The 122,120-nt window shown below is 56.5% G+C and overlaps 4 protein-coding genes across 11 annotated transcripts; 2 read left to right on the plus strand and 2 right to left on the minus strand.

Moving 5' to 3' along the window:
- Positions 1-7,835: 7,835 nt before the first annotated feature.
- DLX3 (distal-less homeobox 3) lies at positions 7,836-12,712 on the minus strand. The gene is made up of 3 exons (XM_084862183.1): positions 12,209-12,712; positions 10,848-11,038; positions 7,836-9,289 (listed from the first exon to the last, which is right to left on the minus strand). The coding sequence occupies exons 1-3, from the start codon at positions 12,531-12,533 to the stop codon at positions 8,942-8,944; spliced, it is 864 nt and encodes a 287-aa protein (XP_084718309.1). The 5' UTR covers positions 12,534-12,712; the 3' UTR covers positions 7,836-8,941.
- Positions 12,713-55,136: 42,424 nt separating this feature from the next.
- Positions 55,137-84,969, plus strand: ITGA3 (integrin subunit alpha 3). Of its 2 annotated transcripts, XM_084863410.1 has the most exons (26): positions 55,138-55,801; positions 62,996-63,123; positions 63,444-63,523; positions 65,698-65,947; positions 68,114-68,200; positions 68,547-68,754; positions 69,195-69,391; positions 71,182-71,270; positions 71,395-71,531; positions 71,694-71,780; positions 72,936-73,003; positions 73,090-73,226; positions 73,764-73,913; positions 74,036-74,133; positions 74,449-74,596; positions 74,850-74,918; positions 75,494-75,573; positions 75,687-75,764; positions 76,298-76,400; positions 76,554-76,736; positions 76,920-77,042; positions 77,746-77,859; positions 78,896-78,994; positions 82,284-82,409; positions 82,770-82,910; positions 83,603-84,969. In XM_084863410.1, the coding sequence occupies exons 1-25, from the start codon at positions 55,596-55,598 to the stop codon at positions 82,878-82,880; spliced, it is 3,156 nt and encodes a 1,051-aa protein (XP_084719536.1). In that variant the 5' UTR covers positions 55,138-55,595; the 3' UTR covers positions 82,881-82,910; positions 83,603-84,969. The 2 variants fall into 2 exon arrangements, with proteins under 2 accessions (XP_084719535.1, XP_084719536.1); XM_084863409.1 differs by lacking the exon at positions 82,770-82,910 and having other exon boundaries at positions 55,137-55,801.
- A 2,157-nt stretch (positions 84,970-87,126) lies between these two features.
- PDK2 (pyruvate dehydrogenase kinase 2) lies at positions 87,127-102,483 on the plus strand. Its single transcript, XM_084863624.1, has 11 exons — positions 87,127-87,385; positions 89,269-89,410; positions 95,924-95,995; positions 96,382-96,566; positions 96,863-96,952; positions 97,163-97,240; positions 99,685-99,761; positions 99,847-99,945; positions 100,113-100,220; positions 100,823-100,936; positions 101,469-102,483. The coding sequence occupies exons 1-11, from the start codon at positions 87,268-87,270 to the stop codon at positions 101,607-101,609; spliced, it is 1,224 nt and encodes a 407-aa protein (XP_084719750.1). The 5' UTR covers positions 87,127-87,267; the 3' UTR covers positions 101,610-102,483.
- Positions 102,484-102,685: 202 nt separating this feature from the next.
- On the minus strand, positions 102,686-119,617 carry SAMD14 (sterile alpha motif domain containing 14). 7 transcript variants are annotated; one of them, XM_084863536.1, is made up of 10 exons: positions 118,746-119,609; positions 113,896-113,950; positions 108,908-109,074; positions 108,161-108,449; positions 106,528-106,615; positions 106,354-106,428; positions 106,089-106,248; positions 105,231-105,350; positions 104,988-105,143; positions 102,686-104,209 (listed from the first exon to the last, which is right to left on the minus strand). In XM_084863536.1, exons 2-10 carry the CDS (start codon positions 113,936-113,938, stop codon positions 104,054-104,056), a joined length of 1,254 nt encoding a protein of 417 aa, XP_084719662.1. In that variant the 5' UTR covers positions 113,939-113,950; positions 118,746-119,609; the 3' UTR covers positions 102,686-104,053. The 7 variants fall into 7 exon arrangements, with proteins under 7 accessions (XP_084719662.1, XP_084719661.1, XP_084719659.1 ...); XM_084863535.1 differs by having other exon boundaries at positions 104,988-105,350; positions 118,746-119,611; XM_084863533.1 differs by having other exon boundaries at positions 106,089-106,428; positions 118,746-119,610.
- Between the last annotated feature and the right edge of the window lie 2,503 nt (positions 119,618-122,120).

Here is a 122,120-nt window from a genome sequence, read left to right on the forward strand (position 1 = left end):
TGTTCTCTGAAGCCTTTGCTTCCGCCGCCATATTGGATGCGTTCTGTAGCTCTTTCCCACCCCACAGCTTGATGCCTATAAGGTGCTCAGCCCCACTGGCATCCTGGGAGCTGTGTCTGGCCAGCCCAGGAAGGAGAAAGGAGTGGGCCCCACGCTCCCTCCGAACATCGAGTGTTTTTATTCACGCGCCAGGTTTCGGCTGCCCTGGTCCAAAGGGGAGAGATTGCTTCATTTCCAGGGGAGGGTGCCGCTCTCTGTGGAACTCCCAGGAACACATTCCTCTCAGCTTCTTCCGAGCCATCCCCTTCCAGATTTCAGTTGGATTCGGGGTCAGATAGAAGGAAACCCCTTTGGTCCGCATGATCCTGTAGCCCCCACTCTCCCCACTTCAAGCCGATGAACAAGATACAGGCCCATCACAGGCCGGAAGGCGGCATCTGCATGATCCCACTTGAGTCAGAGGCTCTGCTCAGGAATCCCCGTGGCCTTGATGTCCAGCCCATGGTGACCTTCTCTGCCCTGATTGGCTGCCGCCTCAGGACTTGCACTCCTCCCTCAGACTGGAGGCTGCCAGGGAGCCGGGCACTGGCCTCCTCTCTCAGTCTATGGGTCACCTCCATCCATGGCTCCTTCCTCAGCCAGATCGCTCCTCCCCCAACCCCACTGCTCTCTGTCTTTTAGGGGTGAAGGGCCTCCGTACATGGGGTTGGGCAGAAGACTAGGAATGAATGGGGGCACGTGACCCCGCTCTCTCACCGCACATCATGCCTGCCACAGCACCACCACTAAGACCCCTCCTCTCAGGCTAGACCCGGGAGCTGCTTTCTCAGTCTCCACATGCCAGGGCCTGTTGCAAACTCCTCCTCCCAGCCCCGGAGCCACCAAGAATTCTTTGCTCCAGCAGATTCCGGGGGAAGCCAGACTGAGCGGAGGCTCCTGACATGCCTCTGCTGGGCTCCTGTCACATTCCCCAAGCCCAGGGGAATCAGCTGGGCCCACGGGTGCAGGCTCCTGCCACACCCGGTGACCTCCTCAAGTCCTCCTCCCCGCCTCTCCCAAGCCTGAATCTGCCTGGGACTCATCCCTGGCTTTGGATGCCTCCGGCTCCCAGCCCCTCTACAGCCCGTCTGAACAACAAGGACTATCCCCCTGGTCTCCTGAAAAAGTGAAAATTGTCTCTTCCTTCAGAGAGACTTCATGGAGTCTCTGGAATGCAGACACACAGTTACAAGGTCTTGGGCACGTCACGTTACCTTTCTGGGCCTTTATTTCCTCACCTATGCAGTGGGGATCATGATCAAAATGTCTCGGAAGGTCATGGAGACCAGGAGAGTGGACCCTTGCTAAGCTCTGACATACACCAGGTGGGCAAGGGGATACGGCGACTTAATCCTTCACCTTGGTCATGCCAATTTGGTCCTGGACACGGTATGTCCTTCTTTCCCCACCCACCCAAGTTCTCCTCTGACCACAGGATGGCGAAGAGTACAGTTCCATCCCTAGAAACACAGATAATAAGGAGCCGGATGCCTGAGTTCAAGTCCAACTCTATGACCTTGGGCAAGTTTCCTAATCTCTCTGCACCTTACCTCACTCACTGGGAAAGGGAGATAATGATAGCACAGGCCTCACCGAGTTGTGGTGAGGACTAAAGGAGGTAATACCGTAAGGATTCAGCCACGATGAGTTATTATTATTTTCTCCAACCACCGAGCATGAAAAGCCTTCTCTGTCCCTGAAGGACTTGCCCAAGTCCCTTATTCTCCTGTTGCCTGGGAGCAGACCTGTAGTCTGGCTGTCTCCCCCGGACCCCCAGCCGCGTGAGTGGGGGGCTGGACAGAAGCTGCTTTGTGAAGAGCAGAGAAAGCTGTGCAGGAGGAGGCTCAAGGGTGGGGATGGCGCCCAGGACAGCTTTGTGGGCGCCCCAGGTGAGAAGGTTAGCACCCTCCCTACCCAGATCTTGGGAGGATCCGAGTGTGAGCTGGGCATCAGTTTTCCCCTGCTTCCCCTCCTTACCAGCCGGTCTGAGGCTCCCTCTGGCCTCTTGTGTTCCTCGGTTTACCCCCTACCCTCCCTCAGCCAAGGGCACGTCACCCTTGATCATTTTGAGCGTGGGCCCCACTGCATAGGTGAGGAAATAAAGATCCAGGTTTACCCCCTACCCTCCCTCAGCCAAGGGCACGTCCTCTTCCCCCATCGGTGATTTCTGAGCTTAGGCCTCGCTGGCTCCAGGGGTGGGCGTGGGGCAGTGCCACACGCGTTGCATGACGTGGCCAGGCGCCTTCGGTGCGCAGGGAAGGGCACCCTGCTGCCACCGTGGCTGCCGCCGCCGCTGCACCCGTTTGCCAGGTGCAAGGTGAACTGCCTGGGTGGGGGGACTCCCCCCCCCCCCCCCCCCCCAGTTAATCCTCCAGGGTGTGGAGTCTCCCTTCCCTGCTTACTCAGCAGACATCTCCAATCCTGCTCCATTCGCCCCAGGAGACAACCCAGGAATTTGGGCCTCGAGGCCCCACCCCTGTCAGCCCCATCCCCAGGTCTGCCTTCTTCCGGGGTGTCTATCCGGGCCGCCCTGGGCCCCTCCGCCCTCCCTTCCTTCTCTCAGAGAGCCCATGGGGCTCAGCAGGCCGGCAGGCCAGTTCCATACCCCACCCCCTCCAATCAGCCAGCGGCTGGGCCAATTCAACAACAGCAGTGGGGGGAGGGCTGGGGGAGGAGGTGCTTAAATCATAAGTGTCATCCACAGGACAATCTCGGTTCCTCAGTGAGGGCCAGGGTTTGGGAGCCCCCTCAGTAGTGCCTGTCCAGACGTGACCTGGTGTGGGCCAAGGAGCACTGCCCCTCATTTGCTGTGTGACCTCGGACAAGTCACACAGCCTCTCTGGGCCTGCTTCCCCATGCTCAGGTGAGATCATGCCCAGTGAGTGGACGGTCCCTGTTAGTTCCTGTTGCTCAGAGGCAGCGAGGGAATGCTGGGTAATCCTCTGTCCTCTCATTTAACCACCCGAAGCAGAGAGAGGGGGCAGCCCTTCCCCCCAGCCTCACAGCCCCTCAGCTGATGGGACAGGAAGCAGAAGCTGAGGGGAGCTGTGGGAGCGGTCCCAAAAGCTCTCGGGACTTCGTTTACTCACTCGGTCATTAGGTGTGCACTGAGCCTCTTGCTGCTCTGGCCTGTGCTAGGCGTGTGTGTGTGTGTGTGTGTGTGTGGGGGGGGTGTCTCTCAGACATGCCCAGGTTCCTGCCCTCATCCCCGGTGCCCCCAGCTCAATCCCCTACCCCCAGCTCTCCTCAGGGTATAAAGATTTCCCAGACCTCTCGCCTTCCAGCCCCCGCAGTCCTCCCCAGGGGGAGCACAAACACTCCCCGAGGTCCACGGCCAGTGCTGTGAGCTGGGACGAGGTTGTGAAGGACAGTCACCCAGTTAGTGACCAGTAGGGCAAATGACAAAGAAGAAAGATGGAGAGGGGGTGTACTGGGGATCCAGGCCTCACAGAGCTGGAGGCTGGCCTTCCTGATTCCCTGGCCATAGCCTTCTCCACAGCCCCCCACCCCACGGGGGGCCCCCTGCCCCGAGCCCCTCCTGAGCCCTCTCAGCGTGTCCTCCGGCCCCTCTCCCCAGGGCGGCCCAGGAAACTGTCTCCCCACACATTTTGGCTTCTCAGCCTCCTGGTCTCAGGCTGCCGGGCGGTTGGTAAACAGCTTATTAAGGTGATTAACGCTGCAATTAAAGCTGGAAAAACAGAGGCCAGGGTGCTGGCTGAAGGCCCCCCCTTCCCCCCTGCTGGTCTCCCCCCTCCCTGCCCTCCCCTCTTTCATCCCCTCAGGGCTTGGTTGATGCAACATGGCCTGGCTTGGCCAACCAGAGCCCTCCCGGGGCACTGGGAGGCTGGGCATCAGGGTCCCGGCTCAGCTGCCCAGGCCCCTTCCCCATGGAGGTACGGGGGGCGGGGGTGGCTCTGCCGGACTGGGGAGTAGGGGCAGGGACGGGGTGCTGCTGAGGCAGACGGTGTATGGAGGCTGAGTGGGGTGAGGTCTCTAAGATCCCATGGTGCCTGAGACCCCTTAAAGGGAGGGGCCTTCGGGACAGAATCACCCTTCTCACCCAGGTCCCCAAGTGACAGGGGCCGGGCTGTCTCCTCCTAGAAGTGGGGCACACGGGTGCAGGTGCCAGGAAGCTTCTAGACCCCAGCCCTCCCCTGAGCCCAGCATTCAGGGGAGGATATAGGGACCCTCTGGATGCACATCTCCCTGCCAGCATCAGCTCTCACAAACCTGAGGGTCCCCATGACTGCGCTCTGGCCTCTCCCCCAAGCCTCCTTCCTCTCCCCCCCCCCCAAGTCCTGCAGGGGGCGTTATTCTGTAGGCGGGGTCCCCGGGGAGTATGCTCCCAGACCCCCAGCTCTGCCTGTCCTGCTGCCTCCTTTCAAAGCATCATCAAATGCCACCTCTCCCTGGAGACTTCCCGCCCGCCGCCAGCTGCCCCTCCCCTGCCCTCTGCAGCCAACCTGTCCTCCCCGACTGGGTTGGGTTTGCCCAACGTGATGGGGGGCGCCTTCCAGGGTGGGCCCTGCCTCGGACCCTGGAGCCCCCAGCACAGGCCTGTGCCTCCTCCCCCAGGCTGTGCTCCTCCATGGTGCCAGCTCCCCGAACTGCCTGCCTGGCATGGGGCAGGTGCTCAGTAACTATTCGTTGACTTACTCTGTTTTAGAGCATCCCTAGGGATGGGTGGATCAACCAAGTTGGCAGGTGCAGCGGGGGGCCTGGGTCTGAGTCAAGGGGCCTGGGAGCGGAGGAGGGGGCAGGAGGGGAGGCAGGGAGTAAGTACCATCGGCCCCCGTCATCACCATCGTCCCTAGCAACTTTCATTAGCTGAGCAGTCATCAGCGCGCGCTGGGTAACTTGTTAAGCATTTTACTCACATTATCCCATTTAATCCTCTCACAGCCCTGCTGGGTAAGAGCATTACCCCTCTGTGACAGATGAGGAAACCGGGGAGGCTCAGGAAGAAGGTTAGTGACTTGCCCAAGATCACACACTGGGCGAAGCGGCGGAGGCAGGATTCAGCCGTGTCAGCTGACGGCGGCGTGCACATTCCAGGCCTCAGCAGGAAGCTTTTTTTAGGACCAGCCCTGGGGGAGGAACCCCGCCCCGCCCCCCCCCCTTCTCCCTGGGCTCTTCCCTGGGCGGGGCGCCGGTGGCTGCGGTGGGCGGAGCTTCGGTGGCTCCGGCGCGGTGACACTCTGCCCTGGGGCATCTTAGGAAACCGAGTAGCAGAAAAGCCCATTAAGAGAATCCATTCTTCAGAGAGTCCTGGGTTTAAATCCCAGCACTGCCCACAAAGTATTAGTTATGTGGCTGATGGGACCGCTCTGAGCCTCCGTGTCCCAAAGGGGTCCTCTACCCCCCGAATTAGGTGCCCCAGTTGCTGTGAGGACCACATGCAAAGTGCCTGGCACAGAGCAGGCGTTTAGCAAATGCCAGCTGTTCCTAAGGTTTGGAGAAGGGAGACCCTCAGGGCAGAATGGGGTTCTCTGGCCCCCCTCTTTCCCAAAGGATTCCACAGGGTGATGGGTGATGTTAAAAAGCACCTGGCCCCACCCAGGCCCCCCACCCAAGCCCCTGTCCTTGGGTCCCACCAGTGCGGGTGGAGAAGGTGACCTGAGCAGCCCGGAGGTGAGGCGGGGAGGAAGGGGAGGTCAGGGGTGGGGCTGACCCTGAGGGAGGTCACGGGGCAGTTAATCCAGCCTGACAGAGCCGGGATGAGCAGGGTGGAATTAGGAGCTTACAACATCCTTTCATCCCGCAGCAGCCCGCCCGCCAGCCCGCCCGCCCAGCCTCCCTCCTTCCTTCCTCTCTCTTTCTGCCCTTTTTTTTCCCTCTCCCTCCCTTTGCTGGCAGCCCAGCCCTAATAAAATGCAGTGTCTCCAGCAAGTCTGCCCGGCTGCCGCCTCGCTGCTCCTGCCTGCACGCAGCCCTCAAACCAAACTGCTCAGCGCAGCCCCGCCTGGCAGCTGCCACTTAACCCTTGCCAACCCGGCTGGCGTCCTTGGGCTGAAGGCCCTCCTCCCTTCCGTCTCCCTCAGGCGTGGGGGGAGGGGAGGGCCTGCTCTGGGAGAGGAAGAAGGCTGATGTGGGGGCGGGGAGTCCCCGCTGTTCTGGAGCCCCTGTCCAGAACCCCTCAGCGTGTGCCTGGCTGCTGGATAGCAAGGGCCTGGGGTGAGACCAGCTCCATTCGCCTGCCCAGACTGATTCTGCTTCCCACCTCACCACAGCCCCGGGGGTCAACAGGGTGAGGACTGTGGTTCCCATTTGACAGATGAGGAAACTGAGGGCCGGACAGGCTGAGCTGGGTCACCTTGGCTGCTGGGTGGTTCTCCATCCCAGATCTTTTCCAGGATAGGGAGCTGCTTCTGCCACCCCGTGTGTGTGTGTGTGTGTGTGTGTGTGTGTGTGTGTGTGACTTGAGTGATGCATGTTTGTGCACCTGGGGGGCCTCCATCTCTTGGTTTTGTACGTGTGTGACCCTAAGGGGTCTCAGGTGTGTGTTTGTGTCTACATAGGTGCCTACAGATGACGTTTGTCTCGAGTGGGAGTCCATGGGTGTGTGATGATGCAGAGGTGTCATTGTGTGTCTTGGTGCGTGTGTGTGTGTGTGTGTGTGTGTGTGTGTATGTGTAGGAGAGCGTTAGCTTCACAATCATGTGCCTACATCCACATGTACGGTGCCTCCCATCCATGCCAAGATGTGTCCCTACTCACAACGCCACCCATTCTGCCACCTCCGGCTCGGCCTCCGAAGTCTTGGAGTCGGGAAGCTAGGAGAGGAGGGTGGTGGCGGCAAGCAGGCACTGAGTCAAGGCCCGTGCTGTCCCCGAGAAGTAAACACAGAACCCCTGGCCTGTCTGTGTTCACCCCCCAGCCTGGATCCCAGTGGCCTGGCGTCCCTGCCAACTGTGAGAGCAGTGGTATTCCCCTTGCCTGAGGCCCCAACCTCACCCCACGCTGGGAAGGATAGACGGGAGGGTGAGGGGCCGGGGAGTGCCTGGGCGTGGAGGCAGGGGGTGTACACGCGTGTGTAAGCATGTCTGCGTGTGAGCCCAAGATCAAAGAACAGCCCTGAGGTGACCCAGCGGCGGCAGTGGCGGAGGGCATCTGGCTGGCGGGGAACGCCAAGCCACCAAGCAGAGTGGAGTCAGGGAGGCCGCGGCACCGGGAGCCTCCCACCCACCGGGGCCCGGGGGCCGCCACGGGGTCAGGAGCACCTGCCGCCTGGGGCCCGGCCCGGCCCAGCCCTCAGCCCTCCAGCCCAGAGCCCCAGCAGAGCTCCTGGAGGCTCAGCGCCCTCTCCCCACCAAACACCTTCCCCCGCTCCCAGGCCCTCCCCGAGAGCCCCGTCTGCCTCCGCCCCCAGTTCAAAGAGCTCGGTGTTATTTCCTTCTTTTTTATTAACATTATATATAAAGATGGGTCCAGTAAGAAAGCAGAAATGAGAAGGCTGGGAGGGGGCGGGAGCTGGCTCCGTTCCTGTCCCCCTGGGGGGGACTTGGAGATCCACCATTTCTCCTCATTTCTGCACCCCGCACCAAACCCCAATCCAGCCGGCGCCCATCCCTGCTTCTCTCAGCTCAGGCCGCCGCGCAGGCAGGTACGTCCAGGAGGAAAGGGCCACATAAATAGGAAACCGCACAGGGAGGAGGCTGCTGCTTTCTGGTGCTCCTAGAAAAATACAGACTCTATATATATAGCTCCCGGCTCCTACCTCTCCTTTCTCCGGGGTTTGACCACATCAGGGGTGGAGGAGAGCGAGCTCCGGGGGGACGTCTGGGTCAGGAGGGGCAGTGCCACCAGCCCTCCCGACCGCCACCCCCTCACCCCTCAAGGCAGCGAGCTACAGCCCTCCCCTCTCTCCTCCTGCACCTCACCCCGTGCAATCTGCTTCCAAGGCCGCCGGAAAGGGGGTGTTTGGGGGCTTGTCTTGCCTGGAATGTCTCCTTGGAGACTTGGGGTTTGGCACCAGAACGGCCAGCTTACTGGAGGAGAAGGGGGGGCGGGGAGGAAGAGGTGGGGAGAGGGGTGGGAGGGGGGGCAGAGCAGAGGTGTCTACCTAGGGGAGATTGATCCTATCTGTTAACAATGCCCTTTGTTTTCCTATTTTTCAACAGCTTTTAAAACCAAACTTGTGCAAAGTCCTGTACACAGAAGAAGACACGGGTCCTTCGGAAAGACTCCTAGGACCCCACTCCCTCCTCTCTGACCAGGAGAGGAGAGAGACCACGCCTGGAGTTCTTCCCTCGGATGCCGCAAATATTAAAATACCCCCTCCCCCACTCCCTTTGCTTTAACCCTCAAGTCGTAAACGAGGGCTGCAAGGGCGGGGCGGGGGCTGCTTGGGGTCCCCTCCTGAGTCCCAGGCTCGTGTCCAAGGTCTCTTTGGCAGCGGGGGGGTCCTCGGGAAGAGGGAGCCACAGTTCACGTAGGAGGAACCAGACCCTGCCGGTCCTGGCATCCACAGTGCCCGGTGTCCCAGACCAGGCCCCACCGACCGACCGACCGACCGGCACACACTCCCCGGTCCCCCGGTCCTCCGGCCTCCAGTCTGGGAAGTAAGTCCTCGGTGTTCGAGGCAGGAAGGTGACAAGCCACGGAACGCCAGCCCAGGCTCCTGGGAAGGAAGGAGAACAGCTGTCCCAGCTGGAGCGGGGCGCCCCCAACACCTGGCAGGGCACCCCAGTGTCTCGTCAGGGGGAGAGAGGTTCGGGGGACATCCTCGGCCCATGCAAATTTCATCCGGAGCTCTCGGTCCCGGAGGAAGGGCCCAGGGCCCGGGAGGGGTGTTCCCTTCCCCGGTGGCGCTCCTCCGATGATTCCTGAGTGTCGGCGAGGACAGAGCCGCCTCCTGTCTGGTCCCGGGAGTCAGTCCTTCGTGGGAGGTTCAGGTGGGTGCTCAGTACACAGCCCCGGGGTTGGGCGGGGGCCCCGGGGAGGCGTGGTGCAGGGTGGCCGGCTGGGGCGGCTGCTGCTGTAAGTGGGGTCCGCTCAGGTTCTGTGCGTGGTACCAGGAGCTGGTGGGGTCGTCCAGGTAGCTGGGGGAGGCGCTGTACGGGAGCGGCGGGGGCAGCTGGCTGCGGGCGGGGGCCGGCGTGGAGTGCGAGGACGTGTCCCAGAGCGCGGGCGAGGGCGGCGAGTTGCAGGCCATGGAGTCGCTGTTGTTGGGGCTGTGCTCCAGCGGCACCTCCCCGTTCTTGTACAGCTTCTTGAATTTGGAGCGGCGGTTCTGGAACCAGATCTTCACCTGCACCCGAGAAGAGTTGGGGGTTCGTTAGCCTCTCGGAATGCTGAGCAAACCCTCTCCCCTCCCCCCCCCCCCCCCCGTGCGAAATCCAGCTCAGAGAGGGCAAGGCCAGTCCCCAGGCCACACGTCAGGACCCAGGCGAAACCCAGGCTTCCTGACTCCCAGGCCACCACCTCTCCTTCGACCCGGGATCCAGCTGTGGCAGGAACTGGCAAGCGCATGGGTCCAAATTCTACCCGGCCCCCGACTGTGTGTGTGACCTCCCTGGTTCTCGCCTTCCTCCTCTGAAAGTGGGGGTGGGGGTGGGGGTGGTCGGAGCAGGATCACCTCCCTCCTGGGGTCTCAGAGCAGCCTCTATACGGCAAACGCCCCATAAGAGGCACCCAGGTGCCTCTGGCCAAGGGGCAGTTTGTGGCCTCGGGTTCACGTTAGAAACCCAGAGGCGCCCAGATACAGGGACAAACACACACCCACACAGGCATCTCCATGTGCAGGAACATACCCACTCACCACTTCACATGCAGACACCAGACTGTAAAGACACACACACGCACACGCACAGATACTACTCCCAGATAAACACCCACAGACCCGAGCGCCGTGCCCACACACCTCCGGGGCTGCCTATGATGGGGGTGACCTGGGGGCCGGGGAGCAGGTGAGCCACGCCCCCCCACATTTCCCCCGGGGGTATCTCCCCCTCCCCCCGCAGCTCCCCACCCCATGACTGGTACAAACAATGAATCAGCTTCTCACTGGGTGACCCAGATTCCCAGCGGGCGGACGGGGCCCCACGCAGGCAGCCGCAGCCCAGGCCAGCCTGTCAACACCTGCAGGGAGCCGGGGAGCCACCACTCCTCCCCTGAGCCGTGACAGGCCCGCTGGGGGCTCCGGCGACAGGCTGGGGGCGGCCCGCTCCCCCCCTCGGGAGGGAATCTCTCCGCTCTGCTCCAGGCAGGGGAAGGGTGGAGCGCTGGGAGGATGAGCAGCAAAGTGGTGTTTTGAAGCAAGTATGCATTTTTGTACGTGCACTCACTGGTGTGCACAGTCACGTCCTCACCCCCCCCCCCGCCCCCGCCACAGACGCCGTGACCCTGGGCAGGTCACCGGCCTTATGGGAGCCTTCCCACGTGTACCCAGACACGAGAGCCTGCGTGCCAATATTGTCCATGCGTGTGCATGCGTATGTACAGCTCTGCACACATGCTGGCCTGCTGAGAAGACACATGTGGACTCCTATCAAGCGAGGGGCAGCCCTGTGGGGGCGGGGGGGCTGTGGGAGCTTGGGGTTTGGGGGTAGAGAGGAAGGAGGACACCTCTCCTGGCCACAGACATGCACAGTCGCACAAGTTCTCAAGCACCCACTCCTGTACACGTGCTAATCGGAAACTTGGGGCAGAAGTGGAGATTTTGGGGGCCCCTCTACCCACAGGCAAGGGCTGCAAGGAGCTGCAGGGAATTTCAAAGGCCGTCCAGGCTCGGGAGTGCCTGGGGAGCCCGGGGGTCGTCCCGCGCGGCCCCACTGATGCCCCGCAAGCCTCGCTGTCCCCAGACTGACCTGCGTCTGCGTGAGGCCCAGCTGCGCGGCCAGCTCGGCGCGCTCGGGCAGCGCCAGGTACTGGGCCTTCTGGAAGCGGCGCTGCAGGGCGGCCAGCTGGTAGCTGGAGTAGATGGTGCGCGGCTTGCGGACCTTCTTGGGCTTCCCGTTCACCATGCGCACCTCGGCCTCCGGCTCCTCCTTCACCGACACTGCGGGCAACGCACCGGGCGGGGGCAGCTGAGTCTCGGCCTGCGGCCCCGGCCGCCTCCCGGACCCGCGGGAAGCGGGAAGCCCCACCCGCGGGCCCACCAACTCCCCCGGGGTTTCCAGGCTGCGCGCTCCGGGGAGGGAGCGGCGGCCACAGAGCCGCCCGGCGGCGGCCCAGACGGCGCGCCCCGCGCCCGGCGCAGCCCCGGCGCCCGCACTGCCCCGGCAGGGACCGCCGAGGCTTCGCTCCCGGCGCCTTCCCGGCTCGCCCCCCTCCTCTCCCTAGCTCGCTGTCTCACTTCTCTCCTTTTTCCCCGTCCCTTCTTCCCTATTCTTATTAAAACAAACAAACAAACAAACAAACAAACAAAAAACCCCACAAAAAACAAAAAACAAAACAAAAAAACCCAAACACCTTTTATTTTAGGATAATTTTTTGATTCTCTGAAAAGTTACAAGCATAGTACAAACTCCTTTCTCCCTCCCTCCCTCCTTTTCCCGTCCTGTCCTCCCTTCCTTCCTTCTGTCCTTTCTCTCACTTTGTCTTCACCTTTCTCCTTTCCAGCTCCTTCACTTCTGGGTCGCTGCTTCCCTCTGTTTCCCTGCAATCCCGGGGCGCCTGTCTCTGCCGGTGCCCCTCTCCATTCAATCCCGGGCGCCTGTCTCTGCCGGTGCCCTCACCATTCAATCCCGGGCGCCTGTCTCTGCCGGTGCCCTCACCATTCAATCCCGGGCGCCTCTCTCTCCCGGTGCCCCTCTCCATTCCCGTCCCCCAGCCCAGACTCAGAGCGTCCCCAGAGCTTCCTGTCCCCGTGCCTACCGCCCAGCCCTCTGCAGCCAGAGGGGGGGACTGTCCAAGGAGCTCCCCGCGAAAGCACCTCCCTTCGGAGGCCCCCCGACCGCCCACAGCCCCGTCCCCTTCTCCCCGAACTCGCCCCGATCTTCCTCCGAGACCCGGGCGCGGGGCGAGCGGCGCGCCCTCCCCAGACGCGCGCGGTCCCGGGACTGGAGAGGCGCCCGCCGCCTCTGGGATCGCCGGCCGCAGGCGGGACCTGCCGGGGCGCCCACGGGTCTCCGGATCCCGGCTCCAACCCCCGCCTGCCTCCCTCCCTTCCGTCCCCGGGGGAGCCTCCCCGGGCCCCCCTCTCCCGCGATCGGCCCCGGGTCCTCACCGGGGTCCTGCGCCGGCAGCGGCTGCTCCCGGTACCCCCCGTACTGCCGGTAGGAGGTCCCGTAGGTGTAGTCCGACTTGGGCGAGTAGGCGCCGGCGCCGGCCAGCCCGTTGAGGTTGAACTGCGGGTGGTAGGAGTAGGGGTTCACCGCCTGGCCGTACGGCTGGCCCGCGTAGTAGTCGTGCTGCGGCGCGCTGTAGTAGCCCAGGTCGGTGACGGAGGACTCGGGCAGCGTGGGCGAGTCCTTGGAGCCCGCGTGGCAGCTCAGCGAGCTGGAGATGTCGGTGAGGATGCTGCTGAGCTTGCGGTCGAACGAGCCGCTCATGGTGGCGGCGGGGGCCGCGCCGCGCCGCTCCGGGGCTGGCTGGCCGGGCCGCGGCGGGGAGGGGTGTGCGCCCGGCGGGAGGGGGTCCCGGGGGAGGGGGGCCGAGGGGCGCTGCTGGGACCGCGCCGGCCTCCGGACGGTCGCTCTCGCTCGCTGCGCGCCTCTCGCCGCGTCCCCGGCCACAGTGCTCGCCGCCCGCGCCGCCCGGCGCCGCTTATAGCCTCGGAGGAGCCGCCCGGGGAGGCCCCGGCGCGCTGATTGGCTGCGGGACTTGCCTTCGAGGCAAAACACGCTCCGGTGCTCTGTGGTTCGCTGCTCTGCTCGCCACTCCGCTCTTTGTTGTTACCAACACCACACACACACCACACACACACACACACCACACATACATACACACTCACACACACATACACACACACCACACACACCACACACACACATACACACACACACCACACACCGCACACACACATGCACACCCCCCCACACACCCCCATACACCACACACACACACCACACACACACTCACACACACACACCACACACACTCACATACACCACACACACTCACACACACACACCCCACTCCTCCTCCTGTGCTTTCTCCCCCAGCCCTGATAAACCCGGTGTCCCTGAAGGCAGGAGTGGGTAGGGTGTCTGTGAAGAGACCCCAGAATCTGTCAGTGTGTCCCCTTCCCTGGCTGCGGGGTGGGCGGGGGGCTCAGGTGCGGTGAGGAAGGAGGGGGATTTGCCCACCAGGTGCTTGTGGAAGGAGGTGGTCTAAAGGAGTGTGTATGTGTGTGTGTGTGTGTGTGTGTGTGTGTAAATGACAGGCAGACAAACCTGCCCAATGGGAAAGGTCCAGGGCCCGTGAAAATGGTTTAATTTCTTTTAAAATCAAAAGGAAGGAAAAAGAAAACTTAGGTTGAAGAAAATGTTTGAGTATATGGTATTCCTATATATTGCCTTTACAGCAGTGCAGTCATAAAGTGTAATTTTAAAACTTTTTTTTTTTTAATGGAGGAAGGGGTCCATCAGTCACACCCCAGCCCTGGGAGGGGGAGGGAGAGGGTGGAGGGAGGCAGGTGTGTGGAAGCAGGGGCTCACGGGCTGGTGGCGGGCACAGCCATCTGTGGTGACACCAGAGCCTCCTCTGGACTCTGTGTGTGCGGTTTTAGAGATCACCCAGGAGTGGGACCTGGGGGCCGCATGAAGCTGGGTGACACACAGGCTGGCTCCCTGTGTTGCCATAAGTTTGGGGGCAGAGTCTGTGAATTTGGGACAGCACTGGGGACACACGTGGGCATAATTAGAGATCAGGTGTATGGGAAAGATGTACTTAGGGTGTGCAATGTGAGGATTCCCTGTATTCTTCAGTATGCTGAGGTGTATGTGAGTGCCAGAATGTGTGTGAGAGAAAGTGTGTGTGTGTGTGTGTGTGTGTGTGTGTGTGTGTGAGCAGTGGCCCTGGGATGGCGTGTCTGTATGTGAATGTGTGGTTGTGTGCAGAGGTGTATAAAATTCTCAGTCCCTCCCCAATACCCGGGACCTGGGAACCATGATGCTTTTTGAACCTCGTTCCCAGTCCCAAAAGGTCCTGAGGAAGAGGCTCCCCCACCTGGGGACCTCCCTAGGTCCTAGTCTTGTTTGGCACCCAGGGCCAGCCCTTTAGGTCACCCAACTGGTTCCCAACGCCTAGCTCATGCCTCCATTCTGCCCCCAATTCTGCTCCTGCCTTTCTTAGGGATGGGAAGGAGTTCCCACAAATCTCAGCTCCTAGCAGACTTATTTGAATCTTCGCAACCATCCCGGGACAGGCAGTGCCAGCGCGCCACCTTGTGGTCACGCCTGGGCTCTGCAGCCTTCCCCGGCCCGGAGAGGGGGTCTCCCCTGTGGACTCAGTCTGGCAGAGAACGGTGCAGCGGGATCTGTGCTCCTTTCCAAACTCAGACTGCCCGGGCAGGCTGCCAGGGGTTCCGAGGGCTTTGAGAGCTGCCGCTGGCAGAGACTGAGGGTCAGAGTCCGCGTGCCGAGGGGCAGGGGTGCCCGCCAGGTCTGAGCGGCTCCGGGGAGGCCTGGGCCTGGGAAAGGTGGGGGCGGGGGCCCGGAGAGGGGAGCGCTATCTGTCTGTCTATCTCCGCGTCCCCCCAGCGCCTATCGCCCGCCGCCCCGAGCCCGTGGCGGGGCGAGTTGCCACCCGCTCTGGATGCCCTCTGTTCTGTTGCCAAGAGGGTGCCAGGAGAGCCCACGGCGTCGGGGGCAGGAAGGGCACTGGGCAGGCCGGTTCCCCTCCCAGGATGGGAGGAGGGGGGAGAGGAGGAGAGGCAGGCAGGGCCTGCTTTGGAGCCACAGCTCCCTACAGAGATGGGACAGCGTCAGACAAGCCCCTTCTCTGGCATTCATTCATTCGTCCATCAATTCATTCATTCATTCATTCTTCATTCATTCATTCTTTCAGCAACCTACACAAAGAGGGCCAGGTGATTCAGAGATGGCAGGGAGTCTGCATTCTTCCTGAGATCCTCATAGAGGCTCACTCCCACTCCTACTTGTGGCTCCTGAGTAAAATGAATGAATGAGCACTGGACTGGGAGTCCAGGAATCATGAAACAGTCGTGATGTCGGTGGCAGGGAGCTAAATTAGCTAAAATGGAGCTAATTTCTATGCTCCATTTTGCTCTGAAAAGTTGGACTAAAATGTCAGCATTGAGGACCTTAGTGAGTGGTTGGGTAATGTGAGATTAGCATCTGGCCCCCCATTGCACTGTGTGCTCTGAGACAACAGGGGCTGTATCTGTCCATTCTTAAATATATATATATATATATATATATATATATATATATATATATATATATATATATTTTCTTTATTGATTTCAGAGGGGAAGAGAGAGGGAGAGACAGAAACATTAATGATGAGAGAGAACCATCGATCAGCTGCCTCCTGCATGCCCCCTACTAGGGATTGAGCCTGTAAACTGGGCATGTGCCCTTGGCCGGAATCGAACCTGGGACCCTACAGTCCGCAGGCTGGCACTCTATCCACTGAGCCAAACCAGCCAGGGCTGTATCCATCCATTCACTGCTACCTCCCAGATACCCAAGGCAGATCTTGGCACCCTCAACCTCGGTGCAAATAGGTGTGTGTTGAATGAATAAGAGAGACTCCCCCATACTGGAGAGCAGCTGACTCATCCCGGCTGGGTAGGCTGCAGGCTTAGGAAAGGGGGAGGCACAGAGCAGCGCTGCCACCGAACTGCCCCACTCCAGGGTGGGAGCAGGAGCAGATTCCCAGATGGAGCCACGATGGCCTGAAAGGGGCCTGTCAGGCCAGCAATACTGGAGCCACCAGCCGCTGGGCGGGCACCTGCTGGTTCAGGGTGGTGAGGTTCCTGGAGGATGTAGTGGGACCAGTGCCACCCACTGCATCTTGTCTGGACCAACAAGAAGAGCAGGTGTCAGCCTGATCAGAATGCTGCCCCTGGTGGCGGGGCGATGCGGGGCAGCCTGTCAGCGGCCTCTGGGGGGCCGGCAGGAGGGAGAAAGGTCAGGGCTGGTCCATTACCCACCCTCTACCTGGCATGAGGAAAGGTACCCTGTTGAAGTGAGCTGTTTCCTCAAGGCCAAGTATCGTGCCACCTGGGCACGGCCACAACAACTGGGCTCACGGAGTGCCAGGGAAGAACTCAGGAAGGAGGAACCTAGAGGTTGGACGGACCAGCCCTTGCTCCCTCCATTTCCTGGGGATCTGGCGCCATCTAGTGGTCAGTGTGAGAAGGCCAGAGGCCAGCTCCACTTCATACCAAGAAGGACTATTACTTATTTTAGGAGCAGTATCTGCACTAAATATTCACTTTTCATCATTGCCTTGGCTTACTCTGCAGCTGCCACCTCTCCCTTCTCCCGCCCACCCTTGTCTAGCCAGTGGCTCCTTCCCTTAGGTTTCTCATTTGTAAGTCAACGTGTCCTCTGAGGTCCCTTCAAGCTCTGCTGGACATCCTTCTGGGTCCCTCATCCATTCGATACATACTTTCTGAGCCTCTACTGTGCTGGGTGCTGGGAGTGATGAGCAAGGCAGACACAATGTGTCCCACCATGGAGTTCAAGGTCAAAGGGCTCAGATGGGGGTGGCACGCACTGCTGTGATAGCCAAAGGGGGCCTCCAACCCTTCACAGAGGCAGGAGGCTCTCTGAGCTGAGACCTGAAGGCCGTATGGGTCTTGGCAGCAGCGTGGACCTATGAACCGGGAGGCCATGGTTTGATTCCTGGCCAGAACATATGCCCAGGTTGCAGGCTTGATCCCTGGTGTGGGACGTGCAAGAGGCAGCCGATCAACAATTTTCTCTCATCATTGGTGTTTCTATCTCTTTCCCCCCTCTCCCTTCCTCTCTGAAATCAATAACATAAAATAAATATATTTTTTAAGAAGCAAGGATGAGAGGGAGGAGAGGGTTTCCAGCCACAGGTGCAGAGGCTTCTGGGACTGCCTGGGGCATAGCTTGGGGGAGGTGGCCAGGGGTAAAGCTGGAGTGGCCTGGAACCCACAAGCAGGAGAATGGGCTTTGTCATCTGGAACAAGCATGTCAAACTCAGAGGCTAACACGAGCCAAATAAACAAAGCATGTGGCCCTCGGGCCACGAGTTTGACATGCTTGGTCTAGAGGGCGTGGGAAAGCGCTGAACATTTTCAACCAGGGGAGAGACATGACTGGATTTTCATTCTAGAAGGGTCTGTCTAGCTGCTGTGTGAGGATGGACCAGAGGGGACAAGATTGGAGGCTGAGAGGCAGCCTTCACTGCAGAGAAGGCCAAGCAAGAGGGGAGTTGGGTGTGGGTAAAGGAGGAGGCAGCGGTGGGTGTGTGTGTGAGTTTGAGAGATAGAAGGTGGTCTGGCGATGGCATTTGGATGTTAGTAATAAGGGGAGGGGAACAGCTGAGAATAACCCCAACTTCTGATTTGGGCATCTACGTGGAAAGTCGGAACCTTCTCTGAGAGAGAGCACTGGGGTGAGAGGGTGCTTGATGGGGAAGATGTGACCTGTTTTGTTTTTGTTTTCTTAACTTTTCATTTGAGGCTAACATCCATGAAGAGACGTGCAGAAATCACCATCATAAGCCACGCACCGCTGCGTGCCTGCACCAGGTGAGCACCAGGTTGAGAAGCAGTATTACCGGCACTCAGGCCCCACCTGCTCCTGCAGTCACTGCTCCCCAGGGTAAACAGTCTTAACTCCTGGCTCCCTGGGTCCATGTCCTGACGTTGGTGGATGAAAGCATGCAGCATGTACTCGTTCATGTCTACCTTCTTTGGCTCAACACCATGTGTGTGACATTTACCTGTATCACTGAATATCTTTGTAGATCGGTCACTTTCAGAACCGTCTATGGGAACTCCGTCAGAGGAATATTCCACTACTTAATTACCCGTTCTGCTATTGATGGGCACTTCCTGTGTGGGCTATCAAGAATGCTGTTGCTGCCGAAACCGGTTTGGCTCAGTGCATAGAGCCTCGGCCTGCGGACTGAAGGGTCCCAGGTTCGATTCCGGTCAAGGACATATACCTTGGTTGTGTGCAGGAGGCAGCTGATTGATGTTTCTCTCTCATCGATGTGTCTAGCTCCATCCCTCTCTCTTCCTCTTTGTAAAACATCAATAAGACATATTTTTAAAAAGAAGAAAAAAAGAATGCTGTTGCTAGGAGCATCCTTGTATGTGTCTTTCGGCACACGTATGTACTGCTGTCGGGTACCTAAGAGTGGGATTGCGGGCCATGGGTTGTGCGTGTGTTAAACTTCAGAAGATGCTGCCAAATAGCTCTCCAAAGTGGTTGTGCGGGAAGCTCAGTTTTGATTGTGTTTGCGTTCCAGTGTCTTTGGACCATCTGGGAGGAGCTGTCCAGCAGACACTGGCTGCAGGGATCTGAAAGATCAGCAAAGAAGCTGGAATTGGAGAAGTAACGTGGGGGTTGTGGACATCCTGTGGTAATTCCATGGGTGTGGGTGAGATGCCCTGGAAGGGAGGGAGAGAACAGAGGGCCAAGGAGGGTCCCAGGGCAGCACCTGTGAGAGAGTGGCCAGAGAGGCGTGAGGCAGTACCAAGAGGCGGCCCTGTGCTGGAGAGGGGCCTGGCTGAGTATTTCAAGAAGGGACTGGCTAGCATGACTCAGTGGTTGAGCATCAACCCATGATTCAGGAAGTCACGTTCAATTCCCCGTCAGGGCACATGCCTGGTTGTGGGCTAGTTCCCCAGTGTGGGTGTACGGGAGGCAGCCAATCAATGATTCTCTCTCATCGTTGATGTTTCTATCTCTCTCCCCCTCTCCCTTCCTCTCTGAAATAAATTTAAAAAAAAATATTTATTTTTAAAAGAGGGAGTAGTCAGCAAGGCCAAATCCTGTGTGGACGTGTGGTCTGAGCTGTGCTCACTGGATGGCACCTGAAGGAGGCATTTGGTGGCACCGGGAAGAGCGGGTGAGGCGGAGGGGAAGCCGGGAGGCTGTTTACACTGGCTGAGGGGCGCGTGGGAGGGAGAGGGAAGGAGGAGAAGGAGAGAACAAGTGCAGGCAAGGCCCCAGGGAGCAGGGAGGGCAGTGCTGGAGGGCATTTGGCATGTTGAGAGGGTGTGTGTGTGTGTGTGTGTGTGTTAAATGGGAGCAAGCCTGTTTAGATGTCACTGACAGCAGCCAGGAGGGAGGGGTTCATCCAGAGGGCGGGAGGGGCAGGATCTGGAAGCTGCCCAAGGGGTTAGCCTCCAGCAGATTCTCTCCTTCTGTGGAGTCGGGAGGGATGAGGAGACCTTCTATACTGGCTTTCACCGGCGCTCACTATATAAGCCAAGGACAGCTCTTAACATTCCGCACGGATGCGTTCATTCACTCCTTACACTACCCTGTGGAGTGGGCCCGCTCCGGTCTGTCTTTTGACAGAAGGGGAAACCGAGGCACCGAGCAAATAAGTAAACGGTAGATTTGAGGTTTGAACCTGGGCATTCTGTTACCCTCTGGGCAGGTTCGTTGGCAGGTTTGGGGTCAGAAGGTCATTTGATCGAGTTGGGTACCGGGCACACGGGTGCTCTCGGTGTTTTGGGATGTTTGAAACATGTCGGAGTAAATGGAATTGTTCCTGACATTGGGAGATTCCTGGGTGGGTCGTAAAGTAGGTGTGGCGCTCACAGCTGAGGGGAGGAGAATGGAGAAAGGCGGGCACGCCTGCTGTCATGGTGACCAGCAGAGGACATAGCAGGGGACATGAATGAATCTCTGGGGTGCAGCCGTTTCTGTGGCTGTAGGGACCCCAGGAGGTATGGCGGAGGCCATGCCAGGTGGCGGGCTGCTGTCCAGTCGGGCTCAGTGGCCAGCTGTGGACAGGCAGGTGGGTTGACTAGGGCAGACGTTTGCTTGGCAGGCAAGGGAGGAACATACATTCGCCGAGGCTGTTCAGGTGGTTTCTGGGGGAGTGTAAGCCGAGCAGGAAGGAAGGTAGGGAAGAGGGGAGTGGCCGGTGGAGGAGCAGAGGAGTGGTCCAGGCCGAAGTCCCCATGGAGGTCAGAGGCAGCCAGCAAGGAGATCATACAGGGGGTGTTCTTGGGGTCGGAGAGTGGGAGGTTAGAATTTATTCAAAATGTAGGAAGACAAAGAAAAGGGGAAATGAATGAAGCCAGAGGGGCAAGGCCACCTTATAGAGAGAGGAATAAGCATAAGAATTACATCAGACCCCTCAGAAACCGTGCAAGCAAGAACAAAGTGAATTTGCTAAAGTATTGAAAAAGCAACACTACAACATTGAATTCTGTACCCAATGAAATTATCCTTCAAAAGTGAACAGAGCCCTAACCGGTTTGTCTCGGTGGATAGAGTGTCGGCCTGTGGACTAAAGGGTCCCAGGTTTGATTCCGGTCAAGGGCATGTACCTTGGTTGCGGGCACATCCCCAGTAAGGGGTGTGCAGGAGACAGCTGATCAATGTTTCTCTCTCATCGATGTTTCTAACACTCTATCCCTCTCCCTTCCTCTCTGTAAAAAATCAATAATTATATCTATATCTATATCTATATTTAAAAAATGAACAGAAATAAAAAACCTGAGGGAATTTGTTGCTAGTAGACCCACCTGAGAAAAAAATGTTTTTATAAAGTTCTTCAAAGAGAAGGAAAATGATATAAATAAAAATAAAAATAAAAATGAGTTCCATATAAAGAAAAGAAAAACATGCCGAAACCGGTTTGGCTCAGTGGTGGAGCGTCAGTCTGCGGACTGAAGGGTCCCAGGTTCGATTCTGGCCAAGGGCATGTACATTGGTTGCGGGCACATCCCCAGTAAGGGGTGTGCAGGAGGCAGCTGGTCGATGTTTCTCTCTCATCGACGTTTCTAGCTCTCTATCTCTCCCCCTTCCTCTCTGCGAAAAATCAATAAAATATATTTTTTTTAAAAAGAAAAGAAAAACATCAGAGAAGGAATAAAGGTAAAATAAAATACTTTATTTTTTATTCTTAATCGATCTAATAGAAAACTGTTCATATAATAATAGAACAACATGCTGATACGTGAATAGCTTTGGATAAGTGGTATAAATGACAGCAAGGCTATCTGAGGGAGGAGGCGGGAATACTCTGCCATAAAGCAGAATGGAGTTATTTGAAAATGGCTTTAGATCAGTTTAAATATTCATCACAACTCTGAGGCAACCACTAAAAGTACTTTAAAATAATTTTTTTTTTTCCTGCAGAAAGTTTTGTTGTTTCCATCTGGTCCAATGCAGAGGGCTCCAGGTGGTTAAAAGAATGGCCAGTAGTTTCGGGTAGAGGCTCAGGTATTATAAGAGCCAGGCGCCAGGGGATGCTGAGGGGCCCCTCAGAGGCCTCTGGGCTCCACAGGCTCCTGGTCGTGCCTGAGGGGGAGCCTTTGGAAGATGCTCGCCCACCAGCCTGGGGGCCGCAGCCTGGGGGTGAGTCAGGTGTCGCCCATCTTCTTGATGAGGTTCCCCTCCTCACCCAGAAGTGGTTCTGCAGGAAGTCACGGAGCTGAGGGTCTGCGAGGGCAGAACCAGGGCCTGCAGCTCCCAAGGGCCTGGGTCAGGTCCTCTCCAGGGCCAGGCGGCTGCCATGGCCCTGAGTTTTGCCCACTCGCCTTGGGGAGGCTCAGCACGTCCTTTAAAGGACGCTCAGCACCCTTGACCTTCTTCTCCACCAGCTCGCAGGAGAGGCGGCCACGCCCTCGAGGGCCACGTGGTCACCGGGGAAGCAGACGCTCGGAGAGAGGCAGGTGTGGGCCCCGCGGACGCAGGCGGGCCAGGCGGTTGACCGCGGCTCCCTCCTCGGTGGAATAATTCCGGTGAATGTGGGAGCTCATGGTTGTTTGGCAATCAGGAGTTAAGGCAGGAAAACGCCAGTGTGTTGGCTGGTCTCGGAGGTGGTTCTGGAGATGGGTCTGGAGGTGGTTCTGGAGGTGGGTCTGGGGGTGGGTCTGGATATGGGTCTGGAGGTGGGTCTGTAGGTGGTTCTGGAGGTGGTTCTGGAGGTGGTTCTGGGGGTGGTTGTGAAGGTGGTTCTGGAGGTGGTTCTGGAGATGGTTCTGGGGTGGTTCTGGGGGTGGTTCTGGGGGTGGTTGTGAAGATGGGTCTGGAGGTGGTTCTGGAGATGGTTCTGGGGTGGTTCTGGAGGGGGTTCTGGAGGGGTGACTGGATAAGAGGCTGGAGAGAGGTATGAGGCTGGAAGAAGGGGGGTCCCTGGGTCTGTTCTGTCCAAACACTTGAAGCAGGAGACAGACCTGGACCAATGAGGTCTCTACGGAAAGAGAAATATCCCTGGTATGATAAGGGAGGAGAGAAGATGGAAACAAAATGTTCAACCAAAGCCAGAGAATGTAGAAAAAGAGGGGACAGAAAAAGGAAATCAGAAACAAATGCAATGTACAGAAAATGGCCACAGATGAGGTGGATACTAATTCAACTGTGTCGATAACCATTTACTAGTCAGTGTGAATGGTGTGAATTTACCAGTGAAATGACAGTGACTGACAGAGCAGAGGCAAAACCAAAACAAAAGCCGCCTCTATGTTGTTGACACGAAACCCATTTTCACTACAAAGATGCAATAGATTAAAAGCAAAGGAATGGAGAAATATATGCCATGCTGACGTGAATCAAAAGAAAGATGGAGTGATTATATTAATTTCAGACAAAGCAGGCGTTAGAACGAGGAAAAATATCGGGGATAAAGAGGGGCGTATATAATTATAAAGGATTTCGTTTTCCAAGAAGGCACAATTGTTTATGTAGGTGTACCTAGTAAGAAGGTCAAACTATCTGAAGCAAAAAGCATTTGAACTGCGGGAAATAAAGACTATTAGAGTTGGAGGCTTCCACGCTCCTTCCTTAGGAATTGAGTTTGGATTTCTCATGGGTAGGACTTACTAATGTGTTTGAAGAGCAGCAAGGAGGCCGGTGTGGCTGGAGGAGTGAGGGAGAGTGCAGAAGATGAAGTTAGAGCGGTGATGTGGCAGGGGTGGGGGATTACGTAGGGCCTTGGGGATATTATAAAGATTCCGAATTTTATTCTAAGTGAGATGAGGGGCCCCTGCATACTTTTGAGCAGAGATGTAATAGTCAGCCAACTGTACTTGAAATTTTTAAAAAAATGTTCTTAAATCAATGGTACTTCTAGCAACGAACATGTGAAAACTGAAATTAAAAATAAATATCATTTACAATTTCTAACAAAAAAGAAAAGAGCAAGAGAAATACACACGTGTAACTACAACCAAACACGGACAGGATGCTAATGCTGTCAACTGTGCTGTGTGGCCCAATGTCGCCACATCACCCCGGGTGCCAGGCCTAAGTGTGCAGCCTCAGCGACTGCGATTTGAGCCTTAACAGTCTGCTTTGACCTGGCCTGCGGGTTGAGATGGTGCTGGTCCAGTTTTTAAGGCGAATATTGTGAGCATGTCTTCTAAGAGTTCAGATCATGAAAGTGAGAATGATCTTACCTGATAATAGACAAACAGGTAAATTGACCATACCTCTGCTACACCCACAGCCAATCAGAGTGAGTATGCCAATTAAACCAACAAAGATGGCAGGTTAATTTACATAGTCAGGCATGGAGTGGCCGGAAGGGGCGAGACCCCTGCTATGAGGGGGTGGGGTCGGCAGAGGGAGCTACAGGAGCAGTGCTCTGGACAGAAGCGAGGACTTGCCGGCTCCCGGGCGGCTGGGAGTGAAGCCAGGGGAAGGAAGACCTATTCTTGCACAAATATCATGCAACGGGCCTCTAGTTACAATATAATACAGTCCCAGGCACATCACAGGGACAGAAGGGCAAAATGACTGTTATTTGAAGGCAGATACCAGGGCCTCCGGCACTGCGTTGGGGCGGTAAAGAATTAAAACAGAGGCCTGTGCAACATGCAGGGAAGACTTGGGACCTGGGCACCGTGACGAGGGGCTCTGCAGTGCATGTGGAGCTGCACACACAGGGAATCTCACCAATGCAGGGGAGCCGGGCAAGCACTCCTCATTCAATCAGAAAGTTTTCTATCGCCCCAAACGAGACCAATCTTCAGTCCAAAATAGTGGCCCCTGGATTAGCCTGGGCATACCACGCGAAGAAGCACCTGCCACCATATTGTTCCCTGGAGTGCTCGCTCTGTGAACCGGAGTGAAGTCCCATGTGCGATTCACGGGTCTCGGCTACAATGTCCTGTGGGAGAGCAAAGGAAGACGTTTTTATGACACGTGTCTCGGCCTCCGGCCATGCAGAGCACAGTTTTGTTCCTTCTAACCAACAGTCATGCTGCTTCAGTAGATCAAGTCCAAACCATGGCAACAAGATGGTCTCCTTAGCTCTTAGGTTCTTTGATTTTGGGGAGGAAAAAAAAAAAAATGGAGTTGCAAATAGTCATCTTGGTTTCTTTCTTTTTTAAAATATATTTTATTGATTTTTCATAGAGAGGAAGGGAGAGGGATAGAGAGCTAGAAACATCGATGAGAGAGAGACATCAATCAGCTGCCTCCTGCACACCCCCTACTGGGGATGTGCACGCAACCAAGGTACATGCCCTTGACCGGAATCAAACCTGGGACCCTTGAGTCCGCAGACTGACGCTCTATCCACTGAGCCAAACCGGTTTCGGCTCATATTGGTTTCTATGAAGATTTCACACATCCACAGCAGACACTACAACGATGTTAAACCCTGGTGGGAGGGGCCAGGGCACATCCAAGACTCAACCAATGGCTGCATAAGTAAGTGGAACAACACATGGATGTTTCTCTCCCTCCCTCTAAAAATCAATTTTAAAAAAGTAATAAAACTAAAAACATAGGCTGTTGATATCTTATCCAAATGCAAATTCATCTTGCTCCCCCTAGGGTGCAGATTCAGCAGACAGGACAAATGCAAATTGTAGCAAATTTCATTCAGTCCATAAACTTCTTGTGAACAAACAGAAACGATCTTATCGGCTAAATGACCTGCACATCCTGTGCACCGAGCTGCGAAACGGAGACGCCTTACTTCGTGACACGAAGGCTTTCGTGATGACTGTTTCCAGTCACTTTCCCGTTTCCTCAAAATGTGCAGAAGCACTCAACGAGGTTATCCACTTCCTGTGCCTGGAAGGAAGTCCTCCTGGGCCACGTGCCTACAAGATGACCCTGGCGGCGCTGTCCCTGGCAGGGATGTCGAAGGTTGACCTGCTGGAACATCGTATTTTTAAAGGGCGAGATCAGAAGAATGCCCTTCTCTAATGTGGAAGGGCATTAAAGATGGGGATGGAGAGAGGCGGAACCGTAAAACAGGAATGCATCTGCTGTTTTTCCAAAACTCTCTGATGATCTTTGGAGAGCCTAGGAAAGGATGGGCTGACATCTAATTTGTTCAATGTCATGTGTAGCCTGTGACAGACTCAGGCAGAGAAAAGAAGGCGTATTTGGGAAATAAGGTGTTTCAGAACTCAAAAGAATAAAAATAAAAAAAGTTAACAGAAAAGGACGCCCAGGCTAAATAAGACTTTCTTAATTTCTTTACTGAAACTATTTTATTTTAAATCTATGTTAGCCTGGGTTTACAGAACCAGTTGGATGGGATAGTCCCAAGACCTGAGCCCCAGGACCGGAGACCCAGGAGAGCCCACAGTATAAGTTCTAGTTCAAGTCTGATACTCGGGCCTCCAGGGCACTGGATGAGCCCCCCTCCCCTCTGCATTCACCCCCCACATTGGGGAGGGCAATCTGCTTTCCTCAGTCTACCTATCCAAAGGTTAATCTCATTCAGGAAATCCCTCCCAGACACACCCAGAATAATGTTTAGCCAATCACATGAGCACCCTGTGACCCAAGTCAGCTGACACATAACATTAACCCTCACCTATTTCAACTTCCATTTCAAAACCAGTTCCGACTACCTCTGGGCTTTAAGACCATTTTCCCTGAGAAAGAAGTTAAACTTCCGAGGGCATCCTAGGATGTAAAAGGATGGGTGTTTTAGCCATCCACAGCCTACGTGAGGAACTTCTAGATGCACAGGACCAGATGGGTCAGCAGCGGCCTGCAGCTACAGGTGGCCAGAGACGTTTGAAGAGCTCCAATTCCCACCAGTCTGAGGGCTTGCTGTTGCCCTGAGCAGACTCCTAAGTATTCCATGCTCACATGTTTTTGTCCAAAGGCTGTTTAGTTCTATGTCATCGCCCTGGACTGACACAGGAATCAGGATCACGTGGGCTTGACAGGAGCAGAGCTGTAGATCAAAAGGAATGGTATTGTCTGCATAAGAGGGAAAGCAGGCTGGCCTGGCTGGTGCAGCTGAGTGATTGAGCGTCAACCCAGGAACTGAAAGGTCACCAGTTCGATTCCTGGCCTGGGCACATGCCTGGGCCGCGGGCTCAATCCCCAGCGGGGGTGTGTGCAGGAGGCCACTGATAGATGATGTTTCTCTGTTGTCGACGTTTCTATCCCTCTCCCTCCCTCTCTCTCTAAAACTCAATAAAACCATATTTTTTTTAAAAAGAGGAAGGCAGGCTGTTCTCAGGCTGCCGCCAGATCAGAGTATTGTTGGATAGAAAACAGAGTCAAATTATCCTTCCATGTCATGAGACAGAAAGAAACCGGTCATTGCTCTTTTTTTAAAATTAAATATGGATACTATCTGTTTGATTTGTGCCCTCTTTTTTAATAGTCTTATATTTATGTATCTTAAGAATACAAAATAATATGGCTCACAGAATTTAAATATCCAATAAAGAATTTTAAGGAGTTAAAACATATAGAATCACTCTGAAGTACATCTAAAATGAATACTATATAATGTTGCATATCAGCTATAATTAAAAATAAATTTAAAAAAAGAGTTAAAATAAATGTATAAAATCCTATCAGAGGACAAAAAGAGATGTTACAAAGATATTGTTATATTTTTTTCCACACATATATTTGTTTAATTAGTCCTATCCATTAGTACTAATTGCCTCTTATTGTTCTTTTGTTTAAGTAGCAGCATTTTTGGACCAGAAACGTAATAGAAAATAGTATGTTATTTCAAATAAGTACCTGTTTTCATATTTCTATTAAAATCGTAAAACAGCTACATTACACTGAGTGGCCAGATTATTATGATCTCTGAACGCATAATAATCTGGCCACTCAGTGTATATCCTATATAATAAAAGGCTAATTTGCAAATTGTTCCCTCGACCAGGAGTTCGACCAGCAGGCAGGCCGACCCAACCACCCATGTCCCCTCCTCCTGGCCTGGCTGGCCCAACCCACCTGTGCACAAATTCATGCACCAGACCTCTAATATAAACACACACACACACACACACACACTGAGTGGCCAGATTATTATTATTATTATTATTATACACAGAGTGTTCAGAGATCATAATAATCTGGCCACTCGGTGTGTATCTGGGTGTGTGTCTCAGATGGCTGTGCTCCAGATTGGCCCTCAGAAAGTTCATTCCAGTGGGTGAGGGGTTTCATTGTCTAATGGAACACCCAGGGCTCCTGGCTCACTTCACAGAATTCAAATGATGTCACCAGGTCCACTCTGTCTCCGTCTGCTTCCTGGGCCCCCACCCACTCAGCCTGTGCTGACATGCTCCTCACCCAGCAGTGTTGGCCAGGAACGCATGTCCCCAGACAGGCCTGGGGGCGAGTCTCAGCCGGTGCCCTGGGGTCTCACGCCTGTCCCTGCACTATTTGCTGAGTCTAAAGGGAGGCTGAGCTTGGGTCCTGCCCTCACTCCAGCGAGGGAGACTGGAGGGGGCGGCTCCCTCAAGCACAAGTGGAGGGAGTGGAGACGTGGCTCTTACCAGAAGCGGGAATGGATGCTGTGCAGGCTTCCTCGGCTGCCCATTACTCCCTTGGCGGGGAGCCAAAGTGCATTCCGCTAAATTGTTTTTGGCCAGATCCCTGGAGCCAAACAAACACGCATCTATTTTATCACTTACCGTATTACATCGAGACTAGAGGCCCGATGCACGAAATTCGTGCAGGAGGCTCAGCCCTCACAGCCCCAGATTCATCCAGAAGGTCGTCCGGACAGTTGTTCTGCTGTTCAGTCTAATTAGCATATTAGCTCTTCATTATGTAGGATTATCTCCTGAGCTGCCTCTCGTACCGGTTGGTTGGACAGGGAGCTTCTCGAAGACAGAGACCAGGTCTGCTTCCTGCTTTCCCTCCAGCACTTGCTCTTGGCAGTCCTGGGACCCTACTTGCAGTTCACGTGTTTTCTGCTCCATCGCTTCCATGCTATGGCCTTTACATCCACAGCTCCGGCACAGACCCTCTGCTGAGTCCGGGGCTGGCAATCCTGGTGTTTTTCTGGATGTTCTAACGTGGACATTCGACAGGCAGCTCAAACAGGATCTGTTGAAATTGAACTTGCCACCTTCATCCCTAAACATTCTCCTCCACTGCCCCCTTCTCAGCAACAGCACCACCAGTTACTCAGCTCACTGCCTCCTCATCAGCCACCATCGGTCAATCCCCCAAGTGTTACTGATCCTGTCTCCCAGATACCTCTCAGTTCCCCGTCCCTCCCCACCGCACTGCCCTACCTGCCCAGGCCCCAGCGTCCTGCACCAGGCCTCCCTCAGCCGGTCCTGCCTCGGTAGCTGTGCCCCAGCCCAAAGACCTCCCCTGCTTTCCGTCACCTCACCTTCTCCTTCAAACCCACCTCAGCAGCTTTGGTCCTGCAGGCTCTGGCCCCTGCTGCTCTGCCCAAGGAGAAAAACCCAAAGGTGAGACTACAGGTAGGATTTTCCAAGGTGCAAAGGTGAGGGAGGTATCTCTTTCCTTGGAAGTTTTAAAAAATAAAACTGCCTGAATGTGCTGGGAAATAAGGTGGTACGGCCTACAGACAGGAGGGGGGTGGTGGGGAAGGAGTCCCTGGACCAGTCCTTTTTTTTTTTTTTTTTTTAACATTCAGTATTATTTTATACTAGAGGCCCAGTGCACGAAATTCATGCATGGGTAGGGTCCCTAGGCCTGGTCAGCAATCAGGGCCAATCTGTGGGGTGACTGGCAGGACAATTGGGCGGGGGGGGGGGGGGAGCGCGGGGGGAGCACTGGCACCCGCCTTGGCTGGCCTGGGGTCTGCAGGCTGGGGGCAGCTCCTACATTGAACGTCTGCCCCCTGGTGGTCAGCGCACGTCAGAGTGACCAGTTGTTTCACCATTTGGTTGATTTGCATATTAGGCTTTTATTATATAGGATTAGTTTCAGGGGTACAGAGTAATGGTTTGACAACTATGTACTTTACCAAGCGATTCCTCCAATATTTTCAACTACCTGCCTGGCACTATTCATAGCTGCTTCAGTATTATTGACTATATTCCCTATGCTGTACTTTATATCCCCATGGCAATTTTGTATCTACCAATAAGTTTTTTCTTATGCTCTTTGCCTTTTTTACTCAGCCCCCCTAACAGCCCTCCTTCTGGCAACCATCCGTCTGTTCTCTGTATCTATGAGTCTGTTTCGAATTTGTTTTTGTTTGTTTTGTTCTTTAGATTCCACATATAAGTGAAATCACGTGATATTTGCCTTCGTCTGACTTACTTAGCGCGGTACCCTTTGGATTCATCCATCCTGTTGCAAATGGTAAGATTTAATTCCCTTTTATGGCCAACTAATATTTCGTTGTATATATATGCCACTGCTTTTTTTGGATCCATCTTAATGGTTACCATCCCGGGGATTGGCCCTGGGGAGAAGCGGGGGGGGGGGGGGGGGGGGGGGGATACTGGGCCCTAATTGTGGGCTGCAGTTATCTCCATTGCCACCAGGTGGCAGGCCTGCCCATTTCTAACTGATGGGAACTCCGGCTGTTGGGAACTCAGGCTGGCTGACGAATTTGTTTATTCATCATTTATTCATTCATGGTTTGTATTCCCCAAGCACTTTGGACTCCTAATATGCGCCAACAGGCATCGTGCTGGGTGTGAGGAGAAAACAGAAGCGGCCCTTAGCACAACTCTCTACTCAGCCGCCAGTCATCCGCCCAGGCCCGGGTCCGTAACCACTGATCAATGTCTGCGGGGCAGGCCCGCTGCCTGGGCCTGTTCCCGCTGCAGCCACGTGGGATGGTTCCCTTGCCCTCTCTTCTGGAGTGAGAGCCGGGTTTGGATCTCCTCCCGCCTGGTCTCAGGTTGCCCACAGCAGGTCACAAGTGTAGCTGCATAGCAGTCCCTGGGGCTGAGGTTTTCCTCTATCCCTGTTGCTCCTCCAAACAGGCCCAACCTCAAACCACCAGCCTCCTCCCCCCTCACCTCCCCCTTTCCCTTTATTCTGGCAACCTGCCTCCAAAATGTTCACCTAGGGAGCAGAAAGTGGGCACCTGGTGCAGACCCGGGACCCAGCTTGAGGTTGCTGTACCTCTCCTGCCTTCCTCAAGCCTTGCTCCTCCTCTTCCCCCTTCCTCTGAGCTCCCAGTGCCAGTGTTCACCGCCGTGGCTGATCTAACCTCAGGAGGGCAGGTATGCCACCTTGCTCATCAAAGCCCCGGGACCTGGCACCGTGGCTGGCACTAGTAGGTCTCAACAAACATGGCGGAAGCCCCTACTGAGGATATGCCTGCAACCAAGGTACATGCCCTTGACCGGAATCGAACCCGGGACCTTTCAGTCCCCAAGCTGACACTCTATCCATTGAGCCAAACCAGTTTCGGCCTGGGGTCCCTCTTTAGAAGGGCCCCCTAGATGGTTTCCTTGGCCTATAGCCATGGAGGTGTATCTCTGCCTTCCTTCCCTCTCCTCTCTCCTCCTGTCCCAGCTTCTCTGGCAACAAGCAACACCTTCCCTCAACCCTTGGTGCCCGTGCCTTCTGACTCACGGTACAGCTGGCTGGAAAGCATCTGGCCATGACCATGGCCCTGGCAGCTGGCCCGCTGGCCCTCAAGAGGAGCACCCCTGCCTCAGACCTTCCGTGAAGTCCTCCGTTAGGGTAAGGCCACTGAGAACTTCCTCATACCAGCCCCCATCTCTCCCAATACGGGGGAACCCACCGCCAGTGCTCCATGCCAGGTGGAGTAGGAGTCCCGATCTTATCAGCTCATCACATTCCCAACATTCCCCCCGGAGCGGGGGAGGGGTGGCCGGAGAGGAGAGTGCTGCCTGCCTGGGATATCCTGTGTCTCCGTTTGCTCCCTTCTCCCTAGCCCAGACCCAGGCCGCTGACTCCGTTCCCTCCATGGACCTCCCAGGCCCTCGCACCTTGGACTCGTGTCTAAATTCCTACTCTTTCCTTTCCTGGTCTGTTCTGTTCTTCTTTTCCCTCCATTTTCTCTTTGCTCTCTGAGCCCCCTCCTCTCTGTCACCCCTAGAATTTGTGGGAGGAAGTGGGGGGACCAGGCCAGGGTTCTCGGCCAGGACTTTGTCTCTATTCTAGGCATCCAAGAATTCTGGGTTTGGTCTACCCCCAGCTCGGCTTCACCGTCCTGTGCATTGCGCACGAGTCCAGATGTGCCCTCCTGGCCATGGGCTCCTCCCACCCCCTGGAGCCCTGAGGTCCTGGGGTCCAAGTCCTTGACCTCTAAGGCCCTCACAGGCGGGTGGTCGGGGTCCTACCTGGAGAAAGTTTCCCAAAGCCTTCTTCTAAGCGGCACAGGATGAGCAGTGAGGCCAGCTCCTCCACCTGCCTCCCGCCTCCATGAGCCCTGAGCCCCTTCCTGTCTGCCCACCTTCTTTACATAGAAACTGTGGCTCTCGGGCCCAGCACTCGGACAAAGCTGTCTTGTTCCTAAAACTCGCATGTGCACATTGCACATTGCTTTGCCCTCTGGCCGCCTCCCAAACCCTGACCCTAGAGAAGTGGCTGAGGAAGGGCTGGGCTCCAGGAAACGTGAGTTCTAATTCTGACTCAGCCATTCACTTGCTGTGTGACCTGAAGTTAAGTCATTATCCTGATCTGAGTCCGAGTCTCAGTGCCCCTGAGAAATGGCAGGAATAGACTGCTGACCTCCTGCTCCGGAGCCAAAGGGAACTGCCCACTGAGAACCCAGACCGGACTGAGGTTTTGCCCAGGTTTTGATGGAGGATGTGGAGGAGAATGAATCACCAGGGAGGTGTTCCCCTTTGGAGACAAGTCTGTTTTGTTTTCTGAGTGAGGAGCAGGCCACCCCCAGGGGTTCCCTTCGCCCCAGGGCTCCTCAGACCATTCTCTTATCAGAAAGGCGTGTCCAAAAAAAAGTAGTACTACTAAGAAGAGGAGACACACACGTGCACGCACGCACGCACGCACGCACACACACACACACAAATTCATCATCCAGCTTAACGGTGAACTATGGAAAGCGTTCCTACTGAGATCAGGAACTGGGCAGGGATCTCTCTATCACATCTATCCAGCCCCACAATGGAAGCCCCAGACAGAGCCCTAAGGCCAGAAAAAAACATGAAGAGAATGGTAAAGGAAGAAATAAAATTGTCCATATTTAGATGGCATAAGGGTACACAGAGAAAATCCAAAAAGAGATATAAACCATTGGAACAAGTGGGTGGGCTTCCGGTGCTGAGCTTGTCTGGGCAGGTGGGGCGGGTGGCAGTTAGCGAGGGGGTCGTGAGCATCTGTGTTTCCAACCATGAGTGTGAGCTGCCAGCACGCGGGCAGCTTGGTGTGGCTGTCGGCTGTGTCCACGTGTTATGCCATCTCATACCAACCTGGCTACTGGGATCCCCAGTGACAATATGAAATGCTCGCCCTGACCAGTTTGGCTCAGTGAATAGAAGGTTGGTCCGTGGACTAAAGGGTCCCAGGTTCGATTCTGGTCAAGGGCATGTACCTTGGTTGTGGGCTCAATCCTCAGTAGTGGGTGTGCAGGAGGCAGCTGATAGATGTTTCTAACTCTTTATCCCTCTCGCTTCCTCTCTTTAAAATCAAGAAAATATATATATTTTTAAAATGAAATACTCTGCCCTAACCGGTTTGGCTCAGTGGATAGAGCATCAGCCTGTCGATTGAAGGGTCCCAGGTTCAATTCCAGTCAAGGACATGTACCTTGGTTGCGGACACATCCCTAGTGCGGGGGCGTGTAGAAGGCAACTGATCGATGTTTCTAACTCTCTATCCTTCTCCCTTCCTCTCTGTAAAATAATCAATAAAAATGTATTTTTAAGTAAAATAAGAAAAATATATATATATTTAAAATGAAATACTCAAGGCTCCGCAACACAGGTGATGGCTACATTGATCTTCAGTTTAAGAAAAGCCTCCTAAGGTCCCATATAAAGTCATGGTGCTGGCTACAGTGCTGCGTGTGTGTATGTGTGTGTGTGTGTGTGTGTGTGTGTGAGAGAGAGAGAGAGAGAGAGAGTCTGTCTGTGTGTGTGTGCGTATGTGTTTTGTTGTTAAATGTCTTTACTGATGTTTTAGAGAGAGAAACATGGAAGAGAGAGAAACCTCCACAGCTTCCTCCAGCATGCCCCCTACTGGGGTCTGAGCCTGCAGCTCAGGCATGTGCCCTGACCAGAATCCTACAGTGACCTTTCAATGCATAGGATGACACTCAACCAACACCGGCCAGGGTTACAGTGCTGCCTTTGATGGGCACCTTTCTCATCATCAGAGGTTCCCTCCTGCTGCAGGTCCTACCTGCAAAGGGTTCACCCTCAGCCCTGAGACCCATGTCATTGCTGCCGCTGCTGAGGGAGGCATCTGCCATCAGAAGCTCATCTTCCTGGACCACTATTCTGAGGCCAGCGAGTGGCCGCCGAACACCAGGAGCCACATCATCCAGTTCAACCCAGGACCTGATGAGTACTTCATCCGGGGCTTCCCACCGGGGCTCTAACCGAGTCCTCTAAGAATGGAGACCTGTCCTTCAGCTCCGGGGAGACCTTCAGCGTGGAGGAGTCCTTCCTGAGAGTCACCATGCCTTTATGCTTCCTCCAGCACACTGACATCCGCCCAGAAGACACCCACGTTCTGGGTGGGAATGCAGCTGACCCGCAGGCTGAGAGCGGCGTCTGAGGACAAGATCGAGGCTGCAGGTGGGATGGAGCTGTTGGTTGGAAGCATCGGCCCCGACCCATTGCTTTCAGTGAGCCAGGCTCCAGTCTGGCATCCAGGGCCCGTGTGAACCTGGCCAATGCTAGGTTCTTTGATGGAGATCTCTTCAGGATGCCCACCATGACCCTGGCATGGGCGCTGTCACAGATGCAAGAGAGGTGACAATCCTTATCATAAGGATTACAAGGCTCCCCAGGCTTTTGCTCTGTACAAAGCCATGGAGGAGGGCATGAACCATATGTGGTCCGTGTCTACCTTCCAGTAGATTCCCCGCACCATTATTTGTGTGCGATGAGGACGCCACCCTGGATGCCACCCTGGAGCTGAATGTGAAAGCTGTCAAGTATGGTCAAACCTCAGATCTCAAAAGTCTTCCACCTCCAACAGTTCGGTTCTCAGCCTAGTGGCTCATGGAAAAAAATGTCTCGGTTGTCGAACAAAGCTTTGGTGTTTGAACCTGACAACCCTTTCATGCTGTTACCTCATAGGATAAAAGTGTCTCTTGGGCAACAAAGGAGAGAATGCTTTTGTTGCTGGCAAAATCGACAGTTACACAATTTTAAAACATAAAGAGGCCACCAAGAGTGCTATTGTTGCTAAGGGTGTGAAAGTGTTCACAAAGCAACAACCATGGGCAGTTGAATAGGTAGAAATATTGTTGTTGATGCGGATAAACAAAAAGCAGGTAGCTGGTGATAGCATCTCGGAGGCAGTGATGATGAAAACTTTGTTTAAGGCTAGTAGGGGTGGATCCGTAAGTTTAAGAAGTGTTGATTTATCGATTAAACAGTACATTAGACATGTACTGGATATAAGAAAGGTTAAAGCAGGGAATCATTTGGGAGTCTGCGACAGATTAATTCAATTTACACTATTTCTAGTGGGAAGAAATGATTCCATTTTCAAACAAATCACTTCCCGAACAGCCTTCCCAAATGAATTTAGTTCGAGAACCAAGGTTCCACTGTATCAAAGGGAGCTGACCTGTCCTGCTCATCGGCATCTTGGGGTTCCTGCCAGGATTTTACCACCTGCACATCACCTACTATGCATCCAGAAGTTACCGGGGCTGCTCCTACAATGAGTGACATTCCGAACCTTGATGACTAGCACTCACCTCAGCCCTGAGCTGCTGAGTCAGGTGGTTCTGAGCTCAGCTCCAAGATGTTGAGCAGAAACTGTGGCTAAGAGCTACGGAATTCCGAGGTTTTCCGAACAATGGCCAGATTTTATGAGTCCATCATCCTAAAGATGTTAACTGAGCTTACAATCAGCTAATTAGGGCACGCTCTGTTTCTCATCTCCCGGCCCAACAAAAAGCTGACAAGTTTTACCACGTGAGCCCATACCATGGGAGAATAGCAATGTTAATTAGAAGTGCTGAGCATTTTAGAGTTGAGCATTTCTTTTAAATAATCTTTATTGTCAGTTTATTCTTGTGACAAATGGGAGAATGCAGTATGTCAAATTTCTTATTACTAACTAATTTGCTTTGAAAATATCTAAGAATCTTCTCCCCTATGCTCTAATTCAAGCATGTCAAATGTGCTTGCTTCATGTTCTAGGGGAAGATCTTGGCAAAATCAAATATTATTGTAGATACATCTGTACTTATTTTTCACTCGCTTTCTTACTAAGAACAATCAGGAATGTTTTTAAACCTCAGAGCAAGTTTTCAAAATTTGAACTGGTTCACCAATAGGTTGGGCACCGTAACATTTGGGTAATTCTATCCTTTATAGATTAAGATGGTTGGTGTATCATGCCTTTAAAAATGAGATTTTTGGTTGTTTTTTAAGGAAAATGCAGATAAGTGGTTGTTATTTATAATTTATGACCACATTGTTAGGATCTTGGTTTTGATGTCATTCTGCTGAAGATCAAAAGATTTGGCTTAGATCCCTAGGGGACTAGACTGTCTTAGTTTGATTCTGTTCCTTATCTTGCAAAGGGTGATTTATGTTCAAAAGAAAGTAAAATGTCAAAATATTTTTTTGGAAAAGAATAACTAAGGGAATTTAGCAAGGTCACTAGATAAAAGATCTGTATAAGAAATCTAATGATCTTTCAATATACTACCAATGCACAATTAAGGAAAGGAATAAAAAAGACAACACCATTTATACACCATAAAAATATCAAATTCCTACCTAACTTTAGCTTAAAAAAGTGCAGGATCACGCAATACGCAGAAAACAACAAAACATTCTTGAGAGATCACTTTAAATACCTACATAATAAAGAGAATATACCATGTTCATGGATCGGGAGATTCAATAATGTAAAGATGTTAATCCTCCCCAAATTAACCTATAGAGTCAATACAATCCAAGTTAAAATTCTAGCAGGAACATGTGTGTGCATGTGAGTGTGTATGTGTGTGTATTGACAGGTTGACAAATTCTAAATTTTGACAAATTTACAAAATTTTCAAAATTTATAGTGACAATAGACAAATTCTAAAATTGACATGGAAATGCAAAAGACCAAGAATAGCCATGACACTCTTGAAGAAGAGCAAGGCTGGAGGATTTCTAGCATTAGGTATTAAGACAGCATAGTATTAGTGCAAAGACAGACCAGTAGAACAAAACAGAGAGCCCCAAAACATATCCACAACAACATGGCTGCTTGATTTTTTATACAGATTATACTGCTGTGCTGCACTGGGAAAATAAATTTTTTTTCAATAAACGATTCCAGGTCATTTGGATATTCATACAGAAAATAATTATCTTGATCCCTACTTCATACCATACCTGAAATAAATTTCAGATAAATTTAGATCTAAATATAAATTACAAATGACTAGAAGAACACAGAATATCCTCATGGCTTTGAGGTAAACAAAGATTTCTTAAACAGAACACAAAAGTTAACCATAAAGAAAACACACACATGATGAATTATTCTTCATTAAAATGAAGAACTTCTGGCCCTGGCCAGACAGTTGAGTTGGTTAGAGCATGGTCCTGATACATCAAGGTTGTGGGTTCAATCCCCGGTCAGGGCACATACAGAAGTCAACCAATGAATGCATGGATAAGTGGAACAACAAATCAATGTTTCTCTCTCTGAACATCAATAAAACAACAACTATGATCTTCTGCTTTTCAAAAGTCATCATTATGAAAGTAAAAGGCAAGATACACAGTTAATAAAGATATTTGCAATGCAAAGGGCTTGTATCTGGAATATATAAAGAACTTTACAGATCAATAGGATGGACAAGATGGACAACCCCATAGAAAACAGGGGAAGGGCTTGAACAGGCACCTCACTAAGAAGGCTTTCCAAATGACCTGCAAACACATGGCAAGGTGTGCGATAGCATCAGTCACCAAGGAAATGCAAAATCTGTGATGAGCTAAAGTGAAAAAGACTGGCACCACTTAACATTGGCAGGGACGTGAAGCGTGCAGCACTCTTGTACCCAGCTGGTGGGAATGTAAGTTGGCACAGCTTACTTTGGAAAACATCAACTAAAGCTGAACATATCCGATCCCCATGCCCCAGCAATCCCATGTCTGGGCATGTATCCAACAGGAAAGCAGACAGTATGCTCCTAAGACACACACAAGCTTGCTCACCACAGCCCCATTGTCAGCAGCCCCAAACTGAAAAAACCAGATGTCCATCAGCAGCAGAAGAGACAAATAAAGGGTGGTACATTCATATGTTGGTATACTCTACACAGCAACAGGAAGGAGCAGACAGCAGCTACAAGAAACAACACAGATGAATCTGACAAGCTTAACATGGAACATATAAAAGAGAATCTCATGCTCAGCTGGCATAGCCCAGTGGTTGAGTGTCTACCTAAGAACCAGGAGGTCACGGTTCAATTCCCAGTCAGGGCACATGCCCAGGTTATGGGTTCGATCCCCAGTGTGGGACATGCAGGAAGCAGTCAATCAATGATTCTCTCTCATCATTGATGTTTCTATCTCCCTCTTCCTTCCTCTCTGAAATCAATACAAATTTTTTTTTTTTTAAAGAAAAAGAATCTCACAAGCATAACATTGAAAGAGCACATATTGTATGATCCTGTTGAAAGAAAGTCCAACAGCAGGAAAAACTACTCCATGGTGGTAAAGTCAGGATGTTCTTTTTGGGAAAATAGAGATTGGGAGGAGGCACAGGGGATGAGTGAGGTACTGGAAATACTGCCTTTTCTATCAGGTCTGCTTACACAAATGTGTTCCTTTGGTAAAAACCCAACCACTTTTCTGTCTGTATGTGGCACTTCAACAAAGCATTCACTTTCAACAAAATAAATGGTGGGCCAGACACACAGACTCATTACCTTGCCCGGAGTCTTACAGCTCTTAAACAGGCAGTTCAAAGTCCCAGGTTCTTATTCCTGCTATGTTCCTCACTCTGAAAGGCCCTTGGAGAGTCGTCTTCTCTCTGGGGACTGTGTGTTCCATCTAAGTGGTTCCATCTAAGTGGAGTGGGAAGAAAAGACTCGCATTCATTATGGTGAGAGGGAGAGCGTTCTGCCTGGGAACACACTCTGCTGGTTCTCTCTGGACATAAAATAAAGACAAGTGTGGCTCCGGCTAGTAGCCCAGGAGCACTCTGGGTTTCAGGAGAGAGTCCTTGAAGAAGGATGTGAAACAGGGACGGGGTGTGGAGAAGAGACACACGGGGTGTGTGTGTGTGTGTGTGTGTGTGTGTGTGTGTGTGTCTGAGATGGCAAGATGGCAGGCAACCATCTTTAGAAAGTCCCAAAGCAGGAAAAAACTACGGTGATAGAAGTCAGGATGGTAGTTCTTTTGGGGAAAATAGAGATTGGGAGGAGGCACGGGGGGCGGGGGATAAGGAGGGTACTGGAAACACTGATGGCAAGATGGTGGGCAACCAGGGTGAGATAAAATCCTGGCTGGGAGAGCCAGGGCCACTGTGGAGCTTGAAGATCTGTAGTATCTAGCGTTCAGGAGGCCGCCTCCCTCCTGCGTCACCCCCATCCCTCAGGAATGACCCTCCAGGCTGCGTTGAGTGAATCGGGTTTAGGGAGGAATTGAAGGAAGGGGGGCTGCATTCCTCACCTGGGCTGACAAAGCCCAGGGCCTGCAGCCCGCAGGTGAGAGGAGAGACTCGGAGATGTCGGCAAAAGCTGGAATCAGAGGGAGAGGGGAGCACCTGGGACCCTCAGGGCAGCAGGGGGCGAGAGGGGTGGGCGGGAATCAAGCTTAAAACCCTGGGATGGTCTGAATGCAAGAGGAGAAGGAGAGCCTGGAATCCTGGAGAATTCAGGGTGCTGGGTGGCTGACCCTGGGGCTTCATGGGACGTGAGCGGGAGATCAGACGTGGTGTGGGGCCACCTATCTCCCTGAACTCCCAGGAGCCCCTTCTTGGGCTGGTGCAGGGCTGCGGAGCCCCAGCCCCTCTCAGCCAGGGCATGTGGCCAGAGGCCAAGGCCGCTGGAGGAGGCTGAGGAGACTCACCTCACTCACAATCAAAGGCTCAAAGGAGAGACACTTTCTCAAGCCCCACTCCAGGCCTCTCCTGGGGGGGGGGGGGGGGGTGGAAGACTCTGATCCCCAAAGAAACAAGGAGTTCAACTGCAGGTTGCCGGCCCCCGGGAGAGACCTGGCCCTGAGGAGCTGGGAGCTTGGAGGAGCTGAGACTGAAGGTCAGGGGTCTTCAGTCACTCTCACCCCCGACCCCGGGCCACTGGGGGAGAGGGACATTTACCTGCAATATTGCATTTTCCCTCACAAATTGGAACCCCCAACCTCAGCTGTCTTTGCTGCTTCCCGTGGGCCCCGGGTGACGCCGGGGGCACACTCTGTGGGGTCTCCCTGCCCAGGGCGTTGTCCGAGCAGGACCCCAGTCCAGCGGTAGGAACACCGCCGGGGGTGGCGCTTCAGTCTCTCAGTTGCACAGAGAGCTCCTGTTAGGTCGAGGCAGGAGGGAAGCCCAGAGCTATACAAGCATCAGCAAGGTGGATGGTGACAAAGATAGCTGGCTAGCTGGCACCTTTCCTAGGGCCTTCCTAGACCCCTGGCCCTCCCCTCCCTAAACAGCTGTATAAAAGAAGCACCTATGCGTGCTTTTTGGCGCGAACTTCCCTGGCCCACCCTCGGACCAGCCAGCTTCCCCGGGAAAGCAAATTAAAACCTCCCCCCTTCTGCGTAGCAAACCTCTCAGCTGGAACCTTACAGCTCCCAGAGGCTCCACACTTCCCGCCACACGCCCCGTTCTAGGGTGGCCCTGCCCTTGCTGCCCTGGCTGGGAACCCCTAAAGGTGTGGAAGGGCCTGCCTGCTCCCCGGACCAGTCCCAGCCAGGGGAGCCCAGGTCTGGGAGAGGAGAGGCCATGGCCCGGCAGAGGGCCTGTCCCTCAGCGGAGCCCTTTGCATCCCCACCCACCCCCCACCCTTACCCCCAGACCACCAGCGCCCCCCTCATTCTGTGAGCAGAATGGCAGCACTGCAGGGGGTAGGTGGGGCAGCTCCCCCGCTGTCCTCAGCGGTGGCTGTGGGGCAGGGGTGGCCTTGGGAGAAAGGGGAGCAGGTGTTTACCTGGTTGGGAGAGGCTGGGCTGAAGTGCGAGCTTAGCTCTTTGCACCACACCTAGAGGGAGAGACGCAGCTTGCTCCTAGGGCACAGGTTGGGGGTGGGGGTGGGGGTGGGGGAGGTGGGGCCGGACTGGAAGGGACAGAGAAGGCCCATGGTCTGGGCTCTCACCCCTTCCTCCCTCCCCAACCCCAAACCCCTTCTGGGGGGAGGGCCAGCACCTGGATTCCTCCCTGCCCCAGCCTGTCTGTTCAGAGATGAAAGACAAGGAGAAGGGGGACAGAGACAGAGGGCGACAGGACCAGGGGGCAGATGTGAGGTGATGGAGGCAGAAGAGGGGGCAAGGGAGGAAGCTCCAGGAGGGCCTGGGGAGAGGGGCAGGCTGCCCGGTGCCCTGGCCCAGCGGGAGGGAGCCACGCAGGGCGGGCCCTGTGCACGGCCCAGATGGTATCTTACTTTCTGGGGGCCGCCCAGTCTCTGTGCGGGGCGGGGGGGGGGGGGGGAAGGGAGGAGGAGGGGAAGGGGGGGCGTCTGAGGGTTGCTGTGCCTGGGATGCCCCAACAGCACGCTCTGGGAAGTGGCTGCTTGTCAAGCGAGGGAATGACAGGCCCCGGGCAGAGCCTCCACCCTGTCAAGCTCCTTGATTATTTTTTCCTGTCGGCTCTGCCTCCAGGGACAGCTTCCCGCCCAGGATGTGAGGCAGGCTGCAGCTTGTCTGACCCAGCCTGGCCCTGGGGGTGTCCAGCTCTTGGGGGGCTGGATCATCTGAGCCAGGGGAAGGCGGACAGGAGTGCTTGCTCCCACCCCCAGCCTGGGAGCCTGGGAGCCCGGGAGGCCCCCTCCCTGCCCCCAGCTTCCCAGGCGCTCCTGGGAGAGCAGGCTGGAGCCTCTGGGATGCAGCCAGACTCCTGGCAGGCGGGTGGGCTGTGGGAGGGAGCCGTGGGCAGGCAGCGGCTACTGTTCTGCACGGCCCATCCCCCACGCGGGGGGAGCCAGGCCCCGGGGCCTGCTCGCCTGAGTGAGACAAGAGTAATGGACACAGCCAGGGCCTGACCCCGGGGCCTTGGCTCCAGGCCCAGCGCCAGGAACACAGTCCGTAAATATTTGGGGAGTGAATGGTGCTCACCCCTCCGCACACAGCTCCTTCCTGCAGCCGCAGAGGCTGGTGGCGGGGTAGGGGTGGGGGGGGACGGGGACGGAGGCCGTGCAGTCCGTCACTTTGCTTCCGCGCTGGGACCAGCATCAAAGACCTTGGGGTCCAGCCCGCTGGGCACTCGGCCAGGTCTGGCCACAGGAACACCACTTCTTCACGACTCAGGGCACCACTGCAGCCCCCGCCCCCCGCCGCCGCCTCCAGTGTCAGTGCAGCCTGGGGACCCCAAGCCTTGTCTTTTGGGCCTTCCGGGACCCCTTTACTGAGTAAGGGATGGAAACAAACCCTGTCTGGCTTTTGGGCAGTTAACAGTGGCCCTCAACCTGCTCTTCCGTGCCCTCCCTGGAGCCCTGGCCGCTGGCTGTCACCCCTCAGCTCTGGGTGGATCCCCCGAAACTCCTTGGGGGGTCCCTCCCCTGCCCCACCAGGAGCCTGGAGGGGACGCGCAACCCTCAGCCTTCCCTGACTGTCCGTTCTCCCACGGCCTCCGATCGGGACAACAAGGCTCTCTTTGGAGGACGTCTGCACAGCTCCCACCCAGGAAGCTGGGGGTTTGAGGGAACCAGCAGCGCTTGCTGCTGGGGTGGGGGTGGGGGAGGGGGGGGCTGAAGTGGCCTCCTGTGCCCATTCCTAGGGCCTTGGGAGAGGCTGTGGAGCCAGGAAGGTAGACTTGGGGCTGGAAGAAGGCAGTGGGGCCCTCTTTTCCAGGCTCGCTCCCTGGGCTACTACTAGACAATTCACCTCGTTTTAGGAGAGTCCCTTGGGTCTCTGTCCTGGTGTGTCCTATCAGGGCAAGTTATCGAAACCCTCTGGGGCTCAGTGTCCTCATCTGTGAAGTGGAAATAATGATGGCACCTACTTCACAGGATTGTTTTAAGGATCAGATAGGACAATGCACGCAGGGCACGTCGCATGGGAAAACGTAGAGAGCAAAGTCCTCAACAATGTGAACCAATTGTGACTAAGACGTAAGCCGTGAAGGCCAGCCTCCCCAGGTTCTCTCAGCCCTGAACTCACTGTTTCTCATGGACCGGGGGTGGGGGAGGTGGGGGGGAGGGGAGGATGTGGGAAATATGTACAGGCTCCTGCTTCAACCTGCCTGGCCCTGATCAGGCCAACCTGCTCCCACCCACTGTTACCCTCCCCACTGGGTTCTCACGGGCCCCAAGTCTGGTGCCATGCCCCCACCCCCGGTCCAGCCTGGGCTGGCTGGTGCCCATCCACTTCCAGGAAGAGGGACATAAACATAGTTGTGATGGATGCATGCCCCCAACATCCTCTCCGGAAGCACCAGGGTGGTCAGGGCTCCCGTCTGGGTCAGGGATGGAGGCTGGGAGTTCCTGGGCCTCAGGTCATGGAGTCCGGGGAGTGGGGGGAGCACCTCTTCCAGAAAATATGGAGAGAGGGGGCAGGGTGGCCCCCCAAAGTCCATCTCCAGACCGCTGCCCTCCCTGTCTGCACACCGAGTGGCAGGAAGTGATCTCCTTATGGTTTCGGTTTGCATCCCCCTGGTGACTAGTGATGCTGATTATCTCTTCAGGGGCTCATGGATCATCGGTGTGTGTTCTTGGGAGAAATGTCTATTCAAATGCTTTTTCACCATCTTACTGGCCCCAAGCTGCTAGGGTACCGACCCCCTTTCACTGTCCCCGCTGCAGCCTGTCTTCCTTCCAAGTGCAGCCCGAGCCAGGCCCTTCCTCTGCCTGAACCTTCAATGGCTCCCCTTGGCTCACAGCCAAACTGGCCGGATTATGCTCCGTGAGACGAGTTTTGTGAGGGATCTGAAGATGGTTCTGTGGTCAGCCTATGGGCCAAGTTTGGGGAAATGCTGTTCGAATCCTCTCCAGGAGTTTGCCAATGCATGTTGGACCAGAGAAGACCCAAAACAAACAACCCCCCTCCATAACCCAGCATTTCCCAAAGGAATCTGATAAACCCACACCCGTCCCCTTGCATTTCCTTTTTCACAGCTTCATTGAGGTGCCATTCACGTACCATACAGCTCACTCATTTACAGTGTGCAATGCTGTGGTCTTTATATATGCAGAGTTATGCAACCATCACTACAATCAATTTTAGAACATTTTCATCACTACCACCCCCAAAACCTATACTCTTTAGCTATCACTTCCAACCTGTGCCCCCTCATTTCTCTCTTTTAACCCAGGCAACTACTGATCGACTTTCTGTTTATATTTGCCTGTCCTAGACATTTCATATAAACGGAATCATCCGATAGGCAGTCTCTTGTGAATGGGTTCTTTCGTGGTTCATCATATTGCAACGTGTATTCATACTTTATTTCGTTTTATGCCCAAATAATAGTCTTTTGTGCGAATCTGTACATTTTGCTTGTCCATTCACCAGTTAATGGACATTTGGGTTGGTTTTACTTTTGAGCTATTATAAATAATGCTGCTATAAATATTAATGTCCAAGTTTCTGTGTGGTTATATGTTTGCATTCTTTTGTTTTATTTTATTTTTTTAATATATCTTATTGATTTTGTACAGAGAGGAAGGGAGAGAGATAGAGTTAGAAACATCGATGAGAGAGAGTCATCGATCAGCTGCCTCTTGCACACTCCCTACTGGGGATATGCCCGCAACCAAGGTACATGCCCTTGACCGGAATCAAACCTGGGACCCTTCAGTCCCCAAGCCGACGCTCTATCCATTGAGCCAAACTGGTTTTGGCTTTTTTCATTCTTTTGGGTATACACCTGGGAGTGGAATTGCTGGGTCAAATAGTAACTCTATGTTTAACGATTTGAGGAAATTCCAAACTATTTTTTGAAGCAATTGCATCATTTTACATTCCCGCCAGCAGTGAATGAGGGCTTCAATTTTTCCATGTCTTCACCAACACATATCTGAGTTTTGGGTTCTAGCCATCTTTGTGGGTGTGAAGGGATATCTCCCTGTGGTTTTGATTTGCACTTCCATAATGATTAGTTGAACATTTTTCATGTGCTTATTGCCCATTTAAAAAAATATTTTTATTGATTTCAGAGAGGAAAGGAGAGGGAGAGATAGAAACATCATTGATGAGAGAGAATCATTGACTGGCTGCCTCCTGCACGCCCCACACTGGGGATGGAGCCCATAACCCGGACATGTGCCCTTGGCCAGGATCAAACCCAGGACCCTTCAGTCCACAGGCTGACACTCTATGCCCTGAGCCAAACCAGGTAGGGCACTTATTGGCCATTTGTATGTCTTCTTTGGAGAAATGTCTATCCAGATCCTTTGTCCATTTTTAAATTGGGTTGTTTGTCTTTTTTATTATTGAGTTGTAAGCGTTCTTTATATATTTTTTGATGCAAGTTCCTTATATGATATAGGACCTGGAAGTAATTTTATTATTTTCTATGGGTTATCTATGAGCCTTTTTGGAAGGTGCCTTTTGAAGCACAAAAGTTTTAAATTCAGTGTCTTCATTCATTCAGACTGCTATAAAAATTAACATCTTATAAACAATAGGAATGTATGTCTCGCAGTTCTGGAGGCTGGAAGTCCGAGATCAGGGAGCCAGCACCGTTGGGTGAGAGCCTTCTTCTGGGCCTCAGACTTCTTGTTCTAGCCTCACGTGACGAAGGGGCTAAGGAGTTCTGGGGCCTCCTTTATAACAACACTCACCCAATCATGAGAACCTTGCCCTCAGGACCCAATAACCCCCAAAGCCATTACCTTGGGTAGTATTAGAATTTGGGGTGGACACAAACATTCAGAACATAGCATCCAGTTTACCTATTTTTTTCTTTTGTTGCTATGCTTTTAGTGTTATATCTAAGAATCCACTGCCAAATCCAAGTTCACGAAGAATCAGCCTATGTTTCCTTCCAGGGATTGATTGCATAGGTTTAGCACTTGTATTTAGATCCACTTGGAGTTAATTTTTGCGTATGATCTGAGGTAGGGATCCAACTTTATTTTTTTTGCATATGAATATTCAGTCCTCCCCCTCAGCTACCCTTGTATGTTTACATAATATCCAGCAGCATCTCATGGAACACCAACTGGGAAATGCCAACTGGCAAGGTCATTCTAGCCTGGTCAAGGTCTTTCAACATCTGCCCCCAACTTGCCTTTTCCTAATTTCTTAGACTTGCATTGTTCTGACACCCTCACCCTCACCCCCACACACCATCCATCTTTGCCAGATGAAAGCCACTCTCCTCTAAGGAATAACAATAGCTTTCTATGTACCAAACATTTTCCTAGGCACGCTATTTTTAAAAAATATATATTTTTTACTGATTTTTTACAGAGCGGAAGGGAGAGGGATAGAGTTAGAAACATCGATGCGAGAGAAACATCGACCAGCTGCCTCTTGCCCACTCTTTACTGGGGATGTACCCACAACCAAAGTACATGCCCTTGACTGGAATCGAACCTGGGACCTTTCAGTCCGCAGGCCGACGGCTCTATCCACTGAGCCAAACCAGTTTCGGCTACACTATTTGTATTATCTCATTTAAGTCTTATATTAGCCACACGGCGTGCACTCAAATTACCCCCCATTTTACAGTGGAGGGAGTTGAAGTACAACACAGTTGGGTCACCTGCCCACGGTTACACAGTTAGCAAGTGATGGAGGGAACACGTGAACCGAGGCCATCTGAGTCCATCTTAACAAAGCACTGCCCGCCCATCAACCTTCTCTTTTCACCACGGCTCCTGCTCACTGCTTCCTTCGTACCAAAATATATTTACTGAGCTCTACCATGTGCTTCGCTGAAATAACAAGTTAGCGAGCGGGTAAGAGAATTAATAGAACTGCATTGTTGGGGCTGGAAGGGACCCAAGCGGTGGCGTACATTCCAGGACAACAACTCCATCTGACGGGTGGAAAGGCTCGCTCAGCGACTCCTCCAGGGACACCAGGTGGCAGAGGCCCTATCAGGACCAGGTCTCTCCACCTCCTGCCTGGCAGTTCTGAGCCCATGCCCACCGGCTGCATCTCCATTCCACACGTTCACTAAGAACCTTCTCTGTGCCAGGCCCCTGCCTGGGCTCCGTCTGAGCCAAACAGAACAAGAACCCTGGAGCCCTGCCCTGTCTCTCTCCTCGGGGACAGGGGCTTAGGCCTGGCAAGTTCCTCCTGGCCTTAAAGACACCCCTGGTCCCTCCCCCTCGCAGGGCCATCCTCCGTCTCCAGGGACGGCTCTGTTCCCTCGGAGGGAGCGCTGGGCTGGGAACGGGAGGCGGCCAGCGGCGGCCAGGGGCACAGGGCGGGCCGGGAGGAAGGGCTTTGGGTAGGGTTCATTTCCTGGCACCCTTGTTTGCCGCGTGCCCCTCGCTTCTGGTGGCTGTTTCCGCCCCACCCACAGCCTCCCTGGATGAGTGGGCAGCTGGCCTGGGCCTGGAATTCCCCCGCATCCTCCGTGTGAGCTGCCTGTCCGCTGAGTTCTCTCCCTGGAGCCCAAGAGGCCCGGATGAGAATCCCACTGGCCCACCAGCTGTGTGGCCTCGGGCATGTCGCTTTGCCAGGCTGGGCCTTTGCTTCCTCTGCTGGGGAAGGGGATAACAATGACAGCACAGAATGAAGAATGAAAGACACACTTTACATAAAAGGCCTGGCACAGCGAGGCTCCCAGTATCAACTGTTATCCCTTTTCTCAGTCTAGCTCTTCCCAGTCTCCTCCTCCGGGAGGTTTTCCAGGATGCCCACTCACCCCTGTCTCCCCATTCCTGTGCCGGGCCCCAGTCTGAACCTCAGAGGAGGCTTGTGATGAGGGTGATAGAATAGAATTCCCCGGAGGCTGGCCCCGCCCCCCACCCCCAGAGCTCTTGGGTGTCCATTTCCCCGAGATAGACATGCCCACGTCTGTATCAGCGAACGGGACTGAGGGGAGCCCTCGGCGGGCGAACCTCATCCGTTTTCCCAAGAACCACATTCAATCTGATGCGTAGCCCTGACCTCTGCGCCAAGCAGAGCACTTAGGTGGGAGCTATTGGGAGGGTGGAGAGAGGGGACTGAGCTCGCTTTTCCTGGAAAACAGGGCTCTGGGGGCTCCCTCTGTAGCTGCTGCTCCCCCCCCCCCCCCACTCCAATAAAAAGTAACATTGATCGAGCCATCGCTATGTGCCAGGCACTGTGCCACTTCTCACCTACTCCCACTATGACTCTGTGATTAGGGTGCGATTTCTATCTCGGTTTTTCAGGTAGGGAAACTGAGGTACTGGGCGCACAAGCAACTTTGATGAGCCAATAAGTGCCATCTGGCCAACTGTGGCAAGCACTCTGTCAGAGTGAGAAACAGGGCTACCCTGGAGCAGAAAGCACCTGCCGAGGGACCCAGGGAGCCTGGGAAGGTGGCATCTATACAGCCAGCCGCTCTGTCCTGCTGCCCCGCTGCCCTGGCATCTCCCTGCCCCCTGCGTCCTCAGTGTAGCTGGCTGTGCCCTCCCCGTCAGGAGAGGCAGCGGAGGCGGGCCGCACCTCACTCTGCCTGCCTACTGCGCCTGCCCTGGGCTGCCCAGAGCTGCTCTGCCGCTAAAGGGGGGGCATGCACCCCCTCCAAGCCCGAGCTGACTCCTTTCCTCAGAGGAACCGTGAGGTCCTGGACAAGGTGGGGAAGGGGACCCCCGGAGGGAAAAGGCCAAGCCCTGGGGGCACGTTTGGCAGGACAGTGACCCATCGTGCTGTCAGTCAACTGGAAAGGGCAGACCGTTCTAGACCCCCTGCCCGGCCACCCACCTCCACTAAATCATTCTTTGTCCCCACTCTTCCCTCAGCACCCTTCCCCTGCCCTGCCCTCATGCTACATCTTCCTGAGTCATTCATACCCCAGGGCCCTGGTTTCGTGGGTGAAGCTGTAATTTTCTCCCAGCCCCTCCCATGTGCTACCTGCCAGGCAGGACTGCCTGTGTTTTAATGGGAAGCCTTGAGCGTTGGAGGGTTGGCCAAATTCTCAATTTCATGTGATCCTGGCAGGAAAGAAGGGAGATCTGCTGCCGCCCTTCAGATCAAGTTCCAGCAGGGGGCACTGCCTTGCCCGGCAGAGAGAGGGCAGGTGCCTCCCCGTCTGCCCTGTAATCTATGCCTCAGCTTGAACGCAGGTTTCAAATCAGCAGAAACTGATTGCACTTGCCTTCTGCTCCTGGACACTCAGGGGTGAGGGGCTGGGGGCCGCCAGGATGAGGGGCGAAGGCTGGGAGGAAGCTACAACCTGTGTTACTCAGGGCCCTGGCCCGTCCGTCCGGAGCGGGTGGGGAGGAGGAAGTGAGTCAGTGGGCACGGCGATTCATGCTCAGAACTCTGACTTTCCTTTTCAGCCCACTGAGCCAAGACATTTGTCCCAACAGGATCCCACGGTGGGGGAGGGGACGGGAGCAAGAGGCTATTTATGACACAGAGCTGGCCGTTCCCTCACCTCCACCGAGTCCCCTTCTTTAGAGCCAACTGAACACACAGTGTGCTGGATACACAGTGGTTGAAGACCTACTGTGTGTGAGGGTGCTGGAGATACAGGTGTAATCAACAATGAAATGAGCGTAACTACGGGGTCCCAGTTCTACTCTTTTCCAGCAGGCCTGTGAGTCTGGTATCTTCATGTCCAATTTACAGTGGGGACACTGAGGCAAAGGGAGGCGAAGCGACTTGTACAAGGTCACAGCCCTGGCAGGAGATAATCACACTAGACGCCCAGCTGCAAGTCAGTGCCAGGCCTGGAAGATTGAGGAGGGACTACAGGCAAGGGTGGGGTGGAGTGTGGGTGGTACAGGGTCAGGGGGGAAGGAGGGAAAGTGAAGACTCATGAAAGATTTTGAAGAACCAGTGGGTATTGCTCAGCTGTCATGGCTCAGTGGTTGAATGTCGACCTATGAACCAGGAGGTCATGGTTTAATTCCTGGTCAGGGCACATGCCTGGGTTGTAGGCTCAATCCCCAATCATGCAGGAGGCAGCCAATCAATGATTCTCTCTCATCACTGATGTTTCTATCTCTCTCTCCCTCCTTCTCCCTTCTTCGCTATAAATCAATGGTAGAACGACCAATGGATAGGGGGTGGGGCCAAGAAGCAGCCAGGGGGCTGTGAGGGCTGAACCACTTGCATGAATTTCTTGCATCGGGCATAATTATATATATATATATATATATATATATATGGTATTTTCCAAGTGGACGAGGTGTGTTGGTGGAAACCTGCTAGAGACAAGGTGCTGATTCAGAGGCTGGTCCAGGAGAGTCAGCTGTGGGGACAAGGGCAGATGCTGAGCCTCTTCTGGACACTGAGAGTCTGAGGGGCCTGTGGGTGGCCAGACAAGTGGCTGGCGAGAGTTGAACATCCAGGCTGGAGCCTGGAGGAGCGTGGGCGGGTGTCATCAGCAAGCAGGAGAATGCTAACGTACATGGATAAACATCAGTTCCCTTTCAGGATTCAAATGTACATAACACATTCAGAGACATGTCGTCACGTAGGCAAACACGTGTGAATGCATAAGGGACCATGAGCACAGACACATGTTCCAATCAACTTAACACATAGGAGCATTTCACGGACCACCACACGTGGTCCTCCAGCCCCAGGAGGGTCTCTAGGGAGTTAGTAGGAGGAGGAGGCAGGGAGGAAGCCCCCTGCCCAATTTCCACGTGAGCACAGAACCCTGCCAGCAGAAGGCATCTCCCCCAGGATTGACAAGGCCCTGGGGGCTGGTGACTCAGCTCAGAGGGGGTGATCACACGGCCTCCCAACCTTGAAGGGGCCACCTTGGCATGAGGTAGAGAATGCTGAAGAGCCCACCAGGGTTCTCCTCTCCCAGCCAGGGCAGCAAGGCCATGCCACCGATGGCAGTGAGGGGACCATGGAGAGTGCTGGAGGAACTAGAAAGATGGTGGGGGGAGGGATGGAGAGAGGGGGGAGAAGTAGTGTTGGCTGGCAGGAAAGGTTACTGGTGTTTGGGGCCAGCACCAGGCCCCTCTTTGGGTCACTGCCTATTTATTCTCAGAACCCCTCTGTCCCGTCCACACACACACACACACACACACACACACCATGCCCTGGGCCTTCTCACACTCTCCCTCCTCTGCCCCTCACCCCTTGTCCAAATTATTACAGCAGCCCCTTCCCGCTAGCTCGATCTCTTTTGGCAATGCCAACCTCATGCTGTCGCCAAAATGTTCTAACACCGCCCACTGCCCCCAGGCACCAGCCCTGAGATACAATATAACGTGGGCTTAGCCTCTTTAAATGTGAGAGCTTTCAGAGTGTGAGGCCGTGAGACAACTCCAGCCTCTGGCGCATGCTCTGGTGCGTCTCTGACAGCCCTGGGGGCCCCCAGCTCGGTGCCTGTACGTAGTAGGTGGTCAATGAACGAGGCCGACAGATTCTGAGCCGGGGAAGTTGTCAGGACTAGGCACCTGCCCCACCCACCCCAGGCCCGTAACTGGGTCACTGGAGAAAGGAAATCTGATAAACCCATTCAAGCTCCCCAGCTCCTCCCTCTCCCCTCAGGATTTGCATTTTCAATTCAAGTCGGAGAGAGAGGCCTGCGGGACACACAGGATACCAGTAGAGAAATAACGAAAAATGTCCTCCAGCCCTTTCCTTTCATAGATCCTGGGAAACCGAGGCCCAAGGAAGGAAAGTCACTTGCCAAGATGAGAGGGCAGGAGGTAGCCTGCATTCAGTGCCAGTGGCACCGCAATGCCCCTCCATCTCTATCTGTCCACTCACTGCCTGTGTACATCATGCCCACGCCCTGGCCTTCCTGTGAGGAGGGAGTGAGCAAGTGGTGTGGTCTAGAGTCTCAAGAGACAAGTGGACAAGGAGGAGCGAGATCGGGTGAGGTGGGGGGTAGGGTGGGGTGGGGGGGGACACAGGCAGAGGAAGGCTGGTGTGAACACAGCAAACACTGCATAAGCAAAAGGTGCTTTTATAAAGCTTTGACGTAAGTGTTGCAACTGGAAAACTTCACCCCAAACAAGGCCCCCACTCTTCTGTTTTCTGCACTCAGAGCTCCCTCTTGCCAGTCCCACCCAATACTCCTCCTCCGGGCGCCTCCCCGGCCCTACAGCAGATCCACAGTGGCATGCTGTTGAGGTCACTGCAGAGGTAGATGGACCCCATCAATGTCAGGACGGATGACGCCACACACCTCCCAAGAGGGTAGGACAAGTTTTATTTACGTAAACGAGGTCTCCGGGGGAGCAGGGCTTATATGGCTGGAGACTGGCCTGGGTTTTCACTGTGGCTGGGAGGGAGGTCAGGGTGAGGATTTGTGTGGGAAGAGCAGAGCTTGCACAGTCCAAACCTCCCGTGGCTGCCACAGGAGGGAGTGCAGTCAGGACCCAGGCTTTCCTTGCCTAGGTGTGGGACACAGGGGAAGGAGGCGAGGTGACAGCATCAGAGCCATCAGCAATCAAACATCAAAAACTGTGCCCAGCCCTAGCAGGTTTGGCTCAGCGGATAGAGTGTCAGCCTGAGGACAGAAGGGTCCTGGGTTTGATTCTGGTCAAGGACACATGCCCGGGTTGCAGGCTCAATTCCCAGTGTGGGGCGTGCAGGAGGCAGCCAATCAACGATTCTCTCTCAACACTGACATTTCTATCTCTCTCTCCCTCTCTCTTAGAACTGGACCCAGATGCCTCATCACACATGGTATTCCTGTGCCCGTCTCTCTCTGTGCCTCCATTTCTAGGTGAGTCCCTTCTCCACGGGGAAGAGCTGACGAAGTCCGCTGAGGATGAGATGGGGCCCTGGATGCTCTCCCTGAAACCAGAGCATGCTGGGTGCTCGGCATGAACTCTCCAGCCCACAGGCTCTTCCAGTCAGTCTCCAGGTCTCCCTTCCCAGCCCACCTCCCCCAGATCTAACACTCCCCCACATTCCTCAGCCTGGGCCCTCCCCCTCGCAGGCGCCCTGCTCCCGCTCCCACATTCCCTCTGGACACTCCCCGGGAGTGGAAAAGCTATCTGTCATCCCTTTCCTGCTCCCGGCCCTGGGATCGGACGTGCTGGGCATTCCTGCTGGGGATGGCCAAAGAGATAACGCTGGCACGGAGCCCTTCCGTGGCATCATAGTACTTTCACACAGGCAGGCCCCCTGCCCACACTGCGTGTCCACCTGGCCCCTGAGCTCCCGACCCCGCTGCCTCCTCTCCTCCCGGAACAAGGCGGAGGCCCAGCAGCCATCATAAGAAGAGTGAGATAAGTCCCACTTCCAGCCAAGTCAGCTTCCTGTTTCTTGACGTCCAATATCTCCTAACCCCAGAGGCTCTCGGCCACAGGTGGGCCACAGAGAGAGGCCGAGGGGCTCTGGAACCAATGCTGTCCTCAGGTCAGACAGGGGTGAGTGTCCATTCCCCAAAACCGCGGTGAGCACTGTTATCCCAGCTGCCTTTGTTTAGGCATCGCTGGCTATCTCACCAACATCTGCCTGGAGTTTGTCTCTTAAAGACACAGCTGTGGTCAGCGGCTGCCAGTCCTAGCTGCCCCCCTGGAGTTGCATGATCTTGGACACTTACGTTCCCTTATCAGTCAGATGAGGATGATAATCCCGACTTCACAGGGAGGCCAGGAAGATGACATGAGAGCCTTCGTGTGAAATGACTTTCCTCAGCTGTCAAGTTAGGCTTGAGCCCCTCCCAGACTCTGCATCCAACTCTGTACTCCTAATTCTTCCTTCTTCTCCTTACAGAGGGCTCCAAACTGTACAAGCTTCAGGCCTCACCAAAACTAGATCTGCCCTGAGTATTATACAAACGTTAATTGTTTTTTAAAATATATTTTTATTGATTTTTTACAGAGAGGAAGGGAGAGAGATAGAGAGTTAGAAACATCGATCAGTTGCCTCCAGCACACCACCCACCGGGGATGTGCCCACAACCAAGGTACATGTCCCCGGCCAGAATCGAACCTGGGACTCTTTAGTCTGTAGGCTGACGCTCTATCTACTGAGCCAAACCGGTTTCGGCCAAACGTTAATTATTGGTGGAAGTGGTCAAGAGAGGCTCTGGTGTCCGATAATACAGGATTAAAATCCGAGCTGTGTGGCCTTCACCAAGTTGCTTTATCTCCCAGAGCCTCAGTTTTCTCCTCCTGAATCAGAGACAACCCCTCATCAGTTGTGGCCACCTGATTTCATTTAAAAATATTTGTAAAGCAGAAACCGGTTTGGCTCAGTGGTAGAGCGTCGGTCTGTGGACTGAAAGGTCCCAGGTTCGATTCTGGTCAAGGGCATGTACGTTGGTTGAGGGCACATCCCCGGTAGGGGGTGTGCAGGAGGTAGTTGGTCGATGTTTCTCTCATCGACGTTTCTAGGTCTCTATCTCTCTCCCTTCCTCTGTGTAAAAAAATCAATAAAATATATTTTAAAAATAAACAAATAAATAAATAAATAAAAATATTTGTAAAGCCCTTAGCAAAGTTCTGGGTGCATCAGGACTTAGCACACACTAGTTTTCTTATTATTCTAAATGCTCGGAGATAGCAGTGCCCAACCAAACCTGAAGGTTGTGAGTGCTTTCGAGCTGAGCTCCTGAACCAAAATAACAAAGCTCCCTCGGTTTTGTGCTGCAGTGATGGAAATCTGAGTCAGACTTAATAAAGTGCGCAGTGACCTCTAAAGTTCCCTTTCAGCTGGCTGATTTTTCTGCGGATAACCTCTAGGCCCCGCCCACCTCATGCCAACTGGCACCACCCACCACACACCTGTGGGGGCTGGCATCCCCGCTTCGTCTCCAAACAGCCTGAGCCTGGGTGGGAGACGGGGAACGTGGGGATTCTGCTGGGCTAGTATCCGGAGGCAGGGGCGTGAGAAGTGGGTGCAGGCTGGGTCCAGCTCCCTGGCCACGCAGGGAAGAGAATCATTTCCACATCCATGGGCTTCCGAGGGAGACCAAAAGGCGCAGCCCTCTGGGGGAAAGGCTGACTAGTCGCTAACCACTACGGATGCTGGTGATTTACTACTGCTAACTGTCTGCCTGGCTTTGTTGGGAGACCATGCCCAGCTGGGCTCAGAGTGGATGGGGCGGGTGGGCAAGAGGGGGAAAAAAATCTCCACGAGGACAGCGAAGGGGCTGTGTGCGAGGAAGAACGCCCAGAGACCGCCGGCCGCCTCGCAGGGACGCCCAGCACAGCGGAGGCGCGGCGGCCGGTGCAGCCCGCGGCGCGGAGCTCAGCCCGCCCCGCTCTCCCTCCCGCAGGGCCGGCGGCCGCGGCGGCCGCGCCTGCAACGGCCTTTGCAACCGCAGCCGCCGCCGCCGCAGCAGAGCCGTCAGGACAAATCCCACCCCCAGCCCCGCCCGTGCAATCCATCTGGATCCAAAGGAGACGCTTCTTGGACCAGGGACGGGGAGGGGGAATCCAAGCCTTTGGGGGGCCCGGGACAGGTGTTTGGGGGGAGAGGGCGGAGCCGTCCTGGGGGGATGAGGAGGGCGGGGCGGTGCTGCCCCTTTAAGAGGCGGCGGCGGAGCCCGGACCTTCTCTTTCCCCGGAAGGAGAGGGAGCGCGGCCGGGCGCGCAAGGTGGGGAGGTGCGGCGCTGGGCGTGGGGAGGCGGGGCGCGCGGAAGCACCCCTCCCTCCCGGCCTCCCTGCGGTCTACCGGCGGCCAGCCCAGATCCGTCACCCAGCCGGGATCGAAGTCGACTGTGCGGCCAAGGGGGCGCGGCCGGGACCAGCTGTGGGGCCGGGTGTCCGGGGCGGGGGCGCGGCGAGCAGAGGCAGGGCTGGCCGGAGAGGAGACCCGCGGACCCGGGAGCGCACCTGAGGGCGCGGACGTGAGCGGATGTGCAGCCGATCGGCGCCGCGGGGCTGAAGGACGCGGCGGCGGGCCGAGCTGTGCGGCGGTGCAGCGAGCAGGTGAACGTGTCCCGCACCCCTAGCCCCGCGTCCTCGCGCGCTCCCGCCCGGGCGCCCGCTGCCGCCCGCACCCATGGGACCCAGCCCCCGCCCCGCCAGCCCGGTCCTGCGCCCGGCGCTCTGCGCGCTCGCCCTGATTGTGGCCGCCGGCGGCCGCGTCGCCTCCGCCTTCAACCTGGACACCCGATTCCTGGTGGTGAAGGAGGCCGGGAACCCGGGCAGCCTCTTCGGCTACTCGGTCGCCCTCCACCGGCAGACGGAGCCGCAGCAGCGCAACCTGTGAGTGCGGCCGGCGGGGGGTGGAGTGGGCGAGAGAGGGTGTGTGTGTGTGTGTGTGTGTGTGCGCGTGTGTGTGTGTGTGCAGGGTGCGGATCCGGAGTTGAGTCCTGGCCCACGGGCCTCCGGCTACTGTGAGCAAAGATGAAGGGGTGGGGACCTGGGCAGCCCTCCTGCTGCTGAGATTTGGCGGGAAGTGAAGGGATTAGGCGTGGGATGGGGGTGGGGGGGGGCGGCAGTAATCATTGGCAAGTGCTGACCCAGCCAGAACCTGTCTAGACGCAGCCCCTCAGCCCTTTAAACCTCTCGGGAGAGCAGCATTGGGGTTCCGCTCCCCTGAGTCCCTTCCGTTCAGTGAATTGAGTACCTAGTACACCGCATGCCTCTTGTTCTCCAGCAGTGGGAGCGGGGGGTGGGGGTGGGGGGAGCACTGCAAGATAGATCTCCCTTACCGGTCTCCTGGGGAGGACCTATAGGCACTTGCTTTAAGCTCTCGCCCTTTACACCTCCCATTAAGTCTGCGGCCACACCAGCCACACCCTCTGCAGAGACAGACTGGAGGAGTTCTCAGCCTCCCCGCAGCTGGAGGGTGAGGTGATGAGTCTGGGTGCTTGGAGCTGTCCAGGGCCTCCCTCTGACCCCTTGAGGGCGGGGGAGTAGAAGAGAGAGAGGAGGGGGCTGTCCCGAATCCTGCTTGGTCTCCTGCCCCCTCACCCCTAGGCCAGCAGTGACACGCTCCCCGCAGACATCTTTCCTGCATTCCACAGATTCATGTTGAATCTTTAACCCTGAGCGTGTTTGTTTGGTTTGAAGAGGGAAATGTGTTTTTCTGCTCCTTCTGTTCTCCTTCCCCGCCAGCTGGAAGAAGGAGGGGAAGAGCCAGGCAGAGGGGAGTGAGGGAAGGAGGCGGCATCCAGCCGCTGCGTGCCCCTCCTCCACGCTCACCACACACTCATGCCCTGAGGGGCATGTCCAGGCTTCAGATGTGTCTCCGCCTTAGACTCAGGAGGTCACCGGGCAGTTCGGGAAGAGAACCGCTGGGGGAGGCGAGGCTGTCCCAGGAGGGCTGTCCCGGGAGGGAAGGTGGTTAGGACAGGTCAGGCAGGCCCTGTCACTTTGAGCGGGGGTCACCTACCGGGCCTATGCCCGCTCCCCGCACCCCCCTCGCGTCTGATCCTCTGAGCAAGAAGACGTGGTCATAAAAAGGGTGTGTTGAACCCTCTTCCACCTCTGGCAGAGGCCGATAAACTTGAGGAATGTCAAAGTCCAAAGTTGGCTCCTGCCCTGCTGGCCCAGCCCCTGCCCAGCCTACCTACCTGGACCAGCCTCAATTCCACGGAACTTCTGCAGAGGCTAAGGTCGCCACTGCCTTCGCGGCCCTGCCCCAGCGGCTGCAGTGCGGCCCTGGCCAGTCCTCCATCTTTTGGAGGTCCTACGTGACCATCCACACCAGTTTCTATAATTGGTGCTCGCTCTGCCCCGATCCAGAAAAAGATTTTTCCATGCTAAGGCAGCATCGTGCAAAGAGAAGATCAGAGAAGCATGAGGAAATAACGGGAAGCCGGCGTCAGTAAAGGATTCTGTAACTCCCTCCCCCCCGTTGCTATGTGACCTTCAGCAAGATATGTCCCTTCTCTGGGCCAGTTTTCCCCAAAGAGGCGTCGGGTTGGACCTGGATCTCTGTTGCTCCTTCCTGCCTCTGTGGCCCTAAGAAAAGGCCCCTGTGGAGAGAGAAGAAGCTGCAGAGTTCCACTGCCCTTGGCCTGTCTCTCGCATCTGTCACTAATGCCAGGGCCTTCGTTTCCTCCCATGTCAGGGGGAGGGGAACAACACACCTTCTTTATGGGGTAAGAGTGGGCCTTCCGTGAGATAACGTGTGTCAGATGCTCTGCACACGCCCAGGTGCTGCTGAGGGCTCTTGCCAGGACTCCGATACTCCCGCACTCTCCGTGGACCTCACCCAAGATGGCTGAGCAGAGAAGTGCTACCCCCCCCACCGCCCAGGGGCAGCTAGAGGTGGCAGTGGGCCTGACCCTCAGAAGCAAGTAGTTCTAGATAGACTTCTAGGCCGCTCAGCATCCTCGGTCTTCCCCAGGGCTGGTTCTAGGCCTTGGCTCCTCGCCTCGTCTCACTGGATTCTGCTCCTTGGCCCTTTGGGAGAGCCAGCTGGCCCAGCGGGGCCTCGCTGTAGCCAGCTGTGCAGCCAGATGTGAACAGCTGCCCGAGTGCGCGGCTCAGGGGAACCAGCAGTCAAGCCACGGCCTTCTGTTCCGTGAGCCTCAAGGTCCCTTTGGAAAAGGGAAAGTTCCATGGTCCCGAACAAGCTCTTCGTTGGGGGCTCACAGGAGATCTTCCCGAGGTGCAGAGATCCCCAAAAGCACATGTAAAATCGTGTGTGTTTGTGAGTGTTGTTCTGGGGGTGGGAGCATGGAGAGTGTAGCTTCCATCATATTCTCAAAGAAGGCTTTCTTCCAGAAATGGTTAAAAACCCATCAGCTCCACCTCCGGGCTGGGGTCCCCTGCCCACAACCTAAGAGGCTCACCCCAAGCCAGGCCCCAATTTCTCAGTTGCCGGACCTGAGGGGTGAGGAGTGGAGCGGAGGCTTCTTGCTGAGGTGCGTGAGGTCCCCTGGGGAAGCAGAGGAGCTATTCCTCGGGGAGACGGCCACTGGCTCCCCCGCCCGTGGCACCTGCTCTTCATCGCCTCCTGGGAATGAGTGTCCTGGTCTGGCCTGACCTTGTGGGAGATACCTTCCGGGCCCTCTCTCCCTTTTGCCTTTGCCAGGCAATGAGGGTTTCTGGGAAGCCTGGGTGAGGGTGGCTGGGCCTCCCGGAAGATGAGGTCATCCCTGAGGGAGGCAGGAACCGGGATCACCTGCTGTGCTCTCCTAAAACACGTTTCCCCGGGCAGAGCGGCCACCTGGCCGCCGCCAAGGCCCGTGCCAAAGGAAAGGGGCGAACAGCTGCTGCTGCAGGCAGGAGGCTGCATGGGTCCCCGCGTCCTCTCCTCTGGCTCTCCCCACTGACCGGCCAGGCCCGGGAGCTTTCCACTGGGCGGGAGGCAGGGGAGGCCGGTTCTGTAGAAAGAGAAAGGGGCTCGGTCAGAGCTACACAAAGGGGAAAGAGGAATTGAGGTTAGACGACATGAAGAATGCCCTAAGGGATCAAATAGGAAAAAAGCACTGAGGAGCGAGGGAGAGGGAGAAGCAGTGAGAAGACCGGCCTTGTTCCTTTTCATCCGAGGCTTGGGCCAAGGGCCCCTTCTCCCGTCCTCCCTCATTCTATCCCTTCCTCCCGCCTGTTGCTCTGGCTCTAGGGCTGAGTCACCAGAGAGGAGAGGGCGCCGGCTGGGCAGCATGAGAAGGAAGGGGAGGACAGAGCGGGCTGCCGTCTCAGCCTCCACAGGAGTGGCCTCTGGGAGATGGCTAATTCCGGCAGCAGGGTTGGCACAGAGCTGGGATCCAGGCATCTGAAAACTGCTGCCACCCCACTCTGGGCTCAGAGCTGGGGCAGCCCCCTCCCCAGCCAGCTTCTAGCCCTGAGGTGGGGGCCCCTTACCCTGAGCGCTGGACCCTCTGGCCCTCTCCGGGTTAATCCAAATCTTCCCACTGGAGCCACCCCAGCGCCCCCCTGAGGGGAGGGGCCTGTTTCTCTGAGCATCACCCCACACTCCAGTATCCCAGGGGGGCCTTCTTCTCTTTGGGGTGAGCCAGCCTGGTGCTCTGACACCCCTGGGCCTCATACCCCAGTCCCCTCCCATTCTACTGCTTTCTACTTGGCTGTTCCATTAGCCTTGAGCTGTCAGAGTGAGAGGCAGGGGTGAGGAAGTGCTTTTCCGGAACTTGGGGCCCAAGGGGGCTCCCCAGGGGCCAGGAGGGGCTGTCTGGGTGAGGAGGCAGCTCTTTGAAAGCCTTTAAGAGGTCATCTTACTCATTCCTCTACCTCCCGAGGGGCTCCCTGCCCACCACCCCCAGCCCAGACTCCAAGAGAGGTTTGGTCTGATCTCTCCTCTTGCTCCAGGGGCTGGGCAAAGCCTCCCTCCTAGCCTCCTTCCTTCTGACTGCTGCTGGGAGGGAGCTCCGTGGTGGTCTAAGAAGGGGTCAGCTTTTGGATTCACTCTGCTGCCCGTTGTTGGACCTGGTCCAACAGCGGGCAGCAGAGTGCTTATTTGCATATTAATTTGTACTACATTTGCATGTCAGTAAGGTCTCTCCCCCCTCTGGGTTCTCCCACATCTGGCTGTGGCTGGAGGCAGCTGGATCTGACCCTCTGTGCCCCACCTTCCTCCATCCACTCGCAGTCCTCTGACTGTAGACCCATTGGATCCTGGGCTGGGAGCCAGAGGGCCTTAAAGGGCCTCTGAACAGGCCAAGTGGGAGCTAAAAATACTCCCAGGGGTGGGAGTGGAGGCTCCCTATGGAATCTCTGGGGAGGGAGGGGCTTGGGATGTGGGCCGGCATTGCCCTACCGTTCCTCACTAGACACAAGACTGGTTGGGGCAAGGCCGGGGAGGGTATAGATGGTAAGGGGATTTATTTCTTTTTTTAAAAAAGTATATTTTATTAATTGTTTATAGAGAGAAAGGGAGAGGGATAGAAAGTTAGAAACATCGATGAGAGAGAAACATGGATCAGCTGCCTCCTGCACACCCCCTACTGGGGATGTGCCTGCAACCAAGGTACATGCCCTTGACCGGAATCAAACCTGGGACCCTTGAGTCTGCAGACCGACGCTCTATCCACTGATAGAGCAGCTCAAACCGGTTAGGGCAAGGGGATTTATTTCAATTCAGTTGCTTTTGTACCGAGCTCTGCCTGCTTGGTTCCGCAGGAGGCTCAGAGGAGGGTCCCTCTGCTCGTCCCCTCAGACATCTTGGGCAAGCAGCAATAGGAGCAGCAACATTGCAAGGGGTCCATTGCATTGCAGTCCTGGGAGGCAACCTGGCCTCCTCTCGCCCGCTGAGGCCTGGGCCCACCCCCTCAGGGTCACTGTAGCAAGACCCCCGCCTCCACCAGCCCACGCTGAGCTCCCACCTGGAATGGCTCCAGCTGCCAGGCCCCACCCCCGCCTTCGTGGTGGCCTGGCCTCCTTAGGCATTGGAAGCGCTGCCGTGCCCCATGCTCTGCTCCCTCTAAATAACCGGACTCATCTGCTGTTGGTCCTCCGCTCCAGGCTCCCTAACCTGGTGGAACGGAAACTCTGGGTACCTGGGGCGTGCTGGGGCCAGGCCTGGGGTCTCAGTAACAGAATGATAGTGCTCACCTCGACCATGCTTCATAGTCAGAAAGTCCCTTCAGAGAGAGAATCCGTTTGTCCCCCCAACAGCCCTGGAGAGTGGCGGGACAGCTGCTGCCCCCATGTCACAGACCAGGCGCTCAAGGCTCAGAAAGGGAAAGGAAATGGCCCCTTTAGCAGAACAAATCTTACAGCCGGACCCTTAGGCTCCCGAGCTGGAAAGTTCCTTTCGAAAGGCTTCCCTTCCTCTCTCACCTGGCAGGCTCCCGAGTGGGGGGGGTGTCCATAGGTAGTCAGGCATCGACTCACCAGGCACCCTCCTGAGCTTAGGCAGAGGGTGACTCACTGGGCCTGGCTGCCATGCCGGCCCCCTGCCAGCCTTTCTGCCTGGCACTGCCTAACCCTTCCCCGGGGGTAAGGGCTGAGCTGAGGTGTAAGGTGTAGGCAGGGGCCCCACCCCCTTCCCAGCACCTCCAGGCCGTGCATTCCTGACACCCAGTGGGCAGAGGCACCCAAGTCCTGGCATGCCTAGGCCCCGCCCTGCCCATTCCCTGAAACCTTCACTCACAGGTTCCAGGGAAGAGCTGCAGGCGGGCTATGGCTCGGCACTTCCAGACTCTGGCAAGAGGCCCAGCGCCTGAGTTCTGAGCTGGGAGCCTCCGGGTGCTGGTATTGTGGGGGCCCCGCGGAGGGGCTCCTAGGAGGTGCCTGCCACCCAGGAGGCTGGGTCCATCAGAATCCAAGAGGCGGTTCTGGCAGAAGGTCCAGAGGCTGCAGAGAGATGGTGCGGGGAGAGGAAGGAGTGGTAGAACTGGGTTCTCAAACTGGGTCCACAATATTTGTGGTACATGTCACACCTGCGGGTTTCCATTTCATATTCAACTCAGGTGGTCTGGGATGGGCTGAGGAATTTGCCTTTTGAGCACAAATCCCAGGGGCTTCTGATGCTGGTGGTCCAAGGACTCTTGAGATATAATTCCGAGGCGAATCCCCTGCCTTCTGTCCTCTGGTCCCCTCTGTGGTAGGGATGGGTGGCTGGGACCCTACGCATCCTCGTGGGAACTTGTAGTCAATGCCCTTACAGATGGGCAGGCTGGGGACAAGGGGCTAGTCCTTCTCACCCGTGCCCACTCGCATTCCCACTTTCCAACAACACTGCCCTGGGGACAGAATGTCCAACATGTCAAGTACCCAGTCCCACCCAATGCCCGTGTGCCTGTCTTCAGGTGGCAGTGGGGGTGGGGGTGTAAACATGGCTCGGATTCCTTAGGTCCACTCCTCCTAGACCTAAGTCCTCAGATGGCTTAGAGTGGAAGGACCCAGGGTCCCAACCGCTGACCCCATCCCTCTTACACCTTCTCTCCCAGGTCCTCCTGGAAGGAGAGCCCTGCGTCAGGATTCCTCCAGACTTGCCCTCTTTCAGTCTGCCTTCATCTCAGAGGCCACAGCATTCCTTCCAAAACCCAGCTCTGACCTTGCTCAACATCCCTCCCCGGCTCCCCAAGGCCCTTGTCTGCACCCTGCACTCTGTCTCTCCCCGGGTTCCTGGATTCCAGCGGTGCCAGGACCCTGCAGATACCTGAGTCATCCTGCTTGCTCATGCTTCCTGGCCCCGGGCACACGCCACACATATGTCTGAGTGCCCTTCCTCCCCGCCCTCACCTGGCGGCCTGGTCAACATTCTCAGACTCAGACCAGGTCCCTCTTCCCTAGCTGCCCCTCGTGCAGAATCGGGGCTGGTTTGCCCCCTGCTTTCCCCTGCAGAAGTCTGCTTCCTGCCTGCCTTGTCCTCCGGGCATGCTCCTGGAGGTCAGGGGGCTGGGACCCATTTATCTCCTGACCCCAGGGCCTGGCACACAGCCTGGCAGAGCAGATGCTCAGTAAACGCATGTTCAACAGCAAGCTGTGTGAAGTGGCTTTTGGGGAGGCTGAGCTCAGACCCCCTACCTCCTTGCCCCACAGGCTCCTGGTTGGTGCTCCCCGTGACCTCGCCGTGTCTGATCGCTCTACCAACCGGACCGGTGCTGTGTACCTGTGCCCACTCAGTGCTCACAAGAATGACTGTGAGAGGATGGACATCACAGAGAAAAGTGAGGGGAAAGGGCTGGGGGTCAGTGCTGGGCCAGGAGCCTGGTGGAGAGGGTAGCAAAGAGAGAAATGACCCGGAGGAGATGAAGGCTCCCCTGGGCAGTTTCTAGTCACTTCTAGTCCCGCTGGGAAGAGGGAGTCTTAGAGGAGGGTGGAACCATATGGGATTTGTGGAGCTCAGACTGTGGGGGGCTGGAGGAGGGAGGAGGGACAGCTGCCCTGCTGGAGTGGAGGATCCGAGAGGGACCGACCCCTCCCTCTGGACGTTCTGGGCACTGGGAGGATGGGGTGCCCTGACCCATGATCCCTCCCATGCCTATAGGTAACCCTGGCCATCACAAAATTGAGGACATGTGGCTTGGGGTGACTGTGGCCAGCCAGGGCCCTGCAGGCAGAGTCCTGGTAAGTAGACACTCAAGTCGGTTGCCCCCATTCAGCCCTCTCCTTCATCTCCTCCTAGCTGTGGAGAAATCAGAGGACAGAGGGGGTCTTTGGTGCATGAGCTGGGGCTTTGCAAATGACTAGTCTATGGCTCTCTGTGTCTCAACCCTGCACTTTCGGGCGGGGGGTGGGGGTGGGGAGAGGGTCCTGGCACTCTCCCAAGAGCCAGCATGGCCTGGGTCCTGTCTGAATCACACTTCCTCCCTGCCCCTCCCCTGCTACCCCCTGGGTGGCTCACCCTTCGTGGGAACAGCTATAGGAACAGCAGAGAGAAAAGGGCAGATAGGCCCTCGGGCCATATGGCCTGGTCTTTTTCCTTCCCCAGAGACTGGCTGGCTGTCAGGAGAGAGACAATCCTGCTGACGCCAGCTCACTTGGTTTGGGTCTGAGGGCCTGCTCCCTTATCAGTTGTCACTTCCTGCCCCATTCTTTTTCTTTTTTTTAAATATATTTTTATTGATTTCAGAGAGGAAGGGAGAGAGATAGAAACATCAATGCATTCCCCGCACTGGGGATGGAGCCCAAGACCAGGGCATTTGCCCTGACTGGGAATCTAACCGTGACCTCCTGGTTCCGAAGGATCCTCCATGCTCAACCACTGAGCCATGCCAGCTGGGCATCCTGCCCACATTCTTCAGCGCTGGCCCCTGGGGCTCTCAATTTCTGAATCTCACAGAGAGATTTTTAAAGCCGATACAAAAAATTTACATACAGCAAAATGTACAGATTGTAAGTTTCATTGAGTTTTGAAAATTATGCACCTGTGTTACCAACATCCGTTAACAAAATCGAGTATTTTCAGCATTCTAGAAAGCGTGCCCGCTTTCCGTCAGTCATCACCTCCATCCCTGTCACTGCTGTGCCCTTCACATTTGAACACTGTTTTAAGCTCCGGGCTTGCATCACTTCACTCAAACACCTTTATGTTAGACCTCTGTCATGACCGTGTGGGGCTGGGACCCCCTTAAGGCAGTTTAGATTTTGGGTGCTTCCGTATTGTCTGCTCACCCATCTATCTGTTCCTTCAACAAGTTTTTATTTTTATTTTTTTATATTTATTGATTTTTTACAGAGAGGAAGGGAGAGGGAGAGGAACAGAGAGTTAGAAACATCGATGAGAGAGAAACATCGATTCAGCTGCCTCCTGCACACTCCCCACTGGGGATGTGCCCGCAACCAAGGTACATGCCCTTGACTGGAATCGAACCTGGGACCCTTCAGTCCGCAGGTCGACTCTTTATCCACTAGGCCAAACCGGTTAGGGCCTTCAACAAGTTGTTAGTGAGCACCTACTATGTGCCATGCTCTGTGCCAGCACCAGGGACTTAGTGGTGGCAGGTCAGGCTGGGCCAGTGGGAGTGACGCTCACGGCGGGAAGGGACACAGAAAGTAAGCCAACGCGAAGGAGGCTGGTGCTGGATGTCTGCCTGGCCCCTGGCGGCTGGACACGCGTCCCGTTCTGATTGATTTGCCCCAGAACTATTTATCGAGCGTGTGCTGGGAGAGGCTACGGGAGAGGCCGTGCAGCCTAGCTCGTAACCGCTTAGACTGCAGAGCCGGTCAGCCTCTCCCGAGGTGTGAGAGCCTAAACAGAGACCTCCTCTCCGAGCCTCTGAAATGGAGGAAGGAAGCGTCCCTTCTCCATCGCGTTGTTGGGAGGCTTAAAAGGCTTCGTGTGTGAGGAGATTAGAATTGTGTCTGGCATGCAGCAAGCGCTCGGCTGTAGCTGCTGCCGCTGCTGTTGTTGTTAGCTGTCCTCTCGTTAAGAGGGCAGGGTCATCTGGGGACAGCGGAGAAGCAAGCTCCTTAATCTGCTGGCGATCTAGCTCCCTGAAGACCTGAGCGCTTGAACCCGCATTCCTTCATTCTTCCCCCTTTCCCTTTTGCCAGAATCTCTGAGCCGCTCTCAAAGCCAGTGCCTTCTGGCCTTCCAAAGAGCGTTTCCCACCTTCAGAGCAGGTTTCTGCATTCCGGAAAGGAGACGCAGGTGCAGGCCTCCCTGCGGGGAGAGAAAGAAAAGTGAGGAGCCCCCTTTCAGCTCCTCTCCCGCCAAACCAGGGGCGCACAGGACCCAGGGACCGCTGGCCCCGGGTCCCTGCTGCGGGCTCAGCCGTGTGCTGGGGTGGGGTCCCCAGGTCTGTGCCCACCGCTACACCCAGGTGCTGTGGTCGGGGGCGGAGGAGCAGTGGCGCATGGTGGGCAAGTGCTACGTGCGGGGCAACAACCTCAAGCTGGACCACACGGACGACTGGCAGACCTACCACAACGAGATGTGCAACAGCAACACGGACTACCTGGAGACGGGCATGTGCCAGCTGGGCACCAGCGGCGGCTTCACCAAGAACACGGTGTACTTCGGAGCTCCCGGTGCCTACAACTGGAAAGGTGAGGAGCCGAGACCACCCGCCCCAGGTGGGCCACTGGGACAGCTGTTCGAGACCCTCTGCACTGGGGGGCGGAGGAGACAGACCCCCTTTGCCAGGTTCAGCAGCCACCACAAGCCCTGCTGTTTGAAAGCACTTACTATGTGCCAGAGGCTTTCCACATATTATCTTAATTAACCTTCAGAGAGTCTAGGAGGCAAGTATTATTGTACCCATTTCCCAGAAAACTGAGCCTCAGAGAAGTGGAAGTGAATTGCTCAAGCCGACAGTGAGCTTGAAAAAAATCTGAATTAGAATGCAGGTCCATCGGAGTCTAGCGTAACTATTTAAAAACTGATTTAAAAAAACACTCCATGCGCCCTGACCAGTTTGGCTCAGTGGATAGAGCGTAGGCCTACCGACCAAAGGGTCCTGGGTTCGGTTCCAGTCGAGGGCATGTACCTTGGTTGCAGGAGGCAGCTGATTGATGTTTCTCATCATTGATGTTTCTCTCTCTCTCTCCCTCTCCCTTCCTCTCTGAAATCAATAAAAATATATTTTTTAAAAAAATAAACACAACATGCTCCTGGTGAAACTACTAAATGGTACAGTAGGATTTGGTAAAATAAAAAGTGCCCCTTCTCTCATCCCTGCCGTCACCCACCTTCCTTTTCCCATTTCCCAGTGTACACTCCATCTTGTGGACCCTCCAGACTTATTTTAGAATAGAGAGGTACCTTTAGTGCGCACTCAAACAGAATAACACTGAACAGGCTGTTCTACTACTTTATCTGTTCACTTTTCAGTAAACTGTGGGCATTTTTTTCATGTCAAGACATATAGGTCAATCTATTGGGGGCTGCAGAGTATTTCCCTGTACCAAGACCCATACCTGTAACTCCCAGGGCACACACGCCTGACGGCCCACACCCCCGGCCTCTGCTTTTCTCCGCCACACAGGCTGTAGCCGCAGCGACCCATCTCCTGTCACTGTTCCCTATTGTTGTAGAACCAACAGGCAGAGGGAGCCCAGAACCTCGGCCCCTGGCCCGGGTCTTAGTCACAGCTCTGTGCTCACCTGAACTGAGGGCTCTCTCTGCTCGCTCCTGTGGTCCTGCCTCCCCCTCCCCCCGGTCCTTTAAATCTTGGTGGAGCGGCAGGTACTCTCAGCAGTAGCCCCAGGGTGCAGGGGCCAAGTGGGTAGCCCCAGTTTGGGGGCAAGACTGGGAGAAAATAATGGCATGAAGCTGGCATCAGTATCCAGAGTGGGGCAAGTGTCATCTAGTCTCCACGAGCCTGGATGACCAGATTCAGTCATGTCCCTGCAACTAGCTCCTCATCCCTAAGCCTCACTCTTCTCATCTGCAAAATGGGGGGAGGGGGGCGTCGTCATTCTTTTTTGCTGTTGTTGTTAATCCTCACCGAGGATTATTTTCTCCATGGTTTTTAGAGAGTGGAGGGGAGATGGAGAGAAAGACACAAACATGACTGAACTGGTCATCCAGGCTCGTGGAGACTAGATGACACTCCCCCCGCTCTGGACACTGAAGCCAGCTTCATGCCATTATCTCCTCCTAGTCTTGCCCCCAATCTGGGGCTGCCCACCTGGCCCTGCACCCTGGGGCTACTGCTGAGAGTACTTGCATCAATGCGAGAGACTTCGGTTGGTTGCCTCCTGCATGCACCCCAACCAAGGCCAGGGATCGAGCCTGCAACCAAGGTATGTGCCTTCACTGGAAGCAAACCCGGGACCTTCAGTCCATGGGGCGATGCTCTATCCACTGAGCCAAACCAGCTAGGGCTACTTTTATTTTAATATGTTTTTACTGATTTCAGAGAGATGAAGGGCGAGGGAGAGAAAGATACAAACATCAATGAGAGAGAATCATTGATCGGCTGCCTCCTGTACGCCCCCTACTACTGGAGATCAAGCCCGAAACCCAGGCATGCGCCCTGACTGGGAATCCAACCCTGATCTCCTAGTTCATAGGTCAGTGCTCAACCACTGAGCTCCACCAGCCTGGCTACTTCACAGAATTGTTCAAATAAAGAGGAAGTGGTTTGCCCCTGGCAAAGTATGCACAAATACTTTAAGAGGTTACAGTTATCCTTCTCTGGGGAGGGAGCCTGGACACGGTGGAGGGAAGAGGTGGTGACTTACACTCCCTCTCCCCAAATCCTTCGGAAGGAAACAGCTACATGATTCAGCGGAAGGAGTGGGATTTATCCGAATACAGTTATAAGGATGAGGAGGACCAAGGAAACCTCTATATTGGTGAGTCCAGGCGTGGTGGCCCAATGGGTGGAGGGGGGGCAGGGGCTCCATCCCTGGCACGCTGGCCCTCTCACCTTTGGTGCCTGGTGGAAGGGTGAGGCCAGGGTTCAGATGTAACTAGTGGCATTTAGTTCAATTAGTGCTTATTGAGCGCCAAGATGCAAAGTCCCTACCCTCATGGGGCTCACCATCCGATGCACAGACAGGACTGGGGGTGGGCATCCAGAAACCACTTTCTTGCCCAACTTAGAATAGAAGACAATGGGGGGTGACCTCCGCGGTACATCCCGAGGAGAAGGCCACAGGGTTCACTGGGGCCTTGACTGACCACCTTCCCCCATCCCAGGGTACACGGTGCAGGTGGGCAGTGCCATCCTGCACCCTACAAACATCACCATTGTGACGGGTGCCCCGCGGCACCGACATATGGGTGCTGTCTTCTTGCTGAGCCAGGAGGTAGGCGGCGACCTGCGGAGGAGGCAGGTGCTGGAGGGCACACAGGTGGGCTCCTATTTTGGCAGCGCCATTGCCCTGGCAGACCTGAACAATGATGGGTGAGAGTCCAGGGACGTTCTCTGGGGCCAGGGAGAATGGTGAGGGGAGCAGGCTTGCCAAGGCAGAGAAGGGGAGGCTTGCGTTGGTTTGCATGCAGTTGCAGGGATTTGCACATTAATCTTGTCTATTGATTTGCAATCAGACTTTACGGGATTCTAGGCATTTGTGTGTCACCTGCTTCTCCTTGTCTATGCCAGTCATTTCCCTGGCTCCGGTGCACGTGGGCTGTTTGGGTGTGATCTGTGCACGCATGTCTTCCTCGCATGTGCTTTCTATTTAGATGGGCTCACGTTGGCATTTCCTTGGCTTTCCCACCACGCACGGCCAGGGATGCCATTCTCACAGCCATGTGCTCTGGCACGGTTATGCCTGCTACACCACAGTTACGCTGCATCCTGATGGCTGGCCTCACGCTCCCATGTCCTTCTCTTCTGTGCAGGTGGCAGGACCTCCTGGTGGGTGCCCCCTACTACTTTGAGCAGAAGGAAGAGATAGGGGGCGCCGTCTATGTCTTCATGAACCAGGCAGGCACCTCCTTCCCTGCCCAGCCCTCCCTCCTCCTTCACGGCCCCAGCGGCTCCGCCTTCGGCTTCTCCGTGGCCAGCATTGGTGACATCAACCAGGATGGATTCCAAGGTATGAGCCAGCACCCCTGCCCCAGTGCCCCCGCGGACTGAGTGCCAGCGCATACCAAGCTTGGCAGGGCCCGAAGAGGGGAGGAGGTGGGGCCCAGGCCTGGGGAGCTTACAGCAGCGCTGGAGACGGGGTGGGGAGAGGGAGCCACCACAGGCGAGGAGCGAACATACGGCTGGGCATCAAAGGCTGGGCTGAGGGTGCGGCGTGGCAGGGAGCAGAGGGGCACAAGAGGAGATAGGACACGTGCCCGAGGTACCCAGATCCAGCAGGTGTGGGGTGTTCATTCCAGAGCCGAGGCTAGAGAGAGAGTGTGGGGGCGAGCTTACAGCAGCGCTGGAGACGGGGTGGGGAGAGGGAGCCACCACAGGCGAGGAGCGAACATACGGCTGGGCATCAAAGGCTGGGCTGAGGGTGCGGCGTGGCAGGGAGCAGAGGGGCACAAGAGGAGATAGGACACGTGCCCGAGGTACCCAGATCCAGCAGGTGTGGGGTGTTCATTCCAGAGCCGAGGCTAGAGAGAGAGTGTGGGGGCGAGGTGGATGTTGTTGAAAGCCAGGCTTTCTATGTGGATCATGTTAGAGGGGTGCCCAGACAAGGTCTGGGGGCAGGGATGGGATCGGATAGCTTGGTGCCCTGGTACCTTGAATGATCATTCTGGAAGGAGATGTGGGACCGATGGGTGTTAAAATCAGGAATGCAGTGCCTCAGGAGGGGGCGTTAAGAGCTAGGAAAAGGCAGGAGCCCCGGATATAAAGGATGTCACCACAACTCTGCAGCACGTAGGGACCCATCAGACCTGGCTGGTGGCCTGGTTGCCATGGGAGCACCTGGCGCATCTGGAAGCCATTTCTCTGGCATCCTCGGTTTCCCAGAACATAACTAAGAACCAAAGGAGCCGCCAGAGAGCCCGGACCGGTGACAGCGAGTTTGGCTGATGCAGCCCAGAGCACAGACTGGTGCAGGAGTCACCGGTTTCCACTTAGGACCCACTTACTCGTCCTCCACATACTTTGCTAACAAGCTTGGCATTCTGTTTGCTTAGGCCTTATCAGATCAAAAGCAGCAAACTCAGGGTTGAGTCAAGTTTAAGAAGCTGAAACAGTTGGGGTTGATGCAGGGGAAATCATGGTTGGAATGTTACAAGTCTGGACACTTGAACATTTAACACTGTAGCGCTGTGGTTCAGGTCCCAGCCCCTCCCCTCCCCGGTGCTAGAGAGACATGGCCTCCGGGATCATAGAAAACAGGGATAGAGAGTGCCCAATGGGGAAACTGAGGCGGAGAGCAAAAGGGGTTGCCTGAAGTTGTGGCCCAGCCAGTCTTATTCAGGGTCCCGAGTTCCAGATCTCCTTTTTTTTTTTTTTTTAAACCCCGGCTTGTGTGACCCTGTGGGTAAATGACATTAGGAGAAGCAGGTGTCTGGAGGGGAGGCTGGTGGGGGAGATGGAAGGCACTGTAATGAGGGCAGATGAACAGCAGCCACTGGCTGGAGTTGGGAGGGTGGGCCTTCCTGAGATACTAACTAGCTGTCTGAGACACTAACTAGCTGTTTGAGTGGGTAAGTCACTTCCCTCTCCTGGACCTCCTTTCCCACCTATGCAAGGAGGCAGCTGGGTGCCCGTCGGTCCCAGCTTTCATCCTGAGCCACAGAGGTCTGTGTCCCGGTGATTTCAGGACTGCCTGGCAGGGTGAGGTCAAGGCCATGCTGGGCTCTGTGTCTGGAGCACAGGGTTGGGGGGATAGGGGGCCCACAGTCCCCGGGGTGGCCTCACTCTGCCTCTCTTCCGCAGACATCGCTGTGGGAGCGCCATTCGAGGGCTTGGGCGCGGTGTACATCTACCACAGCAGCTCCAGGGGTCTCCGCCAGCAGCCCCAGCAGGTACCAATAGACAGGGATGGGGCCTTCCCTCCTTTGGCTCACCCACCCCCTTCTTATCCCCACTGGGCCCCCCTCCCCAGACCCTACCCTAGAGCTTGTCTTCAGCGCCTCCCCCTGCCCCCAGGTGATCCACGGAGAGCAGCTGGGACTCCCCGGCTTGGCCTCCTTCGGCTACTCCCTGAGTGGGAAGATGGACGTGGACGAGAACTTCTACCCGGACCTGCTCGTGGGGAGCCTGTCAGACCGCGTCGTGCTGCTGCGGTGAGCCAAGGCGACCGTGAATGGGGGCTTCTCCCCTCAGCCCCGCCTGCAGGGAGCCCTGGCTCCGGCCGGCTTCACCACCGGGCCCCCCGAGCCCGAGCCCCAGCCCGGCCTGGCCCGAGGCAGGCAGGGGGTGCTGATCGAGGCATGTTCTCTCTGCAGGGCCAGGCCTGTCATCAACATCCTCCACAGGACCCTGGTGGCCAGGCCGTCCGTGCTGGACCCCGCGCTCTGCACAGCCACCTCCTGGTGAGACTCAGTCCCTGCTCTGCCCACCATCCCTCCTTACGGATGGGCAACCAGGAGGGCTCCCAACTCCCTCTCCCCCAGCAACTCCTGATATCCCACCAGTAGGGGGTTGATTCTTGGGGTAAGCATTGCCCAGCCTACCCAACCTCATTAAAAAGCAAAATTCCTCGCGTTGGGGTGGGGAGCAGTAGGCATGGGGGTGAGCAGTGGGAGCTCTGGACTGCCTGCTTCAAGTTCCAGCTGTGCCCACTGCAGTGCTAGAGGGTGGGCTCTGGGAGTGAGGTCCTGGGGGAGGAGGGACAAGGGAACAGCTGGTTGGATGGCGGTGGGGAAGAAGAGAGCCACCTGGAGCGAATTATCCATCTTTCTGAGACTCAGATTCCCGGCCTGTAAAACCAAGTCAGTAATAGCCAATTCGCAGGATTGTTGTGATGGTTAAATGAGATAATGGACAAAAAGCCCTCAGCATGGTACCCTGTCCACCCCAAATGCTCAAAATACGTTAGCTGCTGAGGCGGTGACCATGATGTGGATGACCCCAAGGTCTTTGTGTGAGGGAGGATATTGGGTCAGAAGGCAGAGGGAGACAGAGCAAGGAGACATAGAAGGAGAGCTGGCCTTAGCTGGTTTGGCTCAGTGGATAGAGCATTGGCCTGCGGACTGAAGGGTCCCGGGTTCGATTCCAGTCAAGGGCACATGCCCCGGTTGTGGGCTTGATCCCCAATGTGTGGTGTGTGGGAGGCAGCCGATTCATGATTCTCTCTCATCATTGATGTTTCTATCTCTCTCTCCCTCTTCCTTCCTCTCTGAAATCAATAAAAAATACAAAAACCAAAAAAAGTTGGTTTTAAAAAAAAGGAGACCTGGGACTAGAGGTCCTGAATAAGACTGGCTGGGCCACAACTTCAGGCAGCTACTACTGCTCTCAGCCTCAGTTCGCCATTGGGGACCTCCAGCGCCATTTTCTATGCTCTAATGGGAAGGAGCCAGGGACACCCCAGGCCAGCTGTGTGGACTCCCAGTTTTGCCCCTGCCCTTCCCCCAAGGGCCCTGTGTCCCCTTGCCTGGTAAAGGGGTAAGGGGAGTGGGAGTGTGGGCCAGATATCTGAGTCCTGCTGTGACCAGCCCTCCCGTATGCCCCACCTCCCCCAACAGTGTGCAGGTGGAGCTGTGCTTTGCTTACAACCAGAGTGCCGGGAACCCCAACTATAGGAGAAACATCAGTGAGTGCTGGGGTGCAAGGTGGGGGGTGGGGAGGGAGCACAGGCTCACCTGGTCGCTTGCTGACCACCTCGCCCTCCCCCTGCAGCCCTGGCCTACACGCTGGAGGCAGACCGGGACCGCCGCCCGCCCCGGCTCCGCTTCGCACAGAGCCAGTCGGCTATCCTCCATGGCTTCTTCTCCATGCCCGAGAGGCGCTGCCAGAAACTAGAGCTGCTCCTGATGGTGAGGGAGGCGCCGGGGGAGGGCCACGTCCCTCAGAGAAGTAGCCAGCACCCCCCGCCCCAGGTCAAGGGTGAGGGACTGGGGTGTACTGTACCCCCTGGAAACCCATAGGTCTTCAAGGGGCACAGTACAGCTCCCAGCATGCGGTAGAGGAGAGATGGAGACCTGAGAAGAGTGAGGGTTGTGAGACTCTTGGCTCTGCTCAGCTCTGGGGGACATGGGTCTGTGAATTGGGGGCAAACTCAACCCCTCTCTGGGACATTAGGGTGGAAAGAGAGACCTCAACTGTGGACCCTAGGGATGGAGGGAGGTATCTTTGAACCCCATCTCCCTTGTAGATCAAGGTGATAGGAAGGAGATCAATTTGATTCTAAGACAAGAGGAAGTTCAGCCTTACTGTGCGGGGGGGGAGGGGGGAGGCGGCTTTCCAGGTGGAAGGGGGCCCAAGCTCCTCCCTGGGGACTGCAGGTGGTGTGAGGATTCAACTCAGCAGTGGGGGGCGGTGCAGAGCTGGGCTCAGCTCCCCCTCTTTCCCAGGACAACGTCCGCGACAAACTCCGGCCCATCGTCATCTCCATGAACTACTCGTTACCTTTGCGTTTGCCTGACCAGCCCCGGCTGGGGATGCGGTCCTTGGATGCCTACCCAGTCCTCAACCAGGCCCAGGCTCTGGAGAACCACACTGAGGTGGGTGAGGCCCGGCGGGCGGGGAGGGGCCCGAGGGCTGTGGGAGGAGAAGGCACTGCTTGGTCGGTTGGTTGGTAGGTCGGTCGGTCGGTCCTGCGCTCCTCACACCTCTGTCCTCCCAGGTCCACTTCCAGAAGGAGTGCGGGCAGGACAACAAGTGCGACAGCAACCTGCAGATGCAGGCGGCCTTCGTGTCGGAGCAGGGGCAGCGGCTGAGCAGGTGCACTGGGCCGAACCTGTTGGCCAGGGTTGGGGAGGCCTTCCTTAGCTAACGGGATTGAGGGGCGGAGGTCCGAGGGGTGGGCCTCACCGGCCAGGGGTGGGACCTCAGAGGGAGGCGAGGCTAAGAGGCTGGACTTTCATTGTCCAGGTAGGATGTGCCACTGATCTTCACTGGCTTTTTTCCACCTGGCGGGACTAGAGGGCGGGGCCTGGCTGTCCCGAGGAGGGGCTTAGGCCAGAGGGGCGGGGCCTAATGGGTGGGGCGGGGCTGGGGCGGGGTTTGGGGCTCAGTCTAAGGCTCCTCCCTTTTCAGGCTCCAGTACAGCAAAGACCTCCGGAAACTGTACCTGAGCATCAATGTGACCAACACGCCAAGCAGGGAGCGGGCTGGGGAGGACGCCCATGAGGCGCTGCTCACCCTGGCGGTGCCCCCCGCCCTGCTGCTGTCCTCCGTGCGCCCTGTGAGTGCCCAACCCTGGCTCCGGCATGTATTTGCATCCTTAGATGCATGTCATGTACACGTGTTGTCATGTGTCACGTGTCCCCTCTTCTCTGGGCGGGGCCTCCTCAGGTGCCTACAGCATCTCTGTTCTCAGCATCTCACAGCTGTCTGTATTGGGGCTAAGCCTCGAGGGCTTCAGCTACTGTGATACGTGGAAGGGGCGGGGCCAGCCCTCCTCGGACCACCCTGACCTCATTATCTTCTTTCCTTAGTCTGGAACCTGCCAGGCCAACGAGACCATCCTCTGTGAGCTGGGGAACCCCTTCAAACGGAACCAGAGGGTAAGCCCTGGCCACATTCTCCAAGGCCACTCCTATTCTTCTGGCTTCTGCCTGCCTGCTCCGGCCTTCCTTGAAGCAGAGAGCCAGAGTGGGGGAGCAGGAGATAAAGTAAGGGGTGCGGAGAACTCCAGAGAGTGAGAAAAACGGAGCCACTAGTGAGCTACGCACAAAGCGAGAGGAGGTGGAGGTGAGGAAACCAATTTGGCAGAGCACCTACTATGTGCCAGGCCCTAAGTCCAACACTTTGCTTCTTTGATCTGACTGTAATTTGGAGGTGGTAGCTGCTGTTTTACAGAAAGGAAATAGGCTTAGGACGTTTTAATAACTGACTTAAAGTCATGTAGCTCCAAAGGAGCAGAGTTGTCGCTGACAGAGAAGAGGAAAGGGGAAGCAGAATGTGACTGGGAAGGTGAAAGAGGAGATGGGCGGGGAGGTGGAGAACTCTCCCCCAGGATCAGAGGGGGGCGATGAAGAGGCCAGAGACCCAATCTAGCATAGTCCTCAGCCCCCGCCCCAGGGCATCACCCCTGTGTGGCCCCAAACACCCCTCTCTGCCTCCCTGGCCACCACGGCAGATGGAGCTGCTCATCGCCTTCGAGATCATCGGGGTGACCCTGCACACACGGGAGTTCCAGGCGCAGCTGCAGCTCTCCACGTAAGCAACCTTGCAAAGTCAGTCTGGATGGGGGCTCAGGGGTCCGGGGACCTCCCCCTGCCCCAGCCTCAGCTGACACATCTCCTTACCCACTCCCTGCACTTCCTTCCCAGGTCAAGTCACCAGGACAACCTGTTGCCCATGACCCTGACTCTGCTGGTGGACTACACTCTCCAGGCCACACTTAGCATGTAGGTCCTACCAGGACCCTCCATCTTCTCTCCCGGAGCCAGGGCCTCCCTGTCCTCCAGGTGTCTCCCAGCTTCTCTGACACACCTCTCTTGGCCTGGTTTCCTGAGGCCTTTACATCCCCTGGATCTTCCTTTCCTGCCCCGCCCGCACCCCCCCCCCCACCTCCCCCTAACCACCACCACAGTCATTGTGCTTGTTATTATTCCTCCTGCAAAACCAGCAGCAGTGGGGGAATCAGCAACTCTGGGGAATAAGGTGTTGGTACCATGTCTTGACAGCTCATGGTGCTAAGGATGTGCTAGACATCATCTCATTGACTTTTCACAACAGTCCATGATATAGTCACCATTACTAACTCCACTTTCCAGATGAGGAAACAGGGGCTCAAAAAGGATAAATAACTTGCTTGAGACCACCCAGCTATGGCAGGACTGGAATGTATCTTAGATCCACCTAATGTCAGAGGCTGATGGTCAGAATTGGTGTCTACCCCTGCTGTCTCCTGTGACGCCAGCATCTTTCTTACTACCAGGGTGAGTCACCGGCTACAGAGCTACTTTGGGGGAACGGTGATGGGCGAGGCTGGCATGAAGACCGTGGAGGACGTGGGAAGCCCTCTCAAGTATGAGTTCCAGGTAAGGGGACGCTGGAACCCTGGGCTGGGGACGTCTGGGAAGGGTGATGGGGCACTTCTTTCTGTCTGGGATCTCGGGTTGTGAGGGTTGGAGTTGGTGAGATGGAGGTAGTTTCCTAGGAGATAGTAATCTTGACTCCCCTTGTGCCCACAGGTGGGCCCAGTGGGAGAAGGGCTGGCAGTCCTGGGGACCCTGGTGCTGGGGCTGGAGTGGCCCTATGAAGTCGCCAACGGCAAGTGGCTGCTGTACCCCACGGAGATCACCATCCGAGGCAACGGGTCCTGGACCTGCCAGCCGCCAGGAGACCTTGTCAACCCTCTCAACCTCACCCTCTCAGTAAGGACACCACGGGGACCTTTCTTTTGCATCTCATTTGCATGCTGCAGGGCAGAAAGGCCAGTGTCTTCTGATCCCTCTCCCCTCACACGCTTAGGGATCCTGCCTCGCCCCCTGCCCTTTCCTCCTCTCCTCACCTCTGCTCATTCCTTCCTCCCAGCAAAGCCCCTTTTCCCTCTTCAGGTCCCCGAGGACAGACCGCCATCTCCGCAGCGCAGGAGGCGACAGCTGGACCCAGGGGGAGTCCAGGGCCCCCCGCCTGTTCCTCTGGCTGCTGCCAAAAAAGCCAAGTCTGAGACCATATTGGTGAGTGGCCAGGGTTGGAGAGGGTCATGGCCACACGTCCAGGGGGCATGAGAAACAAGGGGAACAGGGACTGTTCGCCAGGAGACCCCAGTCTGATGAGATGACACAGACCACATCCTGCTCAGAGCAGGTGGACTCATCTGCTGCCCCCAGAGGGCACCCCACTGCACTTGCCCCTGGGGCTCAGCCAATACAATGGACCAAAGGAGGAGACGCTGGCTCTGGTCCCAGGAGCCCCAGCCTGTTGGGGTGATACAGCTGCTCAGCTTGGGCATTAGGGCTGGGGAATGGGGAAGGAGCAGTAGGGTGCCCCCTGTCCAAAGGGAGAGAGGAAGAGACTTGGAAATAAGTAGAGGCCTTGCTGGGTGGAGAGGTAGGAGGCAGTATCCGGGTGGAGGGCATTGGCATGAATAGAGGCTCAGTGCGGGAGGAGGCTGGGAAAGGGATGTCGTAGATTGGGCCCCATTTCCATGACACAGGGATCAGATTTCATGTTACCCATGTCCCTGGCATCTATAGGTGGTTGACTCAAAGAATATGCCTTAGACATATAAGTATGGGGGTGAGGGTATGCGTGAGTGAAGGGTTGAGGTCCGGGCCCTTTGGGTCAGCCATGGCAGGGGAGGGGTCAAAGGTAAGGGGCGAAGCATAAAGGCTCTGGACACCCACCTGTCTCATGTCCTGTGTCCCCCGTCTACCTCAGAAGTGTGGCAGCATCCACACCCGCTGTGTGTGGCTGGAGTGCCCCATTCCCGACGTCCCTGTCCTCACCAACGTGACGGTGCGGGCTCGAGTGTGGAACAGCACCTTCATCGAGGTCAGTGCCTGGGTCTGGAGGTCTCCCCTGCCACCTACCTGGGTGGGGAGAACAACAGGGAGAGGGTGAGGCCAGGGTCACAGCAATGCCTCATGCATGTGTGTGCATGTATGTGCATGTGTGTCAAGGACACAGCATCATGTTTTTTGCAGGACAGGTTGTACACCTATTATTGTGTGCTGTGTATCAGGGTTCGCTTCTGTGCCTGTATATGGACATGACATGTTTGTCTCCAACCAAAAGGACCTTCTCTCATGTGTCCATTGTTCTGTCATGTGTCCACGGCTTTCCCACCTCCATGCCTTTTTTTTTTTTTTAATTGATTTTTTACAGAGAGGAAGGGAGAGGGATAGAGAGCTAGAAACGTCAATGAAAGAGAAACATCAACCAGCTGCCTCTTACACACCCCTTACCGGGGATGTGCCCGCAACCAATGTACATGACCGAAATCGAACCTGGGACCTTTCAGTCTGCAGACCGACGCTCTATCACTGAGCCAAACCGGCTTCGGCCCCACCTCCATGCTTTTGACATGCCACTCCTGGCCTCCAGAATACCAGCCCCCCTCCCCCCTCTTTTATCTCTGCACGTGAATTCCTATTCAGCCTTAAAGGTCCCCCTCAGAAGCTTCACCACCAGGGAGGTCTTTCCAGCTGAAAACCATCTGTCCTCCTAGATTATCAATCCACACAGTTCCTCCGTGTAGCACAAAGCTACGTAGACCCCAGTAAATGATTCGGCATGGCGGTGTGTACCCCAAATCTTTTCTTACACACACGGGTGGCAGGCCAGATTTGGCCCACAGACCTGACCTAGACTGTGGCCTTCATTGTCTCTGTTGCCCTCAGCACCCAGCACAGGATCCGATGCACAAATGAATGAATGATGTGCATTTGTGTGTGGGGAGGCCTGGCTGTCAGATCCTCTGGGTGCTGCTGAAGGATGCTGAGTGATGGGAGGGTACCCTGGGGGAGCGGAAGCTAAGGTCAGGAGGGAGGCGCATCTGATTCTTTTCATCCACCCATTTTCCCTGCAGGATTACAGAGAGTTTGACCGAGTCAGGGTCACCAGCTGGGCGACCCTGTTCCTCCGAACCAGCGTCCCCACCATCAACATGGAGAACAAGACTGTGCCGGTGAGTGAGCACGTTACCTGGCCAGGGCACGGGGTGCAGGGCATCTTCTCAGAGGCCAACGCATCCGGTGAGAGGGAGGTGGTTTCACACACGTTAGTGATGTGGGCCTCAGTCCCGGCAGCACACTGGGGTCCTCTGGAGGACGTCTGATGTCTAGACCACAACCCTGAGCAATGAGATCGGAGTCTATGGGGGTTCCTTTTAAAACCCCACTGCCCCATGATTCTAATGTGCTCGCCATGATTGAAAACCTCCTCTTGACCTTATTTGATTCACACAACATCTCCCCGAGGATGTCCCATCTCCAAGCAAACTTGGAAAAAAGGTACCCAGACTTGATTCCGAGTTACACCTGGGAGAGTAAATATGACAAAGTTTCTAATAAATCGTTGTGAAAAGGATATAAATGGAGATATGTAGGAAATACATAGAGGAGACGAATGGAGGGCTGGTTACATATGTTATGGTACATTTCTTAAAATATATTAAGGTACTGGAAGAAGGGATAGAAGGATAATGGAACTGCACAGAAGCTTCATTTTATTATACAGATGGCATTTTTAACCAGTAGAGAAAGGTGGATTGTCAAGTCATTTTGGAAGAACACATTTGGAAGTTAAAGACAAACCCCTACCTCACACCATAAATAAATTAAAAAATACATTTGAGGTAGACTAAATATTTAAAAGAGGAAATAAAGCCTAATATACCAGAGAAATTTTAGGAAAAAAATTAATGATGATCTTTAATTATGTGGAGAGGAAGTTACTTTAGTAAACCCAGAAGTTATAAAGGAAAAATGTGACCAGTTTGACTGTATGAAATTTTAGATTGATATCCAGGCATACCTTGGAGATTTGGTTCCAGACCACCTCAGTAAAGGAAATATCACAGAGTCCCAGGAATTTTTTGGTTTCCTAGTGGGTATAAAAGTTATGCTGACACTATCCTGTAGTCTAGTAAGTGTGCAATAGCATTTTCTCAAAAAACACATTGTACACACTTTTCTGCTGAAAAATACTAACCATCTTCTGTTGGAAAAATGGCGCCGATAGACTTGCTTAATGCAGAGTTGCCACAAACCTTCAACTTGTAAGAAATTCAATATATTCAAAGTCCAGTAAGATGCAGCACATTCAGATAAAGCCTGCCTGTCCAGCAAAAAAGCTGGTGAGGAAACAAAGAGGCCAGAGATATATTGCTTTTTAGAAAGTCTGTAGCACATATGACAAAGTATTGATATATACACTGAGAGGCCAGATTATTATAATCTCTGAATGTATAATAATCTGGCCACTCAGTATACACACACACACACACACACACACACACACATATTAGAGGCCCGGTGCATGAATACGTGCATGGGTAGGGTTCAGCTAGCCTGGCCAGGGAGAGGGGGCATGGGCGGTTGGCCGGCCTGCCTGCTGGTCAAACTCCTGGTTGAGGGGACAATTTGCATATTAGCCTTTTATCATATAGGATATACACTGAGTGGCCAGATTATTATGCGTTCAGAGATCATCATAATCTGGCCACTCAGTGTATATATTTAATGCATAAAGGGCAACATAAAATAAACAGACAGTGTACATATTGTAAAATAAAATGTTTAACTCAATAGGAAAGAAATAAAGTAGCAGCAACGATACTTTTATCCTATCAGATCGGGAAATATGAGGAAGAGTAACGCTATGTGGGGCTGAGGCGCTGGAAGGAAATGCTTTGGATTGGAGACTAAATTGATGGATTCTTTTTGGAGATGAGTTTGTCAATATCTATTACAACTTAAAACGCACATCTCCTTTGCCCAGCACAGACTTAAGGAGCTAATAGGATAAGCATGTGGACATAAATATATGGGGCTCTTTTAAAGCGTCGTTTGTAATGACATGAAACTGGAAACGATGTACATCTCTGTCAGTGGATTGGTTCGATAAATTATGGTACATTTCTCCAGTGACTCTGCAGTTACCAGGAGAGATCAGGGTGATCTTTATTAATGGCATCAAAAGGTGATGATATTAAGTGAAAAGGGAAGCAGGTCGCAAAAGAGTGTGTACAATCCACATAGATCCCATTTATGTGGGAAGAAAAAAGTACACCTATTTAACATACGCATTCAAATATGGAAAGGGAGTCACCAAAATGTTGAAGATGGTTATTTCTCAGGATTAAAATTATAAGGAACCTTTGGTTTTCTTTATGGCATCTGTAGTTTAAAAAACAATAACATAATCTTAAAATAATCATGCATAACCAGAAAAAAGTTTCTAGTTATAGGTGAAATATATTTAATATATAACGTAATTTTGTATCATAATATATGTCACATATTGTTATATGTGATATAATAATATATAAATATATATTTAATATGTATATGTGTGTATCTCCATTGTAGGGAAAGGAAAAGAATGGTACTATATGCTATGTATTCTTTATTGTTTTGTAAATATTTATGGATTTCTTACTGTGTACCAAGTATTGTTCAAAGCTGTTTATTCATATTAAGTGCATTCAATCCTCCCAGCAACCTATTAGGTAGGTATTATTATCCAGTCCCATTTTACAGATGAACAGAGAGGTTAAGCAACTTACCTGAGGCCACACAGCTAGTGAATAGTACAGTTGGGACTTGAACCCTCTAGAACAGTGGTTCTCAACCTTTCTAATGCCTCGACCCTTTAATACAGTTCCTCGTGTTGTGGTGCCTCCACATAATGTAAATATCTGTGTTTTCTGATAGTCTTAGGCAACCCTGCTAGCGACCATCATAAAACAGATATTTACATTATGATTCATAATAGTAGCAAAATTACAGTTATGAAGTAGCAACGAAAATAATTTTATGGTTGGGGGGGGTCACCAAAACTTGAGGAACTGTATTAAAGGGTCACACATTAGAAAGGTTGAGAACCACTGCTCTAGAGAGTCTGGCCTCAGAACACACGCTTTTGGCCACTCTATGAGGCAGGCACTCTGATACCTGATCAGAGACCCTGAAACGGAGATTCATAGAGCTTACTTGTCCAAGGTCACACGGCTCATCAGGAATGGAGCTGGTACCCAAGCCCCGATGTCTGCATCACAAACCCAGGTCCTAGGCTGCTTCCCAGATCTGAGGCTGTTCCTTTGGAGAAACAAGATCATGGCTTTTCCCAGTCCCTGAGCACCCCCTACTGGCAGTAGGTCAAACAGCAGGGCCAGGGACCGAGCTGGGACAGGAAGAATGAGCATGGGGCCTGAGGGGGCCGACACAGGGCTGAGCCCCTTCCACCCCCTCCAGTTCTCCGTGGACATTGACTCCGAGCTGAAGGAGGAGACGCCAACCGAGATCCAGCTGTGGGTGGTGCTCGTGTCCGTGGGGGCCGGGCTGCTGCTGCTGGGGCTCATCATCCTGCTGCTGTGGAAGGTGAGGACTCCACTGGCCGCTGGCCTCCTGCTGGCAGACCCCCGGCAATCTCCCTTCACCCCACCCCACTCCCATCGCACCCCACCCTTCTCCCGTGTCCTCCCACCTTCTCCCCAGCTTTCGGCCTCACCCCCTGCCCATCCTCACCTCACCCTCAGGGATGCTCCTCCCTGGGTTAATGGGGGGCCCGCAGGCTGGAAAGGGGAACCCGGGAACTCTGGCTTCTGGCCACACCACCCAGTGGGGGCGGGAGCCCAGGCCTCCAGGCTCCCCAGTCCTCAGCCCCCACCCACCATGAGTGCTGCTGGCAAGGACCCCCGGCTCTCCCTGACGGCCCCTCCCACCTCCTCCCCTCCGCAGTGCGGCTTCTTCAAGCGAGCCCGCACTCGCGCCCTGTATGAAGCTAAGAGGCAGAAGGCCGAGATGAAGAGCCAGCCGTCAGAGACAGAAAGGCTGACCGAAGACTACTGAGGGGGCAGCCCCCGCCCCCACCCCACCCGGGTAACGTGGCCTCCGGGCCCTCCTCCCTGAGCCGCCAGCTGGCCGGGGCCTCTGACTCTGTCCTATCTGCTCCTCTTCCTTCGTGGGGCCTCTCTGCACCCCACTCTGTCCCCAGCACCGCCCCAAAGAGCAGGCCGCTCTGCCGGCCTCCCTTCCACACCCCGGGAGAGCTCATGGTGTCTTCTCTCACCAGCCTCCCCACCGAGCCCCTGGAGGATTTGGGAACCCAGAGTTAGCCGTAAGACCCTCCCGTGCTCTCTGGGGATTGAAAAAGGGTCAAGACCAAGGCTAGGCCTCATCTCTGTAGCTCACAAGGCAAGTTTCCAGAGGCTTCTACACCCGCATGTCCACCTCCAGAGAAGGAGGGGACTGGTAGAAGCCTTCCCCCTGGGAACCCCCACCAGGGTGACCACCTGACCCCTCCCCACCCTGCGGTCAGGACCGATCACCACCCTTCCTAGCCATCCCATCAGCAACCTCGGCGCTGCCCCTGCCTCCATCTGCCTCTCCCTCTCCTCTCGGCCTTCCTCGGCTCCTCCTTCCTCTGGGGACGGCGGGGTCTCGGTGCAGAGCATCGGTGCGTGTTTGGGTCGGGGTCCCGGCTTTGAGGACCTCTGGGCGGGGGAGGAGGGGGGCTGGGCGCATCTGCCCACAGGTTGCTGACGCCCTCCCTCTTCTCCCCCCGCCTCCAGTGTGACTTCTTTCAGCGGACCCGCTATTACCAGATCATGCCCAAGTACCACGCCGTGCGGATCCCGGAGGAGGAACGCTACCCGCCTCCGGGGGGCACCCTGCCCGCCAAGAAGCACTGGGTGACCAGCTGGCAGGCGCGGGATCGATACTACTGACGTCCTCCCTGACCCCACCCCCGCGCCCCCGGTGTCCCCTCCTTCTCTTTGTCCTCAGTTAAGTTATGCCCCGGCAGTCCGCAGGGGCCGCGGCCCTTGGCTGGCACCCGTGGGTTTGGGCACACACACCTCTCTGAGTGCACGGCTGTGCCATCCGACCACGGGCTTCTCCACGCAGGAGGGCTGGGGCCGTGGACGTGGCTACGCCGAGCACGCTGCAGCCCCGTGTCCTGGACACACGTGGGTCCCGCTGCTTGTGCACTGTGCTTGTGCACCACAGAGGGTGCATGGACACGCGTGTGCCAGCCTCTGCCGATGCCAAAACCAAGCCTGGGGCCTCTGCCAGAGCCGGGAAGGAAAGGCCCCGAAGTGGCGACACCTCCCCTACTCACACTGGAGCCACCCTGAGCCGCAGTCCCTGGGTGGACCCCGCTCTTGCGATGAAAACTACTGACAGGGAACGGCCCACAGCCTCCATGCTGCAGTTCCTGACACCGTGAAAGAGAACGCGGACGGGGGCGGACCCGCCCGAGGGGGCGTCTGAGGGACATGGCATGCTCAGACTCGAGAGCAGAATGAACTAGAAAGAAGGTCTCTGGATAGCTTTCTTTCATGGACCGCTGGAGGCCTCCGTCCTCGGCCGCGGCATGCTCCAGTGGAGGATGCAGCCTAAAGGGACGAAGACGGATGGAGGAGCTGCTAGACAGCTTGGGCACGCTGCGCTGGGCCTGCCCTGGGAGCCCAGGAGAATCCTCAACCGAGGAGCAGACGGATGGGTCCCGGGCCAGGGAGATGCCGGAAGGATACGGAGGGAATACCACTCCTCTCCCACCACTACCGTCCTGGCGTCTGCAGGGCCTGGAGAGACCCTCCAGGAGATCACAGAGGGAGCGACACTTGAATGTAGGACAGGGAGGGAGCCCTGTCCCTGACTCATTGGCCAAACCTCACTCCGCCCCCACCAGCCATGGGTTGGGGCCCCGAGGTGGAGTTCTTGGCTGCCCTTGGCTTTCATCACCAACCAGCTCTGCCTTCTTCCCCGTGGGCCGAGCCCTGAGGCCCATTCTGGGAGTCGAAGCTGGTTCCAGAAACCCCCTCTTGGCAGCCCCCCGCCCCTTACACGGTACTGTAGCGGGGGAGCCCCCTCCCCTCCTTGTGCCTTCTTTGTACATAGGCTTCTCACGTCAACCAATAAACAGCTCCCGTTTGTACGCGCTGCCTCTGCCGCCTCCACCCCTCCCCCACCTCCTCACCATTCTGACGGACCGTGACGTCTAGCTGACCCCCAGCTGGACAAAGTGCAGTGCAGGGGCCTTAAGGTCAGGAGGGTGCAGACCGATGGAGGAGATGCCTCCACACTCTCCGGGATGCTCTAGTCCTGTGGTGGGCAAACTGCGGCTCTTTGGCCCCTTGAGTGTGGCTCTTCCACAAAAACACCACAGCCTGGGTGAGTCTATTTTTGAAGAAGTGGCGTTAGAAGAAGTTTAAGTTTAAAAAATGTGGCTCTCCAAAGAAATTTCGATTGTTGTGCTGTTGATATTTGGCCCTGTGGACGAATGAGTTTGCCGACCACTGCTCTAGTCTAAGGGCTGGTCATGGATAGGGAACTGAAATGCAGAACGTAAGAGGAGGGAGAAGACTTCAGTAGTGCGGGTGGAATGAATAAAAAGTGGCTCTTTGGTGGCCAGTGAGCTGGCTCTGGGAGGGAGGTGGGGAGAGGGTGATCGCAGGGTCTGGAAGAGGCAGGAAGCTACATGCTGTAGAAACAGGTGGTTCTAGGCAACAATGGTGGGAGCCTGTTGCAAGGGTGGGAGCTGAGAGCCCCAAGCACCCCCATGGCTTAATTCATGTTAGGTAAGGACCAGCTTTTCTGCCTCAATTTCCCACCATCACCTGCAGGTGTCAAGATAATCAGAAGGTGAACCAGTGACCCAAGGCCTCCAGGCAGGGTTCTGGGAGCCCTAGTTGCAGGGACACTCCCCCAGGAGCCCTTCATCCTGAGCTGACATGGCCCCGCTCCCCAGCACTGGATCAAGCCCTCCTCTTCCCGCCCTGAGGCCGTTCCCGCCACACAGGCCTGGGGAGCGGAGAAAGGCTGTTCCCCTTGACTTCCTCCTGAATGATGGCACAGGTGCTTCTATTAACTCTCCCCAAGGCTGTGCCTTTGGCGAGACTTCACTGATTTTATTACCGGAGAAATCTAGACACAGGCTCTGTGAGAGCCCACAGACCCAGGCATTCTCCGAGGAGCTGCTCCTGACATCTGCCTGGGCACCTCCCAGCTGCCTGCCCTCCACCCTCCATAAGAGCCCACCTCACAGTCGTGGGCCCAGCGCCCCACTCCCTTTTCTGTGCTGGGATTTGCCCCTTCCCGCGTCGATTGGCAGTGGACTGTCCCGTTCCTCTAGAAAAAAAAGCCTTCAACCCCTACCCAGAGCTCTCAAGACCAGTCCTTGGAGGCCACAGTTTATTTTCCAGAATCTGTTATTCACTAGGTCAGCAGTAACACTAGGTCAGCTGAGAGTCCCTTCCATGTGGAGCCTTGCCCATAGCTCTGCGTTGGCTATGATCACATTCTGTTACGTCTATTCACTTAGTTATTTACTCATGTAGCTAGCTCCCAAACTGAGAAATGATGTGTCTTAATCCTGTCTGTATGGACTGTTCGTTCCCAGCACAAAGCCTCGCACATATTAAGCACTTGGCAAGTGTAGGCCCAGGGCTGAAAGGCGAGTCGGTGGATAGGACATACCACGTCCAACCGCAAGAGGGCGTGCTACGTTCCTACCAGAGAGCTGGGGCTGCTGGAAAAAGGGGTTTCCCTGGCCCCCCAGCACAAACCACCTTCTTCAGAGAAGCACAGGGCGGAGAAAGTTGCCTCCTCCTCCGCTGGTGGCCGGGTCCTTGCGGAGTGGGTGGGCTGGCATCCTCCCCGCGAAGTTTGCAAACATTCCCAGTCCCTGTCACCCGGACTGGGAACCCACTGAGGGACTGGGATTGGGGCGGGTGACGCAGGACATCGGGAGCACGAGGGTTCATTGAAAGCCTCCCGGACAGATCGGAGAAGGCAGGACTGGAGAGTCGCGGAGGGAGCAGGGAAGGACGGAGGGGGAAAGCAGGAGGAATCACGGGCCTCCGGGACGGAGGGGTTAACGGGTTGGCACGGGCTGGGGACCCCGCCGAGGGCGCCGAGGGGGGCGGGCTCTCCGCGCGGCCCGAAGACAACAACAGGCCGTCCCGAGCCAATCCGGGTGAGGGGGCGGGCCCGGGAGGGAAGCCACGTGCCGGAGCGGGAGGCGATTGGCTGTCCCGGAGTTGTTTGTGAGCGGCCATTGGCGGCGGCGGGGAGCCGCCTCCAGCCGATTGGCCGGGTTTTGGAGGACGGCCAGGGCCCGGGAGGAGGCGGTGGAACCGCTAGGCCAGGCTGGGCCGAACCGGGCCGGACCGAGCGCGAGAGCCCGCCGCGCGGCCACCCGAGCCCGAAGCCGAGCCGCGGTCCCGCCGCCACCATGCGCTGGCTCCGCGCGCTGCTCAAGAACGCGTCCCTGGCCGGGGCGCCCAAGTACATCGAGCACTTCAGCAAGTTCTCCCCGTCCCCGCTGTCCATGAAGCAGTTCCTGGACTTCGGTACGGACTGGGCCGGGGGCGCCGGGCCCGGCGGGTGTCTGGGTGGAGCGGATGGAGGGGTCCTGGCCAAGGAGGGTGCACGCAGAAGAGAGAGGCCCTGAGTGACAGGCGAGGGCTGCTTGGAGGGCAGCGGGCAGGAAAGGGTTAACGGGGAGGCAGGGCCACCCGGCCTGAAAGGGCTGTGGGTACCTGGGCTGAAGGGTCTCTGGACTCACTATGAATGGGAAATAAGGGGCATTGGATGGGGGGGGGGGGGGCCGGTGTCCGGGTGTGTTACTGGGCTTTGAGAGGGGTCTTGGAGAATAAGGGGGGTGCATTGGGGATACTAGCGCAGGAAGGAGGTAGGGAGTATATCCAGGCTTATATAAAAGGTCCTGCTGACGCTAAGAGTGGGAGACAGAGAGGAAATAGGGGAGGAGGGCTGCTGGTGGGAGTACCAGGCAGCCCTGGGAGATGCAGCCCTTTTGAAGGAGGCCTGGGCTGGGCACCGAGGGGTCATGGGGAACGGGCTCTTTCAGAAGGTGCCCACAGGAGAGGCCCAGACCGGGATACCTCCACTCCCTGACGGAGCCGGCCCCCCCTCTGTCACTGTGGGCAAGGACACTTGAAGATCAAATCCCCTTAGGCCTGGCTGCCTGTCCCCAGCTGGGCAGGGGCCCAGGGCCCCATGAGATGGAGTCGGGCAGCTTGTGCCCACCCGTGGCTGCCCCTGGGTGCCTAGGCTAGGAATGCCCACCGTCAGGGTCCTGGGGGTGGCTCTGGAGCAGGAGCAAGGCTGTGCCAGCTGGTGACTGAGAGCCACTGTGCGGGCCCTGTCTAGACTACACGATTGTTTCCACGATGTCACCTGGGGATGAGGAGGGGGTGCCCGGGACTCTCAGGAGTTGAGACAGTGCCTGGCTCAGGTTACAGCTGCGTCATTGTTGGGAGCGGGCAGGGAGGGGGCAGCGGGACACAGAGCACCTGTTTCCCTGGACTTGGCCGCCTGCCCTGTGCCCCGTTGAAGCTGCCCCCGTGTTGGAAAGCCTCCTGTGCCCCCTCGAAACCCCCCGCAGAAGTTCAGTCCGGACCGGATGGACCCCAGTGACACAAATGTCACAGCTGGGAGGGGCTCACAGTAGCGTTTGGTCCACTTGTACAGTGGGAGAAACTGAGGCCTTCAGAAGGATAGGAACACGTCCTGAGTGACAGATTCGGGGGCAAAACCTGGACTGGAACCTAGGTCTCCTGACTGCAGCCTGTGACCTCATTCAGTCCTTCACCATCTTTTCGTTTTGAAGCCAAGCCAAGGACCAAGTTATTTGGGTTACTACCATCCTTTGCCCTGGCTGTCTCACAGGTGGCGGGCATTAACGGGCATTAACGCGGGGGCACCCTGCTCTGGTCATCAGGACCAGCTGGGTGAGGATGGGTTGGGCCAGAGAGGAGCTGGGGGGCCTGTAGCTGTGGTGGTCCAGGAATACCCCCTCCGCCGGGGCCCAGCCTGGGAAGGGATGGACTTCCCAGGCTGCTCTGCCCACCTGGGAAATCCCTGAAGTGAGTGCCTGGTAGGAGGGAAGGACAGAGAAGCAGTGAGATAAGTTAGGCCAGCGGCAGCTCGCTCCACGTGGGCCTGGGCGTGGATCTGCTCCTTGAAGGCAAGCAGGGTTCAGCTGGGGGTGAGGAGAGGATGCTGCTCCCCAACGGGTTAGACGGGGCGGTGGGGCGGTCAGAACCCTGCAGGGCATCGGGAGAGCTGCCTGCTCTGTGCCGCCATCACTCCTCTGAGTCCTCAGGAAATGACGGATTGGATCCACCCGACCCTCGAGATGTCTGTCCTGCGGCTCCAAAGGTTTGCAGCTCTGTGCGCTCACCCCTCTCCCTCCATCCCTCCCTCCCTCCAGGGTCCAGCAATGCCTGTGAGAAGACCTCCTTCACCTTCCTCCGGCAGGAGCTGCCCGTGCGTCTGGCCAACATCATGAAGGAGATCAACCTGCTTCCTGACCGGGTGCTGGGCACCCCCTCGGTGCAGCTGGTACAGAGCTGGTGAGACCCCGGCCAGGCCCCCACACCTCCCTCCATGGCCAGTGCCCTGGGCTCAGAGGCGGCGTCTCCGTGCTCCCAGCAGCCTTGACGGAGGCAGGGACAGAGGGGAGGCCCAGGGCTCCGGGAGCCTGGGGAGTCACTCAACGTCAAGCAAAATGCTGGGCCAGAGCAGGGACCGAGATCAGGCTCCTAACCTCGTGTCTTACCACTCTCCTTCCTCTGGAAAGCCCAGGTCCACCCGGCAAACCCTTTTCACTGCCATAACCCCGTCAGGCTAATGCCAGCCTTCGCCCCCAGCCCTGGCCCTGAAAACCCGCTCCTGCCGGTGAGTTACCGGCGGCAACACTGGGAGACAGAAACAGGAAGAAGCACGTTGTAAGTCCTATTGTCCGAGCTACAAGTCGCACCGGTTTGGATGTTGGAAAACACTCCCATAGGCACAGGACCCACACCCAGAGGGCTTCCGAGGGCAAAGGTCCAAAGCTTATTGCACAAAGAAAGCAGCAGCCCCAGAGGAGCCTTCCCGGTGACGCTCCCTGCTGAGCTCTGTCCAGGGCTAAGTAACTGGACGCTGCAGGCCCAGGCCAGCCACGGGGAGAAGAACCGCGTTGACTCTCTCACCGGGCCCATGAGGGGCTGATCATGGCTGGTCGTCGGTGCGGGAATCTCGTTGGATCTGGCTGCCAGGGGTGTAGTCAGGCATTGGTTTCCTTTTGGATTCAGAAGTAACACGCCAGCTTGGAGCCCAAGGTCAAACTAGGGGAGCCCATGACCTTGGCAGAGGTGGGGTTGGGGGAGGCAGAAGAAAAGAAGTCGAATTAAGCACCTCATAGATGGTGGTAGGAACAGTGACCTGCTGAAGCGTTCGTTTCATTTAAAGTGAGAATACAGATATTATTTAAAAGGAACACGGGTTGGAGCTTTTACCCTCATTGAGGAAGTGTAACGTGTTTGCTTTGGCATGTGAAAAAACACCAAAAAGAGGAGGTGGAAGAGAGGGCCGAGCACTGCTCTCCACCCCATTACTAAACACTCAGTGCTCCGGCTCGGAGGTTCTGTTGGCGCCCTGCCAGCCTTTGCTTTCCTTGCACAGATCCGCATATGCATGACTCACTTCCATTAAATGAGATACAACACGGAAGGAAAGTGTTTTGTGCGCAGAGCCAGGCATCAGTCTGTGCGGAGTGAATGCCGGCTGGGCCAGGACGCTGTGGGGAAGGTGGAGTGGGTTTGCAGTGCGTGGAGGAGGCGCTGTGTCGCTGGGCCTCCAGGAGCTGGATCCAGGAAGAAGGGAAGGACATTCCAGGCCACAGGAGCTGCCAGTGCAAAGGCTCGGAGGCAGGAAAGTGCCCCGCAAGGGCATCCGAGAGCTTACTTTGTGGATACAGTGCTGTTAGTGAGAGCTGGGAAGGTGGGGTGGGGGCACAGAGATGATTTTCATGTAGCCCAACCAAGTTACCCCTTGCTGAGCCCTGTCCCCTCCCTGGTCCATGACCTCAGAGCTAACGTGCATTTCCCACCGTGGGGCAGCGTGGAGGTCATGGGGGGAGGCAGAAGGCGCCATCTGTTCCCTGCCCCACGCTGGCTGGCTGACTGGCTGATGGACTTGGCTGCCTCTCAGCTGGTCCCTGACTCCGGGACGCGGCTTCTCAGGCCCCTCCCTGGACACTGTGTTCCTGGGAGAGCCAGGGATGGCGAGGAGGGGGGACAGGGAGCTGCTGGACAGCCCATGCCTCCCCAGGGCCCCACAAAGTCTCTTCCTGGAAGTCAGTTGCACATGTGGGAACTCGGCCTGATTTATTCCTCTGTCAGTAATGTCCACCGACAGCAGGAGGGAGTGAAGTTAGATCTGAGAGAACAGGCCCCAGCGATGACTTGGCTCGGAGGAGAGCCGGCAGAGGGATTGCTGGAGTGCCTGGCACCCCGGAGAGTCAGCCTGTGGGGGTTGTTGCCAGGATGGGCATCAGCTGCAGCCAGAGAGAGTGAGGTCTGAGGGAAGGAAGGACGGACTGTCCCGTCAGGACAGGGATGGGGTGGCTGCCTTGAGAGGGTGCAGCCCTCCTCCGGGAGAACCCCCTGCCAGCTTGGGTGATGGGGGCAGTAGAGGTGGGCAGAGTTTGCATGCGAGGAGGGGTATGACCTACCAGGGAGTATGGCCAGAAGGCCGCTAGCTTCAAAGTCTGATGAATAAGGAACAAAACCTCCCCTGTGGAAACTGGAAAAATCCTGTACAAATACTAGTAGTGGTGGTAGTGGTGGTGGTGGTGATGGTGGTGAATAGTCCATATGGGGCAGTAACTAATGGAGTTTCTACTTGGCTGGGAGAGGCACTAGGCAGGAGCCACTGAGAGCAGGAGGAGAATTCCTGGTTCCAAGTGAACCTGATAAATTATTCCAACTGGACAACTTGGTACCGGGGCCCTTGTTTGGACGTGACTGGAAGGTGGTGGGAAGCCCTGGGTATGGCATCAGCATGCTTGATTCTGAGGCTTGGCCTTGCTGCTTGCTGGAACCTTAATCCTTGGTGAAAACCACGTGGCCTCTCTGAGCCTTGGTTTTCTCATCTGTAAAAAGGGGATCCAGGCTGTTTCTAAGGGCCAAGTGCCACTGCTAGACGGGAAAGGGGGTGGGGTGTCTGTAAACACAAGTGATGCCCCTGGCTTCTGAGCCGCAGCATCTCCAGGCAAAGGTCATGGCAGAAGTCCTCAGACAAGGTAGTGATGATGGTGATGGTGATGATGGTGATGATGATGGTGATGGTGATGGTGATGGTGATGGTGATGGTGGTGATGGTGATGGTGATGGTGGTGATGGTGGTGGTGATGGTGGTGATGGTGATGGTGATGGTGATGGTGATGGTGATGTCATAGGAGACATACCTGGCAGCCTGCTGTGCATCAGAAACTGCTCCAAGCGTGTCCCTGTATTAACTATTGAACCATCACAACAGCTTATGAAGCAGGCCTTGCTACTGTTCCCATTTTATTGATGAGTAAGAGGTGCAGAGAGGTTAGGAACCCTGCCCGAGGTCATGGGGAGTGCTGGGATTCCCACCGGGCTGGGCTGGGTGCGCTGGAGGCTGCATTCTTGAAGGGAAAGGCGGAGGGCTGTGTTCTGGGCGGTGGCCTGGGCTCAGATTCCACATCACAGTCAGTGGGAAAGTGGGATTCACAGAATCTTGCTTGATGGCTAGTGTCCCTGGAGCATAGAAAGGGCAACCTTGACTCCTCTTGGAGAGAAAGCCTGAGGGAGGGCGCAGATTTGGTGGGGACGCGCTTCCAGAAAATAAAGGGGACGGGAGAGGAGCAGAGTAGAAGCCAGCGACAGTGAGTCACTGATGAGAGTCTGCAGGGAGGGGTGGGAGGCCATGTCACAGATCAGCACCTTCTTGGGAAACTCCCTTGCAGGTCAGCAAGGCATATGGATGCCAAATCCCACCCAGGGAGGACCCCCACCCCGACCCCCATCGCAGGAACACTCCTGGCCCTTAAAGAGAATAGCCACCATCAGCACAGGCTCCCAGCATCCACAGCTGCTCTGCCAGGCGCGGGGCTGGGGCTTTAGCCAAGCTCTCCCATTGGCTCCCTCAGCCGCTCCTTATGTAATCGGAGTGGAAACTAGCGACCTGCACCATCTCCTCTCATGCCACTGCTGGGAGCCCATTTACAGATGGGGACCCGAGTGGTTCCGGGGCCTCTCTAAAGAGGCACAGTCAGCCGGGGGACCCAAGCCTGCGTGGTCAGGGTCCCCACCCCCACCCTTCCACAGTGACTTCCAGTGCACAACACATCTGCCCCCCTCCCCTCCCACCGCCCACTGCCTGTCCACACCCTTGTCCCCAGAGGCATGGGCACTAATGCACAATACACACGCACTCACACACACCCACAGGCGCACAGACTCACACACACTCCCACCCGCAGCAGCGCTTCCTCCTGCTTCCATATAAGGCTCTGTGCACCTCTCCCCCAGTGCACACTCATTCCAGCATTTCTGCACACACACACACATGCCCACACTCCCTCCTCCTGGCATTCCACCTCTTGTTCAGCAGTCCAGGCTGAACTGGATAGAAAGCCTCAAAAGGCAGGATTTGGGCGTGTGTGTGTGTGTGTGTGTGTGTGTGTAGGAGGGGGGAGTGTGTGAGTGTGTGTGTGTGTGTGTATAGGAGGGGGGAGTGTGTGTGTGTGTGTGTGTGTGTGTAGGAGGGGGAGCAGGAGGGGAGAGCTCCAGGTCTCACTAAGGGAGTCTGGCGGCCTTGTTTACTGCTGAGGCTGGCAGGCCCGGCCCTCCCCAGGCACATGCTGGCGCCGCTGCCTGCCGAGGGTGTCACCGGAAGGGACGCACCTGTCAGCGCACCACTGCTTTCAGGCCTCCCGTGGCCCAGCCCAGTGCTTTCTCGGGCCCTCAGAGGGCTGTGCAGCCCAGGAGCCAGCCTGGCTCCAAGATCCGGCCCTTACTCCTGTGTGTGCCAGGCCCCTACAGGGCTTCAGGCCAAGACTGGGCCCCCCGGGAAAATCCTTCCCATCCTCTGCTCCCCCGTCCAGGAGTACACTCAGAGCTACTCCCTGCAGGAGTGGCCCCGTAGGGAGGCAGGCAGGGAGTCTGAACCCTGCCTCCCAGCCAAGGAGACTGAGGCCTGGGGCTGGCAGCTCTCCCCGTCCCGGCACTGCCCGCAGCCAGTCTATTCCGCTGCCCTTTGTGTACTTCCTTGCCCATGTGGCCAGGCCCCTTTCTGCCCTCTACGGCTCAGTAGGCAGCCACGAGGGGCAGTGCTTGCAACTAGAGCACTTACCCTCCCCCTGGGCACTGGGACTCTGCCCTCCCTGCTCCCGGCCAAGTACCACCACGCTGGCCAGGCCTCCTAGCTCCCACCCCTCCCCTCTGCCTGCCCTCTGGGTCTTGGGAAGGGGTTCCAGGGCCCTGCTCTCCAGCTGGCCCGCTCCCCTTCCTCTCTCTACCTGCCCCCAGCATTGCACACTTGCAGGTCTTCTCCGTCCTAGAATCGTGTGAACACAAAGCTCAATGCTGGGCACGATTAGGGAGCAAGGGATTGGAGTCACACAGGCCTGCGAGAGAGAAACCTCACTCGCAGATTAACTTCCTCGTCTGTAAAGTGGGGCAGTAGCCAGCAGTAGCAACTACCTTCTGGGGCGATGGTGGAGGTGGGGGGGGGGGGGGATGCGTGGAGTGGAGCCCTGGCCCAGGCCGGTGCCCGGGAAGTGCTGCCTGCCACGACCACCGACATCGGCGTCACCGATAGGACCAGGGCACAAAGGGAGCAGCTGGTCGTGGGTGTGAACTTGACAGCAGACAGACCTGGGTGTGAGGTCCAGTGCAGCTGCTTCCGGTGTGGCCGGGACCCATCACCTGCCCTCTCTGAGCTGGCTCCTCGTCTGCAGAAAGGGGGCCGTGCTGCAGGTCCTCGGAAACCAGGGCGTCGTTCTACGTCGTTTGGTCCACTGAGCCAAGCCAGCCAGGGCTTCTCTCCTGTCTTAAGCAAGAGAGGGAGGAGCCTTTTCTGAGAGGCTGGTAGGCCCTGGGGGTCCTGCCTGCTCAGGGCTATGGGTAGTCCTCCTTCCTATTGGCTGGAAGTGTTTCTGTCAGAGAGAGGCTCAGCTCTCCGGTCTCCCCAGAGCAAGCTGCAAGAGGGGCCTGTTAGCAGGGAAACGGTGGGTGTCCTGGCTCAGGGGAGCGGGGACCAGTGGCTCCAGATTGGTACCGCCTGTTGCCATAGGTGGGCCTGACTCCCTTGCAGAAGCTGGTCTCAGGCTGTCCCTGAGTTAGGGCTTCCTGGCGCTCCCTTTGGTTACCAGCTCTCTCTAGAGCCTTCGGACACTGGCCTCCTGATCAGGCCTCCAGATGGAGGCACCATTCCTGCTGGGCCCTGTGGAGGGCGTGAGCTCCCAGGCTTGTCAGAGCTGGGCCTGCCCCCACCCACCCTGCCCCCAGCTCTTCCCAGCTCCCATTTAATCCAGTTCCCTGGCAGGTCGCACGGCTCCTGGTGCCCAGCCCAAGTCCGTCAAGCCCAGAGTCGGGGTACGGTCTGTCCTCCTCCTCACGGAGCCCCCTCTCTGGGGGAGCCCATGGCTGTAACACCCTGTGGGCAGACAGGAAGATCTGCTTCCGTGGCGGGGCTCAGGGAGTAGGGTGACTTGCCCAGCCTTCTCTCACTGCCAGCCCTGTGTCCCGTGCCCGCCAGGGCCTCGCTCTCCTCATCCCTGAGACTCTCTGGATGGATGGTCTGCAAGGCCCTTCCAGGCGCCTGTTCTAGGATCCAAAGCAAAGGGGCTCGAAGGGGGACCAGCACTTGGAGGTTTTCTTGCATAACTGGCTGTTGTCAGGGAGACCCGTGCACGTGGGGGGAGAGGGTTGCGATGCAGCTTGTCCGCCAGCACAGCTCCAGGCGGTGCCCGCGGGAGGGACAATGCCAGGGTGAGGGCAGCTGCGCCGGGTGGGGAGGGGGCCCGCCCAGAGCTGAGGCGATGTCCCCCCCTGTTCCCCTGCCCGCAGGTATGTTCAGAGCCTCCTGGACATCATGGTGTTCCTGGACAAGGACCCAGAGGACCAGCGCACCCTGAGCCAGTGAGTGAGGGCCCTGTGGGGGCAGGAGGGCAGGTTGAGGCGAGTGGCATCTACGGTCATAGTCCCAGGGGCAGAAGTGCGGGCAGGATGGAAGAAATGACCCCTGCCCTCAGGCTATCCAGTCTGAAGGGGGAGACGGCTCCTGTCCCCAGGGTGCCCTGAGTCTGACGGGGATCCAGCCTTGCCCCTGGGGAGCTCCCAGGCAGTCAGGCAGGCGGTGGGAAAGTCAGTGAGGGCTTCGGGAGGAACGGGGTGGGTGCTGTGCGATCATCGGGGTGAGAAGGCTTGAGTGGGTGACTGTGGCGAGGAGGCCAGAAGCAGAGGAGCGTCTGAGGGTGTCCCTAGGCTGGGCCTGGGTGAGAGCCAGCGTCTGCCCTCCCCCGCAGGTTCACCGAGGCCCTGGTCACCATCCGGAACCGCCACAACGACGTGGTGCCCACCATGGCACAGGGCGTGCTCGAGTACAAGGACGCCTATGGCGACGACCCCGTGTCCAACCAGAACATCCAGTACTTCCTGGACCGCTTCTACCTCAGCCGCATCTCCATCCGCATGCTCATCAACCAGCACAGTGAGCCGGGCCGGCCTGGTCCAGGGCGGGGCGGGGGCGGGCCATGGCGGCGTGAGAGCATCGCTGTAACTGTTTACGGCATCAGGCCACCCCGTTAAAAAGTGTCCAGTGTGTCATTCGTAAAACTCTCACTGGAGGGGTCAGGGTCAGAGGAGAGGGCAGGGGATGGGGAGGGGGCAGCTTTAGGGTCAGAGGCATTAGGAAAAGAAGTAGAGAGTGGAGAACCCCGGGGAAGAGGGAGAGCCGGACGGGGACGGGCTCCGCAGCCCCAGCAGCAGCACCTCCTTCCCCTGCAGCCCTGATCTTCGACGGCAGCACCAACCCAGCCCACCCCAAGCACATCGGCAGCATCGACCCCAACTGCTGCATCTCTGAGGTGGTGAAAGGTGAGCCTCCCCAACTGTGCCCGGTCCACGAGGAGCCCGGTGACCCTGCCACGCTTCCCTGGCCGGGAGGTGACCCGTTCCCCAGTGGGTGGGGGCCACATCCCCATGGGTTCAATGTTGGGGATGCCCAGTGTTGGTGCCAAGAGGACTGCCTGCTGGGTGAGTGCCCCCCCCCCCCCAGTTCTCTGGATGACCTCTCTCTTCCCTCAGATGCCTATGACATGGCCAAGCTCCTGTGTGACAAGTATTACATGGCATCACCTGAACTGGAGATCCAGGAGATCAACGGTGAGTGAGGAAGGCTGTGTGTGTGTGTGTATGTGTATGTATGTGTGTGTTTGTGTGTATGTGTGTGTGTGTGTGTGTGTGTGTATCCAAGGGCTGGGGACGTGGGAGTTAGGGAATGAACTGTAATCTGGAGAGGGGAGAAGCAGAGCTGTTTTTTGTTTTTTTTTTAGTAGTAGTGTTATTTATTTGGCAAATACAGGGGTTTACAGTTGCATTGTGACGTTAATTTGACAGTAAAGCTATTGTCGTAATCATAACTGCATGTCTTTTTCCATGCGAACAGTGTAAACCTGTGTTTATCCAGCAGCAGACGTACAGGCAAGGTCCCTGTTCTTACGGAGCTGCCGTTCTGGGCGCAGGGAGGTTGAGGAATGAAGCCTTTGTCCAATGAGCAAACAGTGTACAAGATACTTTCATATCATGCTAAGAAGGGACGGGCTGGAAACACAATGGGATCACGTGACAGTGATGGGGCAGAATGGTGGATTAGATGGGCTATTAGTTAGTCTGGCTGCCTTCCCAGAATCCAAATAACAGGCTTAATTATGGAAGAGGTTTTCCTCTCTCCAGCCTGGAGAAGGGGGTGGGGGGGGGGGAGGGGGGGAGGGGAGGAGGCAGGGCCCAGACACATCACTTCCCTAAGTCACCTGGCTACCCAGCCACAAGGGAGACAGAATTTCGTCTCTAGCTGGGTAGCCACGAGCCGGTTAAAACACTGGGGGAGGGGTATCTGTTAGTGAATGCAGAAGGGAAGACTGGCTCCAGAGGGCAGTGACAGGGTCCTACTTGGGACAGGTAATCAAGGGCCAGCAGGGCAGTATGGTGGGGCTCGGAGAGCGCAGGGGTGATGGGCTGGAGGGAGAGGCTGGGGCATGCAGGGCCCGTGGGCCACCGACAGGGGCTGGGCTTTTTGTTCTAAGTATATTTTATTGATGTTTTATAGAGAGGAAGAGAGAGGGATAGAGAGTCAGAAACATTGATGAGAGAGAATCATCGATCAGCTGCCTCTTGCACCCCTCCTACTGGGGATGTGCCCGCAACCAAGGTACATGCCCTTGACCGGAATCGAACCTGGGACCTTTCAGTCCACAGGCTGATGCTCTATCCACTGAGCCAAACCGGTTTCAGCAGGAGCTGAGATTTTGAGTGCAGCAGGAGCCACTGGAGGGTTTGCAGCACCGGTGATGACAGGATCTGACAACTTACATGCTAAGATACTTGGAGGTTGGAGGAGGCAGAGAGAGGACAGGGAAGAGCAGCTAAGAGGTCACTGCAGGAATCCAGGCAAGGGGAGGGAAAGGCATCAGATGTGAGAAGTAGGGGGTGGATTTGATAGTGGAGTCCGGGCTTATTGAGAGCCAGGGAGTACAGGTGAGAGGAGGATCAGGGACCTGGAAGCTACCTCTACCCCTCCCCCAACTGCCCTCAGCCCTGCCCTGCCCGTGTGCCAGAATCTGAGGTCTTTCATGTCCTGTTCCTCAAAGTCACCCTGCCTATATCCTAATGTTCACTAAGGCCAAGTTCCAGTCCAGCTCCCCTGAAACGCCTTCCCAGACCTCCCAGAGAAGACAGGCACCAGCCTGTCCCTGTGTGAATTACGTGGGGACCACGACCTAAGGGCAGAGGCAGGCCACTTCACTGTGGTATCCCCAGGCCCAGCCAGGGCTTGGCTTACAGCTCTGGGTACAACACCGGATGTGAAAGTCAGTGTGTGTTTCTGTCCAGACTTGCATTTCTAAGAGGGTAGGGGTGGATTTTATTTTTCTTTATGTCCCCCCTGCCCAGCACAGGGCTCGGAGTCTCATTCATTGGCCCATTGCGCACTTATTGAGCTCCTGCTACCCACACATCTCTGTGCCAGGCACTAAGGGGAAACACTTAGTCCCTGACACCAAGAAACTCCAGGCTAGAGTGATTCTTGGGAAACGGGACTGATGTCAGCATCACCTGGGCAGTACCCTGCCCTCTCCCCCCAGGGTGAAAGCAGGGGGTTCTGGTGTCCAGGCAAATGCTAGGAGGCTGGATACAGGATAGACAGATCCTATTTGATGCTTAAATGAATAGGTGGATAGATACCTGGACAGTGGATGAATGGAAGAATGGAGATATACTCTATGAATGAATAGATGGAAAGGATAGATGTTTGAACAGATGCATAGACTGAAGAACCGTTGGATAACTGAATGGACAGTGGATGGGTAGATAGAGGAATAAGTGGATATTGAATGGATGGATGGATGGATGGACGGACGGACAGATGGACATTGTATAATGGATGGATACTCTAAGGACAGATGGTTGAATGGACACTGAATGGATAGATGGATGAGTGAATGCTCAGTGATTTGAGCAGCAGATGGGTAGTTAATGGGTGGTGCTTGAGTGCAGGGTCCTAGATGCTGGGTGAATGAATTTCCTACTCATTGGTCTTGACTTCCCTGCAGGCTCCAACTCCAAACAGCCTATTCACATGGTTTATGTCCCCTCCCATCTCTACCACATGCTCTTTGAACTCTTCAAGGTGAGGAGCCTGCAGGATGGTACTTGGCGGGCTGGGAGGCAGCTAGGGCTTGGCTTCCCTCATCCTTACCTCTTTCCCTCCACAGAATGCCATGCGAGCGACTGTGGAAAGCCATGAGTCCAGCCTCGTTCTCCCTCCTGTCAAGGTCCTGGTGGCCTTGGGAGAGGAAGATCTGTCCATCAAAGTATGTAACCCTTGATTTTAGGGGGAAGTGGGGAGACTCTTCTGCCAGTAGGTGGGCTTGGGAAGACCTTGAGGGTAAGGAAACCCAGGAGAAGATCGAGGGGGTCAAGGGTGGGGATGTGTGGAAAACAGGCTGGAGAGCCCCCCAACATGTCTCATCTCCCCCAGATGAGTGACCGAGGTGGGGGTGTCCCCTTGAGGAAGATTGAACAACTCTTCAGCTACATGTACTCCACCGCACCCACCCCCCAGCCTGGCACGGGAGGCACCCCACTGGTGAGAAGGCTTCCTTCCGGCTCCCCTTCTGCCTCCTAAAGGATCCCGTCTGTCTCTTCAGCTCTCTCAGATTGTCACCCCTCCCCCTTCCCCCCTCCCCCCCCTCTCTCTCGCTTTCCTCTCTCTCAGGGTCTCCCCGTTATCATACGGCTGTGTAATGTCAGTCACCTCTCCTGAGGCTGGGCCTCCCTGTCTCTGCCCAGCCTGCCCCTCCCTACCTATCTGTGGAGGTCTGCCTGTCACCTTATCTCCCCACAATGTTACTATTTGTTCAACTCAGCACCTTCCTGTCCCCTCCCAGGAGAGTAGGTAGAGCTGGGTTGGGAAACTGAGACTCAGAGGAGTCAGATCCCCTGGCTGCCAGGACCTAGCTCCTCTCCTTGCCCTGCTAACGCCCCACATGCCTCCTCAGCTTTCCTCCCTCCCCCAGACTGGCCTTGGTCACCCCGTAGCTCCCGTGTTGCCCCAGAACTTCCTGTTTCTTGTGTCTCCTCCCATCTGAATTCTGGGGACCCCTGGCATGACCTCAGCTCAGCACCCCTCATTCTGTATATTCTGCAGCGCCAGCCTCCTCATCACACTCCCTTCCTGTCCCCTTGCAGGCTGGCTTCGGGTACGGGCTCCCCATTTCCCGCCTCTATGCCAAGTACTTCCAGGGGGACCTGCAGCTCTTCTCCATGGAGGGCTTTGGGACGGACGCCGTCATCTATCTGAAGGTGAGGGTCCCCCCCACTGCAGAGCCCTGCTGGTGGGCGGGTCTGGCAGGATCCACCTGCTGTTAGATTCCTCCCATCCTTCCCCAATTCCGGACAGAACCAGAGGAAAGCTACAGGTCCCCCAGCCCCAGACGCTCCCAGCGTGGCAGGCAGTTTCAGGGAGTCCATGGTCCGTGACTGAGACCCCTGCTCTGGGGACGCTTGACTTGTCAGACCCAGACGGAAGGCGGGGGACCATAGAGAATGTGTCATTCAGCTCGGGGACATGGAGGCCCAGAGCTGCTGACCTCCTTTAAGAACACTCTGCCCAGCCTCCCTCCCAAACCCTCTGAGACCCCTCCTTGAATGGGCAGGAGCAAGACGCACAGAGGAACAGACCCTGTGAGGGTCTCCCTGGGCCAGGCTTGGTTGTCTCAGCGCGTCTGGGATTTGCGGGGCTGATAGAAGGGCCCCAGTCAGTAGCCAGCACAGCCCACTCTGGGGCCAGGGTGTCTGCTGGGCAGTGGGAGAGGCTGAGCCCAATGCTCCCCAGGCCCTGTCCACGGACTCGGTGGAGCGCCTGCCCGTCTACAACAAGTCGGCCTGGCGCCACTACCAGACCATCCAGGAGGCCGGCGACTGGTGTGTCCCCAGCACGGAGCCCAAGAACACGTCCACGTACCGTGTCACTTAGGCCCAGGGCGCCTCTGCACCGGAGAGGATGGACTGCTTGCTGCCTCTGGGACCGGCCACCCCGGCTGCCCTCCCCGCCCCCTGCCCCCAGGTGGGGAGACTCCCAATGACCAGCTCCTATCTCTATGGACGTCACCATGGTGACCAGTCTGTGGTGACCTCTAAGTGCCAATCTGTCTGTCTGGAGATTCTCAGGTGGTCTCCCCAGTGTCCAGTGGGAGATCCCTGAGGATTGGGGGTGTCTCCACCTGCTGGGGTGTCCCCATGGCAGTCCTGATACCAGAGCTGCCATTTTCCTGCCAGGATCCCCCTCACCACCCTCCACAGCCTGGCCTTCCAAACAGATGCCCCTGCTTGCCTTCCCCCTTAGTCTGCCCAGCACCCCGCCCTGGTCCGTGCCAGCAGTAGGAAAGGAGCCCCCAGATCTGGGTGGTGGGTGGGGGAAGGGGTTGTACCTTGGGCCCCTGGGTGGGGCCCTGGTCTGGCAGCCTCACCCCCCACTCTGAGCTTCGGGTCAATATTAGGAGGGAGGGAGTTCCTGCCAGGACCTCACCCCTAAAGTGGAGGAGCCTGGGAGGACCCTGAGGCAGCCCAGCCGGCTGCCCGAAGCCCCCGGGGGCCCCAGCAGTGTTTCTGCTTCCTCCCAAGCCCTTCCCGCACGTCCTAACATGCACACCCTCCCTGCGCTTCACCCCAGCTCCCAGGACGCCGACGTGCGTGCCCGGGTGGCTGTCCCCTGATGCTCCGTGTACATAGCTAGTTTATAGTCCTGCGTGTCCCCGCCCTTCCCCTCCGCACACAGGGGCTAAAGTGTGTGCTCTTCCCAGCGGCCGTGACGGTGCAGGGGCATCCACAGTAAAGAGATGCGATGAGAACCGGCCCGGCTGTGTTCCTGCGGGGAGGGCGGGCCACGGGACAGACAAAAGACAAGGCGTGCAGGCGGCAGCCCCGTGACCGGCACATGACACGCTCGGGGTGGCCGGACAGCTGCGGGCGTGACTCTGTGTGAGCCACAGGGCACAGCAGGCCCGGCACAGCCCCCTGACCCAGGCCGGCCCCCGACCGGGAAGGCGGAGATCACTGGCACATCATAAGTGTTTATTGAGATAAACTGAGTACTGCCTCCCCCCTTCACATGCAGGTGGGCACCCACAGAGCTCCCACGGTTTCCAGGACCTGGGTGCCCTCCAACCTCCCCACCAGCCTCCACCGCGCCCAGGTGGTGCCAGTGCCCTCGTATCTGTTTCCCTCAGAAGCCTCTCCTCCAGCGCAGGCAGCAAAGGGCTGGGTCCCAGGGACCAGTGGCCCTCAAGCTGCAAGCCCTGGGCAGGAACGAGGGGGAAGGGCATGCACTGGGTCCTGTCCCCGCTCCAGGCAGATGGAGGGGGTCCCCCTAACCCCACTGGGAACTGGCCAGTGCTCCGGAAGCTGGGATGGTTTGCTAGCCCCGAATGCTCTCCTCCAAGGACAGGTGCCACCCCTGAGCTGCTGGGGTGCACTCCATCCCCACGGGGTGGGCCCCCCTCCTGTAGGCAGAGCTCGGATGAGGGGGAGCTGACAGACCCTGCCAATCGAGCAGTTTCCGGGGAACCTAGAGTTCTCTCTGCCCGGCCTGGGTCCCTCACGGGCATTGGCAGGGGCGCCCTGTGTCTCCACCAGCTCTGAGTCTGTTCTGGGCAGGGAGGGCCCAGGTGCTTGTGAGGGCAGACGGGGCGGGGGGGGGGGGGCTGCCTTGGAGAGCAGACAGACACAGGCCTGGCTGGGCCCGGGGAGGGGCAGGCCTGTGAGGTGTCATCTCATCGTGGGGATCGCAGGGGAGGGGAAGGGAAGCGGGAGGGCTCGTCCTCCCTTTGCCTGAGGTCCTGCACAGACCACGGATGGCCCGATGGCCGTGCTGCTGCCTCTGCTCTCCTGTGGAGGAGGAGACTGGGAGTCTACCTGAGTGCGGCTTGCTGCAGTGCCGCCGGCCCCCCTGGGAACAGAGCTCCCCCCACTCCGCCGCCCTGGAGAGCCCAAGAGGAACGACTCCCCCACCCGCTCCTCCCAGCAGCTCAGCCACCTGTCCGAGCCCGGGACCCTGGCCCCAGGGCCGCCCCAGCACCACGGCGGCCTGAGGACAGAGGATCAGACTGACCCAGGCGCCGCTGGGCTCCAGGCTGCCTTCAGCTCTGGCCTCTCTGCCCTCTCTCCCCCCACAATCTGCAGCTTCCCCCAGGAACTCCGTGCCAAGCCAGTTCTGGAAGTCGGTTTAGTGCCCGGCCCTCTCCCTGGGGCCTCCCTTTCTGGGGGATCTCGGTCCAGAGTGACAGATGAGAGAGGGCATGTACCCCTGAGACCGTGGGGCCAGGCCAGCCCAAGCTCCAGTTCCCAGGGAGCCCGTGCCCGCTGGGCGGGCGGCGGCCGCCTGTGCTGCCCGTGCCGGGTGCCGCGCCTGCGCGCTCTCCTCTAGCTCTTCTTGGCCTCCTGCTCCCGGCGCCGGAGCTTCTCGCGCTGCCGGGCGGCCTTCTCCTGGGCCTTGCGCTCCTTCTCCGCGGCCGCCGCCAGCTCCTTCACCTTCCGCTTCACCAGCGCCCGGTCATGCGAGCTGCTGAGCCCCAGGCTCTGCAGGAGGAGCTGAGAGTGAGGGAAGGCGCCAGACCCATCCCCAGGTTCTTTGTGTTGGGCTGTGCCCTCTCCGGACCTCCACCTGTCCCCTCTGAAGTGTCGCCTCTGCCTCCCAGACTTGCCAGTGGATCAGAACACCCTCAGGGCACGGATTTGGGATGGGAGTGGTTGGGAGAGGAGAGGGTGAGAGCACCAGGCCCTTTACCAACACCCCAGCCTCCACCATCCTCCACTTCCCATAATTCCTGGCTCCCACTCCTCCACTCAGCATTGCAGCCTGGCCATGACCCTGATGTCCAGAAATGGGGTGCAGCTTGCCCAAGGTCACAGAGCTGGTCAGTTGGTGAGGCCCCTTCCCACTCCAGAGACTGCCCGGGGGACTCTCCTCCCCACTCCTTCCCCAAGCAACTTGGCAGAGGGTGGAAACAGGCCCAAACTCAGCACAGACATCAGGCCCCTCCTGCTCACCCTCCATCACCACCCGCTTCCACCACTGAGAACCAGACAAGGTGATCGGGGAGAGGCCTGCTTCCCACGATACCAGGAGACCCGTCAGAGTCAAGAGGTAAATGAGATGAAGCCCTCAAGGTCAAGGTCTGGAACCTGAAGGTCAAACTGAAGAACTGGGTTTGAGTTTCAAGTCAGACTGAGGACCCAGGCTAGAGCACAAAGACCAGGCCAAGGACCTTGCCTGGACGGCAGGGGTTAGGGCAGCGGGAGGGACAAGGCCAGGGTAGGGGAACCCAGTCCTTGGCTGCCTCAGGCTCTGACCCACCTTCAGTTTGCTTCCATCCAGCTGCAGCAGCTGCGGCCCGTCCACCTGCCGCGCGGCAAACTCGGCGGCGTACTGCTCCAGGTTGAGGCTGTGCAGCCACTGGCCCACCTGCTGACTGGTCCAGTGGTGGATAGTGGGAAGAGGCTCGTCCAGGAACTGGGGCGGAGACCAAGGAGAGTGAGGGGGGAAGACCCGGCCTGTGGCCTGCACACGGGGCCGAGCCCGAGGCCGGGGCCTGCTCACCTCATCCGAAGACTGGGACAGCGTGTGGTAGGGGTAGGAGCACTTGGCCTCCTGCCGGGGACCGCTCGGGATCTTGGGGCTGCTGCTGGGGGGTGTGGAGTCATCGCTCAGGGTGGATTCCTGGACAGGAGGGAGTGCATGGTGCTGATCAGTAAACTCGCCCCAGCTCAAAGGACTCCCCCAACCCACCCACCCCCCACTGGACAGAGATGTCCTGGACGAGGCACCAGGCACCCTATGCCTGAGCCAGGAGCTGGGCAGGCACCCTATGACTGGGTGACTTGTGAGAGGCACCAGGACCTGAGGCCTGTGGGGGCACGTGGGGCTAGACTGAGCCAGGCAGGAAGTTAAGCAGGAACAGAGGAGACCTCAGGCTGGGTGCACACTAGGGCCGTGGTCAGCAAACTGCGGCTCGAGAGCCACATGCGGCTCTTTGGCCCTTTAAGTGTGGCTGGCTCTTCCACTTAATTCCACCACCTGGGGGAGTCTATGCTGAAGGAGTGGCATTAGAAGAAGTTTAAAAAATTTGGCTCTCCAAAGAAATTTCAATCGTCGTGCTGTTGATACTTGGCTCTGTTGACTAATGCGTTTGCCAGCCACTGAGCTAGGGGAATCACAGTATTTAGTGATGTGCTGAAACGATGAAGCAACGAACAATCAACAACTGAATCAGAATACGAATAAGTGAACAAGTGAATGCACAGACTGAGATGGATGAATGAATGAATCACCGAATGGCTTTGTGGAGGACAAGTGGACTCTAGGAATGCCTGGGTCCCAGGCTGAGCCACAGTGGAGCATGCACTCATGTCTCTGAGCCCTGGGGCCAGTGTGGGGGCAAGAAGGCCACGGACTTACCTGAGAAGCTGACTTCTTAGGGCTGAAGCTCTCATGTTTAGGGGAGCAGGCAGGGGAGGTGGTGCTGCCGGAGGACGCTGAGCCCTTGCCGCTGTCTGTGAACCAGGAAAAGGGCAGGAACGGGGAGCCCCCTGACCTGCTGGACCCCTCCACCGACTCCCTGTGGAGAGAGCGTCCCGCATGGGTGTGGGCACCGAGGAGAGGGCCGGGGCCGCAGGGAATGATGGGTAGAAGCTCAGGCTGAGATGCGGTGAGTACCACTGACCTGCTGCCCATGGACAGGCGGTTGCTGCCCTTATCCTTCCGGCTCTTGCTCATAGATGCTCGGCGTAAGGTGACCCTACGGGGAGGGGCGAGGGGAGTGGGCCAGTGCTGCCCACTGTGCCACCCTGCGCCCCAGCAGCTCCGCGCCTTTGGCTCTGGTCCCTCCTCCACTCACCCCAGGTCCAGGAACTTCCGGCGAGTCTTCTTATCCAGGCCGATGGTGGGACTGGCGGGCTCCGGCGGGCTGGCATCCCGACTATCATCTTTCGGGGAAGAGGGAAGGAAGCAGCCTGTGTGGTTGCCCACCAGCCTCCTCCAGCTGCCAGTGTGAGGCGGTTGGAAATTCTCCCGACTTAGAATCATGCAATCTGGCTCTGGTGCCCTTCACTGGCTGTGTGACCTGGGACAGTCACTTTAACCCTCTGAGCTCCCTTCATCTTAAATACAGGGATATTTCATGGGACCTAATGGGATGTTAATGAAAACCTTATGCAAACCATAAACCACCCTGCAAAGGTAGGGAGCACTACTATTTCGTGTTCATTTTACCTTGGCCAACTTCTGACCAGCCTTCCAATCTTGCACCACATGTCATCTCAGAGAAGCCTTCCAGGATGCTCCCAACTAGGTCCTCTTACCTTTTATATGTTTTCTTGTGGAGCACGGCTACAGCGTTTGGACAGGGTCAAGCCTGGGACCAATGAGAGGGCACGATCCTCTGGTGGCAAAGCCACGTGCAAGTCCCAGCAGAATTATAGCCAAAGGCTGTGGCTGTAAGCTTGACCTTATGATCCGAACCTGTAGCCCCATGTGGTTAAATGGTATCACGTGGTTTAGTGATATGGGCTGTGGGAGGTGCAGCAAGTAAACAAAGCTTGATCAGGTGCATGTAACTGAGTAGATTCGAAACCCGGGACAACATTGTAAACATCTTGACCACGTCCTTACTTTGCCTTATGGAACCTGGGCTTGCAGGTGCTGGCACTGTCTCTCCATCAGAGATGCAGCGTCCCACCTAGACCCAGCTTTATTCTCTTGTCTGTCTTTCTAAATCCTTCACCGCCCCCTCTCAGGTTCACCCCTGGCTGTGCTGCCTCTCTCACCTCCGTGTACATTTCTCACATAGCACTTATTACAGCTTTAACTAGACATTTAATTTGATTAATTATGCATTTAAGCCCTAACCGTTTTTGGCTCAATGAATAGAGCATTGGCCTGCGGACTGAAAAGTCCCAGCTTCGATTCCAGTCAAGTGCATGTACCTTGGTTGAGGGCGCATCCCCAGTAGGGGGTGTGCAGGAGGCAGCTGATTGATGTTTCTCTCTCATTGATGTTTCTAACTCTCAATCCCTCTCCTTCTCCCTTCCTCTCTGTAAAAAAATCAATAAAATATATATGAAAAAATAAAATAATTATATATTTAACTATACATTCAACTCAATTAAATATACAATTAATCATTAAAGGATGATTAGATTGTTTGCCCCCTACCAGCGGACCACTGGAGGTCCGTGAGGTCCTGATTTAAGGAAACCTTTGGGGCAGTGGCCACCAACCGGTAGGCTGTGAAGAACTGTTTCATTGTTCCTCCCGAAAACTACAAGCCGCCAGAGGACGAGAAACTGCATCTGTTTGCTCGCTTGTGGCTTGTGTGCCCAGCGTCCGGTCGTAGGCGCTCAGATTAGTGACACCAGGTGCTAACCACCACCACCACCCCCACTCTGCCTGCACTTGATCCTTCCCGGCGCTTGGGTGCCGCTGCGGTCCCCGCGCGCACCAGCAGGGGGAGCTGCGCGGGCCCCGCTCACCTTCGCTGTGCGGCTCGGCGCGCAGGTGGCGGCGCACGAAGCTGGGCGAGCTGTCGGAGGAGGGCGCGGAGCGCGGCGGCGAGCAGGAGGCGGCGGCCAGGCCCTCGTGCGAAGCGGCGTTGTGCAGGGGTCGGTAGCGGGTGCGCGGCGAGGGTGGCGGCTCATCCTCATCCAGGCTGCGCCGCAACCCCGGAGGCTCCAGGCAGAAGGAGCCCACGGCCGGAGAGCCTGGGCCCGAGTGCAGAGGCGAGCGCAGCCGGTGCAGGGGGCTCCCGCAGCCGTCCGTCACCTGCGGGAGGGGCAGCCGCTCACCGCCATCCCTCCTCCCCGCTTCCCCGAGGGGCTGGGCGCCAGGCTCGCCCCGTAAACTGCACGGGAGCCCCTGGGGCGTGGAGCCCGGACTCCTGGGTCTATGGGGGACTTAGAGGGGTTTTCCCCATGCGGGCAGAGGGATGGCTGGGCAGTGAGAGGTGGGAAACGGGGGCATTCAGTCACATAGGCGGGGGTTGAACCCCACCTCCTTCCATTACTGTGTGACTTTGTTACGGAACCTCTGAGCCCCAGTTCTCTCATTGTAAGATGAGGATGATAATCTCTTCCTTAAGAATGAAATGAGCCAAATGGGAAGCTTGTGAGCATTGTTAAATCAGAAGCCTGGGTGTGTGGTTTCCCAGGAAGAGGGTTTGGAGGGGCTCTCGGGGCAGGAAGAGTGGGTGGGGTCCGTGTGATGGGGTGGGCGGCCCCAACCTTGCCTCCGGGCCCATCGGAGCCTTCACCGTCCTCGGCAGAGCTGGCACTGTCCCGGAGCCTGGAGCGGGAAGGCCGGTGCCTGCGGCCTTTGGCCAGCAGTTGGGCCCGGGCTTTGTGTAAACTGCTGTCCAGTCTGACGGTCTCTGGCACAGCCAAGTCTAGGTCTGCAAACCGGGCGAAGGGGGCAGAGACCAGATGCGTGAGGACATCATGCCCAGAGGCCCCCCTCAAGCAGCCGCCTGCACTCACACCCCAGACAGTCAATGCATGTTTCCGAGGGCCAGGCACCGGGAGTGCAGATGAATGGGACACGGCCTCTGGCAGTCTCCGGGGAAGCAGACAAGTCAGCACATGGATACGGCAGCGTGACGGAACCCCTCACCAGCAGGGGGGACCGGACCGCCCTGGCTGGCTGGGTCAGAGGAGCACAGGCCAGGGCTGGGTCTTAAGATCTGCATCTACCAACCAGGTCGGCGAGACCGGTATGTGCAATGCTGGGAGATAGGGCAGCGGGCCACGGGGGCACCTCCCGGGCAATTGGAGGGTATAGGTTTGTGGAGGGAAGGGCTGGGGGAGGAAAATGGAGAGATCACGGCATCAATGGCTATCACTGAAGAAGTGCCTACTGCGCACCAGGCGAGGGACAGTTATTATGCACATTTTAGAGCTGAGCACACTGAGGCTCAGGCAGGGAGAGCCTCCTGGCGAAGCCACCAGCCCCCAGTGGTCTGGGGTTGGAGCCTGGCTAGTCGGGCTCCGGAGGCTGGCCCCGCTAGGGACACTGGCTTGCGATGCCATGCTCAGGGTCACACTCAGTGACAGCACCATTGGCTCTCGGTTGAGCTGGAGCAGAGGGACCCCTGCTCCCCACCCCCACTCCCTACACACACACACAGACCAGTGACAGCTGTGGGAGGAAAACTCAGTCCCCGGAAGCCAGGTCCTGTGCTGGGGTCTGTGGCCCAGGGCCAGGTCCCGGCTGGGGAAGTGGAGGGAGAGCTGGCAGACCTAGTGAGTGAGCCATGCATAAACCCTACTGCTCCTTGCTCCATCTGCTCCACCTGAGCACGAGGCCCTCCCTCCACAGTGTGTCTCTCAACCCCCGACCTTGGCACCGGAGTCTCCGGGCAGAAAAGGTTCTTCGGAGACGTTGGGATGGGTTAGGACCGTTCCTCCCCACTCTACCTGCAGTGAGCTCAGGGACCCCAACCCATCCCCATGCCTGTTCTGTGCTGTCTGCTGACATCCCTGTAGCTCTCCTGGCTTAACCGCCACCCATGTATAGTTCCAGCCCTGACCCCTCCCCTGAATCCCAAACCTGGGCACCTCGGCACCTGCCAAGGAACTGGTCATGTCCAGGCACCAGGCACCTCAAACTCAACCCATCGAAACAAACCACCACCTGGCCTCCAACTGGCACCTCCTCAGTCCCCTGGCTCAGGGAAAGGCCTCGTCCTTCACCCAGCTGCTGCCCTGCCCCTCAGCCCCAGACCCGGTGGCCATTCATGTCTCCACGTGCATGTCCAATGGGCATCTTCAACGCGCATGTCCAAACTGGACACCCCACCCCCAAGCTGCTCCTCCCCGTCTGCCCAGCTCAGCAAGCGGCAGCTTGATCCTTCCGGCTTCTCAGAGCAAACCCCTGGAGCCATCCCTGGGCCCTCTCTCTCCCTCCACCCTACACCCCCATCCATCCACAGTTCCTCTCAGCTCTGCTTCTGGCACGCATCTAGACGTACTGAAATATTCATGGTGACATGGCAAGATGTTTTGGACCGGGTTCAAAATAATCCAGGGGAAGAGGGGCGGAGCAAGGCTGATCCACAAGCCGGCGATGGCTGGGGTTGAGTGACAAATGCAGGCACATGATGGAGAGCACAGTGCTAGTCTCTCCGCTCTTCATTTCCCACAAGAAAAGTATTCGTATGTGTCTGTGTCATGCACACACACATGCACGTATGCATGTGGGGAGAAAAAGGAGAGAGTTCACAGAAGAGTGGGGAGAAAGAGAGGGCAGGAGAAAGGAGAGGAAGGGAGGGGAGGGGAGACAAAAGAGAACTCCTCACAGCCTGTCTAGGTCATCATCTCCTCTCGCCTCCCAGCTGGTATTCCCTCCTCCTCTTCCCATTTACAGTCTATTTTCAACGGCGCCGCTGGAGTGATCCTGATAAAACGTGTCAGCCCGTGTCACTCCTCTGTGACTTCCATCTCACCCGGAGGAAGAGCCTGCGTCTCCCAGGAGCCTTCCACCCCGAGTCTGCCCTCTGAGAGGCAGCCTGTGCCACCTCTCCGAGCCTCTGCTTCCCTCCCTCTCTCCGCTCCAGCCATCCTGGCTGCCTGGCTCTGCATGCAAGCCTCACCCGCACCTCGGGGCCTCGGCACTTCCTCTTCCTGTCCCGCAGGCTCTAGCCACCACGTCTGCATGGTTCTCACCTTCCGTTCTTGGCTTACATACTCTCATGGAGGACTTCCCTGACCACAGAGTCTCTTAAGACCCCCAGAACCTGTGTTTTCACACACTCATTTTTTCCTGTACCGTGTATCCCCGCCCTTTAGAAGGTCAGCTCCACAAGCAGAGATGTTTTTGTTTGTCCATTGCTCTCACACAGGCACAGAGTGCTGCCTGGCATGTAGTGGTCAGAGAATACTATTTTAATGAACGGACAGATGGGCCTCCTCACACCCCTGGAACCTGGCAGGGACTGGGGCCGCTGTTGTGGATGAGGCAGCCAGGCTGAGGTGTGGGTGACAATTCAGAGCCAAGGCTGCAGAAGGAACAAGAGCAGACAGCGTGGTCTTGGGCATGGAGTGCCCGGTGATCAGCAGGTGCCAGTGCAGCCTGCAAGGCAAGGGCACTGGCCTGGCCGCGGGGGATGGACCAGAGAGGCACCTGTCCCGGGGCAGCCGATGGACGGACAGGGGAGAGGTGCTGCCAGGACTGCTACCTTGGACTCCAGGCCTGACCCCACTGCTCTGGTCCCCGAGCCAGCCCTGCTTCCCTTCAGGCGTGTACAGCTTCCCTTCGGGCGTGTACAGGCCTGGGGCTGAGCTGGGGGAGGAAGCCCTCCGTTCCCTGCCCCCTGCCCCCTGCCCCCTGCCTCCTGCCCCCTCCCCCCTGTGGAACCTCCAGGCTCTGCCTGAAGCAGTGAGCATTGCGGACTGAAGACAGAGCAGTAACAGCTGAGACTGACTGAGCTCTCACCGGCTGGGGCTGAGTGCTTCTCAATGACTAGCGGGTTGAAGCCTCCCCCAGCCCTGCGAGAAGAGCCTCGGGAGTCCCCAGGCAGCCTTCACAGGGCTGGGGAAGAGCCGGCGGGGCTAAGGCAGCCTGGCTCCCCAGGCTCCGCTTGCAACTAACAAGCTGGATGGGAGCGACTTCGGAGTCCAAACCCTCCTTTCACAGGCGGGGAAGGTGAGGCTGGGAGAGGAGAGGTTTAACCCAGGTCAGAGGTCATAGCATCCAGGTCTCCTGGTCTTGCCACTGGAAAGGGGGGGTGGGGGGAGAGGTGCTAGGGCCCAGCCGGTGACCAGCCCCCCTGAATTACATGATGGAGAGCACAGTGCTATTCTCTCTATTTTGGTTTCCCACAACAAAATATTGTGGGCATGTGTCTGCGTTACACACTCTCACATACATGCATAGGTATGGGGAGGAAGAGGGGGGCCCGGGAGAGGGCCCTGACCCTGAGCCATGACCCCAGGACCACGGTCCTCTTACCTTGGAGGGTCCAGGCAGCAAGGGGGGGCCGTCCCTCCTCCAGCCCCTCGCTCTCCCGGCCCCTCCCTTTCTCCCATCCTTTCCTCCAGACGCTTCCCTCCCCACTCCCCCCCTGGGAGCTACTCAGGCCCAGGGCAGTGGGAAGTCTTGAATATTTAATTGCCTTTCGCTGGGGAAGCAGGAGGGCTGTCGGGGAGAAGGAAAACAGGAAGGGTTGGGGTGGGAGAGGGAGTGGAGAAAAAGCTGTCAGGCCAGAGGTCAGGGGTGTGAGGTCAGGCCAGGCCTGGGTGGCGGTGGGGCATTCCCCAGGAGCAGGGAGGCCGAAGTTCCTGGCATTGCCTGGCATTGCCGGGGCATGAGGCAGTGGCAGTGGCAGGGGGGAAGGAGGTGAGCAGGGGAGGGGGAGGAGGGAAGGGAGGGGAAGGCAGAGATGAGAAGAAGCAGGGGAGGATAAGATGGGAGGCCCTGTGGCCTTCCACACCCAGGAGCCCCCAAGGGCATGCACACCAACGTGAGTTCTGAAAGCTGCGCACGTGACAGGCTTCAGGCGCCTCTGTCTGTCTCCACCGCTCCATCTTCTTTGCTCACTGACTCCCGCACCACATCCAGCTGGGCGACAGCCTTCCCACCCCACTGGATGCTGGGAGCTGGGCCCTGCTGGCTGGCTGTCTGTCTCCAATTCAGACAATAGAAAGGTCGCAGGGGATCAAGGATGGCACAGGCAGGTGTGTGCATGCACCCCGGTGTGTACTGGGACTGCGTGCTATGCATTTGAGTTCTGGGTACATCCACGCAGAGCGAGGTCCCTTATTTATGCAAATTAGGAGTGATGTGCGTCACCTGTCCTGGGGGGTACAGGTGCATCTACGGCACCGTGACTGAGAGCAGGGAGTCAGGCAGCCTGGAGACCCAGCTCTGCCACGAACCCGCCATGTGATCTTTAAGGCAAGTCACTCCAGCACTGCGCCCTCGATCCTGAAAAATGGGTTCACTCCTTCGCGTTAGTGTGAGGACTCAAGGAGACAGTGCATGGGAGATGGGGGTGTGGCCTCAGTACCTGGCACGAGGCAGCACTTAATAAAAGAGGATCCTTGTTAACACGGCTGCTGTGGTAACTGTCATGTCCAGGTGTGTGACAAAGAATCAGGCTGTTCGACCACAACATACACACTCACACACACACTAACGTCCCCACGGGACTACTCCCTGCCGCCCCACACCAAGGGCCAGGTGGCCTTGGCTAGAGAGAGAGCCAAGCAGAACTTACCAAAAACCTCATCAGCGGGCTCTCGGAGCTTTGAAGAAGCCATGGCTCAAGGGAGCTGGGGAGAACAAAGGGCAGAGAGAGAAGGACCGTGGGTAAGAGGTCCAGGTGGGTGGAAGCCAGGGAGCCGCCAATGGCCGCCTGCTCCTGGCCTCGGCCCCTCACCTTCCCTCGGAGCTCTCCCTCCAGCCCCGGGAAGAGAAGTTAGCGGAAGGATGGGTATGGGGAGAAAGTGGTGGGCGGGGCAGGAGGCAGGGGCAGGAGGCTGGGGCAGAAGCAGGTCCGTGGTGTAGACACAGGCAGAGTCCTTGGTCCTGGTCCCAGCTGATCTGCCGTGTGCCTCCACCCGGGTCCCAGGACTTTCCCCCTTCGCTCTCTTGGGCCTTTCCTTCCTTAGCTTTCCCGAAAAACGTTCATCATCATACATTGGCCAACAGAAAATCTAGGAGGAATCTTGGAGATTCTTAAATCTAATCCACTCGTTTTACAAATAAAGCAACAGACAGACTGGCCTAAGATCTCGTAATAAGTTCACGGCAATATCAGGACCAGAACTCAGGTTCTTCCATCCATCCACCTACCTACCTCGCTTTTTACACATGCATCCACCCATCATCCATCCATCCATCCGTCCGTCCATCTATCCATCCCTCCATCCATCCGTCCATCCATCCATCAGTTCGTACTATCCACCCACCCATCTTCCAACCCTTCACCCAGTCCTACCTCCCTACCCCCATCACTGGTGCACTCACCACCTGCCTTCCTGAACACGAGCTACTCAGGAAGCTGGCACCAGAGCCACTGTTCTTGACAACTCAGTTCTAGACAGACTCACAGATGCCAGGGGGGTACGAGGAGTGCTCACAGCACAACGGTGGACAGCCAGATCTCTATGTGTTCATCGAGCGTGTTCCGGGAGGAAGTGCAGATGGGTGGGGGGTTGACTTTGTGTTTTTGGTGGGAAGCAAGGAGGCCAGGTGGGGAAGCAGGATATGTGGGGCTTCCTAGCAGACGTAGGACTGCAGCGGCCGACACCAAGGCCTGGGTGTCCGAGGGGCAGGGGAATACTGGCTGAAGGGAGAGCGAGGAAGCTCAGGGGCAGGGGAACACTGCATGCTGGGGCCATGATCTCCAGCTCTTTTTTGTTTGGTTGCTTTTTTTAAATCCTCACCCAGGATATTTTTCCATCGATTTTTAGGGAGAGTGAGAGAGACGGGGGATACAGAAACATTGATGTGAGAGAAACACATCCATTGGTTGCCTCCTTCAAGAGCCCCAACCAGGGTCTGGGCTGGGGAGGAGCCTACAACCAAGTACATGGCCTTGACAGAATCAAACCCAGGACCCTTTGGTCCACAAGCCGACGCGCTATCCACTGAGCCAAACTGGCTAGGGCTCCAGTTACTTCTAACACTCAGGTCTGCATGAGAAGGGCTGGGCTCTGGGTGAGACCAGACATGCGCTAGGTGTAAGAAAGCTAAGTCACCTGCCTGGGGCCTTTTCCCGCTGCCCTGTTATTACAGAGACATCCTCTCACGGAGATCTAGCCAGGCTTCGGATTCTTAGTATCCTTGCCTTACAGGTGTGAAAACCAAGATGCAGGAGATAACTGGCAGAACTCAACCCTGGCCCGAGTCTCCCCCCCCCCCCTCGGCCCTATCCTGGGTGATGATCTGCAGTTTTGGAAGGCGCTCATAAGGAAAGGACACTGCGGGGAGAAAAGTAGGGGAAAGGGAGCTGGTCCATACTGGCTAGAACTGGAAGAAGCAAGCTCTAGGGGTGCTTGAGGCTGAAAACAGGAAATGAGGTATCAGAAGGGGCCAGGTATATGGGTCCTCCAAGAACTCTGGGTGCAAGCAGCAAAGAGAAGTTAGCTGACCTCTCTTCCTGTCCTGAAGGGCCAGATGGGCAGGGAGGCTGCCCCTAAGAATAAACCAAGTTTCCTCACTCCATCCCAAAGCTTCCTCTGACCAGCACACAGCTGCCACCTCCTCTAGGAAGTCGTCCTAGATAGCCCTCCCTCCTCCCATTTGTCTGCATAATTTCTAAATCCACTCTTACCCAAGCACTGGGAAATGAGGAATTTTTCATATTTCACGGATTCTCTACGTGGGTCCTCTCGCTCCCACGTAGAATGGGAGCTCCCGAGGAGCGGGGCAGCGTTCCCCACCAGACTAAGGATGCTTTGAAGCTAAGAATGGAGCCCTGGCCTTTCGACTTCGTTGGCTGGAGCACTGTCCCATACAGGAAAGGTCATGGGTTGGATTCCACATCAGGATACATACTCAGGTGGAGGGTTCGATCCCCGGTCAGGTATATACGGGAGAGAACTGAATGATGTTTCTCTCTCACATTGGTGTTTCTCTTTCTTTCTCTCTCTCTGAAATTGATAGCAAACAAACAAGCATATCCTTGGGTGAGGATTTAAAAAGAAAAAGAAAGAGCCCAGCTGGGTGTAGCTCAATGGTTGAATGTCGACCTGGGAACCAAGAGGTCACCGGTTCGATTCCCAGTCAGGGCACATGCCCAGGTTGTGGGCTCAATCCCCAGTGAGGGTTGTGCAGGAGGCAGCCGATTAATGATTCCCTCTCATCATTGATGTTTCTATCTCTCTCTCCCTCTCCCTTCCTCTCTGAAATCAATGAAAATATCTTTAAAAAGAAAATAAAGGAAGAAAAATTAAATAAAAATAAAAACTGCTAAGAATGGCCGAAACCGGTTTGGCTCAGTGGATAGAGCGTCAGCCTGCGGACTGAAAGGTCCCAGGTTCAGTTCCGGTCAGGGGCATGTACCTTGGTTGCGGGCACATCCTCGGTGGGGGGCGCACAGGAGGCAGCTGATTGATGATTCTCTCATCGATGTTTCTAGCTCTCTATCCCTCTCTCTTCCTCTCTGTAAAAAAATCAATAATTTTTTTTTTTTTAAACCTGCTAATGCCGAAGCCGGTTTGGCTCAGTGGTAGAGTATCGGTCTGCGGACTGAAGGGTCCCGGGTTCAATTCCAGTCAAGGGCATGTACATTGGTTGCGGGCACATCCCCGGTGGGGGTTGTGCAGGAGTCAGCTGGTCGATGTTTCTCTCTCATCAACGTTTCTAGCTCTCTATCTCTCTCCCTTCCTCTCTGTAAAAAATCAATAAAATATATTTTTTAAAAAAATAAATAAATAAATAAATAAAACCTGCTAAGAATGGAGGCTCCCTGTGGTGACTCCTCTCTTAGACTACCTGACATGGAGATCCCATGTGTTCTTTTCTTAAATTTTTTTATTGATTTTAATTTTTTAAATCCTCACCCAAGTAATGAGGATATTTTTTCACCATTGATTTTTAGAGAGAATGGAAGGGAGGGGGAAGGGGAGAAGAGAGAGAGAGAAATATCGATGTGAGAGGGATACATCAATTGGTTGCTTCTCCCTCTAGCACCCCTACCAACTCAGGCAGGGATTGAATCTGCAACCAGATACATGCCATTGACTGGGAATCGAACCCCCAACTCACCGCTCTAACCACTGAGTAAAGCAAGGGCCCCAGGTGAGCTTTATTCCAGGTCCCAGTCCGGGGCAGAGACCCTCCTGTGGAAGGAGTCCCCGTCAGGTGCCCTCAGGGGAGGGGCTGGGCCCCCAGCTCACACCAGCGCCCAATTCATCCTGATTCAGCACAAACTGCTTTCCTCCCCTCCCTTCACCAACAACTCCCTGCCTTACTCTGGAAGCAGGACATCCAGGGGGTCACCAGGCCTCTCCCCTCAATCCCCTCATTCCACAACTGAGCCATCACACTCCTACACACACACACACACACACACACACACACACACCCAGCCGGGTCACTGCCACAGGAGGAAAATGAACCTGTCCCTCAGCTCGCAGTCTGAGCTCTGACTCTGCTGGGCGCGCCCTCCAATTCTCCGAAGAGGAGCTCCAATGACCTTTGACCCTTTTCTGGGAGACAGGTGAGCTCCAAGCTTCTTGGGACCCGGGGGAAGGGGAAAGAGGAAGAAAGGGGCACAGCCCTGGAGAGAGAAGGGGTAGTAGTAACAGACCGGTTGGGGGTGCGGGGTGAACCCACAGAGCCCCGGAGAGAAGGAAGGAAGAGATGAGACAGAGTGGGGCTGGGGAGAGCGGCAGGGAGAGGGCCCCCAGCAGCCCTGTTTGGAGGTCCAAGGAGGGCTGAGAGGAGAATCTGCTGCCGGGAGAGGGGTGGCCCCAGGGAGAGGGGTGGCCCCAGAGGGGCACCTGGAGGAACGGTGCCCTGGAGGAGCAGAGAGGGACCGAGAGAGAGAAGTGCAAGTGGGACCGGCTGGAAGGAAGGAATGGCCGGCAGAGGAGCTGGGGTAGGAGGAGGCAGCTGTGCGGCTAGAGAAAGCCAAGCCCCTCTCCCATAGGCCCAGGCTTGGGGCATCCGGCAAGCGTGCCCCCCACCTCCACCCCACCCCACCCCCTGGCGCCACCGGAGCCGGGGTAGAGGTGGAGGGCAGGGCACCCACCGCACTCCTAGGACCCCATTCCCCCATCGGGGCCTCCTGGATAGTTTCCTTTCAACCAGCCCATCAGCCTCCCGGAGGGCAGCGTCGGACAAGAAAGAGTTAAGTCCTCTCCCCCTCCTCCCACACCAGTTTTTTAAATTAATTTATCCCGGCAGCGGCTGGAGGGAGAGGATTAGGGACACAAATCCTCTCCCCGTGTCCCCTCCCCTGACAGCCCAGCCCCCCCAACCCCCCAGCCCCCTTAGGGACAGGGGGAGAAAGGCCCCGGTCGTTTCACTCCATCCAGCCCCACTCGGGGTCCCACCGCAAACCCGAGGGGCCACCCGGCCCGGCTCCCCCGTCCGCCCCGGGCCCCGGCCCCTCACCTCCAGCATCCGTCATCTTCAGCGTCCGGCGCCTAGGGAGCCCCTGGGGCCCATGGTGCTCCGGCGGGCGGGGGCCGTCACCCCGGCCGCGGGGGGCTCCGGGCGGGCTCGGTCCGCTCCATCCCGGGAGCGGGGTGCGGGTCGGCGAGGAGGGTCCCGGAGCCGCAGGGAGGGAGGGGGGCAGGAGCGCTTGGGGAGCTGGGGAGGGTTTGCAGCAAGAGGAGGCGCCGGCGGGGCTGGACCGGGAGACCTAATGGGAGGATGCTCCGTGCGTGTGCGTGTGCGTGTGTGTGCGTGAGTGTGTGCGCGTGTGTGTGTCAGTGTGTGCAGTGTGTGTGAGAGAGAAGAGGGAGGGAGGGAGGAGGAGGGATGGAGAGAAAGAGAGAAAGAGAGCGAGCGCTCCAGAGAGCCACCTCCCGCCCGCCAGGCCCCCGGACGCGGCCCCTCCCCCGCCGGCGGGCCGTTACGCGGCGCGGCGCGGCGGCGGGGGGCTCGGGGTCCCCCGGAAGGGCGATGCGGGGCGCGCGGCGGGGAGGGGGCGCCGGAGACAAAGAGCGGCGGCGGAGGGGGAGGGGCGGCGGCCGCGCGGAGGGGCGGAGGCGGCCGGCGGCGCGGCCCGGCGGCGCGGGGTTCGGAGTTGCCGCTACTTCGCAGCCCGCGGGAGCCGGCCCCGGGGGAGCGGCCCCGGGGGAGCGGCCCCACCTCGGCCCCCCGGGCCTGCGCCTCCTCCGCCAGCTCCGCGAAGGCTCCCGATTCGTCCGCCTAACGGACCTCCGCCGCGTGGTCCTCTGCGCGGAGGCCCCAGGGGACCGCGGGGAACTGGACCGACCCGGTCCCGGCCGTGGGGCTCGAGGCGCAGTCCGGTGGGGGTAGGGAGTAGGTGGGTTGGCCCGGTGCTAGGAGGCCTGGTTCCACGCTGGGAGAGCACACTGGGTGGGGGTACGGGGCGCTGGGCCCCGCCAGGAGGCGGGGTGAGGAAGGGGATGGGGGTGATGAGGAAGGATTCCCAGGAGGAGGGGATGTGGTGGCTGCTCCCGCGGGCCAGGCCGGGGTGGAAGAGCTAACGGGGCTGGGGTGAGAGGGGGGTGGGGGATGGAGAGAAGGTGATGAGGCTGCAGAGGTGGAGGGGACGGGTGGCCAGAGGGCTTGCATTTATCCTCAGCCGCAGGGGAAAGTGACGGGGGAGGGAGGGGCTCGGAATTGCATTTTAGGAAAACCCCCTGGCTCCTCCATGGCGTCTGGTCAGGAGAGGGCAGCCCGATGGCAGGCTCATGAGACTGTGGAGAGATGGTGGCAGTGGGCACGAAGATCAAAGACCAAGTTGACAACTACTCAGGATGTGGAAGTGAAGAGATTGACAGCCTATGGGGCCTGGCTGGCCACGGAGGGAGGAGGGGTCCAGGAGGACTGCAGGGTTGGACCTGGAGGTGGAGCTGGCAGGGCTGAGGGGATGGGAGGGATGAGATCAGACTTGGACCTGGCGAGCTGGAGGTGGAGGCGGGCCAGGGGGAGATAATGTAAAAGTCAACAGCGAGCTACCACACTGCGATGGCCTGGGAGGTGCCAGGACTGTACTAAGCACTTTTCTCAGATTAAAAAGGAGGCAGGTGTTCCTATTACTCCCCCTTTAAAGAGGAGGAAACAGAGACTCAGAAGAATGAAAGTGGCTGTTTAAGAGCAGGCAGTGGGGCCCAGAGCTCAGGGGAGAGGGGTGTGGTCTGTAGGAACAGGGTTTCCCACTGGCCAGTGCCTCTGCCATCTCAAGTCTCTGAGGGGCTGTGAGGGGCAGCATCCTGAGCCAGGATGGTCTCGGTGAGGACAAAATGAATACATTAGGGGCCAAAGGAGATCTGTAGGAGTTTGGGGAGTCTCTGGGTGTCTTTAGGATCTGCTGGCAGCCATGGGGTGCTGGCTGGATTGTGAAGGGGAGGTGGTGGCGATGTTGGTGACAGCTTGTTTGTTGTCCGGGGTCTTTATGGGCATGGCTTAGGGCATCTGGTGATATCTGGGCAGGAGGCGGGAGTGGGGAGATTGGTTATATGGCCCCTGTAGGGGATGGGGATGTGATGTCAGTGCTGGGGGTGAGGAGCAGGCTCTGTGGGAGGGTGTCTGCCAGACCATGGGACCTGGGAGGGTCCCATATTCCTAGTGATGCCTCCGTTTCTGGGAGTTAAGAAAACCTTTATCCAATTTCCCTCCCCCAATGGCAAGTGTCAGAGTTGTCCCCCAACTACCCAACCTCCTAAGAACCGGGCAGGTGACAGGGCGGGCTGCCCATAGCCACTGGGCACACAGGCCAAACATGGACATGGCTCATGGGCAAGTCACAAACTCTCAGCAAAGCCACACACACACAGCACCGCAGCCACACTCCCCTTAGGCTTAGACATGGCGGGGGGGGGGGGGGGTACTTGGCCCACCTTTGGGAACATACCATGTGCAGGCCCCTCCCCTACGACCCAGGACAGGTGAGCGGCAGGATCCCTCCCTGGATGCTCCACCCCAGTCCAACAGCAGAAGCCCTCAACCCGCATATCTCCCCACGCAGGGAGGTCCAGCCGTTTCACTTCTTGCTGTGTCAGAGCAGGGCCTCAGTGACCTCTAGCTCTGGGGCCAGTGACCTTGTGGTTTGACCTGGGATTCAGCCACTCAGATATCTTGCCAGAGGTGTTCCAAGAACGATCCACTTGGAGCTGCCCTGAGAGGCACGGTCATCACCCCCAGGTTTCCAGGTGACCTCAGGTGGGGGCGGGACTGGATGGGTCCTGCGTGGCCCTGAGGTGTAGAACCAGGGTGTTTGAGAAAGCAAGCTACGGGAAGCCAGAATTTGGCTTGACATGAGTGAGACTTGTGTGACAGCCATCCGCAAGGTGCTTCAGGAGTAGGCATTGTTACAGGCCTACCAAGGTGACCTTGAAGGGCCTTGATGTTGGGACTTCCACTTCTTAGGGCAAAGGGAAATATGAGAATCTCCTTGGGGGGTCAGGCTGCTGAACACAAGTGCCTTGTGCATTAGTTTTCACACACACACACACACACAGCACCCCGAGCAGGGAGGGGCTGCTCCTGGAAACAGCCACACATCTTGGTCCTCTCCCCGCTGCCCTCACCGCTTTGGGACTTCAGCAAGGTTGGCCCCTGGAACCCTGGCGCGTGGGCTCCCAGGCCCATCATGTTAGAGCTGGTGAGTTAGCCACCAGCCCCACTGGCACAGAGCAGGGGGCTCCCAGAGGACCCTGGGGACAACACTGCTCTGACATGTCACCACCGCCCCCAGCTGCCACCGCCGGGAACCTCAGCTTCTTCAGGGTGCCTGTGAGAGGAGGGGCTGGGTATCCCCATCAGGGGGACTTGGGGTTCATCTTACCAGATCTA

This window comes from Pipistrellus hanaki (genome assembly GCF_964339955.1).
Source record: "Pipistrellus hanaki genome assembly, chromosome: 16".
NCBI lineage: Eukaryota > Metazoa > Chordata > Mammalia > Chiroptera > Vespertilionidae > Pipistrellus > Pipistrellus hanaki.

Bases quoted from the DNA above. Each gene is read 5' to 3' on its own strand.
- DLX3 (XM_084862183.1), bottom strand. From the start codon at position 12,533: ATGAGCGGCTCGTTCGACCGCAAGCTCAGCAGCATCCTCACCGACATC. The intron at 11,039-12,208 runs GTGAGGACCCGG...CGTTGCCCGCAG, and splicing joins GCTGCCGGCGCAGGACCCCG to TGTCGGTGAAGGAGGAGCCG. The intron at 9,290-10,847 runs GTCAGTCTGGGG...TCTCGGGTGCAG, and splicing joins TGGGCCTCACGCAGACGCAG to GTGAAGATCTGGTTCCAGAA.
- SAMD14 (XM_084863530.1), bottom strand. From the start codon at position 113,938: ATGGCTTCTTCAAAGCTCCGAGAGCCCGCTGATGAGGTTTTTG. The intron at 109,075-113,895 runs GTAAGTTCTGCT...CCCGGTTTGCAG, and splicing joins GCCCGCTGATGAGGTTTTTG to ACCTAGACTTGGCTGTGCCA. The intron at 106,429-106,527 runs GTGAGTGGAGGA...CCCTCCCCGTAG, and splicing joins CGGAAGTTCCTGGACCTGGG to GGTCACCTTACGCCGAGCAT.
- ITGA3 (XM_084863409.1), top strand. From the start codon at position 55,596: ATGGGACCCAGCCCCCGCCCCGCCAGCCCGGTCCTGCGCCCGGCGCTC. The intron at 71,532-71,693 runs GTGAGCCAAGGC...TTCTCTCTGCAG, and splicing joins GACCGCGTCGTGCTGCTGCG to GGCCAGGCCTGTCATCAACA. The intron at 76,401-76,553 runs GTAAGGGGACGC...TTGTGCCCACAG, and splicing joins CTCTCAAGTATGAGTTCCAG to GTGGGCCCAGTGGGAGAAGG.
- PDK2 (XM_084863624.1), top strand. From the start codon at position 87,268: ATGCGCTGGCTCCGCGCGCTGCTCAAGAACGCGTCCCTGGCCGGGGCG. The intron at 96,953-97,162 runs GTGAGCCTCCCC...CTCTTCCCTCAG, and splicing joins CATCTCTGAGGTGGTGAAAG to ATGCCTATGACATGGCCAAG. The intron at 100,221-100,822 runs GTGAGAAGGCTT...GTCCCCTTGCAG, and splicing joins GCACGGGAGGCACCCCACTG to GCTGGCTTCGGGTACGGGCT.